Raw genomic sequence first — 144,179 nt, forward strand, 5'->3', positions numbered from 1 at the left:
TCTGGACAGGTCGCCAGACTATCACAGGGCTAATACATAGAGACAGAGAAACCATTCACGCTCACATTCTACGGGCAACTTAAAGTCATCAATTAACCTAACCTGCATGTCTTTGGACTGTGGGAGGAAGCCAGAAAACCCAGAGAAAACCCACCACGCTAACACAGGGAGAACATGCAAACTCCACACAGAAGGCCCCCAAGCCAGGTTTGTATATATATCTTTATTTCTAAAATCCCGTCTACGGCCTTGTTGCCCGATCAAGGTCCCAAAATAAAACGGAAATAATTGCAGTGCAGAAGATTAACTTTGAAATCCGAGTCAAAAGGGACTTGGCCAGAAAACCACATGTAAACCTCTAAACTAGGGATTAGGTATGTTTCTCCTGCTTTATGGAACATGAGGCATCCAAGTGCATTCTTTCAAATTAGAAACATGGTTAGACAGTTGAATATTCAGCATATTGAGGTTTATATTTTATTCCTTAAAAGAGGTCAAAGGTAGGATCTAGGGCTGTCAAAGTTAACCCAATAATAACACGTTAACACAAATTCATAGCGGGTTTTAAAGCCAGAGTGAAGATACTGGCATCATATGAAACTAGAAAACTTAAGGAATCCATTGGTACCATGTCATACCAGCTCCTCGTGGAGGAGGCTAAATAACGCCCCAAACTTACTGTACGCTAAATTTTGGGTAGTAAAAACGGACATGGCCATTTTCAAAGGAGTCCCTTGACCTCTGACCTCAAGATATGTGAATGAAAATGGGTTCTATGGGTACCCAAGAGTCTCCCCTTTACAGACATGCCCACTTTATGATAATCGCATGCAGTTTGGGGCAAGTCATAGTCAAGTCAGCACACTGACACACTGACAGCTGTTGTTGCCTGTTGGGCTGCAGTTTGCCATGTTATGATTTGAGCTTGTTTTTATGCTAAATGCAGTACCTGTGAGGGTTTCTGGGAGAACAGGGATTTATCATTGCTTTGTGTTGTTAATTGATTTCCAATGATAAATATATACAAACATTTGCATAAAGCAAGCATATTAGCCCACTCCCATGTTGATAAGAGTATTAAACACTTGACAAATCTCCCTTTAAGTTACATTTTGAACATAAAAAATGTGTGATTAATCACAATTAACATGCAATTAATCGTGATTAAATACTCTATTCGATTCACAGGCCCTAGTAGGATCATATCAAGTTCAGTTCAGTGACAAGTGGTCACAGATTCAGAGCTTGTAGGTTAACAATGTCCTTCATGACTCACTGACGAAAACAAGATAACATTTGGCTCACACAATGGATAAATAACCAAGGAGGGTGACGGCTCCCAAGAGGACAGGTACCGATGAATCAAATGAAAACTGACAACCATTTTTCCTGTCATTAATGTTGTAGATAAAATACCCAAGTAGTGAAATGAATCTCAATGTCAACATGCGGTTGCTACACCGATGTCATTAGTGCACCACAACAATTCCGAATGAACTGCCTTGGTGGGAAAACAGTGTTGAGTAATGAACCCGTCAGACAGGTTTGATCAGTGTCACGATCGTTCCTTTGAGCTATACCTCTGACATAATTTATAACCTCGAAGCTCATGTTTTTACATAGCACAAGGGATTAACAGCCGCTGACGTTGGCACACAGCCGAATTCTCGGCTCTAATGCAATAATATACTACTGTTTCCCGTGAATACAGTGCAAAATATGACATATTATATAGGCAGTGTTGTATCCTTTTCTGATAAAGCTTCTCTACACATTGCTGGTGGCATTGTCTGCCATTTCTGCCCAATATGCAAATATACAGAGAGAAAATGATGCATGTGAGAGGTAAAAATCACCACAGAAGCCAGCGTTCAACCTCCTGCAGCGATGCCTCCAGCTTGGCCGGGTGCCCATTACACGCAACCTGTGATCACTCACCAATGGGAAGCCTGTGGGAGATCATGTCCTTCATGGTGCACTCGCAACTGTTGTGTCAGGCTGCCTCTGTGGAGTTGGGACCGGGGGGGGCGGGCAGCATCTGTGTGTGATATGCTTTTCAGGCGAGTCTCCTTAGAGTGACCAGAAGAATTGCATCATCACATATCACACAAAAATCCATCTTGTCAGGCTTCAAGTGATGCGTTTGTGGCTGGTAACAGAGCACGAGCCAATCAGCATTCTGTGAGGAGCTACTGGCAGCTACGGGCGTGGATTAGGTGTGTGAGACCAATAGTGTGTGAGACCAGTGGGCAACCTCCGGGGTCTGAAAAGTGAAGCCAAAGTGGAAATGCCTTAAACTTGCATTCTTTCTAATAGCCAGCAGAGGGCGGCTCCTCTAGTTGCAAAAATAAGTCTGATTGTATAGAAGTCTATGAGAAAATGAGCCTACTTTTCACTTGATTTATTACCTCAGTAAACATTGTAAACATGAGTTTATGGTCTCAATCGCTAGTTTCAAGTCTTCTTCAATACAGCATGATGTTCATTTAGTAAATGACGGCCAAAATGCAGAACATGAGGCTTCAAAATAGCAGTCCACAAACCAATGGGTGACGTCACAGTGACTATACGTCCACTTCTTATTTACAGTCTATGTGTGAGACGACACAGAGCGACGTCAAACTATTCCTTTAAAATAAACTGAAAGCTAATGTAACAGTGTGATGATAAAATCATCTGCATGAAAGAAGCACTAAATTGAATAAGTGTCAGCTCAGCTCGTTTTATACCAAGTCACACATAATGCAGACAGGCTCAAGCGAAACATAAATAATGCCAACTTATATTTTGAGTTCAGCAGCCAACAGGCTAGTGAGAAAGAGCGAAGCAGTTAAGTGGCTTGGCTAAAGTTACATCCACTGCCACTTAACTGCTCACTTTTAAAGTAGACATACAAACCAGTGGGCAACCGAAGAAGTGAAGCCAATGCGGAAGTGCCTTAAACTTGCATTCTTTCTAATATCCAGCAGGGGGCGACAACTCTGGTTGCAAAAAGAAGTCTGATTGTATAGAAGTCAATGAGAAAATGAGCCTACTTCTCACTTGATTTATTACCTCAGTAAACATTGTAAACATGAGTTTATGGTCTCAATCACTAGTTTCAAGTCTTCTTCAATACAGCATGATGTTCATTTTGTTAATTATGGTCTCATTTAGAGTCAAATAGACCATAAAGCAGGGTATGCTTTAGGGCGTGGCTACCTTGTGATTGACAGTTCAAGACGGCAGTCCACAAACCAACGTCCCGGTGACTACGTATAGCTATACAGTCTACGGTACAAACCCACAGGGAGCTATCTCAGATGACAGGCAGTTGTGCTTTATGAGCAATTTATTGAAAACACAGCAAATATGCATTTTCACACTGAAACCATTACATAAAGCAACTGAAGACATACAGTATGTTCACTGTATTAGAATGGGATATGATAAAAGTGGGTCTTTTAACAATACTTTGACGCTGAAATGGCACATTTCAGAGAAAAATGTCCTCATTGAGAGATTGGAAACTCAGGTATTTTTGCATTTAAATAGATACAAAAGATGGTCACAATAGCAAACAAACATCATACAATTTCATCGAAGCCAATAAAGTAGCCCTGCAGTTAAATGCTGCCTCATTTTAAATTTTATTTGGGACAATATAAGAGAGGTGTTGATTCAATTCAATGGTGATTTGGAGGCTTATTAGACTGCATTATATTGTAAGATGTTTGTGTTCACAGACAAAAGAAAAATAAGTAAGCCAGAGGAACTGGGAACAGAGAAAGGTTACATTTTTCATTACTGTTCAACTGTTAATTTGATGGAAAGAAAATCCCTGTCAAAGGTCTGGCAAATGTGAATTCCCCCGTGACGGTAAGTCAGCATCAGATTCACGTTTGTTAAAAATGTTCTTACTCACTAGGTATCATTATTCTTCATAGATATATATCAGCTGAGATTTCCTGCTAAAAACAGTGGCAGTTGCCATGTTTGGCGATTCGTGTCCTGTTGTCAAATGTATGGCAGTTACACGCCATATGGTAGCACAGGTGCTGCCTTTCAAAGTGACAAGTAGACAAGTAACCTCCCATCAGAATCCGTTATGTAATGGGGAAAAAAAAAATATTGGAATAACTGTGGATCCGTTTGGATTGTAGTTTTCTCTACTGGTAAAAAAAACAACAAAAAAAACCCCAACATCTTCCTTCCACCGTTAATGCATACATTATCTACCTTTACAGTCTTTTACAAATATTATTTTTTTTCATACAAAAATAGCAAGAACAAGATATACATATATCAATTGGCTCTGTGCATAAAATACTGCTGATTTTCCACAGGTGCACATGACGACGAGGACGGGGTCTTCTTTAACTGTTCATGTAATTTCCAGGGAAGCTTTGACTGCACATAAAGAGAGGGTCCATGGAGGCCACTTTGGCAGCGATAAAAGAATGTATACAGTGAAGGACGGCTGTTAGATTAGCAAACTCTAGTTCCTGGAAAATAAGGACAGAGAGACAACAGTTAGCACATGATGTTCACACGTTAAAGCTACAGTTGGTAACTTTAATAAAAATACCTTCTTTAAGTGTCACTATGTCCCGACAGTAGTAACAACAACACAGGTAATATGTGAAAGATTCAGGTTCCGCTGCCTCCTTTTAGTGCTCCTAACGGCCCAGGCACACCGAGCTGACATCAAAGAAGTGGTGGCGATGAAGGCCGACTGTTGCGTCGCCTCACGTCGTCTTTGTCTTGGCCGACGAGTTGCATTTGAACACACCACAAAGACTACAGCCGACGGCCAATTGGCACGTACGTTCTGCGCCTGCGTGAGAGGAAATAACTCTGCACCAGCACCGAGCGGTAGTCTGTATTCGACATTCAAAAATTGAAACCGTAGGACCGAGAAAGGCGGACATACACGCCGTTGTTTCCTACACATTTTCCATTTAAAAATTCCATATTTTTCCAGATTCACGATTTGGTCGATTTTCCAAACCGTATTTGACTTTGTGACTCGAAGGACTCAGAGGTGCAGAGGATGCTGTGACATGACTACAGGGCTTTTGCCTTTGAATATGGCTTACAAGTTTGCAACTATCTTTCTTTTCCCATTTGGAATCCATAGCCAACCAGGCTATATATTTGGGATTGTCAAGCCAGCCCTGGGAACACTTAAAACATCTTCCACTCGAGGCGGACTGGGACTAAATTTCATCCGGGGACTTTGAGATGGAGAAGCCTTTTAATGCGAGTGCCCAGTCGGCCCGAGCCAGAAAGTTTTTGGCAGTCATTTTAACACTAATACAGATTTTGTGGTATAAGGGTTTAAATTTGCATATGGACGGTAGTGACATGTCCCTAACAATATGTGAGCAAACTCATTGGCAGTATTGAAAATTAAATAAGGCCAATGAGTTATATTTAACATATCCCTACCAATATATATACTGTATATGTATGGGTGTAGGGTAGACAACTTCCACTAGTAGAAATACAGAATGGCTGCAGGTGGATACTGGGATGGATACCGGTTGTTTTGTTTAGCAATAGTAACTTTACCGGTGCTGAGCAATAAGATTTCAACAAAAAGGAGGATCAGTCCAAATTGGGACTCGTATCTCCCCTCAATATTTAAAGTATTAGATTGTTTGTGAGTGATTTCTCTTGGCAACGGATTCAACTTGCTAAATCAGCCAAAAAACCTCTGACACGGGCAGACTAGAGCCGTCGGCACGGGACACACTGCAAAATCTAGACCGACAGACGCTCACCGACGGTGCAAAGTGTCCTAGCCGACCGTCAGCTTGGTGTGCCAGGGCCTTAATGGCGTTTGCAAGATTTCACCACGCCCGAAGCAAAACGACCAATCAGAGCTGAGGAGTCTGTAACGCAGCTGTCAATCACTGCTCTTGAACTCCAATCAAACGAGTCAAACTAGGCAGCACTGATCAAATATGAATCACGATTCTGTTGCTGTTATGCCTATGTCTTATCTCAAACATCTCATAGTGTGCTGTTTAGCTGAAAAAATGAGAAAGCTTGTGACCCGGCCACCAAGTTGAAAACAGTCGAGCAAAAACCCCCAAAAAACTGAAAACATTTGAGATGAGAAATAAGTATTACAGTATCATAATCTTCATTCATATTCGATCAGCACTGCCTAGTCTGACAGTTTGATTGGACTTTCGTGAGCAGTGATTGACGGCTGCTCAGAGACTTCTCGGCTCTGATTGGTTGTTTTCCTTCGGGCGCGGTAAAATCTTGCAAATGCTATAAAGGAGCACTAAAAGGAGGCAGAGGAACCTGATGTTTTTCACAGATTATCTGTCTCATGTACTACTGTCAGGATATAGTGACACTTAAAGCAAATATGACAACAAATATCTTTATTAAAGTTACTGACTGTAGCTTTAAATAACAAAACTTTTAAACTTAAGATCTCTTGAAAAACTGAATTTCCTACATTGTCACCAGACACTTGAACAAAAATTATTCACTAGACGTTCAGTAAATTTGCCCGTTATCTCATTGGTATCAGCGAGCGATAACTGATGCAAAAAATAACTCAACTCAAATTCAACAGTTCATTGTGTACCTTTAATTTTGATGAAAAAAAAAATAAACTTTCATTACCTTCATCTCTATTTGGTTGCTTTCAGCATTCTTGAAAAGTAGTTTTACCCTGGTTTTCCCATCATCAGAGGAGCCTTTAAGTTGAGAGAACTTGTATCGCCACAGTGCGGCCTACAAGGGAGGGAGGAGGGGATTATCAAACGCAGCAGCACAGGGATTTCAATAATGAGCACAAGATTTAAATACCATATGTCTTACTACAGAGGTATACCTGCATGATCAAGCACTGACATTTCAATGTGCAATAGTGCTTCGAGGAAAATTTATAATTTATATAAAAAAGAACATTAGTACTTTGCGCTGTAACATTCTTACGTAGCAAGACTGCCAAAAACAATCTCAAAATGTACCTTTAATGATAACAGCATATCCCGTTCTCTGAGATACAGCACTTCAGTTATTTAAAATATATTTTCAAATACAATGGAATCCTTAGCGAATAAGGACAAGTACATAGTGTGTCAATAAAGAAAATGAAAGATGTCAAACTGCAGTGTCGGGAGGTATTAAGGGAAGAACAGCACATAAACCAGGATGTCAACAACAAATTAACTCAGTAATTCACCTTTGAAGTGCCTTCTGAGCAGGTGAAGCCTGATCCAAAATCTATGGTGAAGCACAGCACATTCCCCTGGCTGCTGCACATGTAGCTTTTAGACTGTGGAGAAAAAAATAATTGATATCCATTATTATTTTGGATTTTCATATTCCTGTAATGACATGCTGTGCAAATGGTACATTTCATCTGTATGAGCAACCATGACAACAGCCATACATAAAGACCATAGAAACACATTTTTTGTAAAGCATGGCTGTACTGTATGTAAATAAATTATACCCTCATTTTGTTCTCCATTTGTGCCAGTGAATGCACTACCCACTATTACCAGGGGATGAATACATAATTCACTTGGTATTCATCATACATCTCGGTCTTGGTCCCTCATTTACTGTCTTCTTTATTAACACAGGAAATAGGCTTTTTTTTCTCCCTGCAATACATATGAATTGTCATAACGGGGAAAGCGCAGGTGTATCTAATATTATTAACAATGGCTTTGTTCTATTTAGGTGCGTCAATAAGACAAGCCGCTGAGGCAGCGTTGCATTGCAGTCGCATGCAAAATTGTAGAAGTGGCAACTGGAGTGGAATGCAGACGTTATTAATGTTATTACTATAGGCCGTTTTCACAGCAGCCGTTTTGACATGTCATCGCAGGGTAAACACAGGTGTAATTGATAAAGATTAATTATGGTTCCATTCACAAACATTATTGTCCAGTAAAGTTCTGACATTTTATCCTCTTGTCCCTTTTGTGTATGCCTACGCTGATGATGAAGCGTCATAAACCAAACAGTTTGGCATCCATGAAACAACAAGTTCAAGGCAAGTTATTGGATTTCTGGGTATTAAATGTTTGCATTTTTATTGTGTTACTTATTACTACAGGATTTGAAACAGTTTTATCTCATCCAGCTGTCTGTATGTTTGAGTCATGAATCCTCATACAGAGTGTGTGTTTGTTTTAAATTCTATTTTCTGCTCATGAAATTCCTTCTTGCACACACAATATTTCTTTGCTCATACGTATATATACATTTTACATGTGTTTTCACATGAGAGTTCTTGTTAAAGTGACAGTCTGACAGGTTTGGCTTTGAAGATCTGATAACAAGAACAAATCAGATTTTTGTCCTGCGTGAGCTGCTGGCAAAAACAGCATCCTGTGCAGCATCCTGATAATGTCAAGACACATGTCATGAGGAAATCCATTCTGGATGCCATAAATCTTTAACATTCGTTTTGCTGCTTGCAAAACAAACAAGCATGTGTCTCACAAATCTTTTCACAGGTCTTTTGAAAGCACTGATGTGTAAGCTTTCTACTCCCCGTGGAGCAATATCCCTCCAAAGGCTTTTCTTGCCACATGACTTAATTTTTGTGTCATCCATTCAGTTGGAATACCAAGACGTGTATTCAGATTTTCTGCTTGTGTAATATATGCCTTTTATTTCCACCTCTCTCTTTTTTATTCTTTCACTTGAGAACACAGCGGGGACATGGTGATTTCAATTATAGAGTGCAGTGTGCAGTGAATATGGCATGGGACTGTACGGTCCTTTCACTGAAAGTGTTCTGTGCTCACAGGCCTCAACCCCCCCTGTCTTTAGTGGTGTCGTGAATTCAGCTGTGACGGGGATAAGAAACAGTGGCAGGCCAGCCGCTAAGTTCTTCCTGTCACCACATGTAAGACTGTGTTGTGACAACGTGAGCTGTGACTACACTTCACTAATTGGAAGGGATTTTTCGGGGGGGAATTAGCAATGTGAAATGAAATATGTTTTTAAGAACATCTCCTTAGCTAAATCTGACTGGGAATAAAATAAAACAGAGGATAGGTGTAAGAAAAAAAAGAACACTTCCTCACAAGTGTGTGTAGTGCATCTGTCTTTTCAATAATGTGGTCACAAAGAGGGAGAGGAGATGAAAGGTAAGGAGAGGTATCTAGGATGTGAGACCCACAGCTGCATCTTTTGAAAGTGGTCACAAATCCACTAAAAGGAAGCTGCTAAAAATATATTGATACAAACACTAGAGATGTTCGGATACCATTTTTTTCCTTACTGGTGCCAATTTTGGTACCTGAACTATGTATACGTATCGGCCGATACGGAATATCGATCCAATACCAGCGTGATTAAAAAATATATATAGTTATTATTATTATTATAATCAGCCGTTTAGTACTGACCATGTATGGATGTGATAGGATTGCTATCTATTTTGTATGGCCTGGCTCAGGTTAAACCCTTTGTAAAACATGAACAAATACATACAGTTTTACTTGTTGGATTTTCCACTGTGAGATGTTTCCAAATGCCTGACATTTTTCTCGCTGACTATTGTTACCGTGACACTCTCTAAAAAGCACTGCACTGTTGTTGTTGTTTGCTATTGTCACGTAGCAAACTACCTGCAATCAGTTCTTCTTCGTTGCTTTCCGGTTAAACAAGTTAATTTTTTTCTGGATTAATAAATCATGGTGTCGGATCGGTGCATAGACTGGCATACATGCTGATGCCCGATCCCGAATTTTGGGCAGTATCGGACGCATTTCCGGTCAAAATGCAGCAGACATTCGCCCAGGAGACCCGTGGTCGTACCCCGTGTGAAACGAGAAGTCAACGTTGACTTAGTTGTCATATAACTTCTGTATTTAAGTTACGCCACTTACAGTGTTATTTTAACCAAAACCTCCATGATTTCCTAAACCTAACTAAGTAGTTTTGTTGCCTAAACCTAACCAAGTTGATCTTTTCTTAAACTTAACTAACAACAACTACAGCTTTTTTCTCATTGGTTGCGCTTTGAAAGGTCAGTGGCAACCGAGGTCAAAGTTGAAATAATTTGAACTTTGAGCACAGTGCTCGGTGGCTATTTCGAGTGGTGCACCACGCCCAGGGCAGCGCTTCCGCCTATTACGGCGGCACCGCTCTCATCATAGAAAAACAATGGCACAACCAGCGTAGAGCAACTTTACCGCTAGTCGTGTGTGGACGGCTTAAAGTGTGCTCTTGACGTGTGCATGGATTCTGTTATTACGTAAGAATAAATCCCATATAAGAAAACATTGGTGAATGTCAGAATCTTCGTGAAAACTGCGCAAATGGGTATTAAGAATACATTTCGATTGTAGCCACTTTAAACTAAGTTTGTTAACAGGACCAATTCTGGAAAAAGTACAAATTAATTGAGCTCAGAATGTCTTCTCTCTGGTAGGAGTGTTTTACTGGCTATTTCAAAAAGAAAAGCAAAGGGATCTTAGCCAGAAGACCCCAAAAATAAAATCTGGCACAACTAGACTGCTTGCTGTGAACTAACAGACCCCGTCAATGCCATGTTTGGTTTCATCATCTCCCAAAAAAAAAGAAGAAAAAGAAAAGAAATAGGGCAAACGAGAGGGAAAAATGCAGGCTGGACAGTTTTGTCAGTTATACCCCCTACTTCTACCCCATCAGCAATGTTTATGTAATGCTCACATCCAGCTAATTTGAAGGTTATCCTAAGTTGGACTGTGTTGAGTGTTCCTCAGAAGACACAGGAAGCTAGCCTAATTGGCTGGAGAACATAGAATCACAAGCAAATTGAAGTGCTTCATCACTTTCATTGGTTTCCCAGAGGATGGTGTCCCACATTTGCATCATTAAAGACTGAAAAAAAATGCTATTATTCATACTTTTATACTGATAGGGGGAAAGCTGCATGCAGATCTGACTGCAGACACTTCTGAAGTGCAGTCACTTATAGAGTGCGGAGTTATTAAACACCACTTTTAGTATCGATGTGAGCCAATCATGAATGATACTTGTAATCAGGATGCACAAATCATTCAAGTAAACCCAAAAAGTCAGATTTTGGCACACCAACATAGACATCAATCTGAAGTCTGCAATCCAAATATTTGCAAGTCAGATGTCAATCTGGTTGCTTAGACTGGATTTCTGTCCTCAATGTCACTTGCAACTTGTCAGTTGACATTGATGTCACATCCAGAGTGGATCCAGCCCCATTAGCCGGCTAAGAGCTAACTGTGGGACTGCGGCATCAAACACTCCTGCATATTATCATTTCCCCTTTGAAGCTAATGTTGTGTGGAGCAGCAGAGGAGTTCTGCATTGGGACTTGATATTGTTACAGCAATAGAGAAAGGAGTGTAACTGGTGCATTCTTCATCTACCCTGTACTTTGTTTTTGCCTCTGTGCTGGAAAAACACACACCGCCGGTTAATGTATAATATCAATGGAATTTCTTTTGACAGCAAGTGATGCAGATAGATTAATATTAAACAAACATATCCAACCAGTTCAATTGGAAATGTTTTACTGACTTTCTTCCTCTCTCGCTCAGGAGGTGATCTTTCATCCAGGACTCTTATCTTGGTGAGTGCTTTGCTCCTGTGCTTCTTTATTATCCTACTCTACTGGTTCCATATATCATGCAGCACAAGGTGCACAGAGGAGACAAAACCTGGACAATCTAATTAATGTTCAGGTTTCTTAGGCATCCACTGCCAAGTTTACAATTCAACTGACTATATTTCACCATTAACATTGTCATTAACGATAATAAACTAGACTGCATTATTTTATGGAAACTTGGCTAGCCTCTGACAGTCAAGCTTTGCTTACCATCCAACTCCAACTTTAAACAAGCAAATGAAAATGAAAGTACTAGAATGGCACTCGGAGAGCGCAGACGTCAGCCAAACTGCCCGAGAACGATTGCCTGCCCCCTCTCTGTGCAGCTTGCGCCATCATCCACATGTATTTTTGTTTATGTTGAGATCAGCTGTATGCAGCGGAGCATTGTAAATTGAATTCAAACTGGACAGAAACAAAGTAAAACTCACCTAAACCGTCGTCGTTAGTCTTTGTGCTTTGGTCAAACTCAACTGTCATTTCACTGAGTTTAATGTGAAAAAATGCCGAATCTACAGGTGGCTAGTTTGCCAGAAATGCTAGCAACTTCAGTTTACGTTAGAGCAAATAAATACACTGTTTAAACCACAATTTTGCTCTTGTTTTTTTAGTTTTGGGGAGGCTAAATAAAAGACAAATCTTTAAATATAGAATAAAGGTCTTCAGAGAGCCCATGCACACCGCTTCAAGATGACAAAAATTCAGTGAGCAACCTCCAGGTCTGAGAAGTGAAGCCAATGCGGAAGTGCCTTAAACTTGCATTTTTTCTAATAGCCAGCAGTGGGCGACTCCTCTGGCTGCAAAAAGAAGTCTGATTGTATAGAAGTCTATGAGAAAATGACCTTACTTCTCACTTGATTTATTGTCTTCTTCAATACAGCATGATGTTCATATTATGCACCAACTTAGAGTAAAATAGACCATAAAGCAGGGTATGCTTTAGGGCCTGGCTATCTTGTGATTAACACGTCGCTACCACGGCTTGTCCGGTCTGGGTGTTGTCTGTGTTTTTGTGTTTTCTTACAACTTTAACCCTTTCACAGTGTGTTTTCAGTTCATGAAAGTAAATTGCAACATTTTGGTCGCCTAAATACGCCTTATATTCAGTGTTTGGTTGTACCACCCTCTTGTGTCACATCTAGGTTGCAAAAAAAACAAGATGCCGACCGCTAAAAACCAAGATGGCGATGGCCAAAATACAAAATTCGAGGCCTCAAAACGGCAGTCCACAAACCAGTGGGTATCGTCAAGGTGACTACGTCTACTTCTTGTATACAGTCTATGTCAGAAATACAAACTCTCTGAACTAAAAGCACAATGGCACTGTTTAAACTGCGTCTATATTATTGAAAATGTAACAGACAATCAGCATAGTAGGCTGCATAATTACATCAAAGTACCTTTGAATTCTAAGATACAATGTACACAGGTATATTGTGAACAGAAGAGATATGTTGAAGGCCTTTCATGATTAGTTTTTTTGTGAAGTGCAACTGTGTGAGATAGTTTCTTCAAACATTAACTGGAGTTATTAACAACGCATTATGAAATGGCTCACCCATAAAATCTGAATTCACAGCTGTAAAGAAGCCGGTCTGTCCTCCTTTCGTGGTCGGTTTGTTAGCGGCTCATTTTTGCCAGGCACGGTGCTCAGGGAAATTACAGTATGCAGTGGTTGGATAGTGCAGTGCCCACAGAGCGTTGCATGAGGGAAATACACTCTGATTTTCTCACTGTAGCTGCTAAGTCAACACATGAATTAAATATTTCTGTTCGGTGATTCAACTTGTTAGAATGACAGCGTGCTCCCGCAGCATGTCGGTGGTCACAGGTGGAGCGTTTTTCAAGTCAACATTATTTCCACTCATTCCAATTATGCACGGGCGAATGTCTTGAGAGCCGGGCACACTTGTTAATTAAATATTGATACAGTTGAGTTTGAGCAGTAATGGTCATGAAGTGGGAAATGATTTGTTCCTTGTACATGCTGAAAGCTGAAGGAGGCCAATACATTTATTCCCCATTATTATCCTTTCTTTTATGACTCATTACAGTGCATTTAGGGTGTCAACTGTCATGGTCATTACACTGGCTCTTCCTAAGCCTCATTTGGGACGTTTTCATCCAATGTATTGGCGAAAGGTCTGGAAGCTTCCCCTTTGAAAAGCTTAGGGAAGCGACTCTATGTGCTGCACAGAGATTGGGATATTAACCCAACACAGATTTTTGGAATCACCCATTCTGTCCTCGTCCATGAACCCTTTTCTCTTGTAAAAACTGTAACTCACCATTTTTGAAATACTTCAGAAAAAGCATGAATCTCGCCTTTATGTGGATTCTCCAAGTAACACCAGCTTCATACCAAACCCACTCATTAGCACATAATCCTACAAAGGCAGCTAACCAGGATGCTAGCGGACTACACTGGAATGTAAATATTTACAGTATTCTTTTTCTAACCTGGCTTCAACGTCTCAGATGTTTTCTGCCAGGCTTGACATTTTTTTTAACTCAAGTCCTGATAGAATCTGAGTTACTAAGACGACGAGAGTTTTCGTGGAACGCCGTTGCCGTGGTGACGCATTATTTGCCAAGAAACACAATGCTGTTTTTGAGGGGCTAAAGGTACTCGAAGAAACAAAACTTGGCATACACATTAGAAGGGCTAAAATTTGCTATGTGATATGGGTTTTGTGCTCGAGGGTGGCAAATTGGCTCGATTGCGCCCACTAACATTTTTCAAAGTCAAAGCCCCCACCTTTAAATTTCACGTAAATGTACGAAATTTGGTAGACATATTTATCATGTCCACATGTACAAAAAAGCCTCTTGAATGTATGTCCTTAAGCCAACAGGAAGTCAGCCATTTAGAATTAACAGTGTTATTTTATTGCAATTTTTGCCATTTCCAGGATGGGTGCCGTTGGCATGCCGTTTAGGGCTGCCGACGGCAGTTACGGACAGCAGGTTTTAGGGCGAGGTTCCTGTGTGAGGTAGGGCTGAGGTAGTGGTAGAGCAGTAGTATCGATATTGGGACGGCAGCAGAAAGAGCTAGATAGATTCTCAGGTGCTGCTGCATGTGTGCCATGACACACCTGGATCGTGGTTGCATCTGCTGCCCTGCTGGCCCTGCTTGACACCTACAACTATCATTATTATCAGCCTTTTCATTATTAGTAGTAGTCATATTTCTATTATTATTACTGCTATTATTACTGCTATTTCTATTTTGACTCTATTACATCCACTGCTATTGAATATTGTTATTAGTCCTATTTGTATTAGTACTTATAGCTGCTGTGTTGTTATTGTAGTCTCTCTCTCTCTGTGTGTGTTTGCGGTTGAGAGTGATTTTGCTTGCGGTGCAATCTTGTGTGTTGTGTCCTGAGGGGATGCAAGTCCGATGTGAGTTGCAGTGCAGTATCTTAGTGCCCTAAAGGTGTGTCATTTCTGTGTGGGGTGGTCTAGATTGGTGAGTGCCCATACCTCGTTTTCGACCCATGTGGGTGGCACTGAAGGGGAGTATGCAAACTCATATCATCAAGTTCTAAGCCCTGATACACTTTCTAAAGTAATTAATTTTTCTTATTAATGACTAATACAACTTCCCAGCTTTCAGATGATGTACACCACTTTTAGGTGACATATACTGTTGACCTGCTATCTCTCCCTAAAGACCCCCTGTTCCCGACCCCTACTCCTCCAACTAGTTCAATCAAAACTATATGAAACTGCATAACCTTAACAGTATGTCTTTAGATGGAAAAGAAATTCATCAGCAGAACTATTCCCGGAAACTCATTGGCTAAGGTCAGCCTGACAATTTGACCACAACTGGTGGAGAAAAAAAAACACATCTACAAAATGGGCTAAAAAAAGCTTGCCACACCTACACAAGACAGCAGAGGCACATTTTGAGTAAGAGATATTAATAATTTAATCTACATGCGTTCAGTTTCACTCGTACACTGATAAAAAATTGCATGTTGCTCATAAAACATGCAGGTCCCTTCTATATTTAAGCAGTTATTTAAGCTGTAGGAATTAGTGCAGAATTAACTGGAGAATGTAATTAAGTCCAGTAGAATGATGAGTCTAACCTCTCAGTGACCACAAGGGATTATGCGTGGCTCCTAAAGAGATTGACGGATTTTGCTAAAGAGCCAGTGTCCCGTACCAGAATCAACCACGCTGCTCGCCGGTATAATACTCACGTACAATATTCTAAAGGACAACTGGCGAAATAGGAAGTCATTTAATTATATCTGGTTCCCATGATGACCCGGAAAGGATTTCAGTCTGCTAGTGATTCAAATATCTTCTGACAGGTGCTCCGCTTTGTAATATTTATAAATGTCCCTATTTAAGGGTGCTGAGCACCAAAGCCCCCAGGCTTCATAGCATTTTTATTTATTATTTTTAGCCTTTCTCTTTGGTTGGCCGCACTTGAGGGGTGAAAGGGTGGGGATATGGTAAAATTATAAAAAGGCACCGCTGGCCATTTCATGAAGAGTGTGACCTGACATGTGGCATACTTTCTTAATTCCTGAATACAATGTGTGATCATGGCATGTGGGAGCTTTAAAAGCTAATTCCCGAAAATAATTCCAGTTGTGCTTTTAGCACAAGGGAACCTACGCCTGGGCTTATGACCGAGCTTACTTACAGTTGGTGACTCATTTAAAAAAAAAAAAAAAAGAGTCTACCAATTTAGCATTTTTCGTATTTTGTCTAAAATCTGACTAAAAAATAGTTCTCAATTTAGTGATACTGATCAGATGGAAAAAGAAATAGGTATCGTTAATAGATATGACAATTCTGTGTTACCAAAATTCTTCAAATCATTCAGTTCTGCATTTAATGTGGCACAAACACACACAAATGGAGCTGTATACTTATAGTAAAGTGTATTTTCTTCAAGTAATTTGTCAGCTTTCCCCATGGAATATGAATAACTGGCCTTGTTATACACTGTTCTGTTTCTGTGGGGGATGTGCAGGGAATGTTTTCATAACCATTTCCTTGAAAAGTTGTTTTCTATATTATTTGATAGTGTTTTCTGGTTCCGTGGAGAGTGTAATTCATAACAGCTGTGGTAGAGAAAGTCGGAATGCATGTTGGAGATAGACGCTGTTCACTATTGGATTTAAATAATGTAATACTTTATCTAACCGGCAAGGAATCTCTGTCTGTCTGTCTGTCTGTCCCTGTGTTATTCACATATCTCAAGAACCGCTCATCCAATCTACTACACACTTGGCGGGGGGATTGCAGGGGAGCCAGGGCAGTGCTTTGCTGAATTTGGTGCAATTTGGAGACGCAACATGTGAAATATTAATAAACTTTGAATAAACAAGTGACCAGTGCTCTGTGCAACAGTGGGCTCTGCAAGACTGAGCTGGTGTTCGATTTAATACCGTTACCACCAGCAAATAGCACATTACACGAAGGTATGAAGCAGTCAGAAAATTGCATGCAGGTTTATTGAACTGCAGCACAAAGTGTTTGGCCTTGTATGTGAGTGCCGGACGGTAAATGGAAGCCTGGTGAAGTGAGCAATGAACACAAGCAAAACCTTGAAAAATAAGCCCAAGGATTTTGAAAATTTCCCATGAGTGTTCAATGTTTGAGCCTCTTGATGGACACGAGACAGCTGCTGCTGAGAATTGCTTAACAACGCACTCTCCACAAGAGTTGATCACCTTTACACTTTAAACATATTTGCTTAAGAGGCAATTTAATGGCTCACTGATGTGAGGACTAATTCTTTAGGTTACTAAAGCTAAATACATTTAAAGTAACAATAACATTTATGGAAAACAGAGCGCTGCCTAGCTCTGAATTCTCAATTAATTTCTTAATAAAAAAGACAAAGCGCAGAACCCCGTAATGTGTCAACAGAAAAGACTTTTCGTCACGTGCAATCACTTCTCACTGATGAAGCGTTAAATTGGTAGGAAGGGACAGTAATGATTAGAAAAAAGAAAAAAACAACTCACGGTTGTATGCTGCCAACCATGTCAAGTTGCAATTTACATCCATGTCTGTTCAATATGTCATCACTTCATCCTCTTAGACATTTGTGTGAAATTGTCAGAATTAGCATATGAATTCTTGAGTTGTGGCCAAAAACGTATTTTGCGAGGTCACAGTGGCCTTCACTTTTGACATCTGACAACCAAAATCAAATCAGGTCAACATGAATCCGAGCTGACATTTGTGCCAAATTTGAAGATATTCGCTCAAGGTGTTCCTGAGATATTGTTTTCACAAGAATGGGACGTATGGGAGATCACAGTGACACTGTGTAAGTAACACTATTATTCAGAAAAGATCTAACTTCAACACAAACTAAAAAGTTCATATAATGGCTAAATATTATATAAATATTTTTACACCTAATCTTCTTATCCTTATCAATTTTATATAAATCCTCAGACATTCATTGACGATACAAACTGATTATAATAATTATGTTTTTATCTTTGTATGCAACCACTCTACAACATACTGTCAAGGCTTATTTTCTGTTATGGACCAAAGAGGGAAATCGTTTACAAGCAACAGAATGTGTTTTAGAACCAAATAGTACTTACGCTGAAATTCTAAGTTGCAATTTGTTGCAACTAGGGCTGTCAATCGATTTAAATATTTTATTGTGATTAATCGCATGATTGTCTATAGTTAATCGCAATTAGTCGCAATTTTTTTTTATCTGTTCAAAATGTACCTTAAAGGGAGATTTTGTCAAGTATTTAATACTCTTTTCAACATGGGAGTGGGTAAATATGCTTGTTTTATGCAAATGTATATAGAGATTTATTACTGGAAGTCAATTAATAACACAAAACAATGACAAATATTGTCACCAATGGCCCACAAAAGGCTAATGGGCAACACACGTTGGCGGCATCACAGAGCTTTGTGTCAATTGACGGTCAAAACACAGAAGCGGAAGTGTTTCACGCTACAGCACAGGGGTGAGCCAGGAACAGATTTTACAAGTAATTGTTACGGATAATGTTTTTTTTCTGATTATATATCTGTAACAGAAAAAACACACTGCAGGTGTGATTAAAGCCTGATCGAGAAACTGACAGTCTGCATCTCTGTTTTTAATATCAAAAAGATCTCTCTGTCTCTCAGCGCCACTCACACACACTACATACAGTAAATGCTCTGGTAGACACACCATCAGTCTAAAAATGCATTCAGTGAAATAGCTGCTGTTATATCAGCTGATCCATCATGTTTAAGTATTCGGCCCTGATCCAAGTAGCCCACTGTGGATCAGGGTTTAGCATTGAGTGAATCCACTTTAAATATGAAGTGCAGCTCATACCAGCTATCATCACACACACTCACAGATAAAATCTCTTAACATCTGCCCTGTGATGAAACACAGCTGACCACAAGCTGAGCGATTGAAACACCAGAAGCAGAGTAAAAAAGCAAAGCTTTCCCCCTGAAATATTCTGCTATTGAAATACTTGAAAAACACCATGCTGAGTCTTTAAACATCAGTGTTCAATCCAGAAAGTAGCCTACCAAAATCTCTAAAACTTCATTCCACAAAGAACAGATGGTCCAAATCTTCATCAGATGGTCAAAGTTAAAAGTTCCCATAAGTGTTTTACTACAGAATAACCATACAGAACACAGCCGGACCGGTGGATATTTCTGCATCTATCCAGGCGTGATGAATTTGGAGAGCGAATATGATGAAATAGCTTCTTTCTTTGACACACCCATGCTTGCCCTTAAGACTAAACAAAGATCTTCTGACTTCAGCTATCCAGCTGTTCTGAATCTGTCCATGGCATTGTATTTGTGACAGATTCATCTTTGAGTACAAAAACCAACTCATGTGGTGCTTCCTCGAATCACCAGTCAAATGTTGTTGCCATGGAAAAAAGTCTTTCCTGGCTTGATGTTAAAAGCAGATACTGAAAAAAACTCCATGTTTTTGTCAGAAGTATGATCAATTCACTTTTTGTATTGACACACATCAATATTTCACTACATACTGTATGTGGCAGGAAGACAGGATTCATCTACTGAATGGATGGAATCCACTCCCACAATAAAAACAACTCTAGTTTTAAGATATCATTGAAAAAGCACCCTTAGAATAAAGACTTCATTAAGCACTACTTATTTTCTCAGAGTTTGTGTGGGTCTTATAGTGTTGTATCTAATGCTCTATGTAATGTTACATGTTAAGTATACGTCATAGGGATGGATATCATCATCTAATTTGTTAATTTAATGTCTGATACTGTGTGTTGTATTGTCATGTTAACTTGAAGGTGCTCAACTCGAAATTCTGAGCATATCCATTGCCTCCACACGGCTCTCAGCTAATGGTGCTAACGGGCTCTAACAGTGCAAACGATGGCAACAGTGCTGACAGAGCTAACGGTACCCCCTTTCACACGGAGATTCCGCAATACTGCCGTAAAGAACATCCGCTGTTACGCCTCCGGCTTTGCTTTTTCACACCGAACCAAACAACAACGGCATAATGGCGCCCCGGTGAGTGATTTCAGATAGCACGCCGGGATCGCAGGAGCAAAAGGGGGCTTGACGTTAAACATAACAGCGATATCATCTAGTGTTTAAGGGGTTAAGGTTTACCGAGGGGGGAACATGAGGGTGAGCGCTATGTTTCAGAGATGACGCCGTCGGTCGGGGCGGCGTTATCAGCTGTAACCATTGCATTAGCATAGTGCAGAGCACCGGACATGAGCTAGCCAGTAGGGCTCGCTCACATGCATTAAAAGGCATGCGTGGCCGGCCCAGCTATGTCAACAAAGCATTGAGAAGGTTGGATTAAAACACACAGAGGGAGACAGAATTTGTTCTCTGTCCATGTAGACATTACTCCTCTATATCTTTACATAGCAATTTGCTGCTACATTAATGCCCTGGATATCATATAGAGAACCTTTAATGGACTTGTGCAGCATTGGACACAAGACCAGGAACACTTACAATACACCTAAATGCAATTCAATACAATAAGTCTGAAATAAATACCTTTGAATGTTCCATGTCATATTTTGTATGCTACTTATCTGCCTCGTGGCTCTAAAAAAAACTAACTTGAAGCACACAAAGTGGTGCCTTGGTCTTAATTTCAACACACATCAAACGCTTCATGTGCTCTTTGAGGTTGGGAAAAAAGTGTTGTGAGAAGCTCTACTGCTCTGAGAAACTCCTTTAATCCAAGCAGTATCCAGCAAATTTGAAAAACCCCGACAACATCTAAAAAACAGGTCGGCTCTTCAAGTTTATCGACAGAAAAAATGTGCCATGTTATATATGGAAATACTCACTCGTATTCGCTGCACCTCCAAGAAGACAGCTCTTTGGAAGGACTTCTCCCAGATAGCCAGGTCCGTGGCCAGCTCTACTCTGAAGGTGTGGCTCTGGCCGTGGCCGACCAGAATACTGAAGCACAGGGACTCATTGTCCTGCTGCTCAGGCGAATGCTCGAGCCCCAAGTAGAGCCTTGCCTGGAGCCAGCAGTCCTCTGCCATCCACAGCTGTGACACAAAATTTTAATTATTACATGTCGGGGGTTGTAGATTTTGCTGTCGGGTCACTTTTTTTAATTGTGTAACTCAGTGGGTGGAATGAAGGGTAAATTCCTTAATTCTCAAGTTAAACAAAGAAACTTTCACTTTATACATTTCCTGGTTTGTGGATCCAGAATAAAACCTCAGATTCAGCAGAGCCCTGTTTAGCAGGCTCCCTGAAACACTATTCTATCTGATAAAAAGAGAAAAAAGCAGCCATCTCTACTGAGATGAAAGCTGCAGTGATCAAATTTTGAACATCCCCGATGCACATCACAGCACCCTGCTCTTAACATACCTTGTGGACCTTGAAAAGAACCTCATAGAGGTTATATGTTGTTTCAGCTTGTCCCCAGTCAGCAGCGCTGATCTGAAGAAATAAACATAAAGGAACGTGAGATGAAGAGGCAGCATATCAAAACAAGCTTTTTCTGCACTAGTTAGCAGCACCTCCTTATGCAAATACATAATGCAAATGAAAGCTAGGCCGGTGGCTTAGTTGTGTGAATGGCTGGATGACACTGCCAGTGTCAGGGAACAAAATGGATTTATCCTGTTGCACTTAGAAGAATTTACATGAAAGAAAGTAACACAAAGACTAGGGTATCCCAATGGTGTAGCAAGTACAGAAATGTAGAGACACACAGTACTGTTGTAGTAACACGACAACCAAATAGCTCAAGGAGAGATACACTCATTTAAAGATCCCATATCACATGATTTTTTTTACTATAGAGTGACGGTAAAACTGGAACTTCCAGGTTTCGATTCAGAAATAAGAAAATTAAAATCATCAAATCATTCAAAATCACATTGACATTTGTAATAAAACAAATCTAATAAGAATCCCGAAGACATTTGACATGTCATAGGAGGAAAAAACACAGGTGTAAATAATAAAATTGATGGCTGAATTCCTTTTAGCTGCTTCAGTTTAAGGGTACTGGTATCTTGCATGCGGGTCACTGTCACAGTCGTGCTTACTGGGGCACTTGAATAGAACAGGGCCATTGTTAATGTTACAGTACAACACAGTCTCACGGCAGGTTGTGAAGCAGTCACAAAATGTAATCTATTTGATTGGTAAACGTTGACATGAATTTCCCCTTTTATTTCGTGATGCTCAATACGACTTTCAACAACATTTTTCATGCGTTTTTCCTGCGAATGCCCAGCAACATGTGACGCATGTGTCAATTTCTACTCCAGTCTTTTCAAAATAAAACTACTTAGTTAGGTTTAGGAAAAGATCAACTTGGTTAGGCTTAGGCAACAAAACTAATTAGTTAACTTTAGGAAAAGATTGCGGTTTGCCTTAAAATTAACTCCGGAAGGGCCGTAACTATACGGAAGTTAAGTGACAAATTAATCAACGCTGACTTCTGGTTTCACACAGGACACTAACAGCAGTCTCCTGGGTGAAAGTCCAGTGTTTTTTGACCCCACCATCCACCCCGACCTTCTCCGTATCTGGTGTTCGCGCTTTTTATACTTCCAGGTCCACATTGCGTGGGTTACATATGAATTGCTTTGTGCCGACCATCACGAAAAAAAATGGTAAATTTGTGTCTATGTACATGAATCAATGCATTCAATTTCGTGACTATTTCACGAACTGCTTTGCAACTGGGCTGTACTGTATTAGTAACACCTATGCTTTTCCTTCTATGACAGGTTATAAAAAGGTCTGCAGCGAAAAAGAACTATGAGGCAACTCCATGAGTGATTGCCAGCTAGCTCTGACAAAATCCAAGCAGGACACAATTTTTTTCTTTAGACTGCAGAAATTAGTGGTGATGTCACCAAGTAACACATTTTGCATAATACCTGCCTACAGCAGCTAGTTTGGCACACACTCAAACAAAGCTAGTTAGAGCGGAGCTGGAGTGGATTCCAAAGAATTACGTTCGGCTTACCAATCAGAACAGAGTGGGCAAGCTGACCAAATAGAACAGACCGGGCTTTTTAGGGGGCCGGGGGCTCAAACAGAGCATTTCAGACAGAGGGTGAAAAGTGGTGCTGCAGCACAACCGGTATGAGAAAAGTAAAGCATTTTTTTGAACATTAAAGCATGTAAACATGTTCTAGTAGAGACCCAAAATACAAGTATGCACCTGAAAATGAGCAGAATAGGTCCTCTTTAATTTTTCTTACTAACCTGTACGAGTAGTAGTTACTGTTTTTGTATGCATGTCACAGGGCCTATGTTTATAATACATTTACAGTAATGTTTGTATCGTAAATATATGCATTTTTGAGATCTTTTAGAGATTTTGCATTTTAAAATAGTAATGTAAGTTTTACAGGGTGAATGCAGCTTTCACAGTACCAAAGTTACGTTTTTAAAACCCAGGTCTTAGGTTCACAGACATGGATCAGATAACCATATCTAGTTAAGGTGTGAAGGGATTATTTAAGTGGTGCTTCAAATATCTCTAGGATAAAATGAATGACCATGCTACGAGTTGGCAGCATGCAACACTGAGCAAATTTTTTTTTTACATTAGCATGCATTGCACACTAACTAGACTGACAAGAGGCTACTCGGTAGCTTTCCTTTTCCAGGGCGTGTTTCATTAAAGCACATGCACTAATGCTATCCTGATACATATTCAGGTCCTCTCTACCGCAGGGATACTTCCATATTTCAAAAAAGCCGGTGGACAGGTCTGGCATTTCAACTGCCCACCAGCTGCATAATGCTTCCAGTTCATGGGACCATAATTTCAACAACAATACATCCATTATGTTAAATACAATCCGTTAGAATTGTGGCTGCTGACTTCTCTCACCAACACCTCGTCAACGTAATTTGTTGGTCCCGTGTGGTTGGTCTGTGTCAAGCAAAGCAATATGTTTAATTTTTTTTAAACTGCTCTGCATTCTGATAGACTTTACTGCTGCTCACACCTGCTCCCATCAGGCTTTAGTTATGTTTTTTTGTGAAGTGAAGTACTAACTTCACAGACTTTAGTCTCTGCATCAGAGAAAATTCTCTCTTTGCCCGTGGCATGTTCAGCTTAGAGGAGACATCAGAGACATTTCCTGCAGCATTTAGACAAACTTCTGTACCATACATGGTCCATTAAAGCTAGGGTCGGTAATGTTGAGAAACTAGCAAGATTAAAAAAAGACTATATATATATATATATATATATATATATATATATATATATATATAACCAAAATACCCAGTGCAGTGTTGCTCTTTTCCAATGAAAGTAGCTAGCAGCTCTAGCTCCAAAAGACCCTAAATCTAGCGAGAAAGTTGCCAAGTCAGCAACACTGACAGTTACGTAACGCCGTAAACAACAAGCAATTAAAGATAGGTTCGACGATGTTGGAAAGCTAGCATAATTTGAAAGAAGCATCGCCTCAGGAGCTAATTCTAAACACACCCCCTCCTTTCGGGGCTCCTTCCAAGGCAACGCCCCCCAGACACATGCATGAGCACCGCCGCATCGCAACTACTTCACAGACACAGAGCGGAGAGAGGACCTCAACTCAGCAACGCTACCTCATGACAAGTAACCGCGGCAGTGCTACTGAGTTTTCTCTTCCATCCTCCAGTACACTTGCGGCGGCGACACGCTTTGAGTTCAGGCTGTTGCACGCTGAGGGTAGAGTACGAGCAGGGAGGAATGTGATTGGTTCTTTCCAAGCGGACCGCGAGGCAGTGATTGGTAGACGTTTTTACAGGATTCCAGCAGCTACAGATGACGGCTCTTTTCCGTTCCTTTTTCAGAGCTCATAAGTAATGGATCGCTGTCGGGGTGTAAAGACCATTTCAACCAATGTAACAAATAGTGTATACTGGATAACATCGTCAACCCTGCCTTTAACCTAATATTTTTAGACTGTGGGAGGAAACCGGAGCATCCGGATTAAACCCACAGATGAGGAGAACATGAACTCCTCACAGAAAAGTTTGCCGTGAACCAGAACCTGGCTCTGAGGCATCAGTACTAACCACTGAAATATGGAAATAGAAGAATAAGACACTTAAATGATTTCAAACATCTAATTTATTTTTTTCCAGAGCATTTGATATATTGATTTCGGGATGTAAAGAGAATCAGAACACAAATTATTTTTTGAAGAACACTACCACCCCTGGCTTTAAGGCCATTCCGTTATGCTAACAAGTGTCTTTACAGAGATGTGGATGCTGGTTTAGAAAGAACAATATTTATCTAAAGCAGATTACTTACAACTGAGTATGCACATTAGTAAGATTTGTTGAACAAATGGCTATTTAAATCCAACAAGAGTTTGGAAACTTTTGTACAGCAACATTGATAACTGAAGTCCCTGGAGGAATGCAGGCATCACTCACAATGCTGTTGAAAAATCTCCAACATTGATAGTTTCCTCTTTGCTGTGGCGATGCCCCGAGCAGAACGAAAGCCGGCCCGCCTCCACACGGGCCTGTTTGATGGTATCAACAAGCTCAGTTTGAGAGTCTCCGCTTAAACGACTTGTGTCCCTGCCATGGAAACCATCAGCTGGAGTTAGCATTTCGAATCTTGTTACGCAGCAAGAAATGTAGACGGGGGAATTGCCAATATGTGCCGAACGGAGAGCCGTCTTATTCTGACACAGAGGAAGTCATCTGTGAGCCCGTGTTGGAGACTTGAGCACATTAGGGAATATAGAACTCGAGATGCAATGCGGTCCACAGCAGGCACATAATCCATGCTCACTTACGTCACTCAGTGAGTTACATCAAGCATCCACATTATCCTGGCGAGATGAGGCTGTGTCAGTGACATGTCAAAGTGCAGGGTTGGCAGAATTCTCCAGAGGAAATGGACCGCTGGCTCAGAAACAGCTGGCCGACCCCCTTATTTCTGTGTCACGGAAGATCCATCTTACAGGAATAGTTTGGCATTTTGGGACATACGCTTATTTGCTTTCTTGCTGTGAGATAGAAATAAGATCAACAACACTCTCATGTCTGTTTGGTAAATATGATAGCCAGTAGTTCGGTTAGCTAAGCTTAGTAGAAAGATTGGAAAACAGGTTATATCTTGATTGTTTCTTCTGTACAAAAACTGAAGTGTAAAAAATGTCAACAACTGATTTTATAGGAGATTACATGCCAGACAATTTATTGGCTGGCACAGTAGCTTCTTCGTCTTGTTGTCACCATGAGGTTGCCAGGCAACCAGCGGAGACTGCAAGGAAGTTACTTTGCCCAGTTTTGCTAAGCTAAATTATCCATCTGCAGGCAGTAGCTTTATGTTTATAGTACAGAAATGATCTTCTCATCCAACTCTCCGCAAGAAAGCAAAAAAGAATATTTTACAAATTGTCTTAATATTCTCTTAAACTTGTAAACTAATCAAATTAGACTCTCAGAAAGCAAAAAGCTATATCGTCGTCAGACGATTGCCGATGGGTTCCGAGATTGCATTTCGGCCAATGAGTTCAGCCTCTTTTGCTCTCCATACTGACCGTTTACCTCCATGCAACCAAATCCTGCTCAAACATGACTGGTCAATACTACGCGGACTACAAACGGACTACAATACAGAAACCAGAACGCTTCCAATACCAAATTCTTGTGCTGTTGCCTGCAGATTCTGCATTCATATGCATGATATCCGTTATATAAAGATTACACTGGAAGCAGCATCATATCCTTTAGATACTGAATTACATCTTTCAGGGCATCCATCACTGTCCTGCTGTCACTGTCACCATAGGGTGAGAGGTCCCTCTTGAAAGACGAGGCCCTCAAAATATTACAGTTCATAGAACCTCACAGAGAGTGATAGGAAACATGTGGGAGCTGTTACAGGTCCCCAAAACACACAGTCTGCCCTTATTGTGCAGCTTAGAACATGATTGAAAACCTGCTGAGGACAAAAGTCTGTTTTGGGAACCTTCAAAACAGAGAAGATGAGCCACAACAGCTTGTCAAACAGTGTTAAAGTATGACAAAAGCTCTCCAACGGGAGGAAGGACAGACCAACAGAGACCGAACAACTCCTAATGTGCACAGCCCACTTTGGCACAACAAATCACAGCGTCCAGAGAGTAAACATGATTAACCTGCGGAAACACCTGCCAAATGAAGTAAGAAGATGAAAGAGGCACACTCTGGACTACAGTGTTTTTTATACTAATGGGAGCTTATGTCATATCGCAAACAAACACAGCACAAAAGGCTAGATTCCCTTTGTTCATGAGCCCTGGCAGTCAGGCGGAAACCATTTTACGCTGATACTGGACCTGTATTATATATCATCTGTTGGCCACTTTGGATTTCTCTCACACCACTTGTAGATGGGACGCATTTTCTAAATTATACAGTGAAGTTTTTGGTTTCATTGCGCATTTGATCTGTTCATCCCATTTTAACAATACAGAAGAATATCATTTAGGCAACATACTGTGTCTCAGAGGCTTTCTGAGAGGCTAACCCTAAAAGGATTTAATTAAAGTTGTATTGGTGCCAGTGGAGAATATTAAGTATCTCATTGTACAAAACTTGCAGGCTCAGAGGCTTTTCCACCCCTGGCAAGAGTACAAATTGTGATGTCCTCACTGAATATGTTTTGGGCCAAAAAACAGTCAAATGTAAACGCAATGAATATTGGATATATTGTATAATATTGCCCATCATAGGCTATAGTCTAAAAATATAAATACTGGCATACCGTAAGCATGCAAAGACTCATTAAGCTCATTACAAAAACTCATTATACATGTGTTGTAATCACATTTAATTATTGAGGCTATAAAATCCTTGAGGGCATTCATTACTGTGACTGTGGGAACTTTGATGATGAGCTGCATCTTGCACCTTCTGTACAGTGGAAGACACTGTTTTGAAATTCAGCGAGGACAGAATGCAACCAAAAAGAGTGATTGTGTGACATTAAAAAGGTTTTTAGCAGGTTTTAGCAATATTTTCTATAGTTGCAAGAGTACTATTATACTATTATATAATTTCTATAGCTCCAAGACTAGTAAGTGTGTAGTGTTTTTTAATTATCCAGCTGAAAAACCCAGCCCATTGTTACCAACTCTTTTCCAATGAAAGGAGCTGGTTATCATTAGCTGCTAACTAGCTCCAAAAGTCCCTAAATCTAGTGGGAAATCCCCAAGTCGGCAACACTGACAGTCCATCCCTTCAGGTCTTCCTACAAAGCCACTTCCCCACTATTATTATTACAAATATAAACATATCATAATGAATACGATTGGCGAATATGGCTATTGTTAGTACTCGTAGCTGCCACACGAGCACTTTGTGGAAGACTCCAGTGACGCGCACTGAGTGCATGGGCCGAGTGCTTGCAGACTGGCAGGTAGGTTGATAGACAGGCAGGTAGCCTGTCCCATCATTTCATTCGGGCCAGATAAAATGATTGGACGGGTTTATTACAGTCCTGCGACACCCATAAATAAAACAAAAAATTATTCTAAAATGTTTACCAACCATAGTGTACAACCCTTGTTTCACTGCATCATAATCACAACAAATATAAATACATCACCAGTTACTGCCTGCCTGTCTTCTCTTATTCAATTATAACTGAAGCATACAGTATTTTACAGATGCTGCCAACTTGTTTAAAAACACAGCCCATTCAGCACACTGGGGGACAATTACTGTACAGAATCGTGAGAAGCAGCATAAAGTCATACTTACATTCAGAAACTATTTCAAAAAGTGCCCAGAACACATCCTTATGCTGAGCAGAATCCACAGTTTTAAAGAGGACCTATTGTGCAAATTTTCAGATTCATACTTGTATTTTTGATTTCTGCTAGAACATGTTTACATGCTTTAATGTTCAAAACACGCTTTACTTTTCTCATACCGGCTGTGCTGCAGCACCTCTTTTCACCCTCTGTCTGAAACGCTCTGTTTGGGCTCCTCCCCCCACCCTCTGCTGAAAAGCCCAGTCTGCTCTGATTGGTCAGCTGGCCCACTGTTGTGATTGGTCAACCGAACCAAACTCTTCGGACTCTGCTCCAGCTCCGCTGTAACTAGCTTTGTTTGAGGGCATGCCAAGCTAGCCACTAGGGCAGGTATTATGCAAATGTGTTACTTGGTGACATCACCACGTTACGGAAGAAAGGACAGGACAGCAAGTTGTTTCAGGCAGTTCAGGAGCAGTGTTTCTGTGGGGGAAAGTGATTCCCTGTGGTGTGGACTTTGGGCTTTCTAACTTTGCAGACCTTTTGCATGCACAAAAAAAAACTATATAACACACTAAAGGAAAGGGAAAAAGCACAAAAGTATAATAGGTCCTATTTAATCATTTACCGCAGTTTGAGTGCAAGTTATGTGATAAGCTTAATTTTTTTGGACAAAACCATTTCAAATGAGCTTATAAACCAGGTCTGAATGAGCTATTAAAAGTGTATCAAATCGGAAAGTGAAAGAAGACAAGTTACCGGGGGGCTTCTGAAGATATAAAAATATGGTCCTCTTAGTGCCAGGAACTTGAACGCTGAAGCTCTACCAGCGGCGCTACCCTCGGGGCTTTCGCATGCCCAGCCCATGTGAACAATCTGCAGAGATGTAGAGGATGACATTTACACAAGTTTACTATTTGATAAAAAAGTAAAAAAATATACACCTAGACATCTTGCTCAGTCAACAGACCAGAATAGCAAAATATGCACAGTCAAAGAGGTTGAACTAAAGAATTACAGTGAGGCATCTTTGATGGGATACATTTATAAGACACCCCGCTGTACAGTGGTGCTGCAGTCTCAGCTGCAACGCAACGATTTACCTTTTATCTACCTCAGATTGACTCGGGATGTTTCTCTGCTTTCCTCTAAGCAGCATATCTGTACTGTATGTACTGTGCTGCTTCATCTGCTACACTCTATCTATACTATATCTTGTGATGAATAATGCACATCAATTTCTACATGCTGGTCTTGGCTCCTTCGCGACCATCTGACTGAAGTGTTCCAAAATGTTTCCAAGCTGTTCATTGCCCTGTGGATGAATCTAGAGCTGCCAGGACAGCTGCGGTTATATGCAGATGATGCGATTCTGTACACCTGTATAACATTCCCTGCAAAGAAGGCTCTGAGGTAAAAGCTTAAACGGGGATCGCCAGCAAATCCCTTTCAGACATCAATGTTTAAGTCCACGATACTTCAAGGAAAATTTTTATTCTGGCCTCTCACAGCGTTCTCTATCTGTATCTCTACTAGCACTATCAAATCAAAAAGGTATACTTAGAACTGCCAGCAGTGATATACTGTAAAGTGACTGTTGTGCTTGCTATTATTTATCTGGTTTAAAATATGTTGGACTGGTGTGTTGAGTTAGGCCAGTGTCAGCATACCTGATCATCTGAAGAGCAGTATTTGTTGACGATCTTTATCTGTGAGAGAAATAAAACAACAATCCATGACAAATACAATTACAAAAATGTATTAAATATATTACATAAAAGGTATCCCGACCCCTTAATGCCTTGTTTCCACACAGTTTTTTGTTTTGTGTACATAAATCCGTACAGGCTAGTATATGGATTATGCCCCTTAGTGTTCAACGCAAGGAAATGCATATCTTTACGGATGGATACAAATGCCACGTAGATTTTTATACTGTATCTATGAATTACTGTCTGCTTTTTGCCGTCCAGTCTAGACGAGTCACATTCATAACGTTAATTTTTTTCTAAATGAAAGGTTTGACGGCATATTTAGCTAACATTGGTAGCATGCTAGCTGTGCAACATAGAGTGCTTATAGTGGTTCATACGTCTTAACAAAATAGTTCACAAAATTGATGAATATGCCATTGAACTTTTCACTTTGAAAAAAATTATAAATAGAGCTGTATTACATTCATCAATCAGTTTGATAATTCACTAATTCACACAGTGCATACATTTTGTCTTTTATCTGTCGCAAATGTTGCATTTTTTTCAAAGTACTTGACCAAAAAAACAAAGGAGTTTCGCAAAACACAGAAGATCACGGAGGTTCCTATAGAAATTAATGAACTTCCGGGTTGACTCGCATATGTACACAGAGCTATGTGGAAATGAGGCATAAAAACACCTTAAAGTGTCATAAAACACTATCGTAATTAGAAATTTCAAAATCTGCATGTAAATCTGCAGATCTAAAGCATAAAATATTTTTTTTTTGCAGTTCTAGCAAGGCAACTAACAATTTTTCATCTACATATGAAATTTCACATTTTGTGCCATAACACGAGTTTCAGTCAATTATTTAGTTCGATAATTTAGGTAATATTAATTAGAAAAAATACAATAATTAATTGAATCTCGAGTAATGACATTTATTTGATTGAATAACATTTTACTATTGAGATTACCAACTTAAATAACAAACCGCATAGAATTACCTGGTAAAGCAGGTTTCACTAATCCTCTCTACTTACACAGCAGCGGCTTTGCAGATTTATCGCTTCTTAACTAGATCTCACAATAAGTGATGCACAAATAATGGCTACAAATATATACAGTATGACATGGTATGTCTATAAATGTTTGGAAAAAAAGCGTTTTTTCTTCATTTGAAGGTTCACAGCCAACAGAAAGAGGATGTCACACATGAAAAATGTAATGCGAAAAGCACCTTTAGGCTCCAAGAAAGTATAAAGTTAGAGTCTCAGAAACAACGTTTACCTCTTCCAAAGTGCACCTTGGAGGTGATGATGATGAAAAATGTTGCAAACCAGTGCAAAAGATTTTTGAGACTGAATGGACCCCTGCTGTGTCAGCATATCACACTCAGCATGATGGCTGCTACTGTCTCGCCTCACCTCAGTTACAAAGTGGAGGTAAATTGACACCTGGAATCCTTATGTAATTAGGCGCTAACAAGATGCCCGAGTCTTTCAGCTTTAGTCTCTCTAAGAGAACATCAAACAGCATCGAGTAGTCCTCCGCCCTGCCAGATGACAGTCATCCGCATTAAAAACACATGACGGACCCCGAGGGTGTCACAGAAGTCTATTTAAAGGTTGTAGGTCATTAAAACAAAAGTTCCGCTCTCTCTCAAAGCGGGCGCACAATTACATCCTGATTGGCCATTTAGCAATCACACTCCACGTCCGTAATTAGGTGATGCAGGCATGAATTAATCACACTTTTTAAAAAAGGCAGCTGTGCAATCGACGAGCGCGGGCATACAGTACGTCTGCATCCTTACCAAAAGTGCGTCACATCATCAGTGTGATAATCAAAGTGAAATAGGAGGAAATGAGAGAGAGGGAGAAGTGCACATGCCGAATGACTACTTTGCAGTCATTAATTAGGTATGAGAGAGGCTCTTTTTTGTCAGCAGAGGGGGAGAGGTGCCACTGTGACTCAATGAGTGCTTGTCAGGAAGGGTCTATTAAACCAATGCTACTGCTGCTGCCGTCTATGTGGCTGTGAAATATCGAAAGGGAAAAATACATGGAACAACTGTGGGCAAAATATATTTATTACATGTTTCTATGTTTTCTTTATTAAGATAGACCACAAGTGGATAATAGGATAAAATCTGCATATCTGACATTTTGTAATTCCATAAAAACGAATAATCTGGCCATTGTGATTACTTTAACACATGAGTTCAATCAGATGATATAATATACCAGACTCTCTAAGAACAAATAATAAACTGGAAAACGACTACATTTTACACAATGGTATGCAAGTTTTTAAATTATTAAGGTACTGTCCTAAGAGTTCAATCAAGTGCTCACATTTGTAAAATGATCACAAATTAGGGCTGTCAAAGTTAATGTGATAACGCTTTAACCCAAATTCGTTTTAACGCCACTAATTTCTTTAATGCATTAACACAACTTGCGATTTTATGATTGTAGCGTGCTCAGTTTTAAAGCTAGACAGAAGGTACTGGCATCAAATTAGAAAATCCATTGGTACCAACCATGTCATACTAGCTTGTCGGGAAGGAGGCTAAATAAAGCTCCAAATCTACGCTAAATTTTGGCGAGGAAAAACTAGCATGACCATTTTCAAAGGGGTCCCTTGACCTCTGACCTCCAGATATGTGAATGAAAATGGGTTCTATGGGTACCCACGAGTCTCCCCTTTACAGACATGCACACTTTATGATAATCACATGCAGTTTTTGGACAGTATTTGTCATTGTTTTGTGTTGGTAATTGATAAATAATAATAAATATATACATACATTTGCATAAAAGCAAGCATATTTGTCCACTTCAATGTTGATAAGAGTATTAAATACTTAACAAATCTCCCTTTAATGTACATTTTGAACAGATAAAAAATGTGCGGTTAATCACGATCAACTATTTTAATTGATTGACAGCCCTAGTTATCGACTTTAAAAGACCACAAGTGGATAAAATTCACTATCTGAAACGTTGGAATTCCATAAAAACTAATAATCTGGCCATTGTGATTACTTGACCATATTATATACCAGATTCTTTAAGAACAAATAATAAACTGGAAATCGACTACTTTACACAATGTAATTAAGTTACTGTCATAAAAGTTCAATCAAGTACTCACATATTTAAAATGATCACAAATGTGTGAAAATCACAGTATTATTTTCTCTTTACCTTCATTTTCAATAAAGACTCACGGGAAGATCCGAGCAAGTCTCTAATGTTTAGAGATGGACTTACATTCTCCTGTGTCAGGTCATTGATATTTGTAGATATTGCTTGGAGCCAGTCAGTGCTTTCTGCCGCAGTGCAAAATTGAAGAATATTGGTGCTGGCTCCATCGAAGGCGAAGACTTCAAAACAGTTGGACCTGGAGGAGAGTAGAGGTCAAAATTAGACAGGCGTGGTGCGGAAGATTGAAAGACATGGTGCAAGAAAGTGAAGCTCGAGCTGCTCGTTACTTCTGTTGAGTTACTTTAGGCGCTAAGACTTCTGCATTACGTGCAGTAGAACGTCTTTCATGAGCTTGATGGGCTTTTGACACTTAGTTCTAAGAATTATGCTCTGGAGAGGCACTTCATGAGTCCTTAAACATCCTGAGAAAGCCGGTCAGATTTGTGTGATGATATTTCTCTGATCATATCTTTTCTGCGGTAAGGTTAGAAGTGATTTTAGAATGTAATTTAATGTTTCTACAAGGTAAAAAGCGGAGCTCGTGGCTCCAATTAAATAGGAAAAAAGAAACTGTGTTTAACAGTGTGGGAGTGGACATGAATATACTGGAAGTTGTAGCTGGAGTCAAAAGTGTGAAGGAATAGCTCAGCATTTTGGGAAATACATTTGCTGGAAGAGTATTAGATGACCAGATTGATACCAGTGTCATATCTTTACAGTATATATATATATATATATAAATTAAAATGACTAAATCCTGACAAATCTATTAAACAACAACTTAACAGAACTGAAGAAAGCCCCCTGCATGACATCCCCAAACGGGCTAGGAGATGTCAAAATAATACACCTTGCAGTTCAGGATGAGAAAGCGTCCCTTCACAAACCATTTACAAGAAGGAACGATGATTTTATCATTTTTACAGCACAAGTTATTTTGTATTTGGCATCATTTGGGTCCATTTTCTGGATTCCATCATCTCCTTTGGAGTGCCTCGGGGTTAAGCGCAGTGCTTTTCTGACACAATCAAATTTCTCAGTAGGCGCGGTGTTGATGAGGTCATCTAAAGAAAGATCGCACTCATCAGCAAAATGCCACACTTTTTTTGACATTTCATTTCAATTCATTTGCAAGATGCTGATACATTTAGCCTCAGAGATAGTTGTCATTAAACATGGAAGCACTTTCATTCGACGGGGGTGGAGAGTTTTGCGACATTGGGGGGAATTTGTAAAGGCTAGGAGAACATTAGTGCACATGAGAAGTGGGGAGAAGTTGTCGAGGTACGTGAGGTGAAGGCTGATAAACACAAAAACAATAGACAGCGTCGAATACACAGTATGAAGAGGGAAATCCTATAAGACAGCTCCTAAACCAAACCATTCTCCCCTCGCTCACACACTGCAGCTCCTCAAGGTTAGATGTTACAAAGTCAGCACTCCTAACTAATCCTCTGGCGAGCATGACTTTCATACTGTATCTGCAATCGGCTTGTTAAAATCTTATGTTCCGCTGCCTGTGTACTGACCCAGCGGCTCTCCAGGGGTGAATTTCACTGGACTTAAAAGTTGTATTTTTTTTTTATTAAACAACGGTGCAAATTCTTTCTGTCAGTGTGCTTGGCCAAAATTAGTTCCATGCTGCGATTTGTACGACTATAAAGCATCACTAATAGATGTTCGGGAATTCTTTTTTAGATGTTTTGTCTGGCTAAACATCTCTTCTTCGCTTTCATTGAGTATTGCCGAGATAAAGTGAGCAACTGATGGAATGACATTAGGCAGAATCCACAGTATATCCGTTAGATCCCTTTCAATTAATGCAAACCCCTTCGAGAGCACGCAGTAATGTGAGGGGGGGGGGGTGTGAAAAGGGATGAAAGTGTGGTGAATGAAGAGCTCCAAAGGTAGAGATTAATCAAAGTGACAGACAGCTGGCGGATCAACGTCAGGAGAACACAACCCTGTCAGAAGTAGCTGCTGAAGCGCCCATCCACCTTCAGTGAGCAGGACTGAAATCCTCACCGAGAGATGGGATCTATAGGGAGAGTGATTCTTTTTTTACATCTGCAAACCGCTCCCAGCGGCACAAACTACTGCATGCTGACTCGGCAGTAATAAATCCATTGAGACGGACCAGTATCACCTGGTCAACAGGCAGGATGATACATGAAAAAATATGCACTACGGGGAGGAAAAAGTGTTTTTTGGAAGGAATCCAGCATCCAGCTGTTAGTTATAGTGTGAATGGCAATGAGAGGGAAAATGCGCCATATCTACTGATTAGTGAGGCGGGGATATAGGCAAGCTTTGGAGCATTTCGTTTTTTCAGCATAATTAATGACGGAGGCGTGTTTACTTTTGAAATGCAGAGATGCAAGATCAACTTTGAATCCATACCATTGATCAAACTAGTAGCACACAGCTGAAATGTAAACATGGGACAGGATCATCAAAGCCCAACATCATATTCTTTTAGTTAAAGGGGACCTATATTATGCTTTCCCCCCCTTTCTTTTAGTGTGTTATATAGCTTTTGTGCATGTAAAAGGTCTGAAGTTACAAAGCCCAAAGTCCACGCCAAAGGGAGTTACTCCTCCCCACAGAAACACTGCTCCCGCCTTTGCTTCCGTAACGTGGTGATGTCACCAAGTAACACATTTTGGCTAGTGGCTAGTTTGGCATGCCCTCAAACAAAGCTAATTAGAGCAGGGGCTAGAGCGAAGAGTTTGGTTTTGTTGACCGATCACAACAAAGGAACAGCTGACCATTTAGACCAAAGTGGGCTTTTCGGGAGGGGGCGGGGCAGGAGCTCAAACAGAGCGTTTCAGGTATAGGGTGAAAAGAGGTGCTGCAGCACAGCCGTTATGAGAAAGATAAAGCGTTCTTTGAACATTAAAGTATGTAAACGTGTTCTAATAGAATCCCAAAATACAAGTATGAACTTGAAAATAAGCACAATAGGTCCCCTTTAATTTCAATATAACTGATGGCTACTACTGTATGACTGCATGCTTTTAGATAAGAAACTATTAATTTGTAAGTTTCCTTCCCTTTCAAATAGATCCATTTTGACAGCTAAAACAAAAGGCTGAGAATATCTCACTGTCAGAATTAATTGAGCTGGTCTGACACCTCAGTGTGGCCAGGAGAATCTGTGCAAAGGAAGGAAACAAGGCCTGCTCTCTGCTTTTTCACTGTCAGCTATCCATATGGCCTTGTTTTCAGACTCCTTATATATATATATATATATATATACATACACACATGAACAAAAGAACAATTCCCCAGTTCCCCTCATGGATTGGATTTAAATTGGATAATCAAGAAGAAAAACTTTGAGAAAAACTATTTGTCATCCCATCTGGGAGTATATGCACTAACAAGGATTACTTGAACATTGAATAATCCTACAGCTACAACAACAACAACACGGTCTGCAGAGTCCGCATCAACATTAGATGAGAGTCAACAATACCTTCCCATCAACATTAATGATAGCTCCTTGTACTTTAGCCTGGAAATGGGAGTTATAATAGTGATCACAACTGACTGTTCCATAAGGAACGATTGGTGGCTTTATGGTACTTTAAGGAAATTTTAAAGGGGTACTACGCCCATTTTCAAAACCCATACATGTTATTCCTATGGTCTAAGACAGTCCAAAAAATATTAGTAAATATAAACAACTATCTCTCTAATCCAAAAAATCTAAATCCTAAAGTTCAAACAAGGGATGTCATCGGGTATAAAGTCTGGAGCTGCTCCAAATGAATAGGGAGAGATGTTCTAGATGACACTGATTTTGCCTCTCTTTCCACTGGAATGAAATCATTTTGCCACAAAATGTCACCGTTTTAAATCTGGTGATCAGACTTTTACAGAGACATAACACATAAATACAAATGTGAGACAACACAACATTAATTGTTTCCATGTTTCACCCCTAGCTTAAACTGTAACAAAACTACTTGGACCATATGAACCATATGAAAAATGGATGGGCACACATGTCCATTTTAAGATGAGATGTGATCAATAGATTTGAGTTTGCGAATGAAAAGCATGAGTTTCTTAAACCAGTTTGAAAAGCAAATTGAATGCAAATGGTCCAATAAATCTGATCAGATTTGAAAGTCTGATCTGACTATTAATCAAAAAAAAAATACATAAACTAAGTAAGAATTAAAGTCCCTTTGCCAGTTTGCTAACTGGAAAATATTATACAAATTATGAAGGACTTGCATTTTATACTTTTTTGAGATCGTATTCCACTCATGCAACGAGCCCTTCAAATGATTAAATACTGTGATTGAAGGTATAAATGAGCACTTAACCTCACACTTGTGTCATCAGATCTAATGTCCGTACAGCAGAGGTTTTATTTCCACACTGTGCTATCAGTGTGAGAGACGTGACTTTGAAAAGTTGCTGCATATTCCATAAAAAAAAAACAGTGGCCTAGCAGTTAAGGTGCCAACCATGAATCCGGTTGGCGTCCGGCCGGAGTCCTTTGTTGCCCAGCTCCCTCTCCCCTAATCTCACAACTGTCATCTCTCGTCTGTCATGTAAACAAAGGATCAAATTGACTTGTGTTCCTGGCAAATGTAAAAAGGAAACAGAATTTTCTTTGTTGAAGGTATACACCCACAACAACCCTCGAGGCTGTGTTCTAATACATTTCAAATAGTTTTTCATTTGACACGTTATTTTGTTTATGTCATTGATGAAATGACATTTCTTTTTTTTCATAGATGATAACAGTATTAGATCAAGAACAGAAAGGATTATCATAAATTATCCAAACAAACAAACAAACAGTAAGTCTCACCATGTTCCTCTGAGACCATGTTGTCACAGATTCTCAGCTGGACCCCCTGTTAACATCCACACTGATCTGATCTGTATTAGTGCATTCTGATACACACATGTCAGCCATGTTTTGCAGGGCAAACTCTGATATCGACGTGCTCTCTGCCTCCAGGGCTCCTTATTGACTGAACTCTGCTATTCCTGATTCAGGTTGTTGGGGGTTTAGTGTGACCAAGCTCCAAATCTCATCAATACATTTCGTCAATAATTCCCTCTGCACTAAGCAGTCATTACACTGTTGATTGGACATCTGAGTTAGTATGACAGGTTTGTTGCTTTATCCGAAGAAAGCGGGGTCCTAACTGAGGTATTTGATTACTCCTCACTCACTCATGTGCACTGTGCTACAGATGAAAAGCAGCTGTTTTACCGTAGGCTGATATAGTGATACGGTAGTAGTGATACAAGGGAGTACATTTACTTATATTACCTTGTGGATATATTTTAAAGCTTTTAATTTATTCCATGACAAATTATACATTTGCTCACTTCTTTAAACTGTTCAGTGCTTCTTCAATTTGTTATTATGTTAATGACTGAATAATTGGCTCAAAGGAGAGAACCAGTGATGCTATTTAGGACTTAAAAAAAAACACAGAAGAGAACATATTTGTTTTAACTAGTGCAGTGCCTATTCGGAGCAAGTGCCCATCCGGAACGGGCCGAATGCTCCGCCCCCGGAAGTGCCGCTTGCAGCGATGTCATGAACCGCGGTATGGCTGCTTGCACACGCTAAGTGTGAAGTTGATTGGATGAACGGTTCTCGAGATATGCGAAGGGCAGTCATATATACATATACAGACAGAGATTCCTTCCTTTATAGTTAGATGATGCTGGTAATAGGGCTGCACAATTATGGCCAAATTGATAATCACGATTATTTTGATCAATATTCAGATCACGATATTCATCAGGATTACCTATTGATTTTATGGACAAAATATTTGTATTGCACTTTCACATTTAAATAAACAGAACACTGCTTTCACTTCCACGTTGTGCCACAGTCCTGTACAAATCTGTTCATCAAAATAAAACTGGTCCTTATTCACCGTGCATCGCCTAGAAGTCAAATAAAATTGTACCAAAACATTTTACCCAAAATAAAACCTACAAAGCACTTCACTTTCATATTGTGCTACATTCCTACTAAATGCCAAACTGCTGCATCAAAATAAGACTTTGAATACGGTTATTCTTCACCTGAATTCAGTGCATTTTCATTTCGCCCATAAAATATACAGTGTATTGCTCGTCTGCTCTGGACTGCAGCCGCAGCATTCAGTAAAGTTTTTCACAGGCTGTTGCTGTAGGTTGTGCGCAGAGCGGCATGACCGCTGCCCAAAAGTCAAGCCAAAACATGCATGCATTTTACACATCAATATCGTAATAGATCATGTTCATTTAATGCGGGAAGCCAAAATTGTGATCACGATTAATTTTTGATTAATTGTGCAACCGTATCTGGTACAGAACCACCTATTGACCAAATGGCACCAAATTTGTTGTGGTTGCAATAATACAAAGCGTTCAGGAGACATGACATTTTTTGTAATATAAGCCCTGCCCACTGCATTTGAGAAAACTGTGAGGACCAGCTATTTTGTAGCAAAACTGTATGGAATGTTTTGTACCAAATTTGGTGACGATTTCTCAAAATTTGTAGCAATTGAGTAGCAAAAAAAATCTGATTTGGACACAATTCGAAATGGTGTAAAAACAATCCAGATGCAAATGGGCGTGACTTATATGGATAGATTGATCTGGACCCAAAACAACGAAAAATTAATTGTTGTAGCGCCACCATCTGGTCCAATTGCACCACATTCGACACTGCACTTGGGTCCTGAGCAATACATCTGCCAAGTGTGAAGTAGATTAGATGATCGGTTCTCGAGATATGCGAAGGACATACAGAAAGACAGAGAGAGATTATATCATAGTTAGATAGTTTTGTTTTAGTGTACTTATTCTCTACAGATATACATTGCACTGCTGCACTGATTTAAAAGTGCATCAATCACAACAAAATATATATTTTCAATGTACCCATATGGTTCCATTTAATGTTTGTTGGCCTATTTATCCATGATGATTATTATTATGATAAATGCTATTATAATTAAAATCATAATTACTATCATTATCAATGATACAGCATTTGGTTGGGAACCTCTCCTCTATTCTCTTACTCTGATGACTTTAGCACAAGTGTAACCACAGTTGAAATTTCAGCAGCCTTGAGCCGACACGTAAAAAACAAGTGTGGAACTGGAGCAGCTGTGCTGGAACTGACTACAGCCTTTCACCTCCATGGACAAAAGGACACCGTCTACCGTCTCTATATCAGCATCTGAAAATTCTCGAGGAGAGATTCAGACATTATTTTTCATCTGGGTTTTTTGAGCAGTTTGACTGGGTCCGTGACTCTTGGGGTTCATGTGCACTGGAAAGCTCAAAAGGCTTGCCACTGCTGGCACAGAGGCAACTAGCAGAGATCAGGGAGGATTGCACGTCAAAATTGTATTTCAAGACGCAGCTTTGGACATGTATTTGGTGGGGCTGTCAATCAATTAATCGCATGATTGTCCATAGTTAATTGCACATTTTTTTAATCCGTTCAAAATGTACCTTAAAGGGAGATTTGTCAAGTATTTAATACTCTTATCAGCATGGGAGTGGACAAATATGCTGCTTTATGCAAATGTATGTAAATATTGATTATTGGAAATCAATTAACAACAGAAAACAATGACAGATATTGTCCAGAAACCCTCACAGGTACTGCATTTAGCATACAAAAATATGCCCAAATCATAACATGGCAAACTGCAGCCCAACAGGCAACAACAGCTGTGTGTCAGTGTGCTGACTTGACTATGACTTGCCCCAAACTGCATGTGATTATCATAAAGTGGGCACGTCTGTAAAGGGGGAGACTCGTGGGTACCCATAGAACCCATTTTCATTCACATATCCTGAGGTCAGAGTTCAAGGGGGTCCCTTGAACTCTGACCTTTGAAAATGGCCATTATAGTTTTTACTCGACAAAATTTAACGCAAGTGTGGAGCGTTATTTAACCTCCTTCCCGATGAGCTAGTATGACATTCATACCAATGGATTCCTTAGGTTTTGTAGTTTCACATGATGCCAGTGTCTTCATTCTAGCTTTAAAATTGAACCCGCTACAACCTTAAAAATCGCTGGTTGCATTAATGCGTCAAAGAAATTAGTGGGGAACAATTGAGGGCTGTGTACCAGGAGCTCTGTGTCTGCCTCTTTTTGCATATTTTTAAAAGGGTGGCGTGACTGAAAAAAGGTTGAGAAACGCTGGTATAGAGTATGTCATTTTGCCTTATCACGGGCAGCTGCCTGGGGCTTTAAATTGGATAATACCCAATGGAGGTGTCCAATAAACATTTCTAATTAACTCAGCAGCGCAGACTTCCATTATTTATTTATCTTTATGTACCTGCAATTCTTGAATTGTGCAACACACCTTCAAGATGTGAGAGACTTCTGTTCAGCAAGAGTGCAAGAAATGATAAGGAAAATGGACTAAGGTGAAGAATTTCCAATTTAAATGAAAAACAATTTGATTAAAAAAAGATGAAATTAAGCCATCCATAGTTACCCAGACCATAAACACATGGTACCACACTTTGGTTTGAATAATATACTAATATTCACAGTTAAATTGTCACAATAAGGTTGGATTTAGACCCAAGTAAAATATGACAAAACTTGTAAAGGCGTTAATAATCTGTTCTTGTCAGACTTTGATAATAACAATTCTATAATGTCTGTCATGAGACACACAAATAGGAGTGAGCTGGAATAACTGAATGTGAGTCAGCCTTGTATATTAGCATGCTCTATGAGATCTGAAAGTTACGACTGCTATATGTTAGTAGCACCATCTGTAATTTCTGTGAAACGATACACCTCTTAGGTTTGTTTTTTTCGCCCCACAGTTTAAAAATAAAAAGTGCTGATTGAAAAAGCCTGTAAAGGAAAACAACTGTGAAACTCCTGTACACATGAAAATCAATACAAAAAAGGACAGGCATAATAATCAAATGCATTAACAAGTTCGACCAGTGTTCTCACAGTCACACCTTCTGGGCCCGGGCCTCACAGCTGCGGTGACCTTTTAAGCCGTTTATGCCTGTGCATAGATATTGGCATTAACGTCCCCCTCGCTTTTTAAATGAAAAGTGCCCGCTAAGCCAACAACTGTGCTCAGTGAACTGTGCACCTTAGAGGTGAATTATATCAAGCTGGATTACCCTTACCTTAATTGATCTGTGCCAGCTTTGTATCTGGAGACTCTGGCCATCAACAGGGGCAGGCAGACGGCATCCAGCCAGCGCTTCTCATACTTTGGTTCGTTAGCTGAGGGCGAAGGGGGTGATGGAGCCTGCGTGGAATACATGAACAATGCAATGAGCTTCCTGCTCCCTTTTGATCATTGAAGGATGTGGTCAGGATGCAACATTTGCACCATTTACATGATCAAAGAATTCCTTTCTTAACCCGGGTTAATCAGCTATATAGTACCTAAACATTAAAATGACATACATTGACACTGATAATTGCTTTATGGACACATGCGCCTGTGACCATTACCGCCTAATTAAAGTCCTGACCTGGTCCTGTATAAACTGCATACACTTCACTGCAGGCTTGTCTCACCTGAGGTTATATAATCACCTTCCAAAACACATTACAAACCACAGCACTAATTTTTCCCCATGCCTAATTATCAAATGTACTGTAATAAACTATTTTTTTTCTTGTATTGTGCAGTGGAGCAGACATCACAGCAATGACAGCCAGACAATATTTTCTACAGCTCTGCATACAAATGAACACATTTTTGTTGTAAATTGGCCTATTTGAAATGTTAGATTTCTCTCACGTTTTTCTCATCCCTACGGAAGCCCTGAGAGGTAATTTGAATTTTTTTTTTTTTTTTTTTTAGTTATCTCCTACGTACTAGTTTGCAACAATATAATGCAATTCATGCTTTTATTCATAAAATTATAAGACACACACTTTGCTGCTATAGCAATATCCAATTTAAACTGCTGCCATCTCCAGACACGAGACACTTTACTCACATGCCAATTTCAATCCCAATTGCAATTTTTGTAAATATATTTTTTTATTTTAGTGCAGCTTTCTTGTCTTGTGTATTATTGTCCCAAAATATTTTCTAGTTACAACTTATATCACTATTTACTATATACCATCTATGAAATTATTATATCAGACTCCAAAAGTTTAAGGTTTATCTCATAGGACATTACCCGCATAAAAAAAAAAAAAGGCCTCTCAGGGCCTCCGTACACATCAGTAAGTGGCTTCAATGAAGAAACTCATGTCTGGCCACAGTAAAGGGCGAAAGTTGAAATCGCCAACTGTTCTGAACTTTACCTTGATTTATAAGACACACAGTCTACAAACTTTGGTTTTTATTAATTGCAGCTCTCTTATCTTGTGTATTATTGTCCATAAACATTTTATAGTTACAATTTATGTTGATGTATATGGTATTCACTACCTTTTCCTGTACTCTTCTTTGGCTACCAATCAGGCCACCGAGCATTTTGAGTCAGAAAAGGCAACACTACAAATCCAAATATGTGGAACAAGAGAGCAAATAATAATTTAAAGAAAATATTAATAGGTTAATACAAACTACCAATATCCACTAGTTGATAATAAAGTCAGCAGTATTGGCATGAATTTTCGGTGGATAAAAACAGAGACAGAATGCCTCTTGACATGTTGTGGTGTTATGAAGGTGTGTTTGGGAAAAATGCACTTGCTGTTTAAATTGATGGATTACATTCATTTTGGCAGCAGTTCGTCTCTGTGAGCTCCTCTTAATGGATTTGTGAAAACAGTGAGCCTGCAATATGAGCTTCTGACTGAGGCAAACACACAGGTGCATTTAGGCTTTTCATGGGCAGTAAATGAGCATTAGGAAAAGCTAAAATTGCAGCTTAAAAGGTGCCTGGCTTATAGCAATAATAAATGTGCTAATGTGGCATGGTTATGGGTACTTCCTGATGGTGGCGATACACATGGTGGCAAGCAGAACTTCAAATTACATTAGAATGCACTTTACATCATTACGCTATCACTATAATGGCCAACACTTCTTTCCCTATATTAGCAGTCTACTGCTCATATCACGTCTGATAGGCCACTCTGTGCTTGTAAACAGTATCTCACATTAAAACTCTTTTGTGCTAGATTTTTCTTTTTGATAATGGCTTGAAGGCCTCATATAAAAGAAATTAAAAAAGAGTGATTGCTGTATAACAGCGAAGACATCCTTTATAAAGAATAACGGCAAGGCAAATCTATTTGTATAGAACGTTTCAACAAGACAATTCAAAGTACTTTATATAAGACATAAAAAGCGATAGACAAGAAACACAAGGAAATAAAAATACAACATAAAAAGATGTACATAAATATAGTAAAACTGAAGACTGAAATAGGTTCAAAAATTTAAAAAAATTAAATAGTGAAATTAAAAACTAGAGTGCAGCTACAGTGCAGTAACCTGACCCGCCAGAACCATGAGAAGCTGTCATTGGAAACTGTTTGGAAAAGGGCAGGCACTTTCAAAAAATACTTGGCAGGTGATTGGGTGAACCAACTGTCAATCAAACTCCTGCCGAAGCCAATCGGGAGATGAGCAAAAACATGTTTTCCGTTGAGAAAAGCCTTCAGTGTCGTTCTCTGCTCTTCATTCAATGAAGAAATATTCTGCAGTTCTGATATAACTGATGGTATTGCAGCATCTACAATGACCTCTTCAGGAGCCGCCATTGTTGTTTAGATCGAACAGTCTCCTCTCCGTGACGCCTCACACACACGTAAGCCACGCCCATAGCCGCCAGTAGTTACTCACAGGACTCTGATTGGTCCGTGATCTGGCTTACATGACACAAACGCATTACTTTTAGTCTAACGAGATGGATTTTTTTACATCATCGCGAGAATCCAGCTGCCGTGCAAGGTAAACAGTGCATTGCAAGATATACATAAGTCCGAAATTTAATTTAATTTAATTTAATTTAATAAAATTCAGTAGTAATGGTAGTCAGTTTCGGTAGAATGTTTGGATCTGAACCCAGACTGAAACTCATCAAGATCAGGTTGTTCTCATACTTGTAGCTATGCCTGTAAAAAGTAATGCACTGTAATTCATATATATCCCACAAAATCAATTTATATGTAATCCACGTAATTGTGAACCAGGAAGTACAAAGAGCGACAAGCACCGTGTAGGGAGGAGGTCTGGCTGCATTGGTGGGTCAAAAAACACCGGCCTTTGACCCAGGAGACATGTGTCCATACCCCCCGTGTGAAACCAGAAGTCAACGTTGATTTATTCGTCACATAACTTCTGTACTTAAGTTACACCACTTCCGGAGTTATTTTAACCCAAACCACGATCTTTTCCTAAACCTAACTAAGTAGTTTAGTTGCCTAAACCTAACCAAGTTGTTTCCTGTGAAAATGGAAGTTTATTTTGAAAAGAGTGTATGCATGTAAAGAGCGGACATTTGTCACGTGTTGCTCGACATTTGTAGGGAAAACACACGAAAAGAAGATTGTTACTGGATAGACAGAAAAGGTGGTTGCTAGCCAACTCGCAGCCTAACAGTTTGAACATGATGGCAAGGTTTGAAATGGGTCTGTAATCATTTAGAGTTTGGGGACAGAGTTAGATCTTTTCAGGAAAGGAGTAACCAGGTAATAGCAGGACTAAGAGATTTATTAATGCAGCTGAGAAGACTGCTTCAAAGTAGACTGAAGATTCTTTTGTGAGGTTGCCTAGAATGGAGTTTAGAGCACATGTGGCTGGTTTAGAACTTGTAACAACTTCAGAAAAAAGTGTGTTAGAGCATATTCAAGGAAGCCGTTTTTGTTAATATTGGTATCAAAGTCAGAATTGTGGCTTCACAGCACAAAACACCACATTGCGACGTGTTTCAGATGCCTCTAAAATGGATAAAAATGTGAAGGTTTAATGAAGCCCCCTCTGGGACTGATGGCAAAGCATCAAAAAGCATTAATTCTAAGCATCCTGAAGCACAATATGTCGACAAAAGCTTTGATAGCTGGATGAGTGCCACATTTAAATGCGAGTCACGCCGCACTTAATGAAGAACAGATGCATTATAACACATTATCTAATGAGTTACAAGCTGAGGGATCAAATGAGTGAAGCTTTAGTGGCATCAAACAGATAATCTTTAGCTGCAGGAATGATTCACTGTCAGCCCAAAAATCCTCCAAACAACGGCAAACACTCTGATGTAGCCCCTGTAGCATTATAGGTACAGCACAGGTAGATGTGTTCATCACGAAAGAACCAAATCACCTGCCTTCCCCCTGAGTTCAAAATGGCTGAACATATTACCTGAGCATTTAAATAGCCTCCGGGTGGAATAGTGAGCAGCGGAAAACTGCCTACCTTTGCAAAATTGAGTCGCACATCATTGCTGAACTACAACGTGCAGACCCCTGTCAGCTCCTCACCAGTAATTACTACATTTCTTTTTCTTTTTTTTTTTAAAAGTTATTTTTTTGGGGGCATTTTCCATTTTTATGACAGGACAGTGGATAGAGTCTTGAAAGGGGGGAGAGAGAGAGTGGATGCGGAAAGGGCCACAGGCCGGATTCGAACCCGGGCCGCCGCGGTCAGGACCAAGCCTTAATACATGGACGCCCGCTCTACCAACTGAGCTAACACAGGCGCACGTAATTACTACATTTCTGAAGAAAATTATCATCCTTTGCTCCATTTATGTCAACCCAGAGCAAAATGGTTTTAGTTGAGTCTCAAGTGGGGCGCTGCGGTGAGTAGGTGAGGTGGCAGGAAATTGAAAACTATCAGGCTGTCAGAGTGGATTACACTGACACAACCCCTGCTTCTACTGAAGAGCAGTGAAACAGGAACTCAGGCCACAGTGTTGTTCTTCGCATAGTTCAAACACTCCTCCGTGAATACTGATACTATAGAGGTGAACCGAGCGTAATTATTTGAAAGCATGTAAATGAATCGGGGAGGTAAATTGTGCGATGGCCGCAATGAAAAAGGAAAACGTTATCAGTCATTTCAATGTCGAGAGAGGCCCACTGAAGACAGAGCTTAGTGAATTCTAATCATCTACAGACGGGGTAGGATGCTTAAGATGTGCGAGTGCTCGGAGAGAAAAAGCAAAAACATGATTGGGCTTTTGTATCAGCCATAACATTCTCTCGCATTGTAACAACACGACACATTGTCGTCAGTCACAGTGGAAATCGGAAGACTCAATAAAGTCTGAGTGTCTATAGCCATAGTAGCGGCTGTGTGAGGTTGTACCATGGACTGCATATAAAGATGGACGACATGACAGCACTGCAAAAGTGAAGTCAAAACATCTCGATCGCCCCCTGGTGGCTGGCTGCAGTAAAGGCCATAAAGCCCGCCCCCCTCCATGTTAGTGGAAGGAACATGGGACAAACTAAAAAGTCAAAGTACGCGTCAAATATATATTTCCCAAAGATGGTTTCTGTGATTTTAGGCATTTCTTATCACCCTGATGTATGATCAACTGTTAATTTTTTCTGAAAAGTTTGGTTTTAATTAGTTATTTGATGCTATAAAAAGGGGGTGAGACATCATGATTGACAGCTGCTCTGAGTGAAATAGTCGCACAACCGGAGGCTTGGGAATTGTACCAGAGAGAAGATGTAACTTTAACTTTCCGTAACTGTCATGAGTCTGTGTAATAGAACACATGTCAATTTTATCATAAATGTATTTTATAGAGATATTATGGTTAGTTGTTGTGTCTTTCTTGCCAGACGGCTACTGTGATGCTAACGTAGCAGCTAGGTGGCTCACGCTAAAAAGCTGCGGCCGGGCTCAGCTCATGATTGGCTCGGGGCGGGTGTGTGGGCGGGACCTCGATTCTGCGGCTCCAGGCCCCCGATCACTAGTGCACAGAATCTGGCTCCAAATTACCTAAAAAACTCAAGATGGCATCTCCCGTATTTGGGGTATTTTGGCCTCACTTTTGTACAGTGGGAGGAAGCGGGAGGAAGTGGAGACGAAGTGGGAGGAAGTGGAGACGTCCATCTATATATACAGTCTATGGGCTGTAGTTAGGCACATTAGTGCTTTAGGGTAAATCCTGACATTAGCATGCTAACATGCTCACTTTGACAATGGACTTGGACTTATATAGCGCTTTTCTAGTCTTCCGACCACTCAAAGCGCTTTACACTACATGTCAGTATTCACCCATTCACACACACATTCATACACTGATGGCAGAGGCTACTAAGGTGCCAACTTTGCCCATCAGGATTTAATCTAAATACTCATTCACACACCGATGGCTATGCCTCCGGGAGCAATTTGGGGTTAAGTGTCTTGCTCAAGGACACATCGACATGTGACCCGGAGCAGCCGGGGATCGAACCACCGACCTTCCGATTGGTGGACAACCTGCTCTACCCTCTGAGCCACAGCCGCCCCCAATGGACAATGCTAACATGCTGATGTTTAAGCAGGTACAATGTTTACCATGGTCAACATTTTAATTCAGCACATTAGCATGCTGGTATTTGCTAATTGGCACCAAACACAAAATACAACTGAGGTTGATGACAATTAGATTTATTTTGCAGGTATTTGGTCATAAACCAAAATACTGAACCTTTTTTTTTTTTTTTAAATGACTTGATTGGGCTACTGTAGATGAGTTAAGTCATTGCCAAAGTCAATTAATTATCAAAGTCCTTCATGCTGAGTGGGATATGAATGTGTTTACAACAAACTTTCATGGCAATCTGTCCAATAGTTTTAGAAACATGTCAGTAGAAACCTTGTGTAAACCTCGTGTTCGTGCTGGGAGAAAAAAAGTAGTTTGTTCTGGCAAAAATGAATGTCTCTCACCAAATCTTGTGCTAATCCATTTAGTAGATGTTGAGCTATTTCAATGGACTGGTGAACACTTTTGACTCAGTGACACTTGAGGAAAAAGTCAGGGGATCACTGAAGTCATGAGGATCCATCCTCTGGACACCATCGATATCTATCTGAGCCAAATTGTATGATGTTCATCAAGATATTTCACTAAAAAACAAAAATGTCAACCTCAAGGTGTCGCTAGAGGAAATAGTCAGGGATTCACCAAAGTTAGTACCCAGATAGTAAAAGTTGCAAATTCTACATTGAGTTATGGTCAGAAAGCTTAATTGCTACAAGAGGTTAAAAAATTCTGCTTTAAAAGAAAGGTCATGTTTTAAACATTGAAATAATCAATATTGGCTCAATGTGCCATCTTTCCTGCCAAAAATATTTTAAATTTAATGAGGACTGGGGAACAACCTTTTTAGATTTTTGTGGGACACATTTATTTAAGTAAAGCACTTCTTCACTGTGATGCATGTGACTTGTTTGGTTTAAAATGACAAAGAAAAAGAAATCATTAATACATAAATGTAGTTTTGGAGGGGAATGGCAAAGGAGGGAGAGAATCGAGCCGTCGACTAAAAATCCGACTCATCTCGCCCTATAAATGTGGAGATGGAGTTATGTTTTAATCTTCTACCTGAGGAAAACACAAGGTCAACTCATAGCTGCAGTATTGTCTTGACAAAGTGATCCATTGATTGTAATAGTTGTAATATCTGATGATGATCTGGCGGGGTGCAAGAAAACAGAAGGCTAGTATGCTTATTTAAAAAAAAAAAAAACAGAGAGAGAAAAGAAATACATGTAAGCCAACCAGAATTTTCCAGTATTTGGTAATGTGTGGATAGGTTGATTTTTTTACAGTAAATATTTTAACTGGTGGTAAATAGTTTGTAAATTAACCAGCCCGGTCTCACCAAATGGCATATTAAATGACACAGTAATTTGTAAGTCCCTATGTGTGGAATAATAATGCCTTTGTTGCTTTTGTCCTGTCATGTGTACGCACACGAGTAAATATGCTACCCTCAGAGCTTGTGACGTAGAATAAAAAGTTAGAGACTGCTTATGGTGGGCGGGAGGTAGGTAGATGGGTCCAACAAACAAAGGACTTTCAACCACGACACCGGTGTTTGTGTGCCGAAGTGTTGTTATTTTGAAGTTATACGTTAGTGACATGCTTTCTGCACTTACTTTACGTTGTTTAAGTACGTATTTACTTAGTTTACATAGCTATTTCAAGCCAAACCATGATGTTTTTCCTAAACCTACTTAAGTGCTTTTGTTGCCTAAACCTAACTGGAGCTGTTATAATTTTGTTGCCTGAACATATCGCGACCATTTCATGGTAACGACGTGGCGTATTAATGACACGCAAAAAAAACTGAAATGGGTTATCGTGACAATCAGAAGTCCTGCTATTTATACGCCTCCCCATGTGATTGGGTTGAAATAAACTATTGTATTGCGGTTGCTGCTAAAAACAACGCCAGCTAGCATTAGGCTAATGTTAGCGATAAGCATGTCTGACGTTAAAACAGGGTCTCATTTTTACTCTCACTGGTGCCAGCAACCATCAGGCATATGCTTAAATTACAACTAAGTAATGTAAAGTTCAATTTGATGAAACATTTACTAGGTTAGGCGCAAACATAAACTCAAACTTCCTGCAGTTACCTGTACAATTAAATGTCATCTTTGCTGGTTGTGCTCAAACTAGTATGACTATCTGTTTTTATATTTTCAGATTTATATGCTAACCTAAGCAGTACACGTTTTGTCTATCAAAAGAACATAAAAAATATTTATCTGTGTAGTTTAACTTCAAGTCCTTGGGTGAAGGAAAATTCTTCAAAAACATTTTGAAGTCATCTTTTCAGTTAAAGGTCACATATTATGCTCATTTCCAGGTTCATAGATGTATTTTAATGTTGCACTAGAACATGTTTACATGCTGCAATGTTCAAAAAACCCTTTATTCTTCTCATACTGCAGCCTGAGTCTGCCTGCCTCAGAGCCTAATTCAGCCTCTGTCTGAAAACCACTGATTCACAGCCTGTCTCCTCCCACTCTGCTCTGATTGGTCAGCGTTTTCTGTCAATCAAACTTCCTCAACAACACAGCGTCACCCTCCCCCTCCCTCCCGGAGAAGCTCTCTCTCTCTCTCTTTCTCTCTCTGAGAGACGAGTGGAGAGATAGCAGCTAGAATAAAGTTTATAAACCTGGGCACAGCACCAGCGAAAATAAAGTCCATCCACTGGGTCTTCAGAGGATCCGAAGTGGGTACATGGTGCAAGCTTTTGTGTGGAGTATTGCAGCCAACAACAGAACAAGCGGGTTTTCCTTTCAGCATGTTTACTAGTAAACAGTCGAAATAACAATGGCGGACGCAGCTTGCTGAGCCGGCTACTCCGTGGGCGGGGTTACCAAGCCGGGGTATGGGGTGAGGGGGTGCTGTTCTGTTTCACTGGAAACAGGAAAGCCATATATGGCTTGCATTTCTGCCTAATGACGTCAGAAGACTAGGAAAAAAGCAAATTTTTATTTCTGCACCCATTTCCGGACAAACGGAGGAGGAGAAAAAGAGAGAGGATGGTCTTTTATGATACTATGGTGGCCTGTAGACACACTGGGGACAGATATTGATGTTTAAAAGACATGGAAAAGTGCATTTTGCATAATATGTGACCTTTAAAGAGAAACTTTCTGTGGGTTCCTTTTCAGGATTCATGTTAACAGTATTTCAAGCTGTGCGTGGACACCTCCTTTGAGACTGCTGGGAAATTCCTACATAACTTGCACTTGACTTGGTGAAGTGAAATTAATTTTAAGTAAAAAAAAAAGAAATACATATTTCACAATATTGTATGGTGGAGAGCTGCTTATGTCCTTGCTTTGCCAGCAATGGAATGTCATTTTATTTTGAATAATAACTATGACTGTCAATCGATTCAAAAACGTAATCGCCATTGAACGCATGATTGTTCATAATTAATTAAACACATCCATAGTTAATCATTTTTTATGTGTTCAAAATGAACCTCAAACCTTAAACTTTGTCAAGTATTTAATACACTTATCAACATGGAAGTGGGCAAATATGCTTTCTTTATGCAAATGTGTGTATATATTTATTATTGGAAATCAATTACTTACACAAAACAATGACAAATATTGTCCAGAAACCCTCACAGGTACTGCATCTAGCATAATTAATATGCTCAAATCATAACATGGCAAACTGCAGCATAGCTTTAAAACTGAGCCTGCAACAACCTAAAAAATTGCAAGTTACGTTAGTGCGTTAAAGAAATTTGTGGTGTTAAAACTAATTTGCATTAACACGTTATTATCGCTTTAACGTTGACAGCTTTGACAGCATCCTCTTTTCATAAGGATGCCAGAATCTACCTCAGACCGGTACCACACTTTATGGTCCCGACAACATGCAAGAAACGGTCATTGGCATGACCATGTCCCATACTAGGTCACCTTTTTACAAGTACTGGCTGGACTCAGGAGATACTTTAGGGAAGGTTAGTGTCAAAGTTTGCTCTACAATCATTCTTGAGGCTGTGATTGTTAGTATTTTTGCATGTGATGATATTACACTAAGTTTTGTTCACAAGCATGTACTAACTATAATATACATGTACAAATTCTGTCCAATACAACAACTGCAATCTAAGTGCATTACATACTGGACAGCTACTTTCTGTCCACCCCCTCAAGCCCTTCAACCAACCACTTTCTCTCTCTAATCTTCCAAGGTTGGACTTCCAAGGTGATCTACAGAAAACTGTTTTCCACCACTACAAACGGTTTACCGTCAGCTGCAGGTGGGAATGCAAGGCAGACAAGAGGACCTTCAAGGAGACAGTAATAAAAGACTGCTGGTTATGTGAGTTTGTACCACGATAAACTCTGGATCTGGACATGTATTTAATGTTCCGACTAGCCCCATTAAGACAAATTATAAAGATAATTATATTCGCTTTTGTTTAATCTGGTCTCGGATTTGTTAGCAAGAAGAACATAATTCATACTGTTTGAAAATTTTGCAATATACGATTACACCTGAAGACCTGAATGGTGACTGTATTCATTAATGTGAACAATGACCTGTGTGTTTTAACCATCAATTTCTCTCTGATTTATTGTTTAGTAAAACTGTCCTGGCTGTTAAGGTTTTTATAATGTTAAAAAAAGATACTTTGAAATGAAGAATGTGTATTAAAGAATGCCTTACAGTAGTTCAAATATAATTAGAGTGAAAATGTTTTCATATGCATCAATGCAATGTTCTGCCCTTGAGTTGGCTTCATTTAGTAGTGAAATATAATTTTATAAGTTGAGATTTTTGTATGTTTTCTCCACTCATCTTAAAAATATGTTTTCAATTTTTTTGTTTCCCTCATTTTTCCCCTCTTAGGACTGCAAGACAAAAACATATCAAGGCTGACCTTCAGCCATTCAGAGAAGAAGAAGTGAACTGCAGAGAGGCTGAGAAAAAAGTGTACAAGGTGGAAAAGAACCACTTCAGTTAAAAAATGATTTCAAAAGTTTGAAAGTACTCGAGGTGACGCCATTAATCTGGTATGTTCTATAATTATTTCACTCACTGTTTAAAAGGTGCTAAATTTGATATTCTGGACATGAATATAGCACATTTACATGTATACATTTAAACTGAGCCTACGGTCATTTAATATTTGAAAATGTTTATGAGTTTATGAGTTAGCTAATTTAATTTTGTTCATTCAAAAGTTTTCTTGAACTTTGATTACATGTTGAGAACAATGTCATGCTGTATGAATATATACTAGGGCTGTCAATCAATTCAAATATTGAATCACGATTAATTGCATGATTGTCCGTAGTTAATTGTGATTAATCGCACATTTATCTGTTCAAAATGTACCTTAAAACAGACATTTCTCTCGTATTTAATACTCTTGTCAACATGGGAGTGAGAAAATATGCTTGCTTTATGCAAATGTATGTATATATTTATTATTCGAAATCAATTAACAACACAAAACAATGACAAATATTGTCCAGAAACCCTCAAGGGTACTGCATTTAGCACAGGCATGTCTGTAAAGGGGAGACTCGTGGGTACCCATAGAACCCATTTTCATTCACATATCAAGGGACCCCTTTGAAAATGACAATGCCAGTTTTTCCTCGACAAAATTTAGCATAACTTTAGAGCCCCCTTTGCGAAAATCTAGTATGACATGGCTGGTACCGATGGATTCCTTAGGTTTTCTAGTTTTATATGATAGTAGCGCCACTCAACAACCTAAACATCGCAAGTTGCATTAATGCGTTAAAGAAATTAGTGGCATTAAAACAAATTTGCATTAATGTGTAATCGCGTTAACTATGACAGCCCTAATATATACAGTGGAGGCTGGTCCAGAGAGGCAGAGGAGGCTGCTCCTCCTTTATTTTTTGAGTGGCGAGAGGGAGAACGGACCGCTGGACGCGCTGCATGGCATGGAGAGTGTTCCCACTGTAACCTACTGGGTGCTACGTCACCGCTCTTTGGACTGACAGGCTTCTAGTGGCAGACGCACACGCGAGGTTGATTCCCACGCAGAGCCTGCAGTAATTATGTATTAGAAATCTTGTACGTCGTCGTTTTACTGCTTAATAAGAAAGAAGAGAACCAAGTAGAGAACCAACTCAGCTGACTCCCCAGTAGGAACAATTTGTTTCTCACTACATCCCCAAACTAATAACAGAGCCTCACCTGCCCTATTTCAAAGAGATGTTGTCTCTATTCCAAATGACATGGCATATTGGAATCAGTTTGTAAATGATATGTAGGCTATTAGAAGAAGGTCTGGATTCTTCCTCATAAATACCAAATAATTAATAAGGTTAAGGAAGCAAGTGAAGTGAAGCATTACCCTGTCTATCACTACATGAAGAAATTAAAAAAGACCTTTGCAGATTCATTGACTAAAGAAACGTATGTCATTGATACATTTTTTTGAATAAATTTTTATGGGAAAATGTGGCGTTTGGTTTCTTTAAAAGTCTCAAAACAATATTTTCTTATAAAAAAAAATTATGTTTTCTTTTAATCTTCTAATCATAAATATAAATTTAACAATAAATACTTTTTTTGGGGGATGTTGAGCAGTTTGTGAAACCACTTTCTAATTCGACTAAGAAAAAGGCTATTAAGATACTCAATATATGTTCTAATATTTTTGTTGTGTTTGAGTGTAATATACCCCTGGCTCTTTTGTTATTGTTATACTGAATGTGAATTATATGTTCTGTTGATTAATAAAAGAAAAAAAAGTAGAGATAAGTATCCAACTAGTGTAAAATAACATGACGCCGTGGTTTTGGTTTTCCTCCTGTCCTCCCTCTCCAATTTTTTGAGTCACCAGCCGCCACTGATGCACAACAAGAAAATGTCAAGAGAAGGCCTGGTATCTTGTGGTTAATTGGTGAAGCGTTGTTTTCGATATATCAAAATCCAAAATTCAATCTCATGCATCCTTTAAGATAACGGGTGAATCGGATTAATTCGGCATCACTTGTGAGTGAAATCTGGCATTTATTCAAAATGAAATGTAAAAAAACTCTTTCAATTTGATTGGCAATGTTGATTCAATCATATATTGTGCTATCTGGGTTGGCTTCATCATGCTCCTGGGGACTATAAATGTCTGTCCAAAATAGTTGTACCATAATTGTTGAGCTATTTCAGTCTGGGCCGAAAAAGGGTAGGAGAGAAGGAACATGTGGTAAAACTGTGTATTATGTGTATCTAATTGCTAGGTGATATGTAGCACGTAAGAATGAACAATTTACACAGTATTATTGGGCTTCACATTGTGAAGCTTCCTGCATTACATGAGGTAAAAGTAATAGCGGTGTTCATTGCGGCCATGCAGCATTGGAGGTGTTCTTTTGTGATGTGGTATAGCAATTTATTTCTTGTTGTATCAACTGTCCCTGAACTTGCCTCCCTGTATTTTGACTTCCTTTCCTACATTTCCAGAATGAGTTTCGACACCCTCCGGTGAAACGCAGCTGGCCTTGCAGCATCCAGCAGTTTAATGTACAGGAATGGAGAGCGATATGAACATCAAGAAAGCAATGTATTTTCTGTCAAGAAAATGAGGGCATCACGCACCTCACCCCACGGTGCCCCTTGTGGCTGCGCTGCATTCGGGTTTATTGGGTCTGCTGTCAGCGGAGAAATTGCTGTCTCTTACTCTCTCAAACCATTTCTCCCGGTGTGATTGTTGAGCTTTAATGAAAAATGGGGAGTCCAGAAGAAGTCCTTCCTTACTTCTGAGGAGTCGAAAAGCATTTACCGCTAATGTTTTAGACTATTAAAAAAAAAAAGTATCCTTTTTAACTTCAAGTGCTGAAAATATCTAATTTGTGGTGTCATTTGGCACTTTGAAAACAACAGAATAGTCCCAGGGACGCAAGAAGCATTGTTTATACCTCTTTATGACCGTTAAAATGTCTCGGGGTGTTTTTCTTCTTTCCTTAAGTGTTTTTTGAGAGCATAATCAAGGTTAAAAAAAAAAGAAATACATCACCAACCACAGCCTTGGGCCTGGCAGGTGGCCTGCAACATTTCTTTGGAATGTAAAATGAAAAGAGTTGGCACACGGGAGGTCTAACATTCACTATATCTAAATCAAAAGGAAGATTTCAGCTCCAGATGCTAGAGATGCCTCAAAGCCTCTTTGTTCGTTTGCGAGTTAGCTAGCCAAGTGAGCACTCGAACAAGTGGGCGAATGATTTAAATTACAGACGCATCTTCAAGGCCTGCTGTGGTTACGGAGTTGTTCAAATATTTTCTATGTTCTATGAATACAACTACTAATTCTCATAACAAGTATACTTAAAAGGACATTGAGATTATAATTTAAAAATAGACTACGAATTGAAGATTATTATTACGCAACAATTAAAGCCTTATAAAAATATATTTTTTAGCCACCTGGGGGCAGCATAAAAAGACAAAATCACAACACTGACAGTATCACATACAGTATATCTGTTCTTATAAAGCTAATATGGCTTACGTGTTAGCAAACAGTTGCCTATTAACACATACACAGCAACATTAGAATTCATATGGAGACATGTTTATTGCCACTTGTCACTATAATTCACTCTATATTTTGCTCGGTTTTGGTCTCCGCCAACCACTCAGAAAAATATGTGGGTCTTTAGCAGGACAGGGGTGGATGGGTTGGTCAAAAAAACACCGGCCTTTCACCCAGGAAACCGGCGTTCGTGTCCCACGTGAAACCAGAAGTCGTCAACGTTGATTTATTCATCATGTAAGTTACATACCTAAGTAACGCACTTTCAGAGTTATTTTAAGCCAAATCACAATCTTTTCCTAAACCTAACCAAGTAGCTTTCTTGCCCTAAACCTAAGGAAGTTGTTTCTTGTGAAGACGGAAGTTTATTTTGAAAAGACTGTACACATGTAACAAGGGGAAATTAACACGTGTTGCTGGACATTCATAGAAAAAGTAACAAAAAAGGAGGAAAAACTTTTTCAATATCAAATCACACGACAGTGTTTTGCTCAATTGTGCAGATTCAAATGTGTCCAACAAATTCTTATTCTTAAGATCCTTTCATGAGGACTATCCTCAGATGAGGAAAATTATAACCTTTGTTCAAAGCGAGCGTCAACAGCAGAAGAAATAAATTAGATACACCCAGTTCATCATTTCCACTATACAGAATGTGCAACGTTATGTAGCACGTCTGCGGTCATTTGCCATTCCAACCATTGCTCAACCTCAGGCTTAACGACCCTTTCCATTACAGACTATTTCATATGATGCAGAATTGCTTAATGGCATGCAATGTCATTTTTTTTCTTTTGGTGAAAAAAAATAAATAAAAAAAAGTTATGAGTTGCCCTACTTTCCTCCAAATCTCTATCTGGAGGCTTCCTATCATTATAGTCAGAACATTAAAGCGAATTCAGGACTTAGACTGCACTGGGGGAAAAAAAAACAACAAGCAATTACTCTAAGAACAAAAACAACCACTCACATAATAGTCCTTATTTGTGAGGCAAGAGGAATCTCACTTGACTTTAACTGGAGGCCAGCTCTTGCTATTTTGTGTTTTTCCACTGCTTAAATGGTATTTCTGTGGTGAGGAAGCCGCCTGGCTAATTGCGTTTGACAGCCACCCAGTCTTCAACTTCAACCAGAGAATTAATTGTAAAGATCCCTGCTGCCTGCTGACCCGCTGTGTCACATTGAGTCAAGCCTTATTTGTTTTTTTGCATAGGTAAGCATGTGTCAGGGTCTATTTTTTTCCGCAGATAAACCAAGTGCACATACTGGGAATTGAAAGAAACACAGACCAGTGCACAGGGATGTTCGGCCTCCTCGTAGCTCCTGCAAGGAATTTAAATGGAAACACTTTAAATCTAGATTATCTATGAACGGCTAAAGTGGCCACCTGCTGTACTCCATGCTTTCTCTGAATAATTCATATGACGTGACGAGCAAGAGCCGCCGTCTTTATGGCTATTCTTTTCATTATGCATTACCATATTAATATGCAATCTTCTCAAGACTTACTATTAAAATCTGTGAAATATTGGCTTTAGGGAAAGAAAGCAAACATTTACATTTATCTCTCTACTCCACGTTCACAGTGTGTAATGTTTATCCAGAAGAGCACTGACATCGAGCCCAATTTGCTTGATATTTTTTTGCGGCATGAGCAACACAGTTGTACCCATGTATGGATATTATTTGGTCATTATGAGTGACTAGGTTTACATGCACAAAAACACACAAGACAATATTCCTACTAAGCTATTGCTAATGGAAATTAATATTTTACGTGCAGTCGTGCATACTCCGATTAACGTAACTGGTCGCTGACTTGTTCTACCGTGCGAACACAGCCTCCCTCTTTCATTCCTTCAACCACCTTCTTGAAAAGGTTGCGTTGCGATATTTGCGCATATCCAAAAAACCTGTTGGTATCCAAATCTTTCACAATGTTTAAAAGTAGGTGTGTTTCTCCTTCTGACAGGAAATGTGGGCTTTTATTTTGGGCATGCATCGCTGCAAACTGTCGGCTAGTTGGTTTGTGTACAACGCACAGAGCTGGCAGCAAACAGGCAAGAGGCGTAACTAAAAAGTGTCTGTGCTGTATACATGTCCAAAGAAGGCTCCTAAAACTCAAATAATATCCTACATGTCTTCATTGGAAAATGCTCCATTCGGAATAAAGCCTAATTCAGAATATCCACAGGGAATATGCTGTTTACATGAACCCTTTTCCAATTCGGGATAATAGTGGAATATTAGTGTGCATGTAAACGTAGTAGGGCTGTCAAAGTTAACGGAGGCTAAATAACGTTCCAAATTTACTCTAAATTTTGTCTAGGAAAAACTGTCGGCCATTTTCAAAAGGGTCCCTTGACCTCTGACCTCCAGATATGTGAATGAAAATGGGTTCTATGGGTACCCACGAGTCTCCCCTTTACAGACATGCCCACTTTATTTTTATGCTAAATGCAGTATCTGTGAAGTTTCTGGACAATATTTGTCATAGTTTTGTGTTAATTGGTTTCCAGTAATAAATATATACATACATTTGCATAAAGCAGCATATTTGCCCACTCCCATGTTAATAAGAGTATTAAATACTAGACAAATCTCCCTTTAAGGTACATTTTGAAAAGATAAAAAAATGTCTGATTAATTTGCGATTAATTGTGGCTAACTATAGACAATCATCGAATTAATCGCGATTGAATATTTTAATCTTTTAAAAAAACCTAAAACATGGTCAATGTTCCTCTAGGATGGTCACAGAAATACAGGGAATTTATCACATTGATTTTGGAAGTTAGTGCTGAATTTGTTCTGTTGATTCGGGTGATGAGCGTCACATTGTGCTTTTTGTAAGATTGAAATATCTCTCTGTGGAATCAGCTGCAGTGAAACGCTTTAATCACAGCCATCACCACTCTGAGATCAAGCGAGCTCAAGGAGCTAATGACAGCTTTGCGGGATAACATAGAACAAAAAGAATGATTTGGACTGTTTGTCCTTTCTTTTTGATCCTTAGAAAAGCCCAGCAGCTGATTGGACTGTTTACACAGAAAGCATTTCTGTATTGCTGTATTGTGTCACACATCAATCATGTAGCTGTAGACATTATGAAAATTAATGATACTGTGGAATTCCCCCACATTCAGCATTTAATAATAAATACGACTATTTTTTTGTTGTTGTGTGGAGAGCTATGAAAACAGGGGAGGTTTGTAGATAACATAATCAAACTGATGTTTTGAAAATTCAATAACCCTATACTTATATCATCCTCTGGCCTATTTGGACATCAGAGGAGGGCGGAACAACAACAGGGAGAGTTTGGCTGAGATCATTTTCCTCCGTCTGCCAGGAGACCAGCTCCACAGCTATCAAGGGTTGGCACCCACATTCTGGACAGCCAAACACCGTCCTAGCATATATGCGCAGAGGACATTATGGATTACTTCACATTTAATAACATGTCAAAGTCAAAGCGGATTTGTAAGAGCCACAGTCCACAAAGGCTCAGGCTGCAGCTGATAGTGCTGCTGCTGCTGCCCCGCTAGTGGTTAGCCCTGCTGAGCTAGCTAAAATGATAAAAAACAGAGCTCTCTGTAGCCAGTGAATAGAGGTGATTGGTAGTATTTCAGCCCCTGCTGTCCTCCAATGCTAAGTCACTAATGCAGCGAGGTTCATTGGAACCTGCTGGTTTTAATCCGACTCTGCTGCCGACATCAATGGAAAGGCAGAATACTTGAAACTTTCTTCACTGATAAACCAAAAAATATATAAAATTAATGTTCAATGAAGAAGAGTGACTGCTGGCAACAGCAATGTGCAGTAAGAAGGCTGTCGTGTTTGTCCTTACAGCTACAGTCGGTAACTTTAATAAGAATAGCTTTTGTCATGTTTGCTCAAACGGTCACTATATTCTGAGGGTAGTGCATGAGACAGATAATCTGTGAAGAAAATCTCCTGAACTCGGATCAAGCGGTCAAACTGATCAAATATGAATCAATATTCTGTTACTGTAATGCCTATTTCTCACCTCAAATGTTTTCAGAATCATCTTGTAGTGTACTGTTAAGCTGTAAAATGAGAAATTTTGTGATCTGGCTGCCATGTTGAAAACGGTCGAGACCTATTATCTGTCTGACTGTCTCATGTACTACTGTCAGGATATAGTGACAGTTAAAATATATATATAATATTAAATATTATTTTGTATTAAAGTTACCAACTAAAGCTTTAAAAGCCCTTACACATCCTTTGTCCGTTGTCACAAGTTACTAAAAAATTTAAACAGTTAATATTTCTCACTGAAAAATCAATTAGTACATTATTTTAGTAAGTACTCAACACCAAAAGTAATTACTTGTTATAAATTACTCGTTACATTCATTTTGTTTCTCAGCACCAATGAGTCAAAGGAGTCTTCCAACACCTCCATAACACCATCAACACCGTCAAATGTCACATATTCTGTATTCAAACATGTAGAAATAGAAACAAACAGCCAGCATACAGTTTAGAAGTACTTACTGACCATCAACAGCTATCCCCCCTGACTACCTAGCTGCATTATCCTTACACTGATGCCGCTCAACAAAACCAAGGTGTTTCCTGAATGCAGGCTTACGAATGGCTGGCTAGCAGACACAACAGCTAAAATTATCAAACTATGGAGTCACTGGGAGGTGCAATTCGATGCTAACCTCTTACCTCCAGCTCCAGCCCCTGTGTCAAGTTAAAGGTCCCATATTATGCTAAATTTCAGGATCATACTTGTATTTTGCGTTTCTACTAAAACTTGTTTACATGCTGTAATGTTCAAAAAACACTGTATTTTCCTCATACTGTCGGTCTAAATATGCCTGTATTTACCCTCTGTCTGAAACGCTCTGTTTTAGCGCATTTCGACGGAATTGCGACGAAATTGCAACAGCATTGCGTTGCTAGGCAACAGCTTGGGTCCATGTGTACTTCCTGTCAGCTGATGACATTCTGATACACTGCAACCAGGAATAAACTGGGACACATTTAGAATGTTTACGTTTAAATCTGTGTAAAGGTCTTTGTGACATCACAAATGGACAGAAATCCTGACAGCTTGTTTCAAATTTCGATACTTTCACAGTATTTATATAGGAATAAAGCCTGCTTTATAATAAAAAAAAACATGAAAATCTCACTTTTTTATAATATGGGACTTTTAGGTAACTGTCCACTGAACCCAATGACAAATTCAACTCCATCCAACTCTTGCTGAAACACCAAACAATGTAATTACTGAATTTCAAATTGTTATTCCTACACAACACGTCACTATTCCACCCCCACAGGTTTTTTTTTTACTAATTTTGCCTGATATGTCTTTACGTATACCCTGCTTGATGGGCCTTTTTCACAGCCAACATTTTGACTTGTCATTGCAGGAAAAGCATGAGCAACGATGGCTTCGTTCCATCAAACTGTCCAAGTGAGCCAGAATGCACGACAACTAGGACCCTGAACTAGCTCACGTAATTGGAATGCAGTCATTTTTAATGTTATCAATTACACCGGTGCTTTTCCTGTTATGGCATGACAGCATGTCTGCTGTGTGTGACTCTCCCATTAGATTCGGTGCAGCACCTGTATTTTTATTAATACATGGACCTTTGTGACCGTCGCAATGAATCCAAGCATCACTCTTTGCCCTACTTTTACCTTAGCCAGGGGTCTAATGAGCCTGAATGACAGAAAATCATTATTTCCTCATTAACGATTGCACTAACTGGAATGAGGAGAAGAATCTGGCACATTTATCTTGTGAATGTCTATCACTATGTCTGATGCAGGTCCAGGTCCAGATGCAGAGGAAACATTCCTATTGGAATTTAGAGGACTGTGCAGCCTTGGCTGACGTACGTGTACAGCTGCTAACCGTTCTCAGTTCCAAGAGCCAGATGGGAGATGCTGGCTGTTTTACCTGAGCCTTTGAAACCACACATAAGGTATTCAGATTAGTTTCTGTGTTGTCTTGTAATGTTGTTGTGAAGGCCATTGTGAATATATGATAAGAAGCTTCGTTAGCAGTGCAGTACATAGTCCCAAAGCTAGGATTGTCTGAGGGCCTCACACATACAATGCAGTCTGGTACATGTAATAATAAATAATAATATATTGGATTTATATAGCGCTTTATATTAATCTCAAAGACGCTTTAACATAGTCGGGGGGAAAACGGTGTGAGACAGACAGACAGGAGACGAACGACAAAAAGCGACATACACAGGAACAATCACATACATACACATGGACTGATGGGTAGGGGGAAGGAGGGGGCTACGGGTAAGCAGATGAGAAAAGATGTGTTTTGAGGCGGGACTGGAATGTGGTGAGGGAATCAGAGTCTCTGATGAGATTGGGGAGTGAGTTCCAGAGCTTGGGAGCTGCCCTGGAGAATGCTCTGTCCCCAAAGCTGCGGAGTTTGGACGTGGGGGTGGAGAGTAAACCAGCCGAGGTGGATCTGAGGGACCGTTGAGGTTGGTAGGAGGAGAGGAGTTCAGAGAGATAGGGGGGTGCAAGTTGGTGGAGGGCTTTGTAGGTGAGGGTCAGGATTTTGTAGGAGATCCGGTGGGAGACGGGGAGCCAGTGAAGGTCTTTCAGGACTGGGGTGATATGATGCCATGATTTGGTGTGGGTGAGGAGTCGGGCAGCTGCATTCTGGACCAGTTGTAATTTATTTATGGAGGTGTTACTGATGCCATAGAGGAGTGAGTTGCAATAGTCAAGGCGGGAGGAGGGTGTAGGCACTGCAGGACAGGCTCAGGATAATTGGTCAATATGAACATGGCACAGACAGTCTTAATGGACTCCTAATGGACTTAATGTTATGTTTAAGTGGCAATTTAGCAATCATATCAGAGGTGTGGAGTCGAGTCACAAATGCCATGACTTTAGACATGACAAAATAAAAAAGGAACACGACTTTAAAACCAATGACTCATGACTTCACTTGGACTTTTTGACTTGAAAATACTTGATACCTTCCCAAAAGCCCAGAAATTATTTAAAAGTGGATAGCTATTTAAAAAGGGGGTATTCATTTCCTGATTGAATAAATAGTTAACTCTATTTATTCTCAGCAAGTCAACACTTAATTCCCCAGACCTACTTTGTGCGAACCAATCTGACAGCATCCAATGAAGTTGCAGGAGAAAACCATGAAGAACTGATGCTACATTACTGACCTCGAGTTGGAAAAAAATTATACCAAAGAATTTTGTTCATGTACAAAAAACTACACGGTGGTCAATGTGTGGGTCAAAAATTACAGACGGAGATGCAAATAGCATTACATTTGGTGACTCGAAACTCAAAATTTAGGACTTGACTCGAGATTTGCCTGTCTTGACTTGGGACTTCGAGTTCAAAGACTTGACACTTAGAAAAACAATAACTTGGTCCCACCCCTGAATCATACTGTATATACACACACTGAATACTTCATGGTGACAAAACACACCGGTAACACAAAGCGAAAGGGGCTACTTTAAAACATTATTATACATGCAGTAGCAAATAGATTTTTCTTACTGTGCTGTTTCCGTTTCCATTTAAATGGAAGCCGCTGTCAAAGAGAGGAGAGGATACTCTGCTGTGATCAGTGGACGGCCCGGGGGAACCTGAGAAAGAAAGGAGATTCATGTTCTTTACAAAAAAGGCTTCTAAAAAAATCACTGTTACACATTTAGTCCAACTCCATGTTGTGTGTATTTATTATTTAATTCCTTTAGAAACAAATAAAATAAGTCTAGAGTTGTACCTAAACCTCAAACACCATGGCCCAGTTCATAGTGGTTAAGTTTTGATATTGATTTTATTCTGCTGCCCTGCCTTTGAGCCGTGCAGTGCACCTCCAAAAAGAGACAAATGCTGCTCTTTGGTATGATATTAGTTTGGCGTTAGAGGACCTTCTGTCTAACTCGGTCACACTCGGTAAAGTGTGGCAGACTGCTCCCGGCCTCTCACGCTTGTCATTTTTGCCATGGTTGAGACAAAGGGCGGCTTAGAGAGAATACAACTTGAACCTTTTCATTTTCAGGCAACAAAACACGACTCACTGGCCAAACGCCCTACAGCTAAAAACCTGAGCGTCTCTGCACCGGCGCCTCCCTATGAATGTTAACTTAGCCGGAGGATACGAGGGCTGGACTTCTCACAGCTCTCACTTTGAATTAGTAAGAATGTGGTGGTTTATCAACTGAGCTATAAATATTCATGCACGTCTATTAGTATTATTCTATTAGTATCTGTGTGCTCTTCATAATAAGGTTGTACAAAATGATCATTATGTTTGCAGGTGAAGACTGAAATGATTTGTATTACATGTTCATTCACTTTTTGCTTACAGCTAATTTATTAGATAACTAATAAATATTGGTGGTTTAGCAGTCTGCACGTTTGTAGCATAAATGAGCTACATGATGCTCCCCATCACGTTTGTCTTGGCTATGCTAACTAATAGTTTAAAAGAATAGTTCGACATTTTGTTGACGCTTTCTTGCTGAGAGTTAGGTGAGAAGATTGGCACCACTCTCATATCTGTCCATTTGATATGAAGCTGGAGCCAGGGCACGGTTAGCTTAGCTTAGTTCTGTCCAAAGGTTTAAAAAATCAGCCTATAAATACCTCTAAATATCACTTATTAACAGGTTACATCTTGTTGCATCAAGCTGCAGGAGTAATGTGCCAGACAAGGCGTATTTTGTTACCTTGGACAGCCAGGCTAGCCGTTTCCTCGACTTTCAGTCTTTATAGTAAAGAACGTATATTGACAAGACGTGAAAGCCAATTGGTTGTTCCATTGCAATGTCAGCACCCAGCGTAAAGTGAGCGATGGACATAAATGGATCTTAGAAAGATCCAGCACACAGATTTTGAGAGCAATCTCAAACTTCTTCATGTCAAGGACCTCCAAAATCGATGTCCAATAGACCACAGACCATGGATGTATAAGAGGTTGTGTCCTATGCTTTTGCCCTGCGTGTTAATATGTTAATTTCTGTTTATGTCATGCTACTAGCGCTACTAGCTACTGGCCGATAGCCGGTTGTTTGGGAACAGAGACAGTAATATATTCACCACGGTACAGGCTTACAGCATACAGCCATGGGTGTATTATAAGATGATAAAAGTGATGAATTACAGCCAATATGTTTATTATTACAGCCACATACAGCTAGCAGGAAGCTGGCAGAACCGGATACGTCATATGAGCGTGCAGGGCGGTGCCATCCCGTGGGTCTCATGCACGTTTATTATGCCGAGGAAAATAACTCTAGATTCAGCTATTAGTTCATTTTACAACATTTAGGACTTAATGATTTAAATGAGGGCTATTCAAGTGTTCGTACTGGTACTAGCGTCGGTTGTCAAAGAAGCACCGGAGTTTTGTCTCTTTGCTTCTACACTCTTTGTTTAGCTAACCGTCTCCTAGCTGTAGCTTCATATTTAGCATAGAAAACTCTCAAAAAGAGAACAAATAAGAAAATTTCAAACTATTCCAGTAAAATCTAACACTGTATAATAATTTTGAGAGTGAGAAAGTTAGTTCTCGACCTTGGCAAAACAAAAAAACATCCCAATCTAAAGTCTACTTGCTAGCTTTTTCTGAAGCTTTCAACCGCATCGTCTTCCTCAACAGATGGCGTTTACTCAGTTGTCATGGAGATAGCTCTGATCAAAGTCTGATCCGCTAAGGAAAGCACTGGGATGTAGTTGAAAGCTCCAGAAAAAGAGCTATAGCTAAAAAATTAAACAATTATAATAAATGATAAACTCAGATGGGTAAGCAACTACCTCCACTGTGCAGGATTGTATCACTCCTGTACTTATTATAAGAAAGACAAAGCAGTCCCACTTAACTTCAAAACAGTAGGTTACTCCATAAAATTGCCAAACTTTCCAAAAATTTCCAAATTACTTTTTTGTGTTTTAGAGCTGCTTCAAGTTCTCATTCTCCCGCTCGCTATCATTTTCTCACCTCTCTCGGCTGCGTACCTGATTCCTCACCTTTTACCGGCTCCACATGGAGGATTTTAATGTCTGTGTTTTCATCTCTTCAAGCTGCTAAAGGTAAATACAGAAGCAGGGGGATTGCAGCTCTAGGTGGTTCAGACTTAACTACTTGCCTCAGGCCACTGAGCATGACAATTTATTACTTTGAAATAAACTATAAACTATAATCTATTGAACTGCTTCAAAGCGTCAAGGTGTGCAGAAAGACAATCTCCCATAAATGTGGTTTATTCCTTTATTGCTAAAAAAAAAAAAAAAGAAATGCTGGATGAAATGGAAGTTTATTGTGAGCTTGCATGGCATCAAAACTGCAGGACTCTTACCTAGAGGCAGTTTTAGAAATGATGGAACTTCTCGCAGGTAGCGAACGGTGATGGTGACCTCATCTCCTGCGGTGCGCAAGAGGTGAACCTGACGGGAGCGAGAGAAGGAGAGAGAGAGATTGAGATCGAGATATATAGCAAGAGAGAGAGAGAGAGAGAGAGAGAGAGAGAGAGAGAGGGAGGGAACGATTGCAAAGCGATGCAGCAAATTTAATCTCAAATAAATGAAACAAGCCACATTGGTGTTGAGCTGTACACAGCCAGAGCAAACAAAATCTAACGGGAGATGAGTGGAGAAGATGTAGTCATGAGTTAAAAGCCTGACGGAAGTGGCTTCGCTTAAATCATCAAAGGCGGAACACTTGAAGGCCGGCGCTTCTCTCGTGACAGCAAAGTGACAGCTGACATCAAAAAGTAATTACGCTCTGAACGTCTGATTATCTGACTTCTAAGTGATATAAAATACGTCCTCAAAGATGTCAAAGTTTTCAAAGAAGGCATTCAAAGTAAGGTTAAGTTTAAAGGATAAAATATTAAATCTGTCTATCTTCCGTGCGAAAAAAAGAGAGAAAGTGAAAGAGCAAATGAGACACTTGACTATGAGACACATCTAAAATGCAAGGTCACTTCTACATACGCTAAAAATGCACATCTGCTATCAGATCCCTCGCCATCCTCTCAAACATTGTGCGGTGGCCCTACTTTAGCCTGAGCATCTGTCAGCGCCTGCAAAATGGGACAGGCTGCCATTAAAAGCTCTGGATTTTGTTCTGAAGAGAAAACTGCTCATTATGCGTTTCGAACGCTCTGGAGGTGAATGTAGTGAACAGCTATTTGGGGCTGCACGAGGAGAAAAGAGACGACAGACATGGGTGTGTGCTTGTGTGTGGGAGATGGGTGGTGGAGGTGGTGATGGTGGTGGTGGCAGAGAATAAAGGAAATGTGTCACAAAGAGAGAAGCTGAAAGAGAAAAAGTCCACGTATAAAAAAAACGCTGCCAAATATTAGCTCCCTCACTTCCTGTGCAGCTTTTGATAGTGATCTGCTTTTCAATTTTTCCAATTTTGTCACAGGGTAAACCAAAAGGAAAAACTGCCTCCTGTCAATATGACAACTCGGATTGTTGAGGCGCTGCCTCCGTGTTGATAGCCACTGGGATTTGGTGTAAAAACCTGGGAGGAGGAGGATGGAACAGCAATGGATGGATGGATGGAGTCGTGTATTGTGCTTAATCACAAATATACTCACAACTTCCTCATGAGTACAAGGCTCTACATTTATGCCATTGACCTAAAAGAAACCAACAGAGAGAGTGGAAAAGCAAGTAAGTAATTATACAGTGGATAAAGTGTGTAATTTTGAAACTCTGTGCTCATTCTCTGCAGGACCAGGGCCAGAGGGGAGGCCAGGGGTGGAATATGATTAGCAAACCCCTGCTAACCCCCCTACTGGAGACAGAAGGCGATAGGTAAGTTGGCTTGTTAGTAGGGATGTCGCAGTGAAGGAATTTCCCCTGCGGTGATAATGATTGGCTGCGGTATTAACTTTTTTTGCAAATTACTTTATTTATCCTGATTTTAGTGCTGTGTTAATAAGCTTTATTGTTAGGCTATTATTAGGTATATTGTTGCTTTTTAAATGAAAAAAGATGAGTTTTAAAACAAATTAAATACTTGTTTATTGTTAAATGCAGAACAATGAAGGGCACAATGAGGCACAGCGGGTTTTTTTAGCTGCACTTTGGTTGTGTCTGGTTGCTATGATACGAAATATCAAAATGTCAGTACGAGGTAGAGTGCTCGGCTCTGGATGAAGGGAAGGCTGAAGCACGTGTAGAGAGAGAGAGAGAGAGAGAGAGAGAGAGAGAGAGAGAGAGAGAGAGAGAGAGAGAGAGAGAGAGAGAGAGAGAGAGAGAGGACGGACCTGCCGGACAACGTTTATGAATTTCTCCTTCATTGTTGTTGTTTTTGTGCATCACTTGTAGCCAACATGTAGGATGTGACGGTTGGTCTTTGTGGAGTTTTATCCAAAGTTGAACAATTTTTCAACTCTCGATGACCAGAAAAAAAACACCATGCGTGCAGCGCTTAGTGCAGTGTTGACGTTCAGAACCTCGTCACGCTGCTGCCGTTTGTAGGAAAGTGTAAAAACGTGGCACTCCCATTGCAAAGAAAAGAAAAAACATAAACATTGAGTTTGTGGCGGTTGCTTGCCATCCCATGCGGTTGGCTTGTCAATATTGCGACAGCCCTACTCGTTAGTATCATGGATGGATTACTGAATGGTAGGGCTGTAACAGTTCCTGTATTCGTGCTGAACCGTCACGGTGAGGGGGTCATGGTCCGGTGCACGCAGCCGCACGCAGAATACACGGTATGTACCATAGATTGATGCACGGTATTGGAACCAAATTTCACAAGCGCGAATTCCGCCCTGAAACCTTTAGCTGTACGCCGATAGAAACATTTGCTGAGGTTAGCACAACAAGCTGTTTGGCGTGGGAGTCAGTCACACTATGGTGAGCCGGAGCTGGAAGACCCCGCCTGCGGATTCCCAGTCAGCCACAACAGCAACGTAGAGAGAGGGTTGTGTTTAAGACGAGAGGACTGCGCGTCTGTGTTGCTCCACCTTTGTAGGGTATATGAATGGAAACGCATTGAACACGCCAACGCATCACCCAGATGTGCCAATCACTGAGACGATGGAAAAGCAACCCATATTTTGTATTTTCAATTTCATAGCATGAGAGATGATTTTCAGTTTTATAGCCTATTGTGATCTGTTGCCTTTTGGGAAAGTGTTTGTTCAGTGTTTGTACAGTGTAATACAGAAATGTTTCAAATGCTCCTCCTAATGAAAAGACTAACATTATACTAAAGTTGCCAGTGGGCAAAAAATGCTCCCTCAGTCCCCGACAAGAGGATTTTTGTCTGTCTTTAACACTTGCACTACTGTCGGTTAGAAAATAAATGAAAAGAAACGTATCCTCATATCCATGCACTTGGTTTTTCTTTATGCTTAACTGAACTCGCACCGAAACTTGACTCCTAAACCCTGGTGTGAACCGAACCGTTGACTTCTGTGTAGCGTTACACCTCTACTGAATGGTCCTACTAAACAAAACGACCACAAAGAGACACAAAACAAAACAAACAAGCCACTAAGAGACATAAACAAACCACAAAGACACACAAACTGAACACAAAGAGACCCAATTTGATCACAAAGAGACACAAAATGACCACACCGCAAAATACACACAAAATTACCATAAAGCAACATAAAAAAGACCACAAGGAGATGTAAAAGGACCACAAAGACGTGGAAAATGACCACAAAGAGAAACAAAACACCACGATGAGGTGCAAAAAGGACTACGCCACAAAGAGATATAAAACGACCACAAAGGGATGCAAAACTACATCACAAAGACGCAAAAACGACCACAAAGTGACACAAAACGGACGCAAAGAGATAGAAAACAAACCCATTGTCTCATAATCTGCCTGTGGGCTATATATAGCAGCTACACATTGAAATGATTTCATATAGAATAGAAAGTTTTCTTTTCCCTGCTATTCTATTATTCTATTCTAACCCTAACCCTGATATGCTGCCTCTCCTGCCGTGGCTTATAGTATGCAAATAGATGCAATATTGCGCACTGTGACAATCCAAAGTCATTGTAAATAAATATGAAACAGTGGTGATCCAAAGGTGGAAGCAATAGCAATTCAATTCATAATACCATTCATAATAAGTTCCAATATGAGTATTAATATTGCTCAGCTGTCCAATGAATCTACTTGATCTTCGAGATAAACAGCAGACGCAATAAACCTGCCAGACAGATTCAAATTAACTTTTTTAAGAGATTGAATGAATATCATTACTAAATACTAGACACTTTGGGGGGTTTTGATGATTGTAGACGTAGATGTGATTAATCTACCACAGAATTCAAGAAGAATATATTTGGCCACAAAATGATCTGTTAAAAAAAAAAAAAGCATAGAGACATTAAAAGACTCATTTGATTAGAATCATTCAGTTCAAACTTCCAAAAATATGCTCTTCCCATTTTCTAAATGAAATTACACTCTTGTCAATACAGAAGAGGGGTTGAAAATTAAGATGCAACAAGTTGCAAGTGTTGGCAGTGACCCAAATCAACCCCCGGAGCAAAAATAAGTCACAAAGTGATGTACCGACCTGCAACACGGCGTCCCCGACGAATAGCTTCCCCGTCTGATCGGCTGCAAGGCGTCAGTTGTCAAGTGTCAGAGGTTAATGAAAACATTAGAAAATAATTGCTCATTTCATACATGGTAATGTGGTGGAAATAGCAAGCAGTGTCTCTGTCTGACTAATCTCTGGCAACGTCCTACAGCTCAGAGACAGAACACAGGAAAGCATGAAATTTGAAACTAATCACGATATAAACTCATTTGCAGCGGCACGGGGGGAAACAATGAAAGCTCTGTTGTGAAAAGATTTGTAAAGCTCCTGTGAAAGGGGGCTCTTAACGTCCCCGGGGGGATATGAAGACATGATTTTCTCGCATCCAAAAAAGGTATTAAGAGGGATGTGGGCAAAAAAGACAAATTATAAGGGGAATGATTCACTCACATGACGCTCTGATATTGCATCTTAACAGGATAGTGAGAGGTCACGAGTTCTTACAATTTCACTGAGAAACATATTTTCTCCTCCATCTCGCTAGCAACATGGGAGCATTACCTACTTTTCCAATCTGGTGACTCAATGGTTTTTTTCACACTATTTTTTTTAACATATTCTTTACTTTTCAAGCAAACTAAGTAACCACCTTGAAACAGCTCATCTCTTATATATATATATCCTAGTGTCTACCAGTAGGTGTACACAAACAGTCTAACCAATAAAAACAGATTTGAAGAGGAATGCGTCAACATATTGGGGGAATAAAAGGTTATTTGTTTTCTTTCTGAGCTGTCTGGTCTCCTAAAAAAATGATGTTCTCATAACGAAACTGCACTGTCAATTACATTTTGAGGGAAACTTATTTTCTCCCGTATTATGTTTGTTTTTGACATATCACAAAAATGCTTCTGATCAAAGTCTGTAAGTCTGCGTAGGGAGCTGGTCGGGGGTGGATGGATGGGTCAAACAAACACAAGAATGTTACCCAGGAGACTGCTGTTGACTTATTTTAAGTTATGTACATAACAAACGTATTTATTTTAAGCCAAAACATGATCTTTTTACTCAACCAACCTGTTCGCACGAAGAGGCGTATGAATGCCACGATAATGCGTAAGGTGTTTAGTATGCAATAAGTACGCCTTTCTTGATTTCCGCCTTTCCTGATTTCCGCACGCCATGTATCCTGTACTGACTGCAATGTAAACGCATCTGCTTATAAATGCTACGGTAAGAGTTAGGGATGTATTATAAAAAGAGAGAAAGACATAGTTCATAGTTGTTTTACGTTGTTTCTGTACAAATTTTACTTAGTTTACTATTTTAAGCCCAATCCTGACATTTCCATTACCCTAACTAAGTGGTTTTCTTTCCTAAACCTAAGTTAGTGGTTTTCTTGCCTAAACCTAAACTGCAGACGTTTGCGTGGCGTACAAATGACGCACGAAAAAGCGGCGTGCAACACAATACTCATGACGCGTTGAATGTTTGTGTCACGCCGTGGTATTTATACGCCTTCCTGTGAGACCGGGTTGACTAAACCTTACAAAGTAGTTTTGTTGCCTAGACGACAAATAAGAAGTTTTGTTGCGTTTATTGTTTTGTTTTGCTTCAATTCACAACCACATGTTTAAAACTGAGGCAGTAATCAGTGAGAAAATAGGTTTCCCTTTAGGAGACGGGGTTGTTCTGAGAGTCAGAAGAGAGGATCGATACTAATCTCATGTCATGGAGCTGGAGTCAGGATATGTTAAGCCTAGCTTAGCACAAAGACTGGAAACAGGGAGACACCAACTCCTCTAAAGGGGACTTTGTTACCTCTGCCAAGGAAGTTATATTTTTGGTTGGCCCATTTTTCATAAAACTTATAAAAATGATTTTCCATTATCGTTCAGCCCGAGTCTAGTCTTTATGCTAAGCTAGGCTAAACACCTCCTGACTGCAGCTCTATATTGAAGGAGCACAGATTTTAACACATGAAGTCTTGAAGTACTGCTCAGTTGGTGCAGTTGTAGAATATATTCTGTAGCTCTGGAGGGAGCTTTCCAAAGGCTGAGAAAATAATCCTGATGGAGACTACAAATCTATAACAGATTTACCAGGCATGGAGGGGCCAATTGGAGATGCTTTTGAATTGCATTATGGGAGAAGTAGGCTATGCTGCTATCATTGTTTTACTATTCTCCTCTCGCACACATTTTCCCAACTTTGAGAAAATGCAATAATAAATCACTGGAGTACCTTTTTAACACTCGGACATGAGAGTCCTATCAAAATTCTCATCTCACCTTCTTGGAAAAAAAATGCAAAATTGCCTGTTAAAATTTTGAACTATTCCTCTCCCTCCCAAATTTAACCAATGTCTTCACTCTTTTGACAGTTTTTCTCTGATTTTCCTCCCCTAACCCAATACTTACTCCTACAAGATAATACTGATGCTCTCAAAATTTCATTGTGAAACTTAAATGTCGCCTGTAAAAATACCCAGAGTCTCCTTCTAATTTCATTAACATTTCCATAATCAACTTGATTAATGACATTTAACAGTGCATTGAAAGTCATTTCCAAATCCACATTGAAGTAGTAAGAAATAAAAACACTTTCTTACCTACTTGATCTTTGAAAATCTTTGAGATAACCACAGACACGTTGTGCTCAGCACCGCCCTGAAAAGCAGGACAGAAGAAATGAGGATGAACGTTGTTGAGTTTCGGTGATAAAAAAGTTGCTGCCAAAACTGCTTTCTCAGACAAACAGTCATCTTCTGCAACCCAAACGCCTTTTCATTCCCACTAGTCTCTCCATAATCAAAACTTATATGCTTACTTTGATGCTCAAGCCCAGACCTCCAGTCGCCTGTCTTCGCAGTACAACAGTTCTGTGCTTTAGAAAGTGGGAGTTTCTTATTGGCAATAGGATATTGTGAACATTGAAACAGTATTTCTGGAGTTATGCTGCATGAATAACAATGCCGGTCTGGAGCCCTCGGGCGCACTTACATTTACTTGGGATTCGCTTCCACTTGTGCAAACCACATCCAGCTTCTGTATGGTTAATACCTCTTTGGTCAATTTCAGGCAGACATCATAGGTATTGTTGGTCTCCTCATTGTACAGCAAAGCAATTCCAGATTTTGTCTGTTGGAAATTGAGAAGAGCATTGACATTTTGCCAAGCGGAGCATTTATGTACACAATGAACATTTTAATCCTCAATGTTTTCATTTGTGCACCCCCATTTTAACTGGTCCAGCTTTGGGTTAATTGGTTTCGCTTGACATTGTGAAAGCGTGAACCTTTGTGTAGTAAGAAAAAAAAACAAATTGCATGCTTTGAATAACCTTATAAACAAAGAGGGGTACACAAAAGTTCAGGAAATTGCATTTGACACTTTGAGGACAGAAATGACGACAACCGCCGACTCAGATGAATGTGCACAGCACAGACGTCACAATATGACGTCTCTCAGTAGGTGAAGATCTAACAGATACACATAACACAGTGCAGTTTAATCTCAACCTTGAATTTCATGCATTATTCTCTGACCTTTCACTGCTCCGTCTATATCAGCAAGCATCTAAAGTCACACAACCAAACCCTTGAGCAGATCTAATGAATTAGAAATAACCTCAACTTTTTTGTCTAAGTGAATGCCAGATGGAGGTTTTTCAAGTTCTACAACAAAATGTGTTCTTCTGGATTCAATTTATAATCATAGAATTAGAGATGCACAATTAATTGAGTATTAATCACAATCACGATTTTGGCTTCCCGCAATTAAATGAACATGATCGACTGTGATATTGACATTTAAAATGTGCATTCCGCTCATGAAAACTCTGCTGCATAAATCAAGAGCTTTCTAAACTAACTAGAGATGCAGCATCAATCAGCAGCCGATTAAAGCCAGGCGGTTTTCAGAAGTCTCATATACTGTATCCAAGTTTTTGCCGGTCACACACATTTTGGCTGTTGGCATTTTGTTTTTTGGCAGTCGCCATCTTGTTTTTTTGCAACCAGAAGTGACAAGCGGAATAAGACATTTTTTAGGTGGCTAAAAGGATACAATTAACTTTCATGAATTGAAAATACATTGTGAAAGGGTTAAAGTTCTAAGACGAAAACATGAACAACACCCAGATCGGACAACGCCGTGGTAGCGACCTGTCAATCACAAGGTAGCCACGCCTTAAAGCATACCCTGCTTTATGGTCTATTTGACTCTAAATGGGACCATAATTTACTAAAATTAACATCATGCCGTACCAGAGGAGTCACCCCCAGTGATATAACCTGGATATTTTTCTAACACCATCTTATTCTGGAGGTTCCAAATTTCAAATCTGGGTTCTGTAAAAAGGCCTTTAAATGTCTTCCACTCACCTGAATAAGATGTAGATCTTTAAGGTTAACTTAACTGCATTTGTACCATTAGGAGCCGCAGAAGTTGGATGTTTCAACCATTTGTTTGTTCCTTTTAGCAATCTATTTTTGCTTAATTGCTTGCTTCCTAACTATTTTTCAAACACACTTGAGTGGCAGCATGTGGTCTTCAGGTGTTGCATCGTTACTCAGGCTGGTGGTTAGCGTGTCCTGTGTATTCAGCCTTTGGTAGTCAATAGTTTACCGGTTCTTATAAATATAAAATATAATAATGAATGAGCCTCACGCTAATTTGTAAACCTGTTTTGTGTTTATTTAGCTCCTAAACACAACTGGTTTAACCAGTAAGCACTTTGTTTATTTTTAACAGGGGGGATGGACCATCAGCGACTAGCAAACCGCCACATGAATGACTCTTTTGGTTCCGTATTTTTTAATACTCCCCCAGGTACAGTATATATGTATAAGACGAAACTGACAGAAGGACGGGACTCAAAAAAATCATCTGCTACTTCAGCACCACGGACAGCGCCATGGATTTATCAATACACAGCACAGTTGGGCTACTGATATTTCAGAGCCATCTCGGGGTCATAAATTCTAACTTACACAAACCTCAGTCAGATAAAGGATCAATGAGTCAGGCAGACTAGACTAACAATATCAATAACGCTTCAAACTTACGCTAAACTTTGGCGAGGATAAACTGGCATGGCCATTTTCAAAGGGGTCCCTTTGACCTCTGACCTCAAGATATGAGTGAAAATGGGTTCTATGGGTACCCACGAGTCTCCCCTTTACAGACATGCAATATTTGTTATTGTTTTGTGTTGTTAATTGACTTCATATAATGAATACATTTGCATAAAGTAAGCAGATTTGCCAACCTAATTCTTGACAAATATCCCTTTAACGTATATTTTGAACAGATAAAATTGATGTGATTAATTTACTATTAATCTAGATTAGCTATGGACAATCATTCCATTAATCACCATTAAATATTTTAATCGATTGACAGCCCTAGTTGTAACCTCGAATAGTAGTTGCTCCAATCTATATTGTTTTGAAAATGGCTGAACACAGCGGTGAGATGCATAATTCCCTCAAGTTTTGAAAACGCTGTATTGAAGTGGCGAAATACATTAGCGCTTCATCAAAACCCTGCCAAAGGAGTCAATAAAACAGATGGATGATCTGACATATTTTAAAAAGGAAGCGACAACAGCTCATGTTTGTTGGGAAAACATCTGCCGGTTGAACTGAAGTGACTTGACTGTGAATCACAGAAGCGGCTAAATATGCAAATACTAAATAAAAAGGAACACAAATAAAATGCAGTCCAATACATCCCCACAAGAAATGCCTCAAAAGTTACTATAGACTTGAATCAGCATGTTTTGAACAGTCTCGCCAGAAAAATGAGCATTAGAAGCTCCACGTAGATATGATTTATTGCAATATGTTTCTGTTGTATTGAAGTTATTGTGTCCACCCACTCTTTCATTTGATACTGTAGGCAGGTTTTACTCTCTAGGTTTCCTTTTTGGCTGATGTGTCATCAAATGCCTCCTACGACACTGTTGATAATAAGAAGTTCACTATGGAGTACCTTACTATTTTAACCCTTTTATCAATACTTTACATTGACTTATCATATGTAGAAGTGAATGATGAAGGTTGTTTGATTACAATTACATTTCTGGCATTTAGGTGGAGTTTTTTTTTTGGACAGACATCCTAAAAGGCCTTTGACATTCTTTTTACACGATTGACTATTTGAAAAAACCTAGGGACAGGGAACACTGATTACTTCACAAGAAAAGGGGAATAATCACAAAAATGTAAAACATTGCCGTATAGTTGTGAATTAAAAATGCATTTTTGTGTACTTCAACCTCTTAAAACTTTGCTGGCCAACTGGCGAGCCCGGCCGCTATTCTGTCTGTCAGAGGTTGTAGCGGAATCAGTTCAATGTAGAGGGAAGATACTGATATCATGGGAAAAAAATATAAAAACCTAAGGAATCCATTGGTACCAACTATGTCATGCTAGCTTGTTCAGGAAGAATGTTAAAAAAAAAAAAAAAAAGTTACGCTAAATTTTGGTAAGGAAAAACTGGCATGGCGAGTTTTAAAGGGGTCCCTTGACCTCTGACCTCAAGATATGTGAACGAAAATGGGTCCTATGGGTACCCACGAGTCTCATACCCAATATTTCCGCATACTGGGGTCCCTAAACAGTCTCGGAATCACATAAATTGGGCATCACTGGAAAGCTGAGACTCTTGTGGATCCAATGAGCCCAATTGTATTCATGTGTGATGATGTTAGTCCCCATAGTAGCCATTTCATTTTAGTGAGCCCATTTTTTTTTTTTATTTGACTTCACTATATGAAATGATCTGTTGTGACCTCTTAGATAATTACAGCCTCATGGAATTTAACAGCCACAAACTAGAGACCTAGGGCATTCAGAGGATGGATGGCTTTCCTAGCTATATTGACAATAAGAAGGTTTCTGAGCAGTTTCCAGAACAGAAGTGCTCGCCATCCAATTGCAGAAAAATGCAATACTTGCAGAAATCTCCAAATTTCAAAAGTTTTTGACACCAAATCACAATGTCATTTTCTATGGTGTTCCTCAAGGTCTTGGTGTCTTGACGTGGTATTCTGGAGGGATTATTGATCATTTTTATCAAATCTCGAGTGGTAAAAAATGGTTAAATTTAGCACCAAATCTGTGTAACAAATGGTATCAAACCCAAAATTGCTGCAACAATTTATGAGACATAATAGAGCATGGGAATGGCCATCACAAACGCTTATCATCATGTTCTAAGCCCTGATACACTTTCAGTTTTATTTCTTATTAATGACTAAAACAGCTTGACACACAGCGCTGAGCTGCATCTCAAATTATCTTCAGGTTTCCAGCTTTCACATGATGTACACCACTTCTACGTGACATCTACTGTTGACTATTTATCTATCCCTGAACATCCCCTGTCCCCCACCCCGACCCCTCTTAAAAGAAAAAAAAGGGCAGAATGGTAAGGGGTTTAAACAGTTGAAAGATTAACAAAGCCAGACTGAAATGCTTATAAGACAACCCTGTGATCACTAGAAGGAGGATGAAAATACAAATGTTAGTGGTTTGTTGTCCCACAGTTCTTTGGCAGGTGTATTTCTGTAAAATAGCACAAGATTGACATTTTCATAGATGATGTACTCTCAACGGGTCAGAGTGGGTGAAAAAGGTGACCATCAGTATGCGAGTGAGGTCAACCAATTCTCTTTTAAGAGACTTTGGAATGAAGGTCGTGCTCCGTTCCTGCCAAAGTATAAATTAAGGCTGCTGGTCGGGAGCTTTGTGGAAATATGGCTGCCGAGCAGCACAATAGATGCATTCAGGGGACACAAAACAAGTTGAAATGTTTGATGGCACACAAAAGGCAGCACAAGTAAGTTTCATCTACCATTACTTTTACTTTTTGTCACTGCTCAACCTCTTAGGTAACTCCATTATGTAACTGTTATTTTTTCTTGTCTTCAATCTTGTCAACAGTGAATCACGCATGCATATGTACGTAGACACCTCGCCAGGTATGGATTGCTTTCCCTCAAAAACAAAAACAGAAACAGGTTGCAGGGCATAGTTAAAGTGTGCAGCAAAATTGCAGACACCGCCCTTAATGACTTGAGTCCTCTGTTCCAAAGAAGGACATTAAAGAAGGCTCAGTCGGTCCTAGCTGATCCTAGCCATCCCCTGTCCATTGAGTCCAGGTTGCCCCCGTCAGGCCGCAGATACAGTTTGCCTCAATGTAGGACCAATAGGCTCAGAAATTATTTTGTTCAAACTGTCATTGGTTTCCTAAACAATGCCCTGTAATGTTTTATGTTGTAAGCCTTTTTGTATTTATTGCCTTTAATAGGCTATTTATTGTGTTTATTGTTGTTGTTGTTCGATGTGGTGTGGTACTGCTGACAACAACTTACAACAAATTGCCCCTAGGGGATAATAAAGTTTTTCTTTACCTTGACACCCGTCATACACTTTACTTAATTCTGTTGAAAAGGTTGACTGCACCAGGAACAAAAGATCTTTTATATGGCTACCGACAATTGGAGCAATACAGTACAGCTACAAACATGATTAGAAGCTAGTACACAGTCTATGGTCAACATTCACTTATTTCATATAACGACAAACATTTTTATTTTTTATTAAACCTAAGGATGCTAATTTTGAAAAAAAAAATGTAACCGATAACCGACCCTCGTTAACCGATTATTAATCGCTAACCGACAAGATTAGTGCGTTTCACGCAGCGATGCTATTTTAAGTGCCAAAAGAGCCGCCCAGCTGCAACGAAAAGCCGATGCACAAACAGGTTAAATACATAATTTATCACCAGCTGCAGTGTACGAGCACAACGGACAACTGAGTCCCTGATTCATCCGTCCGGGAGAGTTACTGTAGCAGCGTGCTGCATGTATTTTCCCAGTCAGTCTACACAACATCATTAATTTGGAAAGTTGTCAGCTGTTTGTCTGCCTGGCGTATTCGGTGAGCACGGCGTAACTTTGGCAAGTGTCCGGTCGAGAGACATAGCGTGTGTGTGGCGGTAGTGTACTCTTGTCAACCCGGCGTTACGTTAGCAAGTTTCCGACAGACCGTGTGAGTGAGTGAGTGAGTGAGTGAGTGAGTGAGTGAGTGAGTGAGTGAGTGAGTGTGTGTGTGTGGCGGCGGTGAGTTTGGGGTTATCGGTGGCGTTATAGCTGTGAACGTAGCTGTAGTAGTGTGTGTACAATTTATTTGTCGGTGAATAAATACTATTGCTCCCGTGTCAGCCGTCTGCTGATTACAGTGAAGTCGGTTAGCCCCGACGTTGGCAACAACACTGGCTCAGCTTTGTATTTCATCTTTATTTTAACGTTTAACTGATTGCGTTAATCGATTAAAATTCTTAATGTTGGTTAAACGGTTAATTATTAACATCCCTATTCAACCTAACAAGGTAGTTTTGTTGCATATTTGTTGTTTCAGTTTCGTAGTTATTTTAAGCCAAATCATGTTTCTTTTATTAAATCTAACAAATTTTTCTTGAGTTTTTGTTTTGTTTCAACTAACAACATTAACCATGTGTTTAACAACTGCAACAGTAATCCGGGAGAAAATACATTTTCCTCTAAACATAATGTTAGACTGCAGTTTAGTTGTAAGGGAATTTTGTAGGAGACTGGGTTGCCACAAACAGGACAGCTAATGCTCCTCTATTTTATAGCCAATAACTCAGCAGGCGTTGAAATAACAACGAAAAGTGACGTCTCGTTGGAATCAAAGTGGCCGAGGACACACACTAGTGAGCGAAGCCGTGCTGATCGGATGATCACGACTCCGAAAGCATCTGAGAAGCAGTGTGTGGATTTCGTTGACTTTTTGAAAAAGTGACAGTCCTAATCAACATTCATAGGCTATACAGTGTGACATGCTCTGGTATAGTGCAACGGAGGTTGACAGTGCATCGCCGGCTCTCAGATGTTAGTCACAGCTGCCATGGAAAACGCCCACCCGCGGGCTTGAAACTTAGAGACTGCTTCCTTTTTTTTAATGAGAAAAACATGCACAATAGCCATTTCTATCATATCTTATACTTCCTTATCTTCAGTGATAATATATCTGATATCATTGCTCAAAGTCAAAACGACTCATCACCAGTGGGTTACATTTTTTTTTTTTTTTTTTATCTTAATGTAGTATGAGGTTTTGTGGATTCCTATGGTAATCATCCATATTTCCAAGTATTTACTGATGGGGCCCCTCAAGAACAGAAATCCATAGTGTGCGAAAAATGTGTGGGAAGTGGAAACTTGATGTCCCCAAAAAAAAGTACCAGCTCTTAGGCTTATCATTTATCAGCCCGGTGCTCCTGCTCCAGCTCGCTCATGTGTGACTGTGTGCATTCATGTGCGACTATTAAGCATATTTTAGCGGCTATGCAACCTCATTACATTTGTGTAAATTGAAAACAATAGAGGGGATAAAAGTCCCCTTGTGGGACACCTCTACATCTTGTTAAGACGCCACTCGCTGGTTCTCATTAGGCAAGTCTGTCAGAAATTCTTTAATCCAATGAAAAAAAAAACAGCTTCAACATTCAAATCACACAGCCTGCTGCAGAAGCACATGCAATATATTCAGAGCTGAATTGAGTTAAAAATCTTGTGACAGCATATCATATTCATTGTGCTGACTGTGGTCAAAATTGTGTCCTCTTTTTTCCCTTAAAACCTCACAGCCAAACTGGGAGGGGGGAGAGAGGGGGGGAAGCTGACATCCTAATGCGATCCACAACAGCTCTGCAATATACCCTGTACTCATGAGGCCTAAAATGTCCAGTTGTTGTTCTAGTGACACCGTCGCGGAGGTTTTTAGATTCAAGTCACGGTAAATCTTTGAGACTGTTTTTTTAATATGTGGATTAATCATATCTGCTGAAGTCAGATCGGTTTGAGAATTGCGAGAGCCAGGCTGTTACATTTACAAAGGGCTGTGATGACGTGACCTTTGACTGATGAATATTCTTAATGGCAGCCTAGTCGTTAGAAGCGATAATTGAAACAACCATTTTATCTCCTCAGTTGAAAATTAGAGTGTCGGAAGAGCCTCACATTAGAAATATTCACAGGTGTGTGCTTGGTTCCTTGTATCCGAGACCTGACCCAAAACCCAACTTGGGCCGGGTCCAATTCAGTCTAGTGCAGTCTAGGGCTGACCTGAATGCTTTGAAGCTTTGACCGTTGCCATGGTAACCGACCTCCAAATCATTATTGGAATGCTTTGTATAAAAAAAAAAAAAATAGTGTTTTATATGCAAGTATGTAATAATAATGTATAAATCCCCAAATAGCCCATGAAATAAGGAATAATCCCACAATATTGTTCATATTCAGCTCTGCGAAGCCTCGAATACTTCTCACTGAAGCTTACAAGCTCAAAAAATGGTATACGGGACAGCCTTAGTCCATTCCGATCGAGTCGGGTAGAGTTCAGGACTCGGGTCTGTCTGTGTATAATGTCTAACGCCTGAGAGGATCCGAGTAGAGCTCCGATTAATGTTTTTGTTTTTTTTAGGCAGATGGAGGGCGTGAATTGAAGCGCACGAAAAATGACAGGTTTTTGACCACGGCCAATGCTGCTGCTCTCTCTCTCCATTTGGGTCGACTGTATTTTAGTCCGGGTTTAACTACTCCGGTCTGTTCAGATTGGGTCTGTCCTCGGGTCTTTTACGGATCAGCAGATGGGAAACAAAGCTAAGTAAATCTCATGTCTTGGCGAAGTCCAGAGTCAAGAAAACTGGAAATTTATGTCTGTCCATTACACATTTTATACTTTTGAGTAATGAAAAAGTTTTCTAAAAGTTCACAACAGTTATCCGCTCTACCATTTACGACCGAATCAATTTAAAAGGCACGGTGTTATGGGAAAATAGAAAAGTCTGCCAAGTTGCCTCAATAAATAAAGACTTTCACAAGGTTTAAGGTCACCTAATCCTTAGCAGCATAGAGAGGAATCTGTACAATATTGAGAGCTAAAAGTTGTCTGGATACATTATAGATTGTGAAAAGTATGAATTGTGCCAGAGGGTGAACATGTATAATTTGTTTAGTTGGAGGCTATCTTCACACGCAGTAGGTGAGCGAACTCGAACACAGATCACAGCATCAGTCATACGCATTACATAAGGGCTCACTTGATATCTGTAATTCGCTCCAACACAATATCAATTATGAACAACTGCAAAAAGATGTTCAAAGAAGGAAAAACATTGCAAATTAACAATCCTGATCTTCACACGGCCAATTTAGAGACATCCATCTAATAAAACCCCTGAATGGATTTGTTTGTAGTTCCGTTTCTCTGAAGTATAATAAGTCTAATAAAGCTCAGCAGGTGTTGCTGAATTAGTTAAAGAACAGACACAACTCGTGGCACACCTGCTGTGGAGAGTTCTGAACTCAACAAAGACAGCGGAAGGTCGATGCTGAGTTTTTTGTTGACGTATGAAGGCTCCTAAAACACACTTGGTTCACACTCTCGGTCCTCTGTTAATTGGAGTGCAATTTGACCTGACAGTTGGTGATTAGCCAGATTTGTCACACTGGCTAGAGTGTATAACCATGTCGGCAGTGGAGATCACATCAGTGGCATGTCTGAGGAGAGGCTGAGGAGTTTATGTCTCTTTGTTGATTCGATGATTTTACTTACATTACTAAATGATAGAGACCAGGCAGAGTGCACATAAAGACATAGACAGTATACAAGGAGTGGACGTAGGAACCGTCACCCATTCGTTTCTTAGTCTCTCCTTAGACATGCCACTGATGTGATCTACACTGCCGTTTTGAAGCCTCAAGGTCGGCATTTTGGCCGTCGCCATGTTGGTTTCTGGCCGTCGCCATCTTGATTTTTGGCCATTGCAATCTTGGTTTGCGGGCGTCACTCTAAAGCCCCCAGGAAGAGCATCAGGCTTTGAAGCAAATTTTTGTAGTGGCCAAACGGTGGGACTACAATTTCCACATCCATCACGTGATGCCATTGGGCCCAAAAAGACTTTTTCTCATAAACTTACATTGGATGTGGAAGATCGCCGGATGATCCGGGTACTTTATCACTCGGCAATCGAGACGTTTTGGGTTCATGCACCACCGAGCAACACAAACTCATGTTTACAATGTTTACTGAGGTAATAAATCAAGTGAGAAGTAGACTCATTTTCTCATAGACTTCTATACAATCAGACTTCTTTTTGCAACCAGAGGAGTCGCCTCCTTCTGGCTGTTAGAAAGAATGTAAGTTTAAGGCACTTCTACATTGGCTTCACTTCTCAGACCCGGAGGTTGCCCACTGAGTAAACGAGATTATATAAGATATTAAGCTGGATACCTTAAGCCTCGTCTCATTATTATACACTTAAAGACCCTGAAAATTGGTTTTAAATTTTAAGCATTTCTCTTTAACATTAATGAATAACTAAGAACAATTAGAGTTAAAGTTTGGGGGAAACCATCCTTAGGTATTAAAAGTTTCACACTTATCAGGACTGTGTGGGTGGTTTGATCAGATTTGATCGACAGTGGCCTAGCAACATCAGCAAACAACTGTCTAATTTTGCCAAATTCTGATTGGTGCTCACAAGTCCGTAACATCACCTTTTCCCAGATTATCAATGAGAACAGCACAGACAAAACTTTTGTAGAAAATAGTGTTCATGTAGAACCCCATCATGCATAGCAAAAAGCTGATCTTAAAAGTAGGTTTTCAGGTGTTTTTTCTACAAGAAAAAGCTCCAATAAAGCCCAATGATTTTGACTAAGCTCCAAGCAATTGCCATCAAGAATCAAGCAACATATCACAACCTGTTGCGGTTTTTCGTCAGCCAAAACACTGCGTGTTTAGCCAGAAAGCGAAGCAAATTTGACTGCTGGATTGTTTGTGCAGCCAGTGTTTATTCACCCCAAACAGTATGTCAATAGGCATTAGCGGTGAGCTAGTAAGCTACATACACACTGATCTCAGAACTCACCAGGACCTTCAGTTCATTCTGTCTCTCTTTTTTTTCTCGTGTCTGTATCTTTATGAAGTGAATTCAGCTAATTTTGTACTTCTTGTACATCTTTGCTCTGCCCTGAACAAGTTCGCATTTATTCATGCCCACTTGCATATTCTCATTGACTTTATCTGCAATTTAGTCACGTCTAAAATCTCCCTTGCTCCCCGTCTGAACACACAATGAGGCTTGAATTGTGAACAGCTACAGCTTCCTGTAGCTTAAATGATGTAAGTCATTGATGTAACTGTGCTTACTTTAGAAGCATATTAATGCCACCATGACAAAAAAAAATTTGCTCGAGAGACTCTTTTATAAGATCCTTCTCACATTATAACAAGATATTTTTCTCGTTAATACTACAAACCAAATTATTCAGTTTTTACACAAAACTTTTCTTGTCATTACATCATAGCACTTTATCTTGTTATATCACAAAAACAAAATATCTTGTTAAAACTAGTGATCGGTGCACGCAGCGGACACTTTGAGCAAACGTCAACACTCCAATTCAAGCCAATTAAAGACACCTTTTAATGTGCTTTTTTTCTTGTATGAAATAACACTTGCACCGAGCCCTCATCATAGGCTCTGAGCACAGCTGCTTGCGGTCAGCAAAGGCTCAGCTATCCCAACCAAGTGGAGCTAATCAGCAATTTAGAGGCAATACACATAAACTGGAAACTATTCTAACTCCAAAAGCAAGTGTATTCTGGACTCTCACTCGTCAATATCATAACTTTTAATAAACTAGAATTACCACCTTGCGGTTGTATGCCTCCGCCAACCAGTTAACTGGCAATTTACACCCATGTCTGTCCAAAATGTCATCACTTCATCATTTGTGTGAGATTGTCCTAATTAGCATATGAATTCTTGAGGTATGGCCAAAAACGATGTGTTTTGTGCAGTGGGCAACTTTGGGTCTGAAAAGTGAAGCCAATGCTGAAGTGCCTTAAACTTGCATTCTTTCTAATAGCCAGCAGGGGGCGACTCCTCTGGTTGCAAAAAGAAGTCTGATTGTATAGAAGTCTATGAGAAAATGACCCTACTTCTCACTTGATTTATTACCTCAGTAAACATTTTAAACATGAGTTTATGGTCTCAATCGCTAGTTTCAAGTCTTCTTCAATGCCGCATGATGTTCATTTAGTCAATTATGGTCCAATTTAGAATCAAATAGACCATAAAGCAGGGTATGCTTTCCAGCGTGGCTACCTTGGGATTGAGAGGTCGCTACCACGTCGTTGTCCAGTCTGGGAGTTTTCCGTGTTTTCATCTTACAACTTTAACCCTTTCACAGTATGTTTTCAGTTGATGAAAGTTAATTATAACCTTTCTGGTCGCCTAAAAATGTCTTATTCAGCTTTTGATTGTACTTAGCTCCACCCTCTCGTGTCATTTCTGATTACAAAAAACAAGATGGCGACGGCCAAAAACCAAGATGATGACGTCCAAAATGCCAAACTCAAGGCTTCAAAACAGCAGTCCACAAACCAATGGGTGACGTCACAGTGACTACATCCACTTCTTATATACAGTCTATGGTTTTGTGAGCTCACAATGACCGTGACCTTTGACCACCAAAATCGAATCAGTTCATCCTTGAGTCCAAGTAGACGTTTGTGCCAAATTTGAAGACATTCCCTTAAGGCAGCGGTCTCAAACTCAATTTACCTGGGGGCCGCTGGAGGCAGAGTCTGGGTGAGGCTGGGCCGCATCAGGTATTCCACAAAAAAAGCTTTGTTAAAAAAAAAACAATCTTCTCAAACGTCATTATTAACAGTTCTTTAACTTGAATGGGTTCTTCTGAACATGAACTGTCCTGAACATTAATGGAACATTGAAGAACATGAACGGTTCTTCTGAACATGGCCTATTGCGTCTCCCACTTTTCCTGAAATTGTCTGTGCTCGTCACCAACCTTTCTCTTCACTGCAGGCTTTGAAAAAGACAAGATATATATTCATTCCACTTGGTGTCACTCCGCAATAAAGTTGTGCCTGCTGTGTTTGTGTTGCTCTGCAATTACACCACCAAGCCGCTAGTTGGCGGCGGCGTCTCTATGAGTTTCCTTCTTCTTCTTCTTCTTCTTGTACTACAAACAGAAACTGAGCGGAGTTGGAGCTAATAACTGTTGAACCACAGAACTTTTACTGACATTACTGCAACGCCGAAAAGAGAAAATATATCTGAGTGGATTTGTGTGAACAAACATTGAAAAGATGGAGGCAAAGAGAAGTAGAACTTGGTCCTGGCCGCTCAGCATCGCTGACAGACTGGACCAATCACAGCTGTTGCGGTCTGCGTCGCCGCGACGTGTAGTTACATTTCTGGAGAGGTGCACGTCAGGCTACGGCGTCGATTCAACGCAGAAGTATAAATCAAGCTTTAATCGAGCTTATGCGATGTAACACGGGCGCCGCCATAGTTGTTGTGAAATGTTTCTCTGCTTGCATCAAGCCCGGCCGATTGCCCGCCCCCGGGAGCCATATACCCCGCTGTGATTGGTAGGTTCGTTCAGCTCGGGCTCGCGCAACAAAGGGACCTTCCACACACAACGCGGCAAACTGCCATTCACATAAAACTCGCGGGCCGAGGGCGCCTGGTTAGCTCAGTTGGTAGAGCGGGCGCCCGTGTAACAAGACTTGGTCCTGACCGCGGCGGCTCGGGTTCGAATCCGGCCTGTGGCCCTTTCCGCATCCACTCTCTCTCTCCCCCCTTTCCAAGACTCTATCCACTGTCCTGTCAATAAAAATGAAAAAAATGCCCGCAAAAAAAAACTTTATAAAAAAAAAAAAAAATTTGCGGGCCGCACTAACATTAAACTTTCATATCAAGGTGGGGGCCACAAAATATCGTCTTGCGGGCCGCAATTGGCCCGCGGGCCGCGAGTTTGAGACCCCTGCCTTAAGGCGTTCCTGAGATATCGCATTCACAACTAGAAGTGCACTCGGAGAGCGCAGACCTCTGCCGAAGCAGGTATCATGTACAGTACGTCACACTGTTCTGCAATCCCCTGCCACAATCTTTAAATTCTGCATCTCTGTATTCTTTTATTTCTTTAGCGTAAAGTGCTTTGTGCTGGGAGACAAAGTGAACAGTTATCAGGCCATTTTGGATGATGACGTTTGCACGTACAGTTTAGACGGATGCGAAAAAAAAACAGAAAATCTAACCTGTTCCAAAAATGTAAATGGTCGATGAAAGGTTCGAAGTCGGTGTGTAAACGTGATTGACACAAAATTAGGTCGTATTTATTTTTAAATGTGCAACAATTTCGGACAAAAAACACAGACTTGGTGTGCAAAGGCCTTTAGACTGGTAGCCTCACTAGAATATAATTAACACAGACTGCTGGCCTCCACTGCTGTAATTTACATTGTGTCCGGTTGACCAGATTTCATGGGATATCTATAGTGTATCAGCTTTAAGCAGAAAACAGAGCGAGTTCTGCTTTTCAGCCTGAGCAAACAGCACAAGTACCAACCGTCTTTTTACAACAGGAAGCAACAAACAAGGTTCAAGAGACGTGTCAAGATTTTCAGAAACACTAGCACCTCTAAATTGTGTGAGACAGCGGCTGCAAACTGTCTCAACCATCATCTCAACTGTTCATAGTGTTTGTACCATCGGTATCACAGTTGTGGTTCCAATGGGAGAGGGTAAAGTACACTTTTCAGAGTTGAAAGAAGTATGATCTTACTTGGCTTGGCACAATTGAAGTGGAAAAAATCATTGTGTATGCTCAGTAGATCATGAGTGCCAGGATGCTTTTTTTGGGGCTAAAAAAAAAAAGGCTGTCAAGAACCATCCTTATCGACTATTTTAGTAAGTTTCACCTTCCAAGTTCACTGGAAATGAAGCACTAACTGTCAAGGCTGCAGCATCAACGGCCACAGCACGTTTTCCCGTATGGAGCGAAAACATTTCCACAGCCGGAACAAACAAGACACTTTCACCAGCTCCTGCATCATTAACTAATCTCGCAGGCTGTCTCGAAGAAGTGGAGTTAGGGTTCAGAGGTGTTTAATCAAATCAGCATCGTTTCCAATCCCTTATCAAATCCAATTGGAAGTTTTCTTCATTCGCAGGTAACTAAAGTTCTAAATAGCTAAACCGAGAAGATTCAATTTAGATCTGTAATGAGCTTTTGTTGTCGGAGAGTTGTTTTTAGTGGCAGCCTAATTAATGTTCACCACTTGTAGCTGCAATCTGTAAATTAGAGGAGCAGCGTTAAGTATAAATGTTGATTAAATGTGTCTGACCCATTACTGGAGATCCCAATGGAGAACTGTTAAGTTCATAAGCTTAGAATATTGATATGTTACGGAGAGGAGTTTAACTTCGAGGACCTCCTGCATCTGACATTATCAGCTACCACCTTCAGTTTGGTTTTTCTCTTTCCTGTATCAAGTGTATATAAAACCATTCATTCACCATGACTTTGTTGTTGGTGTTGCACTACAAAACTAGACACTAGAGCGATTTAAACAGAGTTTCTTTTCACTCACAAATGATCTTTCAACAACAGCCAAATGTTTCATTTTAGTAGTTAAAGAGTTAAAGTTGATTAGCTATAGCTACCTTGTGAAGCCTTCTGGGGCTGGACACCTGACGCAGGATTTTCCAAGTAGACTTTGAGTCCCCAGTTTTTGTACTACAGAGAGTTACGTTAGGGACATTTGTCACATTTTTTAGTGACGTGTTTTCTTATGTTACGTTGTTTCCATACATATTTCACTTAGTTTACGTTCTTATTTTAAGCCCAACCATGAGTTTTTTTGTTAATCCTAACTAAGTGGTTTTGTTGCCTAAACTGAACTGCAGATGTTGCCGTATTTTCATTATGTTGTATACAAATGACACGCGCGAAGCTTAAAATGTGTCATCATGACACGCACAATGTCGGTGTAATATCGTGCCATTTACACGCCTTCCCGTGAGACTGGGTTGTACCCTGTGTTACTCTGTGTACAAGGACGCAGCTATAAAGAAAAAAGGGTGGCGTTTCGGTTGGTCTCATTGAACTACAAAAATACACACTTGCGATGGTAGAGTGATGTTCAAGAGTCGGCTATTTCTTTTTACTCTCAAATTATTTTGCAGAGAGCATGTTAACCAGACAGCCGAAAGTTTAATTCTAGTTGCTGCAGAGTGAAAGATAATTAGCAGCAACTGATATAGTCAACCCAACACTAAATAGAAGTGCTTGGTGTCAAAAGTTTGTTCTCATACATATTTTATGTGTAATTTAGGCTTATATTTATGCTGTAACTGTTCCGTTTGTTTACTTGAGGGTGACAGAATACATCCGAAATGCTAAAAGACACAGTGGTGGTGGTGGTGCAATGTCGACAGGGGCCAACAGCTCATTGTTGCCTCAGGGGCCCCGAGTGTCTACATCTGGCCATGTGTCTGACCAATCAGGTCAAGTCAAAGTTAACCATTTTGGATCAGACATAAGTCACACATCTCGGCCTCCCTGATAAATATTTCCACTTATGCAAGTCAGTTATTTATTTTTACTTCATAATCTGTATGCGGTTGTATTCATTTATGCAAAACTACCAACACAGTGATTTCACAAACCACGGTTTTCCTTCACATCTTATGACCCAGACATTTCTGCCTCCTCGCCCTGATGGGACGATAGATGACGTTTGACTACGCTTTGGCTGCAGCGGAAGAAAACTTCCCAGACACTGATAACCTTGAAAAAGCACCACTGTCAAGTGACACACACACACACACAAACACACAAACACAGTCAAAGTACTGATACACTAACAACAGCCAGCGGCCAGTGCTCACTTACACACACTATCCAGACGCACACATTTTTGGTCCAGATCAATCACATCACGTCTGGTATAGCCATCAAACCTGTACCATATAGTGTCTTAATCCGCTTACAGCCCCCTCTAGAGAATCTCACTTTAGTTCCACCAGTTCAGTTTCACATTAACAAACCCCCTCAACATGGATTTTATACAGTTTCAGCCATGATTCATAAGTTATGATGAGTGGAACTGTCTCTGGGCCAAAGCAAGACATCACGCCCACGTTTCTATCTGACCTGACAGTAGCCTTTCACACATAATTCCTGGTAAATTACTGGGATAACCTTTCAGGCACCACTAGTGATTTTCACTGTTCACACATGCAATACATTCAGGACCATTTCTGTCTTGTGCCTTTTCACACATGCCATGGCAATATTTGGAATAGACGGGACATGGGACAGTCGAGCAGATGGCGGTAATGCAACACTTATGGATGCCAATCGCCATAAAACTCAAGGCAAGGCCGGATGTACATGTACGCGGCAGAAGACGTCGCTTATTGTTTTCAGGAACATTGTGGGTGAGGAGCCTATTCCCGGTGCAAATGTTCTAATGTATTTTAATATTCAACACCCGTGAAAAGTATTGACGTAAATGCTAAACGATAGCTAAACAAGTTGCGGATTAAAATATGTCATTGGCAGAGTCTTGTGATTGGTTCCCTCGCTCCATGTGAAAGTGGTTTTCATCAGACGGACGTAACCCTATACCTATAACAAAACCACATTCAGTCAACCGGGAGGTTGCTAATGAGCATGAAATACTGACTGGACTGAAAAACGCACCACTTCCACACGCCCTAAACAGTCTAAATCACTTAACTATACAGTATATCCCATCAAGGAACATTTATCAAATGTGCAAATCATAAACTCATGTTTTAGATATTGATGGTCTCATTGTGGGCCAACTAATGAGCTTAAATTGTACTGTGTGTAGGATTTGCCGGCATCTAGTGGTGTGGTTCCAGATTGCAACCAACTGAGCACCCCTCCGCTCACTCCTCCCTTTGCAAGACTGTAACGTGACTCGCCGAGTGCGAAACTTTGGTAACGCATTTGCCTCGCTCAGAGGCCGTCCTTACCATAATAACACTACTTTAGGAGCAACAGAAGAAGAAACATGGCAGACTCTGTGACGAGGACCTGCTCACTATGTAGATAGGAAGGGCTCATTCTAAGCTAAATAAAACACAACGATTCTTAGTTTCAGGTCATTGTACACCAATGAAAATATAGTTATGAATATTATATTCAATTTCTGCTAATAGATCCCCTGAAATGTTACACACCCACTGTTCCTTTTAAAGGCTGACATTTGGACACATACAGCAGGTATTCTTTTAGGTATGAAATGGATGAGCTGTATGTAAGTGCTGGGTGATTCGACGACAGGTGTCACAATTACAACTTTTGTCAAGCTGAGCACTTTCATCTTTCATCGCATTTTCAAAAACAGAGAAGAGGATGAAAAGCAAAACCCCAGCCCTTCAAGTCAATCAAAACTACCTGGGGTGTGTCAGAAGTGAAATAGCTACAGATGTACAGTTTTATAGTTACATAAAACATGTTGATTTGTCATCTAAAATTGCCTGAAGAATATTTTTGGAAAGTTTAGGTTTTCTGTTTAATCATTAATCATCTTAGAACTCCAAGCAGAGAGCTACATCTTGGAGCACAAAGTACTTGCTGTATTTATAACAGCTATCAGAAATAGATGGATAAGGGGCATAAACCTCATTTATTTGCAATAGTTAATATGCAGACAAGTCTGGCTTCCACAGCAAAAGTGCGAGCACGTATATAATTTGCAAACCGTGAGCTTGCATTTTTTGCCAACATGCACATTTCAGAAGCTGCACATTTTAGAAACCGTGCCAAACTGTGGCAAAGTTACCTCGTGCTTGCGAATACCAATCTGCAGTGTTGCCTGGCAGCTTTAAAGTAAAAAGGTTAAAAATATGAAGGGATTTTCGAAAAAATCCATTAAAAACAGCCCAGAGATACATCTGCACTGATGAGCATAATCCATCATTTTAAATGACAACTTTGATAATTTCGCCAAACATGGCTTTACCACGCTGCTAATTACCACATTTACTGGAGCTTTTTTTTTCCATTTCTTTCAATCATGACACACTTTTACATAAGACTGGTAGCAGCGAAGAGGCAAAACTAAATGTGGAAAAACTGTCTTCACATTCGGTTACTGCAGAACAGAGCTACTGCAAATACCACTGATGATTATAGAGTTGTGTTTTTATTAAGTTGTATAAGGAAACTTCGCCAGTCATTTAATTTATAGTGATGGATTATATTCATCAATGCAGCAGCATGTCTGCACAAGCTGTTTTTAATGTATTTTTGAAAGCAGCAGGAGCTTATGACTCAGACATGCTGGGTAAACCTGCAGCAGACTGTGGTACAGTAAATACTCAGTGCGTGACTCTTCACAGATTTACACTGGAGTCACAGTTAAAGCGGTTCAAAGAGCTCCAGGAGACGATTTATGTGCTACATCTATAGTGAAAATGTTGTTGATCATAAGGACTCTTTTTTAGTGTTCTTATAGATCAAATTATTATATTATATATACATACTACAGGGCTTAAAGACGTTTTACTTGCCTGATCCAAAATGGAAAACGTAAGGCCTATTAAAATATAAATAAAATCAACAGGGATTTGGACAATTCTTATAATTTATTCAAGTACAACCCATACAATTAACAGGTGACTATTAATAGCTGGGACGATTTTAACTTAAAGGAATACTTCACCCTTAAAATGACCATTTGTATATCAATTGCTCACCGTATTACCATATTATATTGGGGTTTTTTTATCATATATCCAGACCTGCAAACTCTAGAGTAGCATTCTCCCCCTGTAAGAGCGTGCATGTTGAGATTAGAATGCGAGAAAACAACATCTTGCTTTGATAAACAAATAACTTGTATTGCATAATAATATATATTATATTATTGGATTATAATTATTGATGCATCAATGTGTTCATCGCTTTAATGTTGCAGCTGGTAAATGTGGAGTTAATTTTATTTATATATATTTTATATTTTACTTTACATACGGCTGGGTAGCTTGTAAATTTCCTGGGGACCAATAAAGCCTTGATACTGTATAATAAAATCCTAATATTATCATTATGTATTTATTGATCATACTTTGTTAATCTGAATCTGCAAAGCAACTACTAACTAAAGCTATGAATGTAGTGAAGTATAAAGTACAATATTACCCTCTCAGATGTAATGAAGTAGAAGTATAAAGTAGCAGAAAATAGACATACTCAAGGAAAGTCCTACTGCTAAAGGCTGCTCAATTGTGACAAAAATCATAATCAGGATTATTTTTTTATCAATGTTGGTCTCACTGTGTCTCACTCTTCAATCATGGTACCATTTTCTCCTTAAGGACAACTTTAATATGCAGAATCAACTTTTTTAACGACACCACAATGGGAAAGAAAATCCTTGCTATATTTCTAAAAGCATAAAAAGACACTACCAAAAAGTAATATCTACATTATATTTTGCTCTTCGAACTGTAAAAAGAGACCATACTCTGGATATCAAAGCAAATTTGGGAAGCAGAAAGTAATTCCACAAGAACACAGGAAGAACGGGACAGGATCCGCAGACAGCAATGGTTAATGACCAGCTCTCCCTCCTGGGGAGAATTCAGCCGGAAGAAGAGCACTCGATTCTTCTGTACTTTAGTGCAAAAGACTAACTACTCTAATCAGACTGCCTGCTGGAGGTCCTGTAGAAACACAGTGGCAAACCACTTTCCCCATTTTCTGGAAGTGTCCCTCTGTAGCTCCATTTTGTAGACGTGTGCACAGTGTCTTTAAGATGAAAATCTATCTCAATTTTAAATTAAGTACCTTTGGTGACATAGAAGAGCTTCACTGTGCAAAGCCAGATAAATACTTGAGGGTGTTGTTAGTGGCATGCAAAAGGGCTTTTTACCAGAAAATGGCTGAAGAAAGAATTACCAACCATGAGTGGATCCACTTAGTTTACAATATATACACAATGGAGAGAATGATATTTAAACTAAGAACTCAGATTGATATATTTGATGAAAATTGATCAAAATGGTTTACCAATGTGTCAATTAGCCTATAAGCAGTGCATGAAATGATGTGGTACTCACCGGTACCAAGTACCGGCACTTCTGATTTTTGTCAACGAGTACCCTTACTTCTTATTGTGAACCGCCACCTCCTGACTCTAGGTACACACTGTCTGAAAAGACCATAAAAGAACACAGGTCGTGGTTATGCCCGTGAGACACAGATGAGACGCAAGCCAGCACGATGCAGACAGCTGCATAGGATACAATGAGATATCTGAATGCTGCTTCTGCTGCGCCTTTAGTAGCTATAGCTGCAGTGCAAATGATTCTGCGGCTGTCGGTATTAGTTGCGAGCGGCACCAACACCGAGCCTCCCCCGTCAGCTGCCAACTACAGTGACACTTCGCACCATGGGCACAGTGCACCCCGAATGCATATCCTGCATTTCCCTCAACTATAGCTCTCATATGACATTCATCTGCTTTTTGAATGTCAAAAGTGTGACGACAAAGCACTGAAGGCCTGCATGTTTTCAGATCTGAGCCAATGCAGCAATGTAAACAAATGAAATAATATTCTCATGCATTCTCTTTTCTCCCTTTTTGTTCCGTCATGCTATGTATTATTTATCATTATTACAAGGAGGACATGTTGATTTATCAGAAGATAAAAGGAAGAAATTTAAATAATATGTTTACAGTTATACTCAGTTTATGTTGATTTGACACACTGTACTTCAAAGTCACATTTGACTGCATCATTGGAGCTAAATATATGCAGTCTTGCCCATACATTATGGACTTGCCTTTGGAATTCCTTCTCATTATATAATTTAATCTGTAGGCCAACTGATATATTTCCAGTTGGTTTTATTGTAGCATGTATGCAATATTATATTTGTGTGCAATTTGATTTGTATAAATAGCTATATAGTTTTTGTATTTTCCAAATATATTATGTCGGCGAACATGGGCTAGGTAAATCTTGCCCGAGTTTCCGACTCGGAATTCCTACTTGAGTGGCCGTTCCATTGTGCTTTTCCATGTCAGAGGTTGTTTTTTTTACAAGTTCCGAGTACAATAGATTGCAGCATTACTAACTAAAATTTACAGGTGCAGGGATGTGTACTTTGTTACCAGTCTTTTTGCTAAGCTAAGCTAACTATTAGCTAGCTATACTACTAGCTCCATATTTAGCATACAGATATGAAACTACTATCAATCGTGTCATCTAACTCTTGGCAAGAGAGCAAATTACTGCATTTCCTAAAAATGTCAAACCATTTCCTTTCAAAGTAAATCATTCATCAACTAGAACTACCGCCTCATGGTTGTATGCCTCCGCCTTCCAGTCAAGTTGGAGTTTACATCCCCGTCTGTCCAAGATGGCATCCCTACATCCTTTTATCCTTTTAGGCCTTTGTGTGAAATTGTCAACACAAGCCAATTAAAGACACCTTTTACTGTGCTTTTTTCTTTTGTATGAAGTAACTTTGAGCACACCTGCCTGCGGTCAGCGATGGCTCAGTTATCCCAACCAAGAAAAGCTAATCAGCGATTCAGAGGCAATACACAAAAACTGGAAACTATTCTGCCTCCAAAAGAAAGTGTATTCACTCTTCAATATTGTAACTTTTAATAAACTAGACCACCTCACAGTTTGCCTCTGCCATCCAGTTAAGAGGCAATTTACACCCATTGTCTGTCCAAAATGTCATCACTTCATCATTTGTGTGAAATTGTCCCAATTAGGATATGATTTCTCGAGTTATGGCCAAAGACGTGTTTTGTGAGGTCACAATGACATTGACCTTTGATCACCAAAACCTAATCAGTTTGTGCCCAAATTTGAAGACATTCGCTCAAGGCCGTTCCCGAGATATCGCTTTCACGAGAATGAGACGGAGGTGAGGGCATAGTGACCTTGACCTTTGACCTTTCATCACCAACATCTAATCAGTTCATGCTCGAGTCCAAGTAGACGTTATATAGAAATTCCCTCCAGGCGTCCCTGAGGTATCGCGTTCACAAGAATGGACCGGACGGATACATACGTACTTACAGACGGACGGACGGATAACCCGAAAACGTAATGCCTCCAGCCACGGCTGTTGCTGGCGCGGAAGCGTAAATATGACAAAATGATGATGGATATATTTCAGAGTTTCTCATGTAATAATACCAGCTAAGAACTAGAAAATGTTCACCAACAATTGAGCAATACATATTTGTCTAAGAGATTAAAATGTAAAGAAGGGATTTGCAGGAAAGCGAGTAGGTGTGTAATCATGTGGGAGTTCAGTTCTTCGTGGTTGTTTGATGTTTCTATGTCACAAATCCTGGTTGAAATTGCTCTGTAGCTAAATTACCTTATACGCAGTAAGTAGATCAATTCCCCATGCATCAGTCAATCCACTGTATGCAGTATACCGCGCCGTATGTCAATATCCTGGAAGGTCGACAAAACTGTAGCCGGGATAGAGCTATCCTCATATGCACAGAGCTCACAGAAATCATCCCTGGTTCAATCTCGCACTCAAGAGCGGCTCCGTGGGAAATCAAAGCCACTTGATGCATTTCCTCTCTATTGTATATTCATTGTTTGAATAGGCTCGTCTCGCAGGGCTGTGCTTCTCAAATATAGCAGGCACAGCAGACTGTGTGATAGCCGCAGTTTCCTCAAATCCGTTCGACATGTGTGAGATTATTATATGTAGTTTTGGCGTGAAAGATGGATCGAGAGATGAAGGAAATTGGTAGAAACTAGTCTGGTCCGTACAGTTTCCATACATTACCTTTCCTTTTTTGATATTAGAATATGTTGTTTCCTCTCTCATGCAAACACAATGCAGTACCAGTTAGGAGTTATGTATGAGTGGGGATTGGTGTTCTTATGTTGGCACTGTGGGAGGAGTAATTTGGGGTGAATGTAGGTTTTGAGGAACTAATCTGGGACTGTGAATATTTCCTTTATTCCCATTTCAAGGACGAAAAAACAACTATTGCTTTTAGTGTATTTGTTTAAGCGCAGTCGTCTTAAGTGGTAAGAAAATCCACTATCAAATGGTAAAGGGACAAGGTAGATTCCTTTAAATCTCACTTGGAAACGAACGGGGGACATTAAAATGCATAAGTTTCCTGCCTCGAATCTAAATAAGAATGCTAATGAAACGCTGTGGGTATTAATAATGCAGAGGACGAGTTTCATTTTATTTGCTAAGGAAACATTCCAAGAAAACAGTGACGGCGCAACTTGTTTTGATGCATCAGGATTTATGACACGACATATCCTCTTGACATTTTAAAAATTAAAAACACCAGCTAATTAAGACTTTAATTACAGCCTGCTTTTGTAGCTGGCTGAATTATGGAATGTGACCGTGCATAAGACTGTATTATATATGTATCTTTGCACTTCCTACCGGGACTAATTATAAGCTTTAAAAAAGACTAATTTATGATATAACACTGGAGTCTGCCCTTTGGCCCATTTCACAACTCTCATGGGTTCCTCGAGTTCCTGTCATTAGTTCATATGCCTTAAAAAAAAAGAGAGACTGTGGAGCCATCTGACAGGAACTGATATCCATCTATATATAATGTTTTGTACAGTATATGAACATTTAATACAGTATAAGGAGGAAATGCTTGGAGGAGTCAAACAACGTGTTTGCATTCTTACTCTAGTGTCATTAAAGCACTAGTAGGCACAATGGTTTTGGCCTCATTGGGCAAAAATTCCATAATAACCTTTCAGCATATTGTAATTCAAGTGTTCTGAGAGAAAACTAGACTTCTACACCTCCTCGTGGCTCTGTTTTCAGGCTTTAAAAAAATCTGTCCCGTGACGGGAGACTTTGGCCAATCACAGGTCATTTCAGAGAGAGCGCGTTCCTATTGGCTGTTCTTTCAACGGAGGCAGCTGTCAATCACTCGCAAACTCCGATCAAACGGTCAAACTAGGCAGCGCTGATCAAATATGAATCAATATTCTATTACTGTAATGCCTATTTCTCACATAAAATGTTTAGGGATGTTAATAATTAACTGTTTAACCATTAACCAACGTTAAGAATTTTTACAGACTAATGCTATCGGTTAAACAGTTAAAAGAAATATAACAAATTCAATTAAAAAGCTGCGCAAAACACAGAGGAGCGGCTTGTCACTTAAAGGAGAATAGCTTGTCCACCTTAACAGCCAACCTTAAGTGAGTCTGAGCCAGAGATGCAAGATACAGGAGCTTGGCTTGGGTCTTGAGGAGTTGTAGCATTTATTCCCCGACGAATAAACTGTACACACACTGCACTGCTACGTTCACAGCTATAACGCCACAGACAACCCTACCCTCACCGCCGCCACACAAACAAGGTCTGTCGGACAATTGCTAACGTTACGCCGGGCAGACACACCAGCCGATAACCTCGCAGCTAAACTAAAATGACGTGGGGGAGACTTTTACTGGGATAATGGCTGCATGTGTCCACGACAATGCACGCAGCATCGTGGCTGCTAACTCTCCCGGTTGGGTAAACTGGGGACTCAGTTGTCTGTTTTGCACAGACTGCTCAGAGATGGCAAGGCTCCTGCTCCGCTCTGATTGGTTGTTTTCATCCGGTCTGTGAAATCTTGCAGATGCCATTAGGAGCACCGGAGGACACAGAGGCACATGATTTCTTTCAGATTACCTGTCTCATGCACTACTGTCAGGATATAGTGAACGTTTTATGAAAATAACTTTTTTTTAAATCATATTTGCTCCAATTTTACCTACTGCTGCTTTAAATCACACTATTAATTTTGAAGGGCTGACTCCAATGATAGGAAGAAAATTGAATCTTGTTAAGGCAATGAAAAACACTAAATATGACATTTTTTAAGAAACTGAATGTATTATATTTGACAATATGAGGGTCTGATTGTTTTGTGTCCTTTCCAATTACCTGAGCAGCTCTGGGAAAATGAAAAGTTAAAAGAGAATACATGTTCATGCTTCGACAGAAGTGATTTGGTTAAAATATGATTGACTTCCTGAACACAAAAGCATCGACTTTCACACTCCACTGGGGTATAATTATGCTTCGGCTGCTCCTGCCAAGAGACACCCTCAGGCGTGTGACCACAGGGGGTGGGAAATTTTATATGACATGCATGTCACTTTATTTTTTCTGCCTTTAGTAAGGGACAAGGGTTTCATTGTCTGAAATTCATATTGCATTGCACTGTATTTAATCCCATTTGTAGTGATCTGAGCTTAGGGTTGTCCTTGCTGCTTGTTCCCTCTGGAAAGGTTAAAGTCAATATCACCAACAGTCTAATCAGAGCAAGCCTGCGAGGCTGTGTGTGAATAATTATCCGTCAATGTAAATATTTTAGTGATTTAGCATATTTGCTCGGAGGACGCTGTCATGCTTACTTCTCAGGAGGGCTGCATATGAGAAATTGTGAAATAGGCGACAAATGGTTCATTTAAGTTTGACTTACATCCTGGAATCAAACTTGCAATAAGCCTACATGCACCAGCTCTAGTAGTAAATGTAGCCTGGTTTTAACCTGAGGCTAATCACTAAATTAAAACAGGTTGTTGCATCCAGAGTTGCCAGAATAATCCCAATTGTCATAGAGTAACCCAATTTTGAATGTTCATTTAGGACACACACGTACGCACGCAAGCACGCACGCATGCACGCACGAATTTTTTTTATAATAGAAGCCATAACATACCATTTTAGATAATGTTACATTTAATGTTAAACGTTTTCACTCATATGTACAGATGTAAGCTTTTACAAGTCTTGTATCTATGACTAAATAATAACTGAAATAGGAAAAAGGTTTCAACTTAGTTGTAATAAACTGAAATGACATTTGGTTTTGATGGTCATCAGTTATTGGTCATTGCACTGAACTCGGTGTTCTACCAGTCTCAAATCATACTACTCTGATGAGAGGAGGAATACTGTCAAACTTTTTGTCAATGGAAACCGTGTAAATGGTACAAAAAGTAGCCCAAATTATCAAAAAACAACAAAAAATACCCACCCAATTAAATAAAAAGTAGCCCAATTGTGTCAAAATTTGGTGAAATGTAATTTAAAATCTTTACATTATTATTAGACTGCATTTATCAAGTTTGAACTTGAGCACAGCAACTGGCTTCAGATGTTTTCTAGCAACCAATTTATACAAAAGTAAGTAAGTAAACCTAGTACTTGCTGAGACATTTCTTAATGGTGCTAAATGCGAGATTGGGAGCATTTCTATTGCCTCCGCACGGTTCTCAACATAGCGACGGCTGAGCCGGCAGCTAAAGAAAGAACGTATATTACCATGAAGTGAAAGTTGTTCGTTCCATTGCAACATCAGCGCCCAGCAGCAGAGCTACACTTTCGCCATTTTGGACTGAAAGTGACTACCGGACGTCAGTAAAACGTCCGCCTAAAAAGTGCCGTACAAAAGTAAAACAAAATTATTTCTATTTTATTCTATTCTATATATGACATATTCTAGTCATATTCTACTGAAACGTGTTGAACAATAAAATATAAATATAAGAAGCGTTTTCTGTCCAAAACAGCGGCTGTTGACCAAAACACGCCAGAGTTTCGTCTCTTTGCCTACACTGCAAAAGGTGCTAACAGTGAAAACAACAGCAACAGTGCTAACAGAGCTAACAGTGTTTACCTGGGGTGGGAACCAGGTTTACCTTTTGTAAACAAAGCACAGATAAAATCGGATTACAACACACAAAGACGGAAAGTGACTTCATTCTCTGCTCAGGTAGACATTACTCCTCTATATCTTTACATAGCAAATAGATGTTTGCGGCTAAATGAATACTCTGAATATCGTAAAGAGCACCTTTAAGTTTGAATGGTGCAACCCAATTTAGTAAATCACCAGTTTGAAACCAGATAGTTCTTACTTAAAACTTAAGAAGGAATTCTCACACACACACACACACACACACACAATGATAGATTTACAATCCAGGAGAGAATTATGTCTACAGACATTTACATGGTGCATTTCAAAGTCCTGACATGATAAAAATACTGCTTGAACTAAGACTAAACGTGGTCAGGCAGGTAAACACCCTGCAAATGCCGCCTGTCCGTCACAGCACTAATATACCCTGACATGCAACTCAAACACACAACCAGACTCACTGCCCACACTGTAGACACCGACCGTACTGCTCGCGTTTGGAGCAGAGGAACCAATCTGCCGTATCTAGACGACTATCAAAACACCTTCAATACCAAACGGACCTTCAAAACAAACGTTTGATTACTTACTTCTGCTGTGACCTGGATTACTGAGAATCCTCACACTTATCATTATTCAGACACTTCTAATCTAATGTTCGTTGATATGCAACCAGTGTACCATGATAAGGAGAAGTGTGCCTCTCCAGCAACTTAATATAATTTGTCAGTGATTGCCAATTACTGAACTATTCTTAGTTTATCTGCATTTGGAGTGTAAGAAAATATTGAACATCACAATCAGAGCTGTCAAAGTTAACGTGATAGTAAAGTCTTAACGCAAATTTGTCTTAAAGCCACTAATTTCTTTAACGCATTAACACAACTTGCGATTTTTAGATAGTAGCGAGCTCAATTTTAAAGCTAGAGTGAAGCTACTGGCATCACATGAAACTAGAACAACATAAGGAATCCATTGGTAACGGAAGTTACGATTTTAAGGTTGTAGCGGGCTCGGTTATAAAGCTAGAGTGAAGATACTGGCATCATATGAAACTAGAAAAAGTAGGGAAAGAAAACCTAATCCATCGGTACCAACCATGTCATACTTGCTTGTCGCGAAGGAGGTTAAATAACGCTCTAAATTTTGGTGAGGAAAAACTGACATGGCAATTTTCAAAGGGGTCTCTTGACCTATGACCTCAAGATATGTGAATGAAAATGGGTTCTATGGGTACCCACGAGTCTCCCCCTTTACAGACATGCCCACTTTATGATAATCACATGCAGTTTGGGGCAAGTCATAGTCAAGTCATAGTTGTTGCCTGTTGGGCTCAAATTTGCCATGTTATGATTTGAGCATATTTTTTATGCTAACTGCAGTACCTGTGAGGGTTTCTGGACAATATTTGTCATTGTTTGGTGTTGTTAATTGATTTCCAATAATAAATATATACATACATTTGCATAAAGTAAGCATATTTGCCCACTCGTTGATAAGAGTATTACATACCAGACAAATCTCCCTTTAAGGTACATTTTGAACAAATAAAAAATGTGTGATTAATCGTGATTAACTATTTTAATCGATTGACAGCCCTTATCGCAATATTATGGTTTGTGATACTATCCATTCTCAAAAACACCATCAATTTGTAATCAATAGTTTACATGCAAAGATTAACTCAGTCAATTTATTTAATTTGCAAAGAGATGCGTCCTCTCAGTGTGTGTGCCCTTTCAAAGTAGTGCTATGATGATGGATGTAACAGGGACTGTGATGGATGCAAATATGCAAATGCATATGGTGGTGTGTTCTGTATACTATGACAGTTTTCACCACATTCTTGCCAATACACAGCCCTAATCTGCATGTTTCAAAGAGCCAAATGTACCATCTTTGAAGAGCTGTTTTGGTCTTACTTAATTTGATTGAAGGCCGCTTGCAAGCCTCTCTGATTACGACTGTTTAAAGACCTGTAAAATCCTGAGGTAACTTACTGCGGAGGCACAATCAAGTCCGCGCTTAACACCCCGAAACTGCACACCAGGTGATCACAAATATGCATGATGGAGCGAGAGCCTCCTAGACATTCAGCCGTGTTTGTGGCAGAGCCTATTTCAACAGGAAGACTCTTGCTTGCTGTATAATTTTAGCCATCACTCAGTGGTAAGTGGAGAGTGGGAAATGTGTGAAAACTGGGCACACTCTAGGCAGAATTAAGCTGCAGACTCATGTCCCTTGAGGCTCACAGGTATCCGGTTCTAAAAGCAAATGCTTCGTGAACGGAGAGTGTCCACAAAGCGGGACTCCGGGGACCGATGAAATGAAAGGTGCTATGTGTCCAATAACAAGCCGACAGCTGAATACCAGGCAGCAAATAAATGGTGGGTCATATTTAGCCAAAGAGGATGGAAGCAAGTAAAACTTTACACAAAAACATAAGAATTACAGGTCCAGAAAAACAATGCAAGGTGTCCATGGAAAGATGTTGACAAGCAACACAGTCTCACGGCAGTTGAGACATGAAATAGACACACAATTGAATCCATTTTATTAGTGTACATAGACACAAATTTACCTTTTTTTTCGTGACGCTTAGGAAAAGATTTACTTGGTTATAGCTTAGGAAAAAATCGACTTGGTTAGGCTTAGGAAAAGATCGACTTGGTTATAGCTTAGGAAAAAATCGACTTGGTTAGGCTTAGGAAAAGATCGACTTGGTTATAGCTTAGGAAAAAATCGACTTGGTTATAGCTTAGGAAAAGATTGACTTGGTTAGGCTTAGGAAAAGATCGACTTGGTTATAGTTTAGGAAAAGATCGACTTGGTTAGACTTAGGAAAAGATTGACTTGGTTAGGCTTAGGAAAAGATCGACTTGGTTATAGTTTAGGAAAAAATCGACTTGGTTAGGCTTAGGAAAAGATCGACTTGGGGAGGCTTAGGCGACAAAACTACTTAGTTAGGTTTAGGAAATGATCGTGGTTTGGGTTAAAATAACACCGGAAGTGACGTAACTTAAGTACGGAAGTTACGTGGCAAATAAATCAACTTCGACTTGTGGATTCACACGAGACACAAACACCGGTCTCCTGGACAAAAGTATTGAGTTTTTTTAGTTTACGTGGAATACTACGAATTGTTTTCGTGCTGTCCATCACAAAAAAAATAGGAAATTCGTGTCACACTAATCAATACATTAAATGTCGTGACAATTTCACAAACTGCTGTGCGACTGGACTGAGCCAAGACTGGCAGATATGACAAATCATCATCATCATCATCATCATCAAGTGGAATGTAAACTGAAATATGTCCTTTCCCCCCCAGCCTTTCTCATTAGTTTGTGCTTGCTTCAATTTTAAACAACATATATCAGAGGTTATGTGTTGGGTTTTTCTTCAAGCAACATTGAATATGAAAGGCTGCTAAAAAAAAGTCAAAATCATTTGTTTTCTCGTTCAAGTAGCCTTACCACAATACCTCATTAAATATGAAGCCCTTAAGAAATCTCAGTATACACAAGTCTATGTCTGACAAAAGAAAATAATGGTAATAACAGCCATAATATGATTGATGCAAAGCCAGCCAGCAATACATTAATCCTGCATTCACTGAAACTATATTTAGATTACAGGCATACAGAGAAAAAAAAGCTACATGGTAATCAAAAATCTCTCAAAATTGATATAGTACAGCTTCTGCAATCCATCAAACCACAAACATGTAAAACCAACGAAAACGCGTCGTTTCAATCACCATAAGGAACGTCACACCAGCCTGCACTCAAAACTCCATTAGTTTAATATTTACTTGATTATCATTCAAATACTATGTCTCGTACAGTAGCATAAATAGACTCTGGGAAATGAGCATGCTCTTTTGGTGGATTCGGCATGTACATAATATTAAATAATAAACGAAGCACTGTCGTATTTTAATAAAATGTATACCAAAACTTGTAGCAAACGCACGCAGTAGTCGCTCCAGCCTTGGGACGATGCGTGACGGAGTAACGTTACTGTGAAATTAGTAAAAGTTAGACATTTGTACAAGTGCAAGCACCACAGTTTGCTAAACATATGCCGAAATGTGCAAATGCTGCTATTTGTGCGGGAAATAGTTTTATTTTTAGCTTGCAAACTAGCCACAAGTACTTATAAGCGAGGAAACACAAAACAGTCGTTTTTTAAACGTAGTCCGGCGTACTCTTTGCAACTGCACCCTACACTTCACACAGGAAACAGGGCAAACTGCACTGTGGTTTTAAGTTAAAATACATCGAAATGAAGAGGTTTACTTGCCGAAGTTGGAACCAAGAGGCTGGCGGGTCGCTCGATCAGCTCAGGTTGCTGTTTCCCGGTCACATTCATGTCCCATAAAACCGCTTTCTCTGTCCGCTGACTTCCGACGAGAGTTCCTCAAGTCATTTACCCAGCTGCGAGTGTTATTCACCGGCGTCCCGTTCAACCACAGAGGCGGACGGAGGAACCATGCCTGGAAGCTTCTACCAGGCTTCGTTTGTAGGTGCTTATATATCCGGCAATTAGAACAATTGTGGCTGCTGCTGCAGGAGAGGACAAATTATAGTGACGGCGGTGGTTGGTGCTTGTTTGTCGGCGGCTCAGCCCTGACTGACTGTCAGCGCGCACACACACACACACACACACACACACACACACGCACACACACACAGTGGCTCCTCTACTGCTGCTGCTGCTCATCAGTCTGCATGTCTCTCCACCTGCTGCCTAGCTGTCCTATTAACCATTCCTGCGTCAAACCACAAAACTTTAACCCATTCACCGGGATTTAAGTCCTGAAATGGCGTTTATAAATCAGCATTAACCCTCTGAGACCCACAATAGACCTTGTCTTTATTAGGGGGTCTTTAAGGGGAGATACTGTAGCAGGTCAACAGTAGATGTCACATAGAAGTGGTGTAAATCATCTGAAAGCTAGGAACCCGAAGATTAATTTTAGTTGCACTAAAATGTGTCAAGTTGTTCTAGTCATAAATCAAAAATAAACACTAATTAATTAATTAATTAAATGTAAAAAAAAAAAAAAAGTGTATAAGGGTTTAGAACATTATGATATATCTTTATATGTAAGGCATCGATGTATGTATATATTTATATTAATATGTATATTTTGAATATCTTTTAATCATGACTTTTTATATGTGATGTATTGTTTTGTTTTTTCTATTTTTCTTATCTGGACCTTGAGTCTGCAATAAAGTTTGAATTGAATTGAATTGATGGCCACTTCCATGCTCTATTATGTCTCATAAGTTGTTGCAGCAATTTTTGGGTTGATACCATTTGTTACACAGATTTGGTGCTAAATTTAACCCCTTGCCATTCCGACCTCTTTTTTAGGGACAGGGGTGGAGGACAGGGGGACTTTAGGGGGAGATAGAAGGCCAACAGTAGATGTCACATAGAAGTGGTGTATATCATCTTGAAGCTGGGAACCTGAAGATTAATTTGAGATGCACTGTGTGTCAAGTTGTTCTAGTCATAAATCAGAAATAAACACAAAATTAAATAATTAAATGTAAAAAAAAAAGTGTATAAGGGCTTAGAAGAAGAAGAAGAAGAAGAAGAAGAAGAAGAAGAAGAAGAAGGAGAAAGGCACTTTATTAATAATTTTTTTTTTTAAATTTAAAAATAATGAAGCCAAGAACCAGGTGTGGACGGGCCTGTGGCACACGAGCCATTCCCTGGACCTGAGCCTACTCTGACTATGTACAGGTATGGATGAGGTGAACTACGTGACCATACTTGAATGGACACAGCCTGGTCTCATCTCACATCCATCACCATTTACTCTCTGATCACATATAAAGTACATCACTGCCCAAAGGCAAGACAGATGCTTTCAAATGAAGTCACGTGTGTTAATGTCAACGCTAAAAATTTGTCCATTTAATGTCATTCTAGCATGGCCAGAACATTATTAGAACATTATGATAGAAGAAGAAGAGAGGCACTTCATTAATCCCTGTTATATACAGGACACACACATGCACAAACAGGACCTATGTGTACATGCATTAATGAGAGAGATGTCAGAGCAATAAAGTGCCTTTCTTCTTCTCCTGACAGGCGCCCCGAGCAGTTGGGGGTTTGATGCCTTGCTCAAGGGCACCTCGGCCCAAGAGGCAAACTGGCACCTCTCCAGCGACCAGTTCACATTCAGTACTTTGTCCATGCGGGGGATTTGAACCGGCGACCCTCTGGTTCCCAAGCCAGGGGTGGAGGACAGGAGGTCTTTAGGGGGGAGATAGCAGGTCAACAGTAGATGTCCCATAGAAGTAGTGTACATCATCTGAAATCTGAGAACCAGAAGATTAATTTCAGCTCAGCACTGTGTGTCAAGTCAGGGTATCCATAAAACCCATTTTAATTCACATATCTTGAGGTCAGAGGTCGAGGGACCCCTTTGGAAAATAGCCGTGCCAGTTTTTCCTCGCCAAAATTTTGCGTAACTTCGTAGCATTATTTAGCGATTTTCCCGACAAGCTAGCATGACATGAGCCTGCTGCAACCTCTGAAAGACTGAATAGCAGCCGGGCCGTCAGAGTTTTAAGGAGTTAACTTTTTTTTTTTACCAATGGAGAATTGATAAAAACAATGATAAAAAATCCCTACAAAACACCACATTTAGACACCAAGACCTTGAGGAACACCATAGAAAAAGCCATGCTGTGATTTGGTATCGAAAACATTTGACATTTGGAGATTTCTGCAAGAATTGTATTTTTTGGCAATTTTTGGGTATTTTCATGGCGAGCGCTTCTGTTCTGGAAACTGTTCATAAATCCCCTTATTGTCGATCTACATAGTAAAGCCATCCATCCTCTGAACGCTCTAGGTCTTTAATTTGTGGTTGTAAAGTTTCATGAGGCTGTGATTATCCTAGAGGTCACCACAGGTCATTTTATACAGTGAGGTCAAATAATACAAAGAATGGTCTCACTACAATGAAATGGCTACTATGGGGACTAACATCATCACACATGAATACAAGTGGGCTCATTGGATCCACAAGAGTCTCAGCTTTACAGTGATACCCAGTTTATGTGATTCCAAGACTGTTTAGGGACCCCAGTATGCAGAAATTTTCAAACACATGTTTTTTTTTACCCCAAACTGCATTGGATTATCATAAAGTGGGCATGTCTGTAAAGGGGAGACTCGTGGGTACCCATAGAACCCATTTTAGGTCACATATCTTGAGGTCAGAGGTCAAGGTACCCCTTTGAAAATGGCCATGCCAGTTTTTCCTCGCCCAAATTTAGCCTAACTTTGGAGCGTTATTTAGCCAACCACGCCCTGGATACCAATTTATTCTCTAGGTTTTTTTAGTTTGATATGATATCTGAAGCTTCACTCTCGCTCTAAAATTTAACCTGCCACAGCCTCTGAAAGACAGTAAAGTTGGGTCTCAGAGGGTTAATCATGGCTATATTTATGATTTGTGTGTATTTTTGTTCTAATTAGGTCACAGTAGTGGCGGGCTATATTACAATCAGTTGCTACAATTTGAGTTGGATTCACTCGCCTCTGGTAAGAAACATCACCGAGATACAAAACAACAACATGAAAATCAATATAAAGCCAGAACTCAGTCCTTCAAATCTGTGCCAGCCTCCCCGAGCATGTCAAATCTTCATAGATAGCCATATACTGGCACAGATTAATTTTCTGTGGACAGGGGAGTGGGCCTTGCTCCTTTTTCCTGGAGGATTGGAGATGGGTCAGAGATGATTTTTGTGAGCCAGTACAGTAGTCACCACTAACTCCTCACAGCTGGCCTGAGGGAGCCGGTGCTTGTCTGACTCCTACAACCTTCATACCGTAGACGCACTCTGGGTTTTAGTGGTATAGACAGGTTTATACCTCTTCCAATAACCATCACTCTGTCAGGAGCAATAGAGGTTATAAATAGAGACTCTCAAACACTTAAGTGCAAACAGCACCCGAGAGATGGTTTTACTTTGTGTGATTGCAAGCCTATAATCTGTGACAGACTTCTGCTCCGCTATTTTTTTTAATGATCAGGATTAGAGCTTTATGTGCATCTGGGAGGGTAACAATGATGGACTGCTACAGTTGTACTATATTACATCATGAGAGAGTATGAAAAGGTTTCATTAGAGGATTGGAAGGGAAAAGGTGGGATTGTTAGTGAAGCTCCTTTAGCTTCGTATAGTGACAGGCATCCACTCGATATTTTTTCTGCTAAACTCTGATGAGGTGGTGTGTTAACGACCCGCTGCTATGGATTTTCAGCAGAATTGATCGCCCAACTTATTGTTGGCAAATATAGCAGGCCCTGAGGAATTTGGTAGGGCTATGCAGCCTTGAGCTTTAGTTAAGGAAACATTTCGAGAGGCAGAGCAGAGCCACAGAGATACAGAACACCCTCAGTGTTTGAAAGAAAGCAAGAAAAATATAGCTTTATGTAGGCTACCAAACTTAATGGAATCCTTAAAGCTGCAGTAGGTAGAATTGGAGCAAATATGATTTAAAAAAAGTTATTTTTATAAAACGTTACGTCACTATATCCTGACAGTAGTGCTAGAGACAGGTAATCTGAAAAAAATCATGTGCCTCTGGGCGCTCCTAATGGCATCTGCAAGATTTCCCAGAATGGAGGAAAACAACCAATCAGAGCCGAGCTGGAGCCTTGCCGTCTCTGAGCAGCTGTCAATCACTCACAAACTCTGATCAGTTGGTCAAACTAGGCACCGCTGATCAAATATGAATCAATATTCTGTTACTGTAATGCCTATTTCTCACCTCAAATGTTTTCAGAAACATCTTGTAGTGTAATGTTTAGCTGTAAAATGAAAAGTTTGCTCTGGCTGGTGGGAGTTGCTTGGTATTTCCTCAACAGATCTCAACATGGCTGCGGGTCACACACTTTCTCAGTTTGCGAGTGATTGACAGCTGCCTCGGATGAATGAACAGCCAATAGGAACGCTCTCTCTCTGAAATGACCTGTGATTGGCCAAAGTCTCCTGTTACGGGCTAGATTTTTAAAGCCTGAAAACAGAGCCATGAGGTGCAGAAGTCTATTTTTCTCTCAGAACACTTGAATTACAATATGCTGAAAGGTTATTATGGAAATTTTGCACAATGATGACAAAAATATTCTGCCTACTGCAGGTTTAAATAAAGCACCACATAAAAAATTTAAATAAACAAAATAGTATTGCTTTGCTCTGGTGTAGGTAACTCCTATCTGCTTCTCCAAGCTGGGGGCACGCCGACCGTCATCTACTGTAGGTAATACACCGACTATGAATAATACAACCCCACTTCAAAACACCCAAACTATCCCCTTAAATATGTAGCTCAAACTTTCATGAGGAGGTAAGATGTCTGTATCTCACGCCTACATGTCAGGAGCTGAAACTTTTTAAATATGAAATGAATCTTTCAGGAAAATGATATTCTAGTCTGATGTAGTTCTGGCATCTGGTTCTATTTCGTTCTTCCTGACTGCCAGAGGCAGTGTTTAACACTGGATGTTATCCATCTCGCGCACGCGCAGGTCGAGTATTTAATATCAACAAAGTCACATGTGACCTGGGATGACGTAGTTTATATAAGCCCACGTCATCATCAGATATGTCCCTTGAATCTTCTCGCGGCAGGTAATCCGCGAATGCAGGTTGAGTAAAAGAGATAAGCCGTTGACTTTTCGCTGGAAGCCCTGCAACCGCATGGTTGGAGCTACGGTTTCGTCCTCCAAGGGCTGCGATTAGTTAATCACGGCTACACTCTAACACTTTAGACGCTGTAACACCGGTGTTTTCGCCGGTTCAATTCAGCGAGGCTAACGACAGGTGAGCTAGGATCACAAGGTGAGTATATCCTCCCGTCGTTAGAGTTTCAGTTACGTTTGTTGATAGGAGTCTGTTTTCGGTCTCCTTTATTGTTTATGGCCGCCGAGCTAAGTGTTTGCGCTACAGTATCGGCGAGCCTCCGTCGGACAACGAGCCCGTTGGGCTGTTGTCGGCTAATTCATTTCCTTTTACAGTGTGTGTTGCTCAGCAGCGAGTGATTTCGCTCGTTAAAGCAGACATCTCCTTTGTTGATAGATAGAGCGATCGCTCCCCAGTAAGTGATTTCGCTTGTGGGTTAACTTATTTTGTGGCTGCTGTTAAAGGGGAAGTTATTATCTTCCCTGTCTTCTGTAGAATAACAGTCCTAGTTCAAAGCTAGTGTCTAGTTACTGAGACAGTTTCCTGTTAAGCAACTTGATGTAATTTTTTCTCTCTGTTACTAGAGAGTGCTTTCACTCCAGTGTAACCAATGAGTTGCATAACAAAGAAAACACATTATATAAGTAAGATAAATACATTATTTAATTAAATATAAGAGTATAAAATTCATACTACGAATTATTATAAATATCAGCAGCACCATGTTAGGTGAGCATGTTTGCCGTGCCTGCATGGCTCCACTGCTAGCTACTGATGGCCATGATGAATGCCCCACATGCCTCGGTGTTGTACACCTGAGGGAGGGGCTGTCCGACAGTCAGTGCATGAATTGTAGTTTTATGCCACGGGAGCTGAAGATAGCTCGATTAGCTGAGCTAGAAGAGCAGCTCGAGTGCCAGTTGCCCCTATCGGGTGTACCTTCACGGAGTGGGCGGAGACGCGCCCCACCTGAGGGGGCCCCACCTACAAAAAAGGCACGGAAAGTGGACTGTTTGGCAACTAAGGTCGACACGCTAACATCAGAGTTTGCTGAGATTAAAGCGCTGCTCCTTAACCTTCAGCCAGGCAGGGTGAACGCAACCCAGCCTACCCCACCGGGATGGGATGAGGATGCCCTGTCTACGAGGGCTTCCTGTAGCCAGTTCTGTGAGGACCGGCCTGGACAGGGAGAGCTAGTAGCCTCCTCCCACGCTTCTGACACCTGTTCCCAGCAGTCAGGAAGTGGGTCCAGGGCAGGCTCAGAGTCTGCTCCAGCGACAGTTAAGCCAGTGGTCCGTATGGCTCTGGCACGCTTAGGCGTGGATGAGGCCCCGACTGCGGGCACCTCATCCAGTGCATTTTTTAGGTGGGCCCCGCCCCTGGCGGGTTTCTCTGTTCCACCCTCCCAGCCATACATTGAGGAGCTCCACAAATGCTGGCCAGACCCGAAATCGCTTTCCCACCACACCACTGACGGCAGGGCCTTAGCTTCAATGCAGAACGCTGACACTTACGGACTGGGTAAGATGCCAGCAGTGGAGCCATCTATTGCCGCCCTTATTGTGTCTCCCAATGAGGTCTTGAGGCCTGATGCTCGCTGTCCCAGGCCCCAGTGTCGCATCACAGACGACTTTCTAGTCAAGGCTTATGAAACAGCGGCACGCATGGGCCGTCTTGGAAACTCTCTTTCCCACCTGATACTATCCTTGTCCCAGTCCCTGCAAACTGCTGGCGTGGATGCTTCCGTCCAGAGCCTCAGTGATGCATCCCTGCAGGCGTTCGGTCTTATCACAAGGGAGCTTGGCAGACTACTGTCGACCCTTACGCTGACTCGCCGGCAGGTATGGCTGGCCCAATCTCCGCTTTCGGAGCCGGGCCGGAGGGCCCTCCGCACTCTCCCCGTGGTTCCGGGGGAGCTGTTTGGCCCAGCAGCACAGCAGGCCTTGGAGCGTGGAATCCAGGCGAACCAGACTCGGCAGCAGTTTGCTAGCTTCCGGGAACCTACGCCTTTATGGCGACAGCGGCCCCCACAGGGTGGTGGTACCAGTCGCCCTCGGCTTCCAGCTCGTCCTGATACGTACCCGAGGACCTCGCAGGCTCCGGCACGGCCGGTGCCTCAAGCGAGAAGGGGTCGGGGGTCAGGGTATCGCCCCCCCAGGTACCCAAAGGGCCAGAGGGGAAGATCCTGATGCCCCGGGGCCGGCAGTCGGACGCTTCTCCCAGCAGCAACTCAGCTGCTGGGAAAGCAGCACTTCAGACCCTTGGGTGGTGGCTACGCTTTCCCAAGGGTACAATCTCCAATTCCGACGCCGGCCCCCAGTTTTCAGTGGGATCAGACTGTCCACGGTCAGAGATCCCACAAAGTCCCAGGCACTCAGACAAGAAGTAGCCACCCTCCTGGGGAAGGGTGCCATCGAAGAGCTGGGGCTAGAGACACAGCAAGGTGGGTTTTACTCAGTTTATTTTCTGATTCCAAAGAGAGAGGGTGGGTTTCGCCCTATACTGGACTTACGAGGGCTGAACACATTTCTGAAGGTGTTGCCCTTCCACATGCTGAGTACAGCAGATGTGCTCCAAAACGTGACACGGCACAGTTGGTTCACATCCATCGATTTAAAGGACGCATACTTTCACGTCCCAATAGCACTACCTCACAGGCAGTACCTGCGCTTCGCATTCGAAGGCAAGGCCTTCCAATTCAAGGTGCTCCCATTTGGTCTTTTCCTTGCCCCACGGGTCTTCACAAGGTGCATGAGGGCGGCACTCGCCCCGATGCAAGCCAGGGGTATGCTTATCCTCCCATACCTGGACGATTGGCTAATTTGTGCTCTGACCAGGGAACAGGCAGAACGGGACACTGCGTCCCTTCTGCATCACATGACGAGGTTGGGCCTTACCGTCAACCATGCCAAGAGTTGTCTCATACCCAGCCAACGGGTAGTGTTCATTGGTTTAACTCTGGACTCCCGCCATATGCTGGCCTTCCCAACACCAAGACGAGTAAACGCCATACTCCAGCTCCTCCTCCGGTTCCGGAAGAACAGGAGGTTGAGGTACAGCCTGTTTCTCAGGCTGTTAGGTATGTTGACGTCAGTGACATCAGTAGTGCCACTGGGCCTCCTGTACTTACGGCCATTCCAAATTTGGATCAATGGTCTCCAATTAGATCCAAAGTCCCACAGATCCAAGAGAGTCAGGGTGTCCTGCCGATGCCTCCTTGCTTTGCAGCCATGGAGAGCCGGGGCATATCTGGCCAGGGGCATCTCATTGGGTTCGATTCCCTCACGTCGCGAGGTGGTGGTGACCGATGCTTCGCCCTCCGGCTGGGGGGCAGTATGGCAGCACAGAGCGATAAGGGGGCTCTGGACAGCACAGGAAGCGGCGGAGCACATAAATGTGCTCAATCTCCGTGCTATATATTTGGCACTTCGCAAATTCCTACCACATTTGAGAGGCAGGCATGTTATTGTACGGTCCGACAACAAGTCAGCTGTCTACCATGTGAACCGGCAAGGGGGCACCAGATCAACCCGGTTGCTACAGGTGGCACGGAGACTTCTGGTATGGGCTTTCCCTTGTTTTTCCAGCCTCAGGGCCATGTATCTGCCAGGGCCACAGAATGTGGTGGCAGACTTTCTCTCCCGCCAGAAACCCCCTGCGGGCGAGTGGAGGCTCCACCCAGAGGTGGTAGAGGAGATATGGCGCAAATATGGCGCAGCAGAGGTGGACCTGTTTGCCTCAGAAGCCTCAACGCACTGCCCTCTTTGGTTCTCCCTGACGGAGACAGCAAGCCCGTTGGGACAGGAGGCCCTGGCACACCCGTGGCCAGATTGCCTCCTCTATGCCTTCCCACCATTCCCACTGATAGCAGTAACGCTACACAGAATACAGCACGGCAACAACAGACTCCTGTTGGTCGCCCCAAACTGGCCGGGGAGACCCTGGTTTCCGGGGATGCACAGGCTTCTGGACGGAGTTCCATGGTGCCTGCCCAAGAGGCAAGACTTGCTCTCACAACTGGGGGGCCGCATCTGGCATCCGAACCCGGATCGCCTACAGCTTTGGGTATGGCCCCTGAGGAGCCGGACCCACTCCTAAGGGTATGTGACCGGGCGGTAATTCAAACCATTTCTGACTCAAGAGCACCCTCCACCAGGGCACTGTATGCCAACAGGTGGAAAATATTCTCAGAGTGGTGTAAAGTGCATGAGGAGGTACCTCAGAGTGCCTCTGTGCCAATAATACTGAGTTTTTTGCAGTCTTTGCTGGAGAAGAAACTCTCTCCTTCTACCTTGAAGGTTTATGTAGCTGCTATTTCAGCCGGGCATGTCAGAGTGGATAACCAGACCGTGGGGTCTCACACTCTGGTGACCCGATTTCTTAAAGGAGCCCAGCGGCGGAACCCCCCGCAGGCTGTCAAGGTTCCCTCGTGGGAACTGCATCTGGTGCTAGAAGCCCTTTGTCTCCCCCCCTTCGAGCCTCTGGAGCAGTCGGGGCTGGAGTGGTCTTCAGTAAAGGTTGCTTTCCTTTTGGCGATGGCATCAGCAAAACGTGTGAGTGAACTTCACGCCTTGTCAGTGAGTGAAAAGTGTATTCGCTGGAACTCAGATGGCACAGGGGTAGCACTTTGGCCTAACCCATCATTTTTTCCGAAGAGGTTGGCTCCGACCCACTCTAATCAGGTCATTGAGCTGGCAGCTTATGACCCTTCATGCCTACAGGGGGAAGATGCTAAGTCAGCGGAACTGCTCTGCCCAGTGAGGGCCTTAAGGCATTATATACAGGTGACTGCGAGCTTTCGCCGCTCTGATAGTCTGTTTGTCTGCTATGGGGGCCATAGGAAAGGGCACACCCTGTCCAAGCAGAGGCTTTCCAGGTGGATTGTTCAGGCCATTGAGGAAGCATACAGGTCAAAAGGACTGCCTTTACCTCTTAATATCAGAGGCCACTCCACCAGGAGTGTCTCCACTTCCTGGGCAGCGCTACGGGGGATCCCCCTAAGTGATATCTGCGCTGCGGCCAGCTGGGCTACTCCATGCACCTTTGCCCGTTTTTACAGGGTCAATGTTGCTGCTCCCCATGCAATAGCATCGGTGGTCTTTCAGGAATCCACAGGCCGTTCCCGGTGAGGTGGGTTTTCCTCGTGACTACGTTGGTAGTAGTCATCCAGTGTTAAACACTGCCTCTGGCAGTCAGGAAGAACGAAATAGAACGATAGTTACGTATGTAACTACGGTTCTATGAGTTCTGGATGACTGCCAGAGTTGGCTGTCACTCGGAATCTTGGCGAGAAGATTCTGGAGGGACATATCTGATGATGACGTGGGCTTATATAAACTACGTCATCCCAGGTCACATGTGACTTTGTTGATATTAAATACTCGACCTGCGCGTGCGCGAGATGGATAACATCCAGTGTTAAACACTGCCTCTGGCAGTCATCCAGAACTCATAGAACCGTAGTTACATACGTAACTATTGTTTTCAGCTCTACGGTGGGGGAAAGAAATAGACTTCCATATGTCCGACCATCAATCAGTTATTTTTAAAGCTCTGTCTGCCCCCTTCTCTCGCCTGTGAATGTATCGCTCTGGATCACTGTCTTGCATCTTTAACTTCTGGGAGGCTTTGAAAACCTTCTGCGAAAGCTTCAAAGTGACTTTTCTTTCTCTGATATTATATCTAAAAATGATCACTTCTCTGGGGTTGTTTCGAGGTCTATTTCTGGTATTTAACATAAAAATTTGTTGTCAACCAGTTTTTCTCGGGATCCTCGTTCAGGAATCGTTGTTGGTGGGCCAGTTTCTGCTGAATTCTGCCATTTTTTGACCCTTCTTCGTCGCGGTGACAGAGGCTAACGATGTACACGCTTCACACTAAATTCTGAAAGAGGTGTGTGTAAGGGTGAGCTGGGATCACCTGGCTGAGGCCACTTTTAAACGTTTCCTCCACAGGAAGCAGATGAGGAGAACTTGCAATTTTGACAGGTAATGCCTTTCCAGAACTTTTCTGGTTTTTTAACAATACCCAGGATGTCGGGGCTGCCCTGATTCAACTATCCAGTGTTATAATGTAAGTGAATTTAGGTGAAACTTCTGTTTTAATCCTTTTATATCTTAGCGCAGCCTTTGTGTGGCCACATTCTTTGCTTGGCATTAAGTGCGCTGCTGTAAATTGGTTCAGCTTCTATCTTTCTCCATACTGTACAACCTTTTTTCTGTTCAAATTGAAAACTCGTCAGACAGTAATCCTCTGCAGACAATAACAGGGGCAGAGTTCCGCAAAAGTTCAGCCTAAGGTCTTTCACTTTGTTGCATTCTCTCAGCCTCGCTTTGCTCCACTTTTTATAAGATATTCATAAGTTACCACACAGTCAAATCTCATAGTAGACAGCATTTTGCATTTAATCTTTGACATATAGCCATAGTCATGTCTGCAAGATGCTCATTTCGAAGTGTGTAATTCTTCTTTAAACGTTTTTGTTCTCCACATCCATGCTTGGGAATTTGGCATGTAGCCTATAGTCCTTAAACCTGCAGTATAGGCAGAATGTTTTTGGCATCGTTGGGCAAACATTCCATAATAACATTTCAGCATATTGTAATTCAAGTGTTCTGAGAGAAAACTAGACTTCTGCACCTCCTCATGGCTCTGTTTTCAGCCTTTAAAAATCTAGCCCGTAACGGGAGACTTTGGCCAATCACAGGGCATTTCAGAGACAGAGCGTTCCTATTGGCTGTTCATTCATCTGAGGCTGTTGTCAATCACTCGCAAACTGAGAATGTTTGTGACCCGACAGCCATGTTGAGATCTATTGAGGAAATACTAAGCACCTCTACTTGACATCAAATGGTTAAGGTTAGGCATTGACCTCTAATGGTTAAGGTTAGGCATTGACCTTAAATGGTTTAGGTAAGGCATTGACCTCCAATGGTTAAGGTTAGGCATTGACCTTGAATGGTTAAGGTTAGGCATTGACCTTGAATGGTTAAGGTTAGGCATTGACCATGAATGGTTAAGGTTAGGCATTGACCTTAAATGGTTAAGGTTAGGCATTGACCTTGAAAGGTTAAGGTTACGCATTGACCTTGAATGGTTAAGGTTGGAACAGGCTGTCAGGCAGCGAGTCTCGCAAGAGTTTTTTCAATTTGTGCGTTCCTTCTAGATACGACCCAATGAAAATGCTAAAATGATGTTAAGCAGGTATTATCTTTACCATGTTCATCATATTACAGTAGTTTAGTGTGTTATTATGCCAACAGTTGCTAATTAGCACTACATAAAGTACACCTGATGCTAACAGGGATGTCGTTAGTTTCACAAATGCCCAACATTGTACGCAAAAGTAGGCTTACCAAACTCTCCCTTCTGTGATGCTGAGCTAACTCTAGACTCTCATGTAAAGAGAGTTGGATACTGCTGCATACTTCAGTTACAAATCAAAAAAGTTAAACTGTCACTGTTGTCACTGTCACGTGAAAGTGTCGTTGTTCAGAGTCTAGAATTCTATTTTACACAACTGTAACTCTCTCTATTCCTGCTTCAGTCAAACACCTCTTCAACATCTGGCAGCTGTTAGGATTTAAACACGCTGACAGAAGAGATCATCTCTCCATTTCCCGTTGGTTTCATTATTGATGGGTGTTTGTCAGCACAGATGGATTGAGTGGCTTCCTGCTGAGTCCGTCGGCTAAAACGCAACCGTGAACTCATGATGCTCTAAATCTTCCCTGGAACCTTTGTCGTATGTCATCCTCCCGTCCTCCCTATCTGTCATGTTATTTTCATGTCTCCTCTCAGCACTGAACAGTCCAATTTCTCACAACAAAAACATTTAAAAGCACACATCACTTGTTACGAACCTCCCCAGTCATTAGAAGCTGAATCATCCCCGATGAATAAACTCCAAAAGAGCTTTCTCCATGGATTTTATATAATCAATGACCTTTTCGGTGTGTCCCTTTTACCTTGTCTAATTCCATGTAATTTGTCATGATGTTTGTTTATACCTTGTTCTTTAAAATGCTGTCCAAATAAAATTATAACATCCAAATAATTTCAAACCTTGGGGATCCAAAGCCCTAATAAAGATAACTGTTGTTTAATAAAAGTATAATGGAAATCAGCCATGGGGGATGGAAAAGTAAAAAAAAAAAAAATGTTTTAATAAAAACCTATAATTATAAAAGATATAAAAATAAAATAAAACAAAAATAAGATGAACACAGATTGGCTACTAATACTACATAGATAAGTTGTGAATACATTTCGACCTACTAGCCTCTAAAGGCAATTTTCAATGTCAGTCAGTGTCCGACACAAAACACTTACGCATATGACCTTTATGTTCATGTTTTATTCGCACATTATTTTTATTAGAGGAAAGGTCAGACAGAGAAAGAGTAAGTCAGGGATAATGTACAGCTAGCGGGTCATTGCTGTGAAAGAAACCCAGACAGGGCGATGCCGCACGGAGGGGTCTCTAATTTTCCTGAAGGGGTTTCTTTCACAACAATGACCCGCTATAGCTGTACATTATCCCACTTATTAAACGGCTACCTACTGAAAAAATCAATAATTTTACACAAAAACGGTCCATCAGAGTCCGTATTGCACCCATGGCAACGGTCTGTTATACATAGCAACGGTCTGCTATAAAGAAATAACAGACCGCAGAACGCCGTAATTGAACAATCAGAATCGAGTATTCAACAAAGCCGTGTAATAAACAGAAAAAAAAATACATGTTCAGGTGAGGTAGAAACCCACCACGACCTTATCTCAAAAAAACTCATCTAAAAGACAAAAAAATATTTATGAATAAAAACAATGCAAAATAAAATATCAATTAACATGCATATTTTTTACATGCCTAATCACATCATGATTTTGCAAGTTAGGCTGCTGTAGATAATGGCAAAAAAGGTTAAAGACAAAATCAGGATTATTCAGTACAAATGCTTCTTGACATCAAAGCACTTTTGAGTCTCATTCTTTATATAGACAAAGACAGAGAATCAGTCAGTAATACAAGTTCATATTCCATAATTGGACTCAAATTGGTATTTCAATTACATTTTTATTCACTATCCTCGAGATGTACGATACATTGGTAGGTAAAGGTTATTGATTTGTCTAGTTATGTGAAAATGAACATGAGAATTACATATAAAAAAAACAACCTTTTAAAGCTTTCTGGCAAGTCTCAAGTACTTCACTTTAAAATGAAGGTATAAAAGTGGTGAAGATTGCAGCACAATTCTGAGAAAGTTGCTATTCTGACAAAACGTTTCTGCAGCAGTATAGAATTTTATGAAGATATTGTATGTGGGGAAAGCGCTTGCCCATACAATATGACAGTGTAATAATCTCCTATTGTAAAGTAAACTAAAAAGGTCAAAACTAAAGGTCAAAAATGAAGATCTCTCAGTTTGAAAATAATGTTAAAGGGACTGTACGTAAGTCTTTACACGTATAAACGTTTTTAATAATTTTTTATTGCCAATGTGTGAACTGGCTGTAACCTAACCTAAAAAACTTGAACCTCCGCAACTTTCTGGGTTTCCTCTACCAGCCTGTAGACTGCTTTTAATGTGAAGAATGCAGGAAGGTTTTTCTGGGGTTTCCACATTAAAAGCAGTCTACAGGCTGAAAGAGGAAACCCAGAAAGTAGCAGAAGGTCTAATTTTTTAGGTCAGGTTACAACTTGTTCACACGTTGGCAATAAAAAACTATTAAAAACGTTTATACATGTAAGAATGTACATACATTCCCTTTAAGTAAGAGGTGAGTGTTTTTTAAAAAAGATTTTGACTTCCATCAAGACATCCAGTATAGGTTCATGATGTATGTGTCACTGTTGTAACAGCTTGTATAAATTGGTATGTTCTGCGCACCTTTGGAGAGACGTACAGTGTTATTAAAAGACATTTCCAAGTGGGAGCTTGTACTGTAGAGGAACAAACGGACGAGACCCGGAACTGAGCTCTGCGGGACTTTTTTTTAAGAGCCGTGTGCCTCCGAGAAACGAATTGTCTAACAGACAAAGGTCTATTAGAAAGATGGGATCGGAGACAGCTCGGTGCTGAGCCAGATACCCACCTCAGTGCTTAAGTGACTTGATTAAAATTTCATGATCAAATCTCAAATGCTGCTCTAAGGTCTAAAAGAAGTAAGAACAGAGCACTCTCCTGGCTGCGCCCCATTTAGTACGTTTCAGTTTAGAACAGATACAGTGTGCTCTGAGGTCACTGGGGAAATTTTATCAAATTTAATGTGAGGTCTTGTTGACCTGCAGTACTTATTGCCATTATACGAATTGATCCTGAATGAAAGACTCATTGTGTTAGCATCGATTCTGCTGACTTTGAATGCATTAGTCAGAATTGCTTGATTGAAAAGGCACAATAAAGTATCAGCCAAAAAGGTGAGCATAAGTACCGCCAGTCCTAATCAAGTACATTCATATCAGTTGTATTTCCATCACCCCTTTATAAGCGATGATTAGCCCATAAGGCATTTAATGCAAATAGTCCCAGGATGAAACACCTCTCATCCTTGTTTACATAAATTTGAATAAGCGTGGGTCACTGAACAAGCTGTGAGATATAAAGTTCACGTTGTGCCTTGAGAAATGTTCAACTAAAGCACCAGTCTGGATGAATTCATCCAAAAACAATAGCAAAAAGAGACCTGGGTGAGGGTTAAAACTGCAGCTAATGTGCGAAGATGTAAAGTTAATATTGCAGATTAATGCATATGAAAGAAAAGCATCGACTTGTAGGCTACATATGACATTTTGCCAATGAAGATTCATGCACCAAGATTTTATTGCACCCTGACATTGGCTCTCGCAGACTACACAATGCACAATAATTGGTGTGAGTGTTGTGTTGATGTGCATTTCGCTGGTTATGAAACTGTCAGTGACGGCTGTAGTTTGTTCAGGCGAACCCCAACAGACTTTATCTCACACTGCCAGAGATAAGTCTGACAAAGTGCCACAGGTAAGGGGGGGTCAGTGGTGTGACATGCCATCCTGAAGGCCTGTCATTTCCTGAAAGAATTGACAGGTTTGAAACAGTGTTTTCGTTATTCTTGGCTGTTGTCAACTGTTTCAAAATGTCCACAATATGGTCAAAGTCAAAATGTGGAAAAGGCTACTTACAGCAGTTATATATATATATATATAATATATTATATATTATGCGATAATAATGCGTTAACGCAAATTTGTTTTAACGCCACTAATTTCTTTAACGCATTAACGCAACTTGAGATTTTTAGGTTGTAGCGGGCTCGGTTTTAAAGCTAAAGTGAAAATACTGCTATTATACAAATAATGCTCCAAACTTAAGCTACATTTTGGTGAGGAAAAACTGGCGTGACCATTTTCAAAGGGGTCTCCTTGACCTCTGACCTCAAGATATGTGAATAAAAATGGGTTCTATGGGTACCCACGAGTCTCCCCTTTACAGACATGCCCACTTTATGATAATCACATGCAGTTTTGGGGCAAGTCATAGTCAAGTCAGCACACTGACACACTGACAGCTGTTGTTGCCTGTTGGGCTGCAGCTTGTTATGATTTGAGAATTTTTTTTATGCAGTACCTGTGAGGGTTTCTGGTCATTAATTGATTTCCAATAATAAATATATACATACATTTGCATTAAGCAAGAATATTTGTCCACTCCCATGTTGATAGGAGTATTAAATTCTTGACAAATCTCCCTTTAAGGTACATTTTGAACAGATAAAAAATGTGCGATTCATCGCGATTAACTATGAACAATTCTTCGATGACAGCCCTAATTAAAAGGTGATAATATGTCAATGTTTACAGCTTGTTTCCATGTGCACTGACCCCAAGTGGCCAAAATGTGTTAATGCAGGTTTAATTTACAGGCCATAAAAGCAAAACAATGAGCTGAAAGATGCTAAAAAAGAAGCTCCATGTAGAGCTGAATGGAACTGCAGAGTTGGGTAATTATTCTCTATGTATAGATTTCTGGAAGTTTCACTGCACTCCCTGAGAAATGACTGACAAGCTGTATTTGATGACAGTCTTCAAACTGCTGGCTAGCGGGCGCACAAGGAGATTGAACCCGCTGCCTTGGCAAAAGTATAGAAGCACCATATTCAAGCTCGCATACATAAGAGGGCTACCGCAGCTATGGCAGCTGTTCACGGCGAGAGGGTTCAGACAACATGGCAGTGAGGGAGGTCACCACCAAGCGAGAGAAGACGCTGATCTATTCTGTGTGGCGGCATTCCACACAGCGCTGATCAGGAAACGGGACATTCCGACTATTATACCATCTACCAGCTTCTCCTTTCAACATTTCAGCCCGTATTGTTACGCCGAGTTATTAAATCAAGGTAAAGGCTGATGAAGTGGAACAAGCAATTAGAAAGTCAATCAAAGAGTAGTTCAAATCTCAATCTGCTCATTTGTATTAAGGCAGTTTAGTTGCCGTACATCATAATGGCGCTCGGCGGTATTCAATTTAATGCAGTTCAGTCTTTATTGTCCCACATGGGCACATTTGTTCTGTAGGGCAATGCTTTCCAAGACAGCTTTGAAGAGGTTTCGAGCATTCTTAAAGGTATCACGTCTCTGCTCTTTCTATCCATCATTAGGCTAATGAGGACTTCCATAGCGCGGTGATAATTTGGAAAAAGATGTGAAAAATACTCCCTTAAAAGCCATTTTCTGAAATGAAAGTAAAAAGCTGCGAAGAAAACATAATCGTTTCTTGCATATAGGGGTATTTTAGACTGAGTGGAGCTGTGCATGCATGGGATGAGAGAGTATTTTCCTATATGTATTGCTGTAAATCTATTACTATCAGCTCCTGATTAAACCTGCAGTAGGCATAATTTTTTTTGCATCATCGGGCAAAAATTCCATATTAACATGTCAGCATATTGTAATTCAAGTGTTCTGAGAGAAAATTAGACTTCTGCACCTCCTCATGGCTCTGTTTTCAGGCTTTAAAAAAAAATCTTTGGCCAATCACAGGTCATTTCAGAGAGAGAGTGTTCCTATTGGCTGTTCATTCAACAGAGGCAGCTGTCAATCCCTCGCAAACTCCAATCAAACGGTCAAACTAGGCAGCGCTGATCAAATATGAATTAATATTCTGTTACTGTAATGCCTATTTCTCGCCTCAAATGTTTTCAGAATCATCTTGTAGTGTACTGTTTAGCTGTAAAATGAAAAAAGTTTGTGACCCGGCAGCCATGCTGAGATCAGTTTAGGAAATACCAAGCACCGCCCACCAGTCGGAGCACACTTTCTCATTTTACAGCTAAACAGTACACTACAAGATGTTTCTGAAAACATTTGAGGAGAGAAATAGACATTACAGTAACAGAATATTGATTCATATTTGATCAGCGCTTGTTTGACCGTTTGATCGGAGTTCGCAAGTGATTGACAGCTGCCTCCGTTGAATGAACAGCCAATAGGAATGCTCTCTCTCTCTGAAATGACCTCTGATTGGCCAAAGTCTCCTGTCACTGGCTAGATTTGTTTTAAAGGCTGAAAACAGAGCCATGAGGAGGTGAAGCAGTCTAGTTTTCTCTCAGAACACTTGAATTACAATATACTGAAAGGTTATTATGGAATTTTTGCACAATGATGCCAACAATATTCTGCCTACTGCTGCTTTAACAAGTCATTAATAAAGTTTTTTTTTTTTACAAATCTGAGTGGTGAATTAAAAAGAAAAAGAAAGGCAAAGCAAGATGTTGGAGGATCAACACCAACAAAATGTATTTTCACGACTTGGCAACCCCAGAATTGTTATTGTTCTTATAATTGGCTTATACCCGACTCATAAAGAACATAACCGTCTCATTATGTTCAATGATGATTTCTATGAGGCTATTTTCGGGTAGATTTGTGTTTGTCCTATATGGGCACATTGTATTGCGTATAGGGCGAAGTTTAAAGGCCTCTTTGACCAGGATTAAAGCGTTCTCTGTCTGCTTTTGTTTCTATACACTGTCAGCTCCCTGCTAATGAAGACTTTCATTCTGGAAAGAGCATTTTCTCCTAAAAACTGCATATAGGAAACTGTCAAAAGCTCAACCAGTTGCTATCTGGCTCACTTCAAAGCTTCAAACCCTTTATGTTGAAAAGTTCTGTATTCTGCAGATAAAATATTCATTTTCCAGCATGCCGCTCTAGACTGTTTTAACTCCACCTCTCCCATATTATAATTATTAACGAAGACTGTTTCTGTTATATATGCTGGTTATACTTATTGTTTTATGTTGGTTTTTCTATTATTGTGGGCAGCTCAGACTGATCCCTGGACCAGGAATGAACAGAGGGAGGCGATTGAAGCAGCTCGCCATCTCTGGCCACTTCATGACTTTTTAATGCTTTCTATTCTGTTTCTATTTCATAATTCAGTAGCAGGACAGCAAACCGCAGGGAGCTGATGTGTCATTAAGGAGGAGTTCAGATTGCGGGACGACTGGCTTTTGACTCCATCTACTGGTCACTCACTCGGCTTCCATGTTAATGTGTACACACTCTGTGAAGTGGAAGAAATAAAAGAAAAAACAGTGTGGGGAAATATGTAAAATAGAAATGACTTCAAAGGGAAAAGGGGGGGTGCGGCAGGCTGAATAAAAATCTAAAATAATGTCCGGCCCAGGCAAGCAAGAGCAAAGACTTGAGCTTGTGCTCTCACACTGAGCTGTCTGGGTTTCCTCAGGTGACACGGCTGTAATCTCACAGCAGACATCACAGAGGACGACATGCTGTTCTTCTTCCTCTCCACCGTTGCCACCACGCTCTCTTCTTCACTCGCCAACGCAACCATCAAAAATGCAAAAAGCGTGGCATGGAACCAAAAGTGGAACATGGCTCCTGGTGAGGGGGGATATCACAGCGGAGGAGATTAGCTCTGGTAGTGGGAGTCTTACAGTCAGAGTACTGCATTAACAAAACCCCGCGGTGAGCACAGCAGGGCCTTCATGAATAGGGAGGTGGCGAGGTGGCAGGGAGGTGTTCTGACAAACATTGGAGGAGAAGTTGTTATAAATTACTAAGTGAATCTTGTAGATTTACACACGCTCATTAATTGACCTAAAAACCCAGAACAGAAACAAATTACTGCCGGAAGAAAGAAAAATGTATTTCTGCTGACGCCGTTTTAAGCTTTGATTCAAACAATATGAGACATTTAAAAAAAAAAAAAAAAGCACAACCCATTCCCCCTTCATTAAAGTTTCATTTGAAGTTCTGAACACCTGTCTGACAGCCGTTTCCTGGGGAAAGTCCTTCGCCACATGAAGTGGTGCATTTCACAGATTGGAAAAATGAGCAGTGAAAGCCACGATTGCTTTAAGGTATAACAAAAAGAGAGCGCCACCTACGGGAACTAAACTTCGTTAAAGGGGCGCTCCAGTGATCTACTGTGCATTCCAATATCCATACTACCATACTATTTAGCATGTCAGAAAAAGATTTAGTATGTCCCACTGCATAGTATGTCAAATGCAGTATGCCAAAAAATACCATGATGTCCTATACTGCATCCGGTCCTATTTTGCTGTATGTAAGCCAGCATGATTTTCCGGCTACTCTGACCCACAATCCTCTGTTGCAGCAGATATATTGGTTCCTTCAGATGAAACTCGTGAGCTTTTGTTTATAACATGGGAAGTCGTGTACACGATATGCTTGGCGTTAAAGTGGTAAGGTCGTAAGAACGGCAATATTAATGTTACTGTCGGCATCTAGAAGCCCACAGAGGCTAACAATTTAGCAAGCTAGCAAGTGGGTAACATAATGCAGGAAATGCAAAGGCATGATGACAGAGGAAAAAGATGAGGCAGTTGGCAATATCAACATTTTCCTCAGATATATTATAAAATTACCAAGAAAAACAATATACAACTAAAATCACAATATATTCACTTTTTATGTACCAAAAAATGAACTTCCAAGGCCTCCGCCATTTCTGACAACGTCAACAAACACGTCACAACTCGTGAACTCAGAGCTTTCAGAAACTTTCCACTTCCGAGGGTGTAAATACCACAAGAGGGGGGCATTAGTATGGACTCTTCTGGTGAACACGGTAAACACGACCTCATTTGAAGGCACCATATGAGCAAGAGGGTAAAAGTTCAAGGCGAAATGTCATAAAGAAGTAGTATGTCCTAATTGTACGCATACTGCATGCAAAAATAAAAATGTTGTAAGGGCAGCTGCAGTGTGTACTAAAAGTAAAAAGAAAAAGTATGTGATTTGGAATGGTATTGCTCCCATAGACTGTATATAAGAAGTGGACGTCGTCCATTGGTTTGTGGACTGCTGTTCTGAAGCCTTGAGTTCGGCATTTTGGCCGTCGCCATCTTGTTTTTTTACAACCAGAAGTGACACAAGAGGGTGGAGCGAAGTACAACCGAACGCTGATTAAGACATTTTTAGGCAACCAAAACTTTACAATTAACTTTCATGAACTGAAAACACACTGTGAAAGGGTTAAAGTTGTAAGACGAAAACATGGACAACAACCAGACCGGACAACGCCATGGCTGCTTTATGGTCTATTTGACTCTAAATGGGACCATAATTTACTAAATGAACATCATGCTGTATTGAAGAAGACTTGAAACTAGCGATTGAGACCATAAACTCATGTTTACAATGTTTACTGAGGTAATAAATCAAGTGAGAAGTAGGTTCATTTTCTCATAGACTTCTTTTTGCAACCAGAGGAGTCGCCCCCTGCTGGCTATAAGAAAGAATGCAAGTTTAAGGCACTTCTGCATTGGCTTCACTTTTCAGAACCGCTGGTCGCCCACTGGTTGCTCCTCCTAAAGTTGGGGATCTCACAAGAGACAAAATATGGTAAAAACTGAAGCAGCAGAATGAACCAATAGCATTTTCAGACTTTAGTAAGCTCCTCTAGAGCAATAGAAAACATTATTAAGCTGTTTTCACGTATTCCTCATGACGAGAAAACGGACCTTTACAGCATGCGTAAAAATTGTTGGAATTGGAATGCACCTTTAACATACATTTCTCATAATTTCTACAATTTAAAATAACTAAGGTTGTCAATCGATTGAAATATTTAATCACGTTTTTCCTCTCCAAAATTTAGCGTAAATTTGTAGTGTTATTTAGCCTACTTTGCGACAAGCTATTATGACATGGTTGGTACCAATGGATTCCTTAGGTTTATCTTCACTCTAGCTATAAAACTGAGTGTTTTGTTCATTTTGACAGCCCTAAAAAACAACAATACCTTTCAAAAGTATTATTTTTAACCAATTGAACAAAATAACAGACCCCTAAGCTTCATGTAAAATTGAATGGCAATATTTTTATTAAGTTAGGAAATCAACATATTTAAGAAATTTAATTATATACACTGGTTCTACTGTATGGATTTAAAAAAAGGACAAAAATAAGCTTGACACACCAAGCTAATACATGTTATAGACTTTGCATTTCACATACCCATAAATAGTGATTCAAAATGATAATTACAAATTCATAGCGTCCTCAATGTGCCTTAACCTCCCAGTATTTATTTGTTCACATCAAAAAAAGAAAAGAAAAGAAAAAATCATGAACACTGTCACTGAACTGTTCTTAAATATCTTAAAACTACACTATAAAATACATAAAGCATATCTACCATGTGTTCCATGGGAAACAAAGAAAAGGCAATGGTATAAGAAAATCATTTCTCATGAAATATTGGTAAGCCTTAAAATAAACTTTCAAGCGAAGGTCATTTACAACAGGTAAAAGAGGCAGGGTTTCACCGTTAAAGCATCCAATTATCCTAAACATTTGCTACTTTTGTTCAAAATATACAGAAAAAACGACATTGGTGCAAAACGCTTCAGTCAGAGCCGCCGGTGGCGCGTGCACCACAGTGAACGACTATGCTGAATTTCACAGGCTGTAGCAGGTAAAGTGTTTCGACAAACGTGTTGTACAGTAGTGGCCGTTTGTAATACAGTAATCCAGTGTGTGTGACCCGCAGAGAACGTATGCACAGCTTCGATTACAGTGGTATGAGTGTTCCTTAGTGTTCCTCTTTGTCCCTGCCTCTCTTCTCTTTCTCGTCCTGCAGGGCGGTGCCCAGCTTCTTGATGAGAACAGACAGAACCTTGTCCAACGGGTCCATCACGCCCCTCTGCAGCCACTTGGGGATCGTGGTGCGGGCGTGGTGGAAGCCCAGTTTTTGCAAGATGTAGTCCACGCCCACCGGGTCGATCTTACGTCCTGTCCAGGAAATGAGCCTGAAGATGGAAGATATGTTTAGTTTAGTCAATGCCAATATTTATGCAAATGACAAATGATAATTATTGTAGAATTATTTCAACTCCGATTGTTTTAAATCTACAGAAAAATGATTTCAGTCCAAACATCCTCACTAACAGTGGTAGAATGTAACTCAGGTACAATTACTCAAGTGCTGTACCATTTTGAGGTACTTTACTTGAGTATTTGTATTTGTATTTAACAACTAGTTACTTTGGAGATGAAGTTATCATATACAAAATCTATGAGCCGATAAAACACAATGCATTGCTACAGATTTATGTATCCAACAGAATTCAAATATGAAATTAGCTCCATCTCAAGCAGCTGAAACATAACATGCTGCTCACACATTAATGCACTACTAATAATAATTCAATAATAATAATAAAAGTAGATAATATAACCTGACGGGAGAACATTTTTCTGCATAGTGAGAATTTTAACTTTTGAATAGGGTTGTCAACGTTAATGCAATAATAAGGCGTTAACGTAAATTCCTTTTAACGCCACTAATTTCTTTAACGCATTAATGCAACTTGGGATCGGAGGTTGTAGCGGGGTTTTAAATCTAGAGTGAAGATCCTGGCAGCATATGAAACTAGAAAACGTAAGGAATCCATTAGAACCAACCATGTCATACTAGCTTGTCCCGAAGAAGGCTAAATAACGCTCCGAACTCACACTTAATTTTATGGAGGAAAAACTGTCATGGCCATTTTCAAAGGGGTCCCTTGACCTCTGACCTCAAATCACAATTCAAATCATATCCATAACTACTCTTATGGAATGCAGAGCAAAGTTTTGGTGATCAGGCATGTGGATAACGGAGATGCGGGGTGTCAGATCCATGGAAAAGAGACTGCATACTGGTTTGTAATTAAGGATTTAAAATTCACTCTTGCTGATTAACGGGGTTCAGCGGACGGTCATGCCGCGCTGCAAGAAACATCTCTGAATGCACAGTAGGGCGCAGATTCTAGAGATTTTTTTATAACATCGTAGTTCTGATAGTGATTTAGTTAAAATCGCCTTAATATCGGCGTAGGAAAGACCAATCCTCGATATATGATCCGATTGATTATTGTGATATTATGTTTCTGATACAATATTGATTTTCTCAAAAACACTGTATGACTTTTAATTATTTTTTTTACATGTAAAGATGAGCTTAGTCAATACTACCTCAAAGATATGCACCCTCTCAGTATACTGTATGTGCCATCTCAAAGTAGGGCTATGATGTTGGATGTTACAGGGACTGTGATAAATGCAAAAATGCAGATCCCGCTGTTCTTATTGCATAAAAACGTAAACTTTTTTTCTACGTTTTTTTGCTTATGGTGGTGTGTTCTTTATATTATGACAGTTTTCTTCAAATTTGATTTAAAAAAAAAATAAATCACAATATAATCAAATTGAATCTTAACCCCTGTATCATGATTCGTATTGTATCACCAGATTATTGCCAATACACAGCCCTAGAATATAGGATACAAGTCACTCTTTACTGTAAAAAAGGTTTTAGCGTAGTGTGAAAAAAAGAGTGCTTTTAATTTCATTTGTGTGGCATGTTTTTGTTTTTGTTTTTTCTAAAACCTAAAATAGTCTTATACAATGATGCATGACAGCTTTGTGTATTTAGACTTGCAAGTTGGGCCCGTGCGTCACTGCAGGAATCTGGCCACAAGGTCACACAGAGAATGACGCTTCCACACTGTCACAAACGCTCTTTTCTGTTTTATCCTCTGCCAGTTTTTCGAGTGAGCATTATTCATGAATGACTCAATTTGACTCCGTCATAACGAAAAGGTGTGTGCGTCTGTTAACAACAACAATGAAAAAAAAAACACTCCAAATGTCTGTGGTGTGCGGTGGAGTGGAGAGCTGACCTGAGAGTCGGCTCCAAGTGCCAGGTGTTGCACATGAACTCCCTCCAGTCCACCGTGGTGTAGTTGATGCCGTCGTCCTTGTCCTTGTCCGTGGAGCTGTCGTCGTGCAGCGCTGTGGGGCTCTTCTGGCCGGGCCGAGTCGCGAACATCCGCGGGGCGAAGAGGGCTGAGGTGGGGGAGAAGAAGAGAGACAATGAGGTGTGCTCCGCCGCCCTGATGTTTTCCTTTTTAACATGGCGAACACATTCCTCAACAACAACACCCAGAAGTAGAACACAATAAACATTCATTAATATCCCTGAAAGCACAGTCGGCACCTTGACAGCGCAGATCTAGACTCCATTCACATTCAAATACCCATCCGCCCTACTTTAATTAATCAGGATGGATCAAACTCTGATGAAAACCTCCGGCGCTCGCCTTTTTTCTCTTTTCTATTCAGCCGCGGAATCAACAGAACAAAGTCGCGGCACTATTGTAATTGTCGTGAAGAATGCGGCATAAAGGGTGCTAATTTGTTCCTCTGTTACAATGGGAAACCACTTAAAATGCTGCCTGCATTGGGCACTCTGACCTCCCCGCTGTGTGTGAAAATAACACTCAGCTGCTAGCATTTCATGCTGCTCTCTGAAATGTGTCCAACAGCATACAAACAGCTTCACAGGTACAGAGGCAGACAGATGTGCTCCGTATTGTTATTTCTCCGTAGACGGCTTGATGAGTAATTTTTCTTGACGTTAGAACTTTGAAGGCTGTTTTCAATCTGGAATAAAATTATTTTTCATTGCTGCACTTGTTGCAGATGACTCATGTATTTGTCCCAGAGAAAGTGGACGGTTGAAAAACTTTGTTTTATTGTCTCACTGACAGACTGGAAGGGGATAAGGGAGGAATGAATAATGATGCAAAAGCCAAAAACCTTTTTCCTTCTCCTTCAGGTAGGCAGACACCAGGTCGTGGAGAAACATGATGAGCTCGGCGTCCATGGTGACACAGATGTGGTCGGTGAATTCTGTCACCACGCTGCACTCCACTTTGGGTTTGCTGTTGGCGTCTGGAACAAATAAAAACAGAAAAATAAACCAGGGGTCAAACCTGTTGCTTCTGATACAGTATTTAAACTTCCTCAAGGATGGTAGCGTTGGCATTAGCAGGCATAAAGCATTAGCATAAAAACAACGTCGTACATGAACAATTTTTTTTTTTTTTTACATTTTCAGCGACAAGTTTGCAGCTATGTGTCTACCATTAGTATAGGATTGGGACACACTGTTTTGTCAGGGGAAGTGTGAATGTTACAGATGATCGATAATCTTTGGAATGAAACCTACTGCTACCGCTGAGGGGATATAGGCGAGAAAAAAACAAGACGGGGGGGGAAAAAAAACGCTCACATTCTCCCGGGAAACTTTTGCGGTCTCCCAAGAAACTTGTGGGTTCTCTCGCAAAACTTTTGCGTTCTCTCGCAAAACTTTTGGGTTATCCCGCAAACCTTTTGCGTTCTCCCGAGAAACTTTTGCGTTCTCTCACAAAACGTTTTGGTTCTGACGAGAAACTTTTATGTTCCAAGTTGAAACTTTTGCGTTCTAAAGAGAAACTTTTGCGTTCTCCCGAGAAACTTTTGCATTCTCCTGAGAAACTTTTGCCTTCTCCCAAGAAACTTTTGCGTTCTCTCACAAAACTTCTGCCTTCTCCCGAGAAACTTTTACGTTCAGTCGCGAAACTTTTGCGTTCTCTCACAAAACGTTTTGGTTCTGACGAGAAACTTTTGCGTTCTAACGAGAAACTTTTACGTTCTCTCGAGAAACGTTTGCGTTCTCCGGAGAAATATTTTACGAGGGATAAAGTACTTCCGGTCAAAACCCAAGGGAAAGGAAGAAAAGGGTGAACCGGTGTTAACACCAGCAAAGATGCTCTATAACGGACCTTCAGTGAAGCAGCTCAGCAAACATTCTGTAGCTACCGTTACACAGGTGACACACAGCTCTGCCGCTGGCCACCAGCCCGCTGTGACCCCCGGTGCTGGGCTTTGCGCTGGCTGAATTGGAGTTGCTACAGTTGCTAACTGAAGGTCTGCCTCCGTAGCTGCCGACAGTTTTCCTCCCAGCGAAGAAGTCTCCTAGCGGCAGGGAGTGAGGGGGAGGGAGCACGGGGAGCGCTAGCTAGATAATTCTTGTCTCATTTGTCTTGTCTTTTTATTTCAAAATAAAATCTATGAACCTCTCCCACAACTCCCTTGTTGTGGTTGTTTGTTTCCATGGTGCCGAACTGACCTGGAAGTATATTGATGTAATTTTGTTTTCTTTTACATCGACCTATATGAAAAACGAAATAGAAAAAGATCTCGCAAAAGTACATCTTTCAACCTTTGATTTTTTTCCCCTCCTTGTTCCTTCAGGGCCTCCGTAGAAAACCAGATTGGAAAAATGAATTGTGTACATATAAAATACTACTGTGCAGCAAAGTTGACATGATTGTGCTGAGGTCATGTTAGTCAAGGGCAACAGTTTACACAATATTTGCCAACTAATGTGATAAAGGATCCAGTCTGACCTTAAAAACAGTCAGAGAAAAGACTTCAACGGATGCTTTATTGCCTTTATGTACCGTTAAATTACTGCGAGGGCTCCAGTCCTACCTGTTAGAGAAGGCTCGTCGGGATCTTGCACGTGGATGGACTTGAAGTCCAGTTGCATTCTGGGAAGAGCAAAGATTGTCTCAGTTTCGTGGTTGTAGCTGGAGGAGCTGCGGAAGCTGCTCAGCAGACTCGAGCTTTTGGCAGCCGCTCCGCTCTCTTGGTTGTTGGCTTCCACGTTCCTGAGCAAGTTCAACTCTGAAACAAGAGATAAGACGAGTTTAAGGTCATGTTCACACTTCTCTGCTCCTCGGCTTTGTTAAATACTATCTGCACCTATTTTACATTTAAGATAACGGGCAGCAGCTGCAAGGAAAGGCTGACAGAAAGGAGCTCTTTTAGGAAAAAAAAATAAAATGCTGCGTCTGTCTTCTTTCAGTCAAAGCTGTCTGAAGTTGAGACAAGTCGAAAGTTTGAGAAGATACTACAATGAAGCAACCATTTGCAGTCAATTGCCACCTTATTAGCTGTTGAACTGTATTGCGTTATACTGTGAGGTGTCTACAATATTGTCTTCTACCACATCTATATCCAGAAGGGCAATGTGTATGTACTGAAACATCACAGTACACACAGGATCGATATTGGCTCTAATAGGGACGTTGTTTAAGAGTAACTTATTTTTCAACCTGGACCCTATTTTCCCATGGTTTTGTGTCTAAGTGTCTAATGGGGACAACAATTTTTGAAATTGGTCCAGTATTGAGGGAGAACGCTGTAACTGGCAGCTGTTGAAAGAAAGTTGAGAGGGTTACGTTCAATAAAAGTGTTTGTTTTTGCCACTGACAGGCTCAGATTGTTCTTATAAATGTCTGACAACATGATGAAAAGGACCCAACAGAGAAATAACACATTTTTCTTTACCTTTCGCTATGCTTTCTGTACTCCAACAAAACAAACTGCCCGGCTGGCACTCGCGTTTCAACCATGAATGTATCCCACTCTTCCACCAACACGTCACCTCGCCAGATTTCAGAATGAGATTTCTCCTTGAGAGAGACTCTTTCCATAATGTTAGACACTTATAATAACAATCTGAGCCTGTCATGACAAAAACAAGCACTTTTAATGGACATAAATGACGGCGCCAGCTTGCCCCAATAGCACCATATTGCAGCTGCCTTCTACAGCGCGCTCCCTCAATACTGGACCAATTTCACAAATTGTTGTCGCTACTAGTCAGCTAGACACAAAATATGGGGGAAATAAGGTCCAGTTTGAAAAATACCAAAGTTACCCTTTAAGGCCGGGTGTGACCGATCCACATTTAAAGGATTGGTTCACATTTTTCAAGTCTATCTTAGGGGAGACACCCCAGGCGAATAGGGTAAAATAATTAACTACTATATCACCGTGAAACTTCCCCAGTTGACTACTGACATTAACACAATTATTTTTGTATTACAAGTTTTCAGAAAATATATGTTTAAATATGCAAATGAGGCATTATTGTATCAAATATGTGCTACTATGTATACATTTCCAGAACAGAAATGTGAACATTGGATAAATCCAGGTTCAAAATTCTTGTTTCATTTTGTTGACATATCAGAGTCAAAGGTTTCTACAGAGGGAAGTTTGGATATCTCTTTCTATCACTCCATAAATCAGAAAATACTCTCAACAGCAATGAAAAATCAATTTTTTGCCATGTTTTTAGGAATAAAATGTTCGATAAATCAGGCTATGAATGATATATGAACACACCCCTCAGTAGAAACCTTCAGAATATAGATAGAAAAGAAACTGGGAAGTTTGGTGCATGTAAGTGTTACTGAGGTGGAGATTTCTGGCTCTGAGAAAAAAAACTAATTTCGCGAAAACGACCTTTAAAAGATATGTATTGTACAATTTAATACATTCTGAAGAAACTACAGGTGAATAGGGTACAAAATGTTACCTAATAGATATCACCATGAAACGTCCCCAGTTGATTACTTACATTAAGACAAATATCTTTTGTATTAAAAGTTTTCTGAAATGTTATGTTTAGATATACAAATGAGGCATTATTTAATGGTAACTTTGGTGAATTTAGGAGAAATCTACAGACGCAAATAGACAACTGTAAAATAAACACCTACATTTGTATTTTGGATGTTTTCTTTCCACTAGTCTGAAAGAAGACATGCTATAAATAACTCAAATTCATAAAATATTCATATTTAACTCATAAAATCTCAAAATTGACCAGTACATGAGAAACAATGTTTTTACCTTCCCATAAAAACACTCACATTCTCAGATGTAACTGAGCAACACTTTTTGAGTTCTTACTGGCCATGAAGAGATCCAGTTTCATTGTATATGTCACCTTATCGGTGTTGTTTCAGACAGATTTGAAAAAAATGTGACCCTTTAATACAGTTTTTTGTCAGTCATAATCATCATAATAAGATTCTGTGTTTCCACTATCAGATTGCAAACCCTGACGTAAAAACAATCCCAATGAGTTCCACACGGTGAGGTATACGGATCTTAAATTTATTTTTACCTTCATTCCTCATGGCAGTGACGTAGTTGAACCATTCTTTGACTGTGGCGACTCCATGTGGGGGGTTTTCATGCCGCCGCCGGGTTATTTTGGTTATGGTGGCCATTGGACTTTCGAGTGCGCCGCAGGGTTTGGTCACCATAGTGTTGTGACCGAGATGGAAATCCAGTGTCTGAACGATGTAGGTGGAATCATCTTTAGAGCCTGCATGTGACAGTTATCAAAAAAATGGATTATTTGTATTATGTAATCATGTTTCAACACCATTTTATACAGCGAACATTTTTGTCTCACCGTCCTCCCAGATCTTCTGTGCCTCCGTCCAGAAGGCGATGTTGGGCTCTTCCAGGTGGAATAGAGCCCACGACTTGGAGCGGAAGTTGGGCCCGTGGAAGCAAGCCAGGGTCATGTGGTTGCCATGGAGGCTCATTGAACCGCCCAGCTGCACGGCGTCCTCGGGCAGAGGCATCTGGAAGAGGGAGATGTGGCAGCCGGCGATTACCTTCAGCACCCCGGGCCAGTGGCGGTGATGGGCTGCATCCATGTCTGTGTGACGAAAGGCGGTTAGGAGACACAAAATGAGAAGCTATCCATCCTGACCTGAACATGAGGCGTTCTGCTCGGTGCTAACAGGATCAAGTTTTGTGTATCATGTTCTTTTTTATCCTTACATAGCCTCCAGTCTTTTTTAAACGTGTGCTTTTTGTTTGTTTGTAATTATCTCATGAGCGTGTTTGATTACATTCAGTTGTTGAACCACCTTGTCAACTGTTTGAAAAAGTGGTATACAAATTAAGCCGCATTAGAATTACAAATCAGTTCGCTTCCCATTACCAGCACGGCTGCCTAAGACACTCGCTGTGCATACCTTATTATGCCACAGTCTGCATTCAATATTTCTCCCAGCAGTATAGAAAAACAAGGGCGTGCTCACAAAGCTCTGCGGATCCTTTGTCGGCGTTGATGACGGGGGTTTTGGGGGGCAGGTAGGGACCGGGGCCCCAGGTGGACAGGGCCCGCTTGCTGGTGTCGAACTGCTGGGTGAAAAACTCCTGCAGCTTCATGCCGATCTTGATGAGGTCGGGTGTGGTGGAGCGTGAAATGATCACCTGGAAAATGTCCCACTGCAAGTCTCCGTGGACGAAGATTTCACTGGAAGGACAGACGGAGGGGAGACGGGAAGGAGGTAAAGGTGAAGAACGGGAAGATTAAGACGGTTCAGATTGTAGAAAACGGTAAAGTGAGGCAAAAGAGCAGATGGTATTAGTGTAAATTAAACACCACTGCATCTGGAATAACAGATCTGTGTCCTCATTTTTTGTTGCCAAGTAATTAAGAAAACCATAATGAAGGTCTCAAAAACCAAAAAAGGTTATTTGCTGCTATCTAAATTCAGGTGGTATTAGTTTTACCCAGCTTTAGTTGAACCAAACTACAGCTGAGTTTCCAACCGAGAAGTTCCTGGTAATTTTAGTCTAATTTTAGACTACTTTTCAATGAACTAAAAGGTTCCTTCAGACCATTGTTGTCTGTGTTTCCATAGCCTCAGAAACTTAATTTAGACTCTGGTCCCTGCAGTCAAAATGCAATGAGTTCCCAAAAATGTTCATAGTTCTGGGGGAAAGTTCCTGTAGTTGAAAAGAGGCTTAAGAAACAGGACCAAATTGAGACTGGTGTTGAAAATGCCCATAGAGAACAATAAAAAGCCTCTTAGCATTCCATCAAGCGCGCTATATTTCAAGAACCAGAGGTGTTTGTGTTGCATGATGAGCTTCTGCTGACATCGTTTCAACACCTTTTCTCTGATAGGCTGGTGTCCACGGTGCACAGGTTGACCTTCCATTCGTCCTGCAGCTGCAGGTCAGCGTTGCTGAAAACTCCCATCAGGATGCTGGAGCCCATGTAGTCCACGCGCGCCTCCGTTGACCCCATGGTGATCTGGATCTTATGGCTGGGTTGCTGGTTGGGGTGTTCGGAGATGTGGGCTAGAAAACAGAAAACAATTGGTCAGCACAGCAGTGGCTTAAGTGGCTGTTTATACAGTGATGTAGCCATCTAACGGAGAAGAAAAGAAGGGAGAAAAAGTGATTTTGGAGACAATTTTGGGGAAAAAACAAGATTTACTTTGACTGAACTAGCAGTACTCTTAGGACCAGAGCATCCAGTAGATTACAAAACTTTTCACTTCCATGAGTTTTACGTAATTTTTTTTGCCAAGGATTGAGATGACGTCACATTAAGATGAAATAAATAGTTTTTAAATTTTGCAAAATGTTAAGGTATTAAAGTACTAATCTCAAAGATTTTAATTTAAATACATGTCTGTTAAAGTCGAGATGAAATAAAAAATGCCTTTTTAACGCTTTTAGATCACATCCCTGGTCATATTGTGTACTTATTTAACAATATATGCAAAAAAAAAATACAAAAAATCAATTTATTTTTATTTTTATATCAAAATAAAATCATCTTTTCTTCCTGTATAACGAAATAAGACGTGTGCTTACGTGAGCTAGTACCAACCAATTTCAACCATTAATACCTTGACATCCATCAATCTGATACTTTTACTGAAAAGGGAAGTGTGTGGGAGGCGGATCTAACACAACACACTGTATGAAGCAGCATACTGTGTTTTTCCGGTCTCTTTTAGCGTTGAGAGAATGATTACAATGGCCGAACAAACAAAGAAAAGAGCGATGACTACAGATGATGAAACCTCAAAAGCAAGTGCAAATCCAACTGCCAACTGACTGACGTCACACAGGCGACACTTTTTGGATCTAAGATCCAAAAACGCACTTGCAATTACCGCTTATCTCCATAGATGGCGCACAAGAGAAATAAAAAACAGTGATCTTCGAGATTGTAACTTTAAATTTAAATAGCAAAACATTAAAATAGCTCACAAATTTAATTAATTTAAATTTTAAATTAAGTGCTTTATTTAACAATTTTGTTTTATTTATTAAAAAAAATTATAAAGATTTATTTCACTTCAGTATTAGGTCTTATTCTTGTGCAAAAATTCAAATATTTCATTTTCAAAAATAATTTTCTTTACATAAACAGTGTAAGAAGTCATGGGGCAGTGAACAGAGTGCAATCTGCTACATTGTGTAGAAATGTATCAATGAACAGTGTTACATGCAAAGCAGGAATAATGTAATACCAAGAATACTCACATACACAGGTCTAATATGTTCTATTTACAGATACTGTTTATGTAACATGTAAATATGTTGTATATTAGCTCATTTAATCACTAATGTAATGTATTAAATAAGGGATATATTTTCAAAGTAAGTGTAAAAAAGTGAGGGTAAAATGTGAAAGTGTTTTTTGAGTCTGTATTTTATCACTGCACAGCTCAACAGTGTTGTGTGAGAACTCGACACTGAACTCTGGCTCAGGTCCATATCCAGTTTACAGTCTGCTAGAACAAGAGCTGCTAACGAGTTGCAGAAAAACACCAGCTGTCTGGAAAGTCGATGCTTTGTTTACTTACAGACCATCTCCAGGGTGTTCACGTCTATATTGCCACCCACCACCCCGCCCTTGGAGTCGAGCTTGGAGCGGCCGAGGCCCACGGACATGCTGATCTCTCGGTCCCGGTTGCTGCCCACGGACAGTCGGCCCTGACTCTTCAGCCCGCTGGTCGTCCAGCTGTAGGGACAAACACAGCGGTGAGCGCTGCTGAATAATGTAGAAGTGCTCTCTATGAAACATAAAAGGACTCTCATTGCGGGGAACTTGCCCAGGAATAAACACAGGTGACTGAAAAAGGAAAAGAACAACAAACCTTAGAGTATTAAATCGGACTGGCGAGTCAACATGTCAGCTTTTTAGACAAACATTATTATGAATAAATTAATAATTTTTTTTCACACCTTTCATGCACATACTGCAGCACTTTATAATTAGGCAGCAAAAAAACAACATAAAAAAAACCCATAATCACCGAAATCATAAAAGCTAGTTACAGGCTATATTAAAAAGATATGTTTTGAGGTGTCATTTTAAACTGTTCACTGAGTCAGCATGTCTGATATTTAAAAGGCAGAATGCTCCATATGTTTGGGGAGTAGTGACTAAAAGTAGCATCCCCACAGGTTTTTGTGGCGACCTTGGGAACAGTTGTGGAGGATCTTCGGGTTCGTGGAGGATCATAAAACGACAGGGAGTCTGTGATATAAAAGGAGTGAGGCCATTTAGTGCCTTTAAAACTAAGAGAAGAGACTTTAAAAATCAATTCTAAAAGATACAGGGAGCCGGTGGAGGTTGCGTAAAACAGGAGTTATATGATCTCTTATTTGCTTTTGGTACGCCAGTTTAGAGTGTTACAGCAGTCAAGACAACTAGAAACAGACGCATGAACAAGCTGTTCTTGCTGGCTCAGGAGAGGTCTCACTTCATTATATTGCCCAAATGATAAAAGGCAGTCAATGAATTAAAATGAGCTTTAAAGGGACAGTGTGTAGGATTTAAATAGATAGATATAGATAGATGCACTTTATTGGAAATTGGGAAATTATTGTGTTACAAGCAGTGTGTTATCCAGGCAATGAACCGGAGCAGTAAATAAAATGTACATATCAACACTAGAGAAGTATATCTATAGAATACACAATATGAATAATATTAGAATACACTATACTGACTACTACAACTAGCATAAAAGATCTAAAATATAAACATATAATAACATACTATATACATTAGCAAAATGTGCAAGTTACAATTTTTATATAAAAATTAAATGAATTAAATTAAATGAGGTAGTAAACCAATTTGGCGACTTCTAGTGGTTCGGTTCCAGATTGCAACCGACTGATACCCCTCTGCTCACTCCTCCCTTTCCAACACTCATTCTACGGTCATGAAAACACAATTCTTAGTTTCAGGTGATTCTACACTAAAGAAAATATAGTTCTGAATATTATATTATATTTCTGATAATAGATCCCCCGAAATGTTACACACTGTTCCTTTAAAATTGAGGTCATAATCTAAAATAACACAGAGGTGTTATGTTAGTATGTCATTATTTCAACATGTCAAATTAATATGTCATTATCAGGCCATTTTCTAATGTATAAGTACAACTTTGCGGTGTTTTATTTGGTAGATACAATTCTTGCTTTAAACAAAGACTTGACCTATGCATTAATGTTTTCATGATGGAAGAATATCCTGATGTCCTAAATAATTTAAACAAGAGAGAGACAGAGGCCCGGTGTGTTGCTCAGAGAAGCCCACACATTTCCAGAGAAGAGATTTTATTTTTTTTTTTTTACTTTATGATGACACAGAGCTCATAAAACAGTACTGCCTTGGTTATGAGGGTGTTGTGTTCGTCGTCAATGATTCAGCAGGATTTTTCTGCCGTAACTGTGGAGATGAAAGTTGTAACGACTGCGTATGCTGGTGACCGGTGAAATACAACAGTGTAGAAGAGATGAACGGAGCTCATAAGAGCGTGGGCGATAACGGACCATAAGGGCTGGAATATCAGTGTAGCGGGAGATAAAAGTGGCAGCAAGGAGACACCCCAAGAGACGTACGTCTACACTAGCGTACGCGTAGCAGCCGATTACTCCGATAAATGTAAATAAATAATGCTGAAAATGTCCAGCTTAGTCAACGATATCCTTATCATAAATATATATCTTCACCTTTATTTTCTCCATAGATTCTTTCTCACTACAGCAGTGTTATTCCAGACAGTATTATATAATGTGATTGGGCAATGTTTGTCCAACAGGATACAGACAGTAGGAGTCACATTCACTGAATATAATGATCGTTTCATCATTCATAGCTCTCATGACTGACGTGAATCCCTCGCTCACTCATTTGCCAGAATTCCTTCAGTTTGAGACCAATTTGAAGCAAAGCTGAGAGGGCTGGTATGGATAAAATCCTGAGGGTGGAAATACTGATATCTGGTTATAAATATTTCTGAATTATTGAATCATCTTATATTTTTTTGCAGAGAGGTACAAAACATTAGGAATAAAGTGTTAAAAGAAAAATGTTTTCCTATCTTGAAATATTCAGCTTATTCATCATTAAAACTATTAGCATGAGAATTTACAGTTGATTATGTGATCCTTTAATGAGGACCTTTGTTATGCTCATTTTCAGGTTCATACTTGTATTATATTGATAAGGTCAACCAAACCAAACTCTTCAGACTCCGC

The 144,179-nt window shown here is 40.3% G+C and overlaps 2 protein-coding genes and 1 long non-coding RNA gene across 13 annotated transcripts in view; 1 reads left to right on the top strand and 2 right to left on the bottom strand.

Annotated features, from left to right (window-relative positions):
- Positions 1–3,298: 3,298 nt before the first annotated feature.
- Positions 3,299–107,581, bottom strand: sntg2 (syntrophin, gamma 2). 2 transcript variants are annotated; one of them, XM_074660800.1, is made up of 17 exons: positions 107,226–107,581; positions 75,274–75,411; positions 75,101–75,157; positions 74,883–74,940; positions 72,305–72,348; positions 69,341–69,382; positions 68,093–68,180; positions 65,286–65,374; positions 42,923–43,047; positions 33,821–33,950; positions 30,516–30,554; positions 29,605–29,721; positions 21,488–21,559; positions 20,947–21,156; positions 7,193–7,285; positions 6,628–6,738; positions 3,299–4,484 (listed from the first exon to the last, which is right to left on the bottom strand). In XM_074660800.1, the coding sequence occupies exons 1-17, from the start codon at positions 107,292–107,294 to the stop codon at positions 4,356–4,358; spliced, it is 1,611 nt and encodes a 536-aa protein (XP_074516901.1). In that variant the 5' UTR covers positions 107,295–107,581; the 3' UTR covers positions 3,299–4,355. The 2 variants fall into 2 exon arrangements, with proteins under 2 accessions (XP_074516901.1, XP_074516903.1); XM_074660802.1 differs by lacking the exon at positions 69,341–69,382.
- LOC141783474 (uncharacterized) lies at positions 53,383–57,802 on the top strand. 2 transcript variants are annotated; one of them, XR_012597278.1, is made up of 3 exons: positions 53,400–53,527; positions 54,059–55,215; positions 56,654–57,802. It is a non-coding gene; the product is annotated as an uncharacterized LOC141783474 (long non-coding RNA). The 2 variants fall into 2 exon arrangements; XR_012597277.1 differs by lacking the exon at positions 56,654–57,802 and having other exon boundaries at positions 53,383–53,527; positions 54,059–54,490.
- Positions 107,582–129,982: 22,401 nt separating the features above from the next.
- The window catches only part of kiaa1109 (KIAA1109 ortholog), a 106,757-nt gene continuing 92,560 nt past the window's right edge, over positions 129,983–144,179 (bottom strand). For all 9 annotated transcript variants that reach the window (XM_074661393.1, XM_074661384.1, XM_074661392.1 and 6 more), the window contains 9 exons: positions 141,485–141,642; positions 139,772–139,961; positions 138,911–139,128; positions 138,271–138,522; positions 137,977–138,180; positions 135,486–135,680; positions 133,767–133,901; positions 132,848–133,013; positions 129,983–130,933 (listed from right to left, as the gene is read on the bottom strand). In XM_074661393.1, coding sequence (XP_074517494.1) covers positions 130,717–130,933; positions 132,848–133,013; positions 133,767–133,901; positions 135,486–135,680; positions 137,977–138,180; positions 138,271–138,522; positions 138,911–139,128; positions 139,772–139,961; positions 141,485–141,642 — 1,735 coding nt within the window. In that variant the 3' untranslated portion in view covers positions 129,983–130,716. The remainder of the gene's footprint in view (positions 130,934–132,847; positions 133,014–133,766; positions 133,902–135,485; positions 135,681–137,976; positions 138,181–138,270; positions 138,523–138,910; positions 139,129–139,771; positions 139,962–141,484; positions 141,643–144,179) is intronic.

The sequence above is a fragment of the Sebastes fasciatus genome, chromosome 15 (genome assembly GCF_043250625.1).
Source record: "Sebastes fasciatus isolate fSebFas1 chromosome 15, fSebFas1.pri, whole genome shotgun sequence".
Taxonomy (NCBI): Eukaryota; Metazoa; Chordata; class Actinopteri; order Perciformes; family Sebastidae; genus Sebastes; species Sebastes fasciatus.

Coding starts and splice junctions, on each gene's coding strand:
- sntg2 (XM_074660800.1), bottom strand. CDS start 107,294: ATGAATGTGACCGGGAAACAGCAACCTGAGCTGATCGAGCGACCCGCC. Junction 75,158..75,273: donor GAAGCGAATCCCAAGTAAAT/GTAAGTGCGCCC, acceptor CACTTTCTAAAG/CACAGAACTGTTGTACTGCG. Junction 43,048..65,285: donor ATGGAAACGGAAACAGCACA/GTAAGAAAAATC, acceptor TATTCCACGCAG/GCTCCATCACCCCCTTCGCC.